The sequence below is a fragment of the Anolis sagrei genome, chromosome 2, assembly GCF_037176765.1.
Source record: "Anolis sagrei isolate rAnoSag1 chromosome 2, rAnoSag1.mat, whole genome shotgun sequence".
Lineage (NCBI taxonomy): Eukaryota > Metazoa > Chordata > Lepidosauria > Squamata > Dactyloidae > Anolis > Anolis sagrei.
This window is the reverse complement of record NC_090022.1, coordinates 100760800-100904978: the sequence shown is the minus strand read 5'-3', so window position 1 is coordinate 100904978 and position 144179 is coordinate 100760800. Positions and strand designations below refer to the sequence as shown.

The 144179-nt window shown below is 40.0% G+C and overlaps 3 protein-coding genes across 4 annotated transcripts in view; all 3 read left to right on the top strand.

The window, feature by feature from the left end:
- Window positions 1–28898: 28898 nt before the first annotated feature.
- ERGIC1 (endoplasmic reticulum-golgi intermediate compartment 1) lies at window positions 28899–123546 on the top strand. The gene is given in 11 exon segments (XM_060765108.2): window positions 28899–29015; window positions 29017–29072; window positions 56638–56699; window positions 72078–72150; window positions 91829–91923; window positions 93989–94113; window positions 100334–100438; window positions 105466–105526; window positions 109443–109543; window positions 111833–111955; window positions 120719–123546. Coding segments are annotated over 11 exon segments (1011 nt in total). The 5' UTR covers window positions 28899–28913; the 3' UTR covers window positions 120827–123546.
- Window positions 123547–126014: 2468 nt separating this feature from the next.
- RPL26L1 (ribosomal protein L26 like 1) lies at window positions 126015–133092 on the top strand. 2 transcript variants are annotated; one of them, XM_060765110.2, is made up of 4 exons: window positions 126015–126106; window positions 128455–128627; window positions 129656–129796; window positions 132918–133092. In XM_060765110.2, the coding sequence occupies exons 2-4, from the start codon at window positions 128460–128462 to the stop codon at window positions 133044–133046; spliced, it is 438 nt and encodes a 145-aa protein (XP_060621093.1). In that variant the 5' UTR covers window positions 126015–126106; window positions 128455–128459; the 3' UTR covers window positions 133047–133092. The 2 variants fall into 2 exon arrangements, with proteins under 2 accessions (XP_060621093.1, XP_060621094.1); XM_060765111.2 differs by having other exon boundaries at window positions 126020–126096.
- Window positions 133093–135204: 2112 nt separating this feature from the next.
- The window catches only part of ATP6V0E1 (ATPase H+ transporting V0 subunit e1), a 15095-nt gene continuing 6120 nt past the window's right edge, over window positions 135205–144179 (top strand). Inside the window, exons 1-2 of the mRNA XM_060765112.2 lie at window positions 135205–135404; window positions 140971–141018. Coding sequence (XP_060621095.1) covers window positions 135301–135404; window positions 140971–141018 — 152 coding nt within the window. The 5' untranslated portion in view covers window positions 135205–135300. The remainder of the gene's footprint in view (window positions 135405–140970; window positions 141019–144179) is intronic.

Sequence of the window (144179 nt, the reverse complement as noted above, 5' to 3'; positions counted from 1 at the left end):
GAAGAATGAATCCTAAAGAATATCAATGATATACCAAATAAACAGAATCAGCTAAAAGACTGCCTTTTCATATAAACTGCCCCCTGATACAATGGCATTGTCTATAAAAAAAAATACCCCCCCCCCCCAAATTTCCCCCTAAAAATAAAATGAAACTTACCTGGCCGCCATAACTTTGCCCCACTGCACGCCCCCCCCCCCCCCCCCCCCGCTTCCTAGTGCTTTCTTTGTGCCAGGAGGGCATGAGGAGCAAAGTTGTGGTGGCCAGGTAAGTTTTATTTTATTTTTAGGGGAAATGTGGGGCTGGGCAATGGGGATGGGTGCTTCCAGGAGCCAAAAAGGTTTGGGATGGCAAATAGGGGCTAAATCCCAGGTAGTCCCAGAACTACTCAGAAGTGAGGCCCCACAGTTCCAATACACCATTAGACCCAGGTCTTTCAGGAAGTCTGGATCTAATGGGGTATCTAATTAATTTGGAATAACTTAGGTTATTCTGAAGTAATTCATTTTTACTGGAGGTGTCCTTTGGATGCCTCCAGTACAAACCCAGACAGGTCCCAGGGTATGTACCTGTCTGAATGTGTAGATGTGTGTTTCCTCTATGCTTCTTGGGGGCACTTCATAGGCTTTCCTCCAGCTCCTAGAAATTATATTGATTTTATTACCTTTCTACATTGCTAATTGTAGCAATATAACTGCATTAGAGGGAAGATTTCAAACTTGAGAAGACTCATTCGATCAATGGAATCCAGCTAAACATATTCCATTGAGATAATGAGTCTGTAGAAGTTGAGCCTATCACTGTATCTCCTTATATATCATAAAGGTTGTTGTTATTGTGTGTTTTCAAGTCATTTCCAAGCTGTGCTGTACCAGGAAAACCCTACATGTGTTAGCCTTCAGTTTAAGGTTAACACATGTAGGGTTTTCCTGGTAAGACTTGTTTAGAAGAGGTTTGGCCCTGCCTTCCTCTAAGAGTGTGATTTGCCAAGCTCGCAATGTGTTTCAATGGCGAGCAGCGATTCACATTCTAGTTTGCAGAGTCAGCACTCAATCCAGTATACAATGCTGGTTTTATAATACCCTCTTTTGAGCATACACCTTCTTTCCCTTCATCATCCCAGCTGCCAATATTGGGTCTTCCACCACTTGTAAAGCTGGCCACAAAGAGATTTGGGGCATTGTTACTACTACAAGTAAATTTTCCAAGTTCTGATCCCCCATTCCAGTCTAGTGGCAGACACTTCAGAAGAGAAGACTACAGTGGACACTGCTTTGGTCTATTACTTCAATCCAGGGTTTCTTTTGAGTGTTTTTACTGTTGGTTTTGTATTTTGTTTAATTGCATGCTGTCTTGGGAGAGTTTTGCCTTTGAAATATCTCCTTATCTACAGAGCAAGAAAGAGTGAGAGAGCACCAAGTAAGGAGCATCATGGCTGGCTCATGTTAGCCTGAGGGCTCTTCCACACAGCCATTTAACTCCAAATATCCGGGCAGAAAATCCCACAATATCTACTTTAAACTGGGTTATCTGAGTCCACACTGCCATACATTCCAGTTCAAAGCTGAAAATGTGGGATTTTATTTAGCTGTGAGGAAGGGGCCTGAGAGCCACCCAAGATTATTCATGCAGGCATCCGCAGGCTGACATTTGACTTATTTTTACAGGGTCATAGTAGTAAATAGCCATGTTAATGTTGGCTTTAGATTACACCCTCAATGAAATGAAACACTTTAAAGTAAAATGATCTAATATGTTATTTTTCTGTGATGAAAGCAAGCTACTTTAGTTGGTTTTATTCTTGACCTTTCCTGGGGTTTGTGAGGCTTATGTAGGCCACTAAAGGCTTATGCTGAAGGATATGAAGCTTCCAGATCATGGCATAGAGCTGAAATCTGCGACATCATTCAGTGCCTGACCCAGAAGCCTCTCACTAGTCTGTTTCTGCCTCTGTAACTTACATCAGCTGTAAAATGGGAGGCCTCCATTTCTGGTAGGAAATAATGAAACAAGGCAGTATCCCACATGGCAGCATGTTTCAGGGTGATGATGCTGATAACCATATAGAAAGCATAGTTCACAGCAGTGCTGGGAGGATCTTAGTGTGGAGAAAAATATTTTGATTTCCTCCTTGGATGTTGCATTGCTCAAATAAGCTGCCATCTATAGGCATCAACTGAGGATCTATTTTCCATGTTTAAGGGGGATAATCATATGGAAACGTGATGCCAAAAGCAAAGGAAAACATCACCCAGGGCTGTGCTGTTAGGAGAGGCAGCACCGCTTTGCTTAGATTAGAACCTATAGATAGCCTGCAAAGATCTCATTCTTACCTGAGTAAAAAGTTAAGTTAAATGTAAGTCTGTATTTTTGGTTTTATTCTGAGTTCTACTATAAAACTTCAAGTGGGGGCAGCCATAACTTTAAGAAACAACAGAAATGTGGCACCATGGTTAATGTCTCAAATTTTGACAAAAAGAGTTTTTGATTGTTATCGAGGTTATGGTATAGTGTCCAGTATCAAGTCAAACAAGAAAAAAACCCAGGTCACTCCAGAGCTTTCAAGACACTCTGGAGTGGCCCCTGGTGTTTTAGGCCCCTTCCACACAGCTGAATAAAATCCCACATTATCTACTTTGAACTGGGATATATGGCAGTGTGGACTCAGCTAACCCAGTTCAAAGCAGATATAGTGGGTTATTCTGCCTTGATAATCTGGGATATAGATCTGTGTGGAATGGCACTTAGATCCATGGACAGTTTCATCAGACTGGGCCCAGGTAATCCAGTATCCACATGTCAAAAAGTCCCTCTATTGGTCATGTCCTTTCTCATGATTATATAGACGGACACCTTGTTGTGACCTCATCAGAATGACATCAACAGCAGGGCTCTGCTTCTGGGCAGTAAAACAGAGGTGGCAGTTCCCTGAAGAATAGGGCACCAGTGCCAACGTGCTGTTTGCCTGGCTGACCAAATGGACTCCAAACAGCTTTGGGTTGCTTCCACACGAATAGGTATGGATTTCCCATTCCGTATCCAGACTAGGCTACTAAAAGATTTCACCTGATGTAGATGCAGCCTGTGCTAGTAATCTATCTGGTACCTATAATGTTAAAAGATGCCATGTTTAAATGCCAGCATGGGAGACTTCCCCACAGCAGTCTACCTGCTATTTTGTAACGTATTGTTTGAATTGTATGGTATCTTGAGATGTCAAAAGAGAAATACTTGTTGCTTCTTCTTTCTCTGTGAATGCCTCCGTACAGCAGGGAGATGCTCTCTTACTAAAAAAAAAGAAAAGAAAAAAAGATGCAAACCTTCCAGGCATCATAAATGTGATAATTTCTGTTTTCAGACTAGCCCTTGGGTTCCTGTCATTTTACTACAATCCCTACCTGGATCAGGAACGTGGGCTTCTAGATATACTAGACAAGTGAATGTGTTAATCAGTTGTTTCAGTGTGATAACGCATTGACAGTTTCCCCTATCAATTATTAAAATAAAACATCCAGGCAACAGATGTAGAAAATAAGGACAAAAAAGGTTTATTATATAACAATGAAATTACACATGAACTCCTGGTAATCTTTCCACATTTCCAGCTCCCCAAACCCTCTTCAGATCTTGCCTCTAAGGGCCCTTCCACATAGCCATATGCCCCAGAATATCAAGGCAGAAAATACCACAATATTTGCTTGGAACTGGGATATTTGAGTCCACACGCAGATAATATGGGATTTTCTGCCTTGATAGTCTGGGATATAGGGCTGTGTGGATAAGCCCTAACTCTGTTTCACCCTGCTCCTAGCTGACCCTTTAACAGACTAGCCTCAAGGTTAAGGTTGGACACCACCAGATCTGAAAGATCCTGATCCACAATTTCCATCAAACATGGATTGTCACATACTATATATAAAATGGTGGCAACATCAATATGTGTGTACTCATGTCACCACATTTAATGTGGAATATGACCATCTGCATTTTCTGACATCCATGGGGGGTGGGGTGTAATGAGGGTGGGGGGTGAAACCAACTCCTATGGATCTGGAGAGCACATTATATATCCTTTCCTTCCTGTATATGTTCTTCATAGTGTTCTGCAACCCACAATTCGATGGCTCTAACCAAGTTTGTCCAGCTTCTCATTTCACAATGGGATCTGTAGCTCAGCATCAGTAGCATCAGTAGTTCCGCACAGTGGAACATCTACTCTGGCAACCTGCCTTACTTGTGGCTAGTATGAACAAGAAGTATTCCTCAGCCTTATATTTTTATGCTAGACTCAGTGTATTTAGATAGTTGCTGTGTTTGCTCAAAATTGGCACTAAATCAGGCAACAGAACATGACTCTTCTTAAGTTCCTTTCCCAGTGAGTGTGTTTAAATGTCATCTGCACACCAAAAGTACAAGGTCTATTGCAGTATAACAAATGGGCAACCTTTCTCAGCGCGTACAGAACCAAGTGTTTAATGCCTTGTGAAAGAGTTTGGAAAACATGCAAATAGTGTACCATAAACACCTCTTAGTCACCCTGCTAAGGAAACTTACTCTAGCAATGTCTTAGTACATAGTGTACATTTGCTTTTCTGTGTACTTTATTATTTTTCAGGAACCACAAGAATGTTTGATACTTTCTGTTTTACAAAAATGGTTATGATTTAACAGCAGCTGAATGGTAGTATTTCTGTTCCCTTTCCATATAACACATTTGAATAAGTCGTTGTGTACTCTCATACCTCACAACTTACATAACTGGCAAGATAGCAAAGTGAAGGAATCACTTTCTATCATAAATTCTCCATTAATTTGTTCTGTACAGATCACAAACCTCCTACATCATGTTTATTTCAATCCTTAAATGTGTCACCTCACTTTGGTGTCTATTTGTTTTGTACTAGTCATTCGAAATAGGACACTGAAGCTGGCAATGCTGAAGGGCTGTCTGAGTGGACTTTGGATTATGCACAGTAAATACTGCCTCTTGTTTGTTCTACAAGAAGCAAAGAAAGCTGAGCAAAGTTCTTATCCAAATGACATCACTTGCATTTAACTCTGGATCTTTCTCCCCTTCACTGCTCGTGTGTTACGTGACAAATCTCATGTCAGCAAGAGCTGGCCCAGTTCATACAAGTAGCTTGTCATAGTGTTCCTATGCTTTGAATCACTTAGGCAGTAAACTAAATAAGAAGCTGGTTGTAGCTTTGATGTAACCATACTGAAAGAGTTTCGGTCCCAATTGTTTTACTATCAATGAAAAGAATAGCTTCTTTTAATGTCTTCGATAAGGATTGAATAAAGACTGTTTGAAACTATTAAACACAATACCCACATATTTGGAGCATACTTCTATATCTTTACAAACATTTCCTTTTAAACTGTGGGAACAAGTGCTGCTTCTTACTCCGAAACTCCTTCTTCTCCTTCTTCTCCTTCTTCTCTATCTGGCATGGCTAGATTTGTGTCAAAACAACTGGCCATGATACTAGACAAACATTGAGAGTTACCTAAAACCCTTTCAAAATAGTCTATCCACAGATTTTCCTCTCATGAGTGTTTTTCTATGGAAATAAGAAGCAGGGAATGTTGGTATGTTTGGCAATGGAGCTGTATCTCTCCCTACAAAGCAATAGGTAGTAGTACGTTTTATTGATTAACCTATTGGCTGTATCAAAAACATTTGAGAAACACATACACATACAGCATAAAACCCACAATACAACATAAGTTAAAATAAATAAGCTGTTAACAAGGTCCTGATCCAAATCAAATATCTGCCTCAACTCTACAGTTTACCCCAACTGACTCTAAATACAAAGCAATACCTGTAAGCTCTTTTCTTTCTCTGAGACAAAAGAAGTAAGTCTCTCCAACTATCTAGTTTTAAAGTTCTGGCTGCAGGACTCTACCAGCCTGTGTCCCTTCTCTCACATAAAAACAAGTAGGTACCATGCTCCAAACCTTCCCAGTTTTCCTTCAGAGCTTTCCAGTGTTCATGTTAGCGAAATCATCATAGGCCATCCCTCATTGCCGAGTATGATTGTCTTCCAAGGATAGCGTCTTGTTGGTTGGTCAGTAAGTGACTGTAGAGGCCTATTCTGGATCCATATGATCTTTTGCAGTGATGACATAGATTTCCAGATGGAAGGCACTTATGACAAGGGTTGCTTTATGTTCCTTCCTCTTGATGTGCTTCTCCCTTTCGCCCTGTATTTGTGCCCTTCAAAATTCATAGCACTGTTGGTAACCGCTGACTTCCAACCAGAATGCTCAAAGACCGGGGCTTCCCAGTTCTCTATATGTATGCAACATTTTTAAGGTTAGCTTTAAGCCCATCTTTAAATATCTTTTGCTATCCACCAACATTCCGTTTTCTGTTCTTGAGCTGGGTAAAGTAACTGCTTTGGGAGATGCTGGTCAGGTATTTGGACCAGTCCACCATGGCCAGCCCAAAGAAGTTAATGGTGGAGAATCATTGCTTCAATCCTGGTGGTCTTTGCTTCTTCCAGAACACTGATGTTTGTCCGCCTGTCTTCCCAAGAGATTTGCCCCTTCAATGAGAGGAGATGACCTGGTGGCCCCAGACATCTTAGAATAGCCTGCTTCAAGGGACCATAAGACTGTTCAAGGCATCCTGGCCCCTTGGGATGGGTAGCATATGACCCATTGCCATAAAGTGGGAAGAGTGCCTTTTCTGATTCAGCAGCAGAAACCTGGTTTGAGTGATCACAGATGCAAAATATAGAACTGCCTACCTGAGGATCAACACTCCTAGGGAGTGAAGGGCTACTGCTAAAACACTTCTCATTAGCAGATATGTTACTGGGTGGCTGGAGGGCTACAGCTATACCTCTGAAACCTCTGGCTTCTAGTCCATCCAGTTCAGGCAAAGATTCTTGCTTTTTTGTATTTACAAAGCTCTTGGTGCCTGTTTTGTGTTTCTCGATCACTTTGCATTCTGTAGGTATTTGAGCTGCCTTTAGCCCTTGCCTTTGTCTTTGACCCATGATGATTTCTGCTGGAAAATGCTACTCCAATCAAGCAGGCTCTTTATTCTCCTGGCTCCTATTACAGCAATAAGACATGTAACAGTATAGGGCTTTCCTGCTGCCTCTCTTCCCTTCCATATTCTCCCTCAAGCTTTCCACATTTGCACAACTTAAGTTGGTATTGCATGTTCACATATCAGCATATCTAGGCAACAAGGTCATGTGACTCTAGAAACTCCTAGGTGGCTGTGGTCACATAGAGACTTAGTCCTCTCTTTCTTACCTTTTCTTTCCTTCTGCTCAAAGGATGAATCACGGATCTGTTGAACTCTATACCTGCAGCTTTTTCTTAGTTAAGATTTAGGCAATCAGAATATGTTTTCAAAATGTATGTTTCAATGCAACTAGTAAACTTTTTCACCATGATTCCTGAATGCTGTCTGTTTGCCTTTTGTTTTAATAAGGTTACTCTTAGATTCAGTATTTTTCTGTGCAAAGTCTGAAAATTGCCCTTAACTGAGCCAGTCACAATCCCAGGACAATACCCCAATCCAGCAATTTCTAATATGTTATACTTTGAAATAATTTCTAATTAATATGAACTTCTAATATTTTTGTAATCACTTTATAGTGTAACTCCTGGATGTGATTTATGGGCATAGAAGTCACTTGATCCTCAAACAGCAATCTTCTCCCTAAATTTCACATATGCCCAGGCTCAGGTTTTCCAATTGTGTTTGAAAGTACTTCATCGGGAAAAAACAAGGTTTTAATTCCCCTGCCTCCATCTGTGTGTATGCTGTGAAGTGACCTATTGACTTACGGTGATCCTATGAGGTGTTTTTTTTTTTTGCCAGTTCCTTCATCTCAAATATAGCTTACAACACCTGGCATTGGTTGGTGGTCTCCCATCTAGGAACTAACCAGTGCTGACCCTGCTAAGATTCCAAGATGAGAATTAGGGCCTGCTTCCCTAAGCTAGGTTTAATTACAATGCTTCAAAACAGGTTTAGAAAAAAATGGCAATTAAGGACTCAGCTCCTATTTAGTATTAACTGTCAAGCTCCTTCTTTTTATTTTGAACATCAAAACAGCATGCCTGTCATAGCATTTATTTTTCCCTCAGGAGCTCTGCTTTAGATTTCTTTTTTACATCAATGTGCCACACTAAGACTTGCGTTCTGTTGTGTTCTTATCAGCTTGGAATTTAAGGAAGAGCCTAAGATAGGCCTGCACAACCTGTGGCCCTCTAGGTGTTTTGGACTTCAGCTCCCAGAATTCATGGTCATTTGAAAAGTTGGCTGGAGCTTCTGGGAGATGGCAGCCCAAACACCTGGAGGGCCACAGGTTGTGCTGGCCTGGCCTAAGGAGTGAAGGTGGGATAGGTAGTGGGTTAGCACATTAAAACAGAAGGCAAACAGACAGCATTCACTTGGTTGTAACATGGGCCTCCTACCTCTCATCCACTGCCCACAATACCACAATGCACAATCCCAGTCTTACATATTCTTCTGATTCATGAAACAAAAGTTTCTATTTTATTCTGAGATTACCTTGATATTGACCTATTAACACTTTTTATACCATGTCCCAACACCATTTGGGAGCTATGTAGTCTAAAGAAGAGTCCTAGTAATTTTTAATAAAGTCTTACAGGTGTGGTTAAAATTCTTCCTTCTCTCTATCTCCTTTTTATGCTGAAAGGGACTAACATGACTACTTCTTTTGTAACTTAATTTTTTGGTTACTCGAATTGGAATGATGGTGGTATACAAATGTTTTGATTTCAGATTTATTCCAGTTGAATAATATGACTCCATGCATTTGATAAATTTAGAGTTTTACTATCATTTCCCATCTGATTCAAATGGTGCATTGCCTCTCGTATCAGCCAGTCCACACTCCAGTCTGAAACATTCCAGAGAATTCCAGAACAAGTAAAGTATGTCACATATATGAAAACCCAATTCTCTGTTTCAAATGGCAAGTCCTGATCTCAATGGACAGAAACAATGTTAGTACAGAGTGAGCAAAATACTTTTCTAGGGAAGCCCTTGGGCTAGCAACTCATATTACTCATTCTGTACTAACACTACATCCTATTGGTTCCAGCAAGGAAAACAAGAAAAACAAATAACAGTTCCTATGGTACTCATGGGAACTGCGTAATCCCGCAGATATTGTTGAAATTCAACTCTGGTCAGCCTTATCTAGCATAGCCAATAGTGAGGAATTTATACGCATTTTTTTGGCTAAAGCAAGCAAATTAGGCAAACGAAAGAAATAGCTCATATTGGTAAGAACATGCTAATATCAGAATCCTCCTAAGATCATTCAGAAAACGAATTCTGAATGGACCTTGAGAACATGTACACAAACCATGATTTGATTAGCCATGCAAGCAGTTAGTCACTTCAGGCCAACTAAAGCACAGGTTGTTACAATTCTTCATTCAATGAAGGCTTGGGAGATTCTGGCTGTCATAGTGACTCACAAGCTCAAGATCTGCATTTAATCCTTGGGCCTGAAATCAAACCCTTAGGATTTTGATTCCAAGTGTACTTTAAAAGTGGAACACATGCCCCCTTTTAATACAGAAGCAGAAAGGTCAAAGATGGGGCAGGTTCCCTTATACAAGACTGGCTGTAGTTTTATGCTGAATGAGGCACCTTGTACAGATGATAGCCTTAGGATATCAAAACAGAGCAATAAATTGTCAGTTTTGAGTGACAACTGTATATTTAATGGAAAGGAGAGGAAATTGCAGACTCTTTCCCTTTCAGGTGTCAAAATGATTTGACTTTACAACTTAGGAAAGGCAACTTAGGACCGTGTCACATGCAGTCTGGGCTCCATTATCATGCACTTTGGAAATGGAGCCCCATGGAGGCCATCACATGATGTAAGGGTACTTCTGGTGGGACACCTTGGGACTCTGTTTCCATAGCACATGAAAACTGAGCCCAAAATGCATTCTAAGGAGTTGGGTACAACTTGATTCCATATGGCAAAAGATAGGGAAAGGATGTGGAATGGCTGGCCAATCCCAGAATATGGATCTTGACAGTAGGGAACAAGGTAAGATGGTTCCTTCTGCTTTTCCTCATCACCCCCCCCCCCCCCCCAATTGTGCTGTAAAGGTCCTAGAGGAAATGGGTGCAATTTGCTGTTTTCTCCTTTTTTGGCAAAACATCTTGAACCAATTTTGCTTCTTATTACAACAATAACACTGGTTATTTTTTCCAGAATAAAAGTGAATTCCATCATGTTCAAATAATACTAATATTCAATGGACATTTAATGTAGAGTAACAGAAACCAAGCATAGCTACAGCTTTAAAGAAGGGTGGTTGTGACAACATGACTGTGAAACAATTCCTCCCTCACCTGCCCTGCGCCACAGTCAATAACAACAAAAATATTGTGGGTTGAAAGACTGCACAATAGAAATATACTGGCAGTGAGAATACAACTAACCTTTGAACTTTTGTTTTCATGAAGAAATATTTTGGAGACTTCCCTGAGGTCTTCAGGAAGTAGTACAAGGAGTGCTAGGTTGTCAGCGGAACACGTTGGCTAATATTTTACACATACCCTTCCTCCCTTATGTAATAATATGTGAAGTATGCCACAGTGTTGTAATGTCTGCATCTCCACATCCTGACGCAATTTTACAACATGTTGTTTCAAGATTATCATAGCACTGACCTCCCTTTAGCAAACTAGAACTTCCGAGTGGTTGAGGTGGTTTGAAAATATCCTGCAAAACAAGCCAGATAGGATGCCTACTGTTTTTAAGGGAAAAAATAGGATGTATGATGTCATTTATTGTTAAAACCATAAATATGACTTCTTAGTAAATTTGTAATGTAGTACATGCAGACACAGTCTTTATGAGTAACCATCTACACATAGCTTTTGTTCCCTGCTACTCATGAATTGCCATCCTTATTCTTCCTCTGTTAAGAGAACATCAGTCTGGACACATTCAAACTAGCACTTTCCATAAAAGTATGGAGGTGAACCCCTCAAATAGAAAAAAATAAACACTTATGATAGTAAATATAGTAAATATTTATATAGATCTAATTTGTGTATTGGGGAAAATATAGAAGACTGTTCCTGTTGAGAAAAGAAAGCATAAAAATCAGTGTGACATTAGTTCCTGACAAATACGTTTTTCAAGCAAAGCAATTAATGATGGCAGTAAGTGAAGATGTTACGTTGTCCCCTGACTATAAAGACAGAAGGCCAAGCTCTGGTGATATTTTCACTTTTTGATTTGTTACCCATGGTTAAGAACCAGGTTAACCACCCTTGTGTCAACAAGTGGCTGACTTTAAATAATTATAAGGTTTAATTGAATTGAAATTGGATACCACCTCTTCACTAATGTAACAACATGCTCTCTGACTAGTTGAAGTCATATCCATGAAAAAAATTACACCTTTGCTTGCTCCGCTTGTAATCTGAAATTACTATCTAGACAAGTCTAGAATTTCAGTCAGATATTGACCAAGAACACCTGGGTTGACTTATCCATGGGTCAGTGTGAGTACTGTACCCTTACTCTAATAAGAAAAGGAAATAATAATAATAATAATAATAATAATAATAATAATACAACAGGGTTAAAAACAGAATGATAAAATCAGACACTATTAAAATACATATAACACAAGACTAGAGCAATAAAATTAACAAATTAAAATTAACTGGGTATGCCTGCCAGAAGAGTGGGTCTTCAGTTGTATTTTAAATTCCAGCAGCTCGTCAAACTGTCAGGATTTTTCCAGCAGGTCATTCCACAATCCGGGGGCAGACCACAAAAAGTTCCTCTTGGTGATAGTTGCCATTTAGGTTCTGGCTTGTACACACCCCCAGAGGACCAAAGTGTCCTAATGGCTGGATTGTATGGGAGAAGGTGATCCTGAAGGTAACCTGGAACCAAACCATGTAGGACTTTAAAGGTCAAAACCAACACTTTGTACTTTGCCTGTAAATTAATTGCTTAGTGCTTTCCCCTCTCTTTGGAATTACCTTCAACTTACCCACAGGCCATATCAAAATCCATAATTTTGGCTTCAAAACCTCCCCAAGATTTTTTATTAAAAATATTTATTATGCGTACAGACCAGAAGTTCTCCCCAAGATTTATACATGAGTATGTATGGTAGTTATACTCTTTCGCTTAAGAGAAAGCTGAAATGAATAACTTCTTAAACTGAAAAATCTGAAAACACATAAGAGAACACTTTAATCTGTAGGAGTATTCTAGTACCGAGTATTCTTGGCATTCTTGGTATTCTCTGGGATTTGGTTTCAGGACCTACCATGGATACCAAAAACAGTAGATGCTCAGGTCCCATTATATACAATAGAATAGTAAAATGGCAAAATCGAGGTTTGCTTTTTGGATATGTGTGTGTGCGTGTGTGTTGGAATATTTTCAAATCATGTTTAAATCCATGAATACATAATCTATGGAAACAGATACCTGAGAGTACTGTCATGTTATACTTCCAGAAGGTAAATGTCAATCAGAAATATACCATTTATTCAATTAAGAAAGAAAAGAAAGGAAACCACAGAAACATTGTGTTCTGAACATTTCTGAATTCCCACTCCAGAATTCTACAGCCAGTTCTGATTTTAAGAATGTGTTGTAGAGTTTATCATGCCTTTTGGCTCTATACAGTTCAGTGACCCACAAGGGTTTTAGCTTCTCCCCTGTATTGGCTGCCAAGATGCATCAAGCATGAGTCACTGTGATGCTACATAAGGAGAAACAAGGGCAGCTAGGAGGATCAAAGTCTTCCAAGTTCCATTGGTCTGGTAGCTCTATATGCAATGGAAGTATAAATCCAAAGATATATATGAACAAGAAGTTTCACTCATGCTGGGTGAACATTGAGATTTGGGCCTTCTGATGAACAGCATTTCATTTGGGGCTGACATATGGCTTTATGTTTCACTCTTCTTTAAATTCAGCCGCTCTGTAAATTGCTTTTGCCAGGAATATTATAAAGCCTATGTTGTTGAACTTCAGATAAACTTGAGCTTTGTGCACTACAAAGGATATGAAGACTTTTACAAACCTTTAAATAACCTCAGTGCACAGAACTGTGTGGCCACAATCCACAACTTCCCATTTTCATAACATTGACATCACTGTCCTTACGTTTTGTGTATTTTGCAACCTGACCGCATTACCGAATAAATTAGCATTATTAATTCTGGGCCTCACAAGGGGTATGCTGTCAAGGCTTTTGTCATTGTGTATCTGCTCAGTTCCTTTGGTATAATGTATAGCTAAATAACAAGGATTCATCAACATCATAAGGAAAACAGCAGTACGACACAGATATCTAAACAGTAAAAAAAAATAGGAAGTGACACGAAGGTTTTTTCTTCTTCTATATATAGATTTTCTGCCACTTCCTTTCCTTTAATGTATATTGAACTTGCTGTCATTAAAAGCTTTTGGGTGGCAAATACATTGCATTTTGCTCATCTGTTTTCACGTCAGTCACCTGATCTCAGTTTCTGATTAGATCATAAAATTAACCAGCACTTTGAAAAGAAAATTTTCCCATGAGTGAAGAAAAGTGTCTAAAGCTTTTGTGAATTTTGTTGTTGCTCAGCATCATTTCACTTGTAAATCTCTAACTATGCTTAAACTAGATTTGATTTATAAGAATAGGGTGATATTCTGGTCTCTCTTGACTCACCACTCAAAATACACAAACAGCGTAATACTTTCTTGAAAATGTGTGGGATCAAGCATGCCACAATGGCTCTCATATCATAGCAGGAAACTTCAGAACTGTTGCTGACGCATGGGGTGCTTCCAGACAGTACCAAAATCCACTTTTAAAAAGTGGGTTTTAAAATCCCGGGACCTGACAGCAGGTCCACATACAGACTTGTGAGTCCCGAGATATGGTCCCCAACCCATCCTCACAGCCTTCTTTTGAAGTGGATCAGGGTGGAGGGCAGATGTTACTGCCTCTGTAAACTGGAAGTCTAGGAAGAATTTATTAAAATCATAAACAAAAAGCAGGCGGGTTTTAGAAAGAGGACTTGACATTAGAATAATAGAATAATACATTCTTTTACCCCATGTTATTAACAATAATTTTTAGGACCCATACAAATGATACAAATGATTTTCACAACTTTTTTGGACCTTTCAACCGTTCTTTATTTTTGGTCAATTGTCAGTGACTTTGGGATAAAATTGATAACATCAGCTCTGATAAGCTACTTCTGTGGTTAATTCGGAAGCTACATGACAAACACAGCATGCAGAATCAGATGCAACAGAGCCCTAACAAAAGAAGTTAGCATTTATAACGGGCTTAAACAAGGGTGCATTTGGGATCCCTTTTCGTTCAATCTTTCATCATTGCTATTGTTAACATCTGTCCCACTACATAGGAATTTGTGGCTTTATTTGTACACTGATGACATAGTGCTGATGTCATTTTCTCCAACTGACCACAGATAGATGTTAGGTCCAGATGATACTCTTAAGAAATCAGGTTTTCAGTTGTAACAAAACCACTGATAACACCTTGATCCAGTTTAGGTTCTCTTCCATTTTTTATTTAATGAAAAATCATGTTCCACTATGTTCTCTGTGGACAATAACTGCTCCATAGATTGTAAAAGCATTAACTGAATTGTAGATCCAGATATTATCATCAGTAGTTCTTGCTGGAAATATCTGAGAACCCCTTGGTCCACAGGGAATATGGATGTGGAGCACATCATATTGCGGACTCCATCATTGTTACTTCCCTTGCTCATTATACAATTCCCCCAGAGAAAAGTTTTTGTCTCGGTTTGGGAGATTATTTTATAATTTTTTGTTTGTTTTTTATGATGTGAATGTGATATTTTTATTGAAGTGGTGTTCACAGTTAGGCCTCTTACAATGCAGACCATTTTGCCCTTGCTGAAAGAGAAAGTTGAGCAACTTTTGTGACCACTCACTATCCAGTCAGCACATTTTTATCTATTTCATCTAGCTGATTGCTGTATAATTCACAATAATCCTTTTGAGTTATTTGGGCAAGTGATGTTTTCAGGGCTGCACTATTTATAAAATTAGTAAATACCATGATACTGTATATGTATTTTGCACATACTTTATATTTACGTTTTATCTCTATTATGTATGTTTTGATTGATATTTGATCACAAGTAATAAACTGATATTTTCATTTTGTCACAAAAACAATGCCTCTGCCTTATATTTAATCTAAATTTGAAAAGAATTGTGAGTTTTGATGCAGATTTATGGTTTGAGCAGGTTTCTTGTGGCAGAGCATGTAAAACTACAACAGTATTTGCATTACACCTCATATGGAATATTCCTAAAAAAAATGTTCTGCTGATTCAGGTTGGATGTACACTGCCATATAAAATCTAGATTATGGTATCTGCTTTGAGCTGTATTATATGAGTCTACACTGCCATATAGTCCAGTTCAAATCAGATAATCTGACAGTGTAAATGGGGCCTGAGATACACCTGAAAGAACTTGATGAGAAAAAAGGAGAGATAATCTTCTTTTAATCTATATAAATAAAAATGTAATGTTCATTTTTGGGATTAACATAACTCAAAAACCACTGGGTGAATTGACATGAAATTTGGACACTACACCCCTAACAGACCAATGAGTAACCATCACTCATACTCCCCCCCCCAAAAAAAACAGCAGAAAGGACTTCAAAACCCCCAAAAGCTAAATGACCATACAGCGCATGCACATAAATTACTCCCCTGGTTCCACTCCCCTCCTGTGCAAGGGGAAAAAATCCACCAAGCAGCCAAGAAAGGAATCACTTGAGAGAGGGGGGGGGGGGAAATCCTGTGTGCATTGGGGGCATTTGCCTCCCTCCCTCCCTCTCTCCCTTCTTCCCTCTCTCCCTTCCCTTTGCTTTCTCTTCTGGCCTTGGTGTCTCTGTGAAAGGGCAAGGAGGCAGGAAGGTGAGCAGGCTGCTTAGGCTCCACAGAGAGAGAGAGAGAGAGAGGTCAAGGGATAAAGAAGATCCTTCCCGCAGGAGAAAGAGGAGGATGAGCCTGGGTGAGTCAAGAACACCCCTGAGCATGGACAGAGTGCCTCAGGAGAGTGGTGCATGTTGGTGAGGATGGCTTTATAGCTCTTGAGGCCTTTTACGAAGGCAAAGGATGAGACACCCCTGTAAAATTAAAGGCAGTCTTCAGACTACAAACAAGATTGGTCTTGTAGGTTCGCTCTTGTTGAATTTGTATGTAAGGCTCCTTCCACACAGCTGAATAAAATCTCACATTACCTGCTTTGAAATGGAATGTATGGCAGTGTGGGCTCAGATAACCCAGGGCCCTTCCACACAGTCCTATAACCCAGAATATCAAGGCAGAATAACCTACAATATGTGCTTTCAATTGGGTTATCTGAAGGCCCTTTCACACAGCTCTATATCCCAGAAGAGGTAGAAAAGGAAGAAAGGAGAGAAAGGAAAGGGAAAGAAAAAGGAGGGAAGGAAGGGAAAAGGAAGAGAAGGAAGGAAGGAAAGAGAGAAGGAAAAAAAGGAGAAGTAAAGAGGGAGGGAAGTATAGAAGGAGAGAAAGAAAGAAAGAAAGAAAGAAAGAAAGAAGGCTGAAAAGAAAGGAGGAAAGAGAGAAGGAAGAATGGAAGCAAATAGCAAAGGGAGGAAGGAAAGAAAGAGGCAGAGAAGGAAGAAATGAGAGAAAGGTGAAGGGGAAAGAGGAAGAGAAGGAAGGAAAGAAGGAAAGAAAAAGGGAAGGAAGGGAAGGGGGAGGGAAAGAAAGAAGGAAAGAGTGAAGGAAGGATGGAAACAAAAAGCAAAGAAAGGAAAGAGGTAGAAAAGGAGGAAAGGAAAGAAGGGGAAGAAAAAGAGGGGAAGGAGAGAAAGAGATGGAATGAAGGAGAGAAGGAAAGAAAAAAAGGAAAGAGGGAGGGAGGGAAGGAAGGAAATGAGAGAAAGAAAGAGGGAAGGTTGGCCACAGCAACATGTGGCAGGTACAGCTAGTTATCTATAAAAAGGAAGCAAAACACATACATGAGGGGATTGTTCCTCATTTGGAAAATAATGACAAGTCTCACTCTTGTGCATTTGTACAATTGTATGTGGCAGGTAGTAGGAGTAACCAGAGTCTGACAAAACTGTAGAGTGATTTACAACCTCGAACCAAGTCAGAAGACCTTCATGTGATGATGGAAGGGAACCTTTAAATCAGTTGAAGGGGTCCATTCCTCTTGGGAAATGACACAAATCCTGCTTCCACAGCTGAGGGTCTAGTGCCATTTGGTTTTAATGAAGGTAGCTTCACAAGTGATAGGGAAAATGCATTTGTCCAGAAGGTGTCATATATGAAGGTTATTAATTGTAATGTAAATAGAAATGTAATCAAATACATATTCTGATCAATATTGCTGAGTCACATGATTAACTTATGTAGGAAATGCCAAAAACCCCAGTTTAGATCTATCTTATAAAACTGTCATAACATTATTCCAGATGAAGTTATGTGAGTGGGTAAACTCACATAACTGTGGTACCTTGAAAAATATTAAGACTGTGATGAATGAAAGTAAGGATACATCATATTATACATCTTCATGACTGCGGTACCTTGAAAAATATTGAATAATGGTGAAGCCATAAACTTTTATCCCAGAAGACTTCTCATCTGACTGAAGACTTCCCATCAGTCAAATGAGAAATCTTCTGGTTTAAAATTTTATGGCTTCACCATTATTCAATATTTTTCAAGGTACCACAGTCATGAAGATGTATAGTATGATTTATCTTTACCTTCATTCATTACAGTCTTAATTTGTTTCCTCAACCAACTTCTTCAGCTTTGAAAAAGGAATTCATTCAGATTTCAAGAAAGAAACAAATTTGTTCATTTACATCTGAAGATGAAATAGAGGTATGGAAGATTCCCTTATCTTGCCAAGAGTTGTTGACTTTTTCAATTAACTTCACCATTTAATTAAATCCTATATAAACTGATCTGATTATTGAAAAAGGCCAATTAATCTGACTGGGATAATTAGAATTTTATTTCTCTGATGAATTGTGTCCTGGGATATTATGATATAATCTGGAAATGGTCCCTATTTTTATAGATAAAGCTGAACCTAAGTTTTTTTTCTTTTTTCTTTTTAAAATCTGAATTAGCAATTCCCTCTGAAACAAAACTAAGATCCCTGATTATGTCAAGAAGCCTTGAAGATGGATTGCACTTGTGAATTGTAAGAAAATGTTGACAATTACTTCCATGTAGCAGTATTGCAATCTTCGCCTAAGGGAGATTCTCTCTCTTTTAGAAGAACGGGAGGAGAATTCAGTGCTGACTCACAGAATTCATTTTGAATTAGCAATGAACTAACAGAAAATTTGGCTCTTCTTTTTGCTTCCCTGATTTCTTAATTTTTTTCCTAGAATGTCATTTGATAAATGCAGTTTGTATTGACGCATTCCAAAGAATGCTATGTAATAAGTAAAACTAATACTCAAACTCATATGCCCCAAAGATCAGTTCAAAGTTCACTGACACACGCCAAGGTCAGAATGCTACATTTTAGGAAACAGTAGAAAATCACCTGGAAGATGATTCAGTCCTTGCTTAATTTTATGTAGAGCATGATGTTAAACACCATAGCCACAATGGTGCTTCTTGTCTCCCAGGCCACATCTCCAACTTATGAAAATTTTTGAACTGCTATACAGTGCAAAGCTGTCACCTTTCCACCCTGGGCTTGCTTCTATATACCAAACTATATATAGTTTTAGTCATTATTCCCTCCAAAAAATAATGTTACACAGCTGGAGAAAAAATACTGTTGGAAAAGAGTAATTAAAATTATTAAATGGCTGGAATAGTTTTCCAAGAAAAAAAGGTTGCAATGTTTGTAGCTGTTTAATCTGGAATGCCAGAAGTGTATATACCTAGCATGTGTTGTGTGAAGATATACTTCTTTTTAATCATTCCCCAATCTATCATTCAGCGTCATTGGATAGCTCTACATTCTAGTATTCTTTTTCTTCTAATACAAGAACCAGAGATGGTTGCAAATGCTGATAGTATGGGATTCAAGGTCCCTGTGTTATCAAAAAATCAGACCCTGAAATGATGTTCTGTGACTACATTAAAACAAAAAGCAAGCCCACATTGACCTTTTCCCTTTGTCCTGTAGTAACCTTTCATGAATTTTCCTTGGAATGTTGACTCACCGCACCCCAAACCTCAGGATGTAGCTTCATGACTACCACAATCCCCTTGTAATGCCCCAGGAAGACTCAGGAGACACACAATGGGCTTGCACAAGTGCCTCTGGGTCTTTTCCTGTTTTTTCCCTGACACAATCTGGAAACGTTTCCTGCTCTCTGCCACCAATTTGGACCCTCTTCTGGGGCTCCCATTGAAATGGCCAACCACTTTGGCACCCTTTTTGTTTAATCGACTGGCACCCATTATATTAGCCAGAACTGGGATGTCAAAACCCATTTCATTCCATTATCTCCCTCTCCACCACATTAGTTTCCAGTTGCACTCTCTCCTGGGCAGATCAGTAAATGGATACAAGTCTTCAAAATAATCTAATTAGTTCATTAAATTTCCCGCCAAAACTGGTGCCAACCAGTAATGATGCTGGACAGAGCCCCAGACCAATCAGGGAACAGATCCTAGCTGGCCACATTTTGGACCAATCAGAGGTAGTTTTAAATAAGTGCTATAAACTTTTCTGTATGTTTGCATTGAAGTATGTCAGTAATTTGGAGTGCTGTCTCTGCTGACATTTTCTCTAGCCATTGAGAATAAAACCTCTGATTTTGCCTTCAACCTGTCTGTGTCTTTTAACCTTCTGGGAAGCTTGATGCCATGGGCTCTGTACCCATAATTCTTGCAGAAGCTGAAATCACAGAACACCTGTCTTAGTTGGCATTGAATTGACGGACTCTGCCTCAGAGCTGTTCATGAGTCAATCACTTTCTGACACTTTTGCTTCTAGTGCCACTGGTATGATGGATCTTATTGTCCATCATGGTGTGCTCAGATAGCTACTGCTCAGGGTGGTGGCCCCTTACAACATAGCATCTATAATATCCTGTGTAGAGCCTTAAAATGTAACCTTTTATTTCTTTTTTTGATCTGAGTTCCCAGAATGTTTCCAGATCTTTTGTATGTACTGTCAACCCTCCACGTTTGCTGGAGATAGGGGTAGAGTCACGCAAAAGTGAAAAAAACTGCTCGTTCTATCTGAGAAAACACCTCTTTTAGGTATCTCTTGATTCTCTGGTGTAGTTATATGGGTTACTTTTACTAGATTTATGTTAGGGGACCTAGATTCCTAGAGAGGTTTTTCTCTCTCACTGAATTTCTAGACCTTCCAGATATGGTTAACTTTTGGATCTTCCAGCAAAAGTGAGTGGGGGTTTGAACCATGGTCTCTCAGAGTGAATTCTAATCTAGTACTCAGACAGCTTCTTGATACTGGTCCTTCTCATCCTCACAAAGCCACAAACAACTTTAATCCTTCTATCTCACACTACTGCTTTCTCACTCTACCTATCTCTTCACCCCAGAGTTTCGGATAGTTACTTCTATGAAATAGCATCCCAGAATCCCACAGCAATAATGTCTGTGCTGGCTGGGTATTCCAGGAGTACAAAAAGGTAGCTTTCTCAAACACTGCTTCTCCCACAGCAAACTCTTAGATTTGGTGTCCCCTTCTCCCTCCAGATCACTCTTCATCTTCTTGAAGCTTATTAACTGATTCATGACACTGTCTATGTTTGATCTTAGAGGATTCTGGATTCCAGGCAAAAATATTAAGGATCATGATAAGCAACAGGTGAAAAAAGATCTAAGTGAAAAAGATATAGAGGACTTAGAAGACTACAAGTTAAGCTTGCGTCAATGTCTGACTTGGTAGCCCAAAACGTGAATTTAGGTTCCATTAACAGAAGTATACTGTCAAGGAAGTAATAGTACCACCATTACATGCATGTTTAGCTTGGGAAAACAAGACCTAGATGTGTTGAGATAGCCATCTTTAAACATCTGAAAGGAAGATCGGGTGAGCTTGTTGTCTGCAACTCCAGCAATTAGAACATAAATCATAAACCAGGGTGGTGGAAGCTCATTCTTTGGAGGCTTTTAAACAGAGGCTGGATGGCCATCTGTCGGGTGTGCTTTGAATGCAATTTTCCTGCTCCTTGGCAGGGGGTTGGGCTTGATGGCCCATGAGGTCTCTTCCAACTCTATGATTATATGGATTCAAATCACAGGAAAAGAGATTCCAACTAAAATGGGGAGTGTTTTGACTTTATGATATGTTTCACAGTGAGAGAGGCTGCTTTGGAGAATATTCCTCTTTGAATTTTTTAAAACAGAATCAATGGCTATCTTTCGGGAGGTCTTTAGTTGTTGTATTCCTGAGTAATAGTGGTTTGGATTAGATGGCTTTTCTTGTCTCTTCCATCTCTATGATTGTGTGACTTTGATCATATTTGATAGCCTAAATAGTTGCTATTATCTCACAGATTGAAGTGACAGACTATGGTGGCAGAACTGTGGATTGTACAGAACTGTAGATCATACAGATAGTCGGATATTATAAATTTATCTCCACATGTAATAAATCAGCACGCTGAGCTTCACTTCACCTATCATTCTGAAGTTCTAGTTTGAGAAGTGCAGGAAGATTTTGTGATGAATATTTTAAAAATGCAACTCCTTCCCCCATTCTGGGCTTGGAATTTGAAGTGGGTTACTACAGAATTCAGTCACATTTGTCTGTGTAATATGTGCATTGGGTTTAACATTTTGGTATGTTGAAGTTGAGCAAGAGGAATGTAACTTTTACACCAATCATAAATCAGCACAAGTTCCTTGAAAGTATCCTGATTCTAGATAAGAGAAGATAGTATTTCAACCTTAGTCATATGTATTAGCCCCGTGGTGTTTCTGAGTCTTTCAAATGTGAGGCATAGGTTTGGAATTCAGATACAGTCACTTATCATCTTGTTAAATATAGAAAGTGATCAGGAATCTAAAATCTGTTTCTTTTCGCCAAGAACAGAATGAACAAAAACCAGGAAAACAGAAACTTCATATTACTAATTCTGACTATCTCTTTGGTGGCTTTGGCTGACTCACTTCACCGCCTCATCTTCTCCACCTGAAAATGGCATTTTCCGAGTAATTTTCAGAGGGTCGTTTCGTAATGTCCCTTGAACAGAACCTATTACTAAAATTACTGCCTACTGTATTTTGTTTAGCAGTAAAATGTATTGTTAATTTCATCTTTCATCACCAATAACAAATTTCCAGCATACAGATCATGTTACATTCACCTCATTTAAACTTTTGTTTTGAGTACTCCATCTGGCACGCTCAGTAATATTCTAAGGGACTGCGCCCAACTAGAATGCAGTCAAATTCCTGTTTCTTATCTCATACTTCCTAGACGACTCATGCGATTAAACAATGTAATGACGAGGGGGGTCTTATCTCAGGGCACTAATGTCCTAAATCTTTGATAAGATAGAACATGGAACTGGGTCAGTGTTCTACCAGCCTGCTTGTGGGTTTATCTGTTTTTTGAGAACATGAAGTTTGAAAAAAGAGTTCTTTCACACATCATGAAATCTATCCCAGATAACAAAATGGATCGACCATGGGATCCTTTTGAGCTGGCTCTCTGGGATGGGGCTCGGGGGCACTCTTTTGCAATGGCTTCGGTCCTTCTTGGAGGAGCGGACCCAGATAGTGGAGCTGGGGGACTCCTGTTCAACTCCCTGGCCGGTGGCCTGTGGGTTCCTTCAGGGTTCAATTTTGTCCCCCATGCTATTTATTTATTTACTACATATATGTACTACCCCTCTCAGCCCAAGAGCGACTTGGAGCAGTTAACAATAGGCAACAATTCGATGCCCGAGTAGTTACAACAAATTAAAACAATCATTAATACTTTAAATACTAATAGCACTATAAAAACATAAAGATCATACACAGCATTTAAAAACATTATCAAAACATCTCCATATCAAATCATTGTCGAGATGCGTTGTCAGTTGTCCATATTTAACATTTACATAAAACCGCTAGGTGACATCATCCGGAGTTTTGGAGTGTGGTGTCAAATTTATGTGGATGACACCAAACTCTACTACTTCTTTCCAACAAATGCCAAGGATGCCATTCTGGTCCTGAACTGGTGCCTGTCATCAGTAATGGACTAGATGAGGGCCAACAAGCTGAAACTAAATCCAGACAAGACAGATGTACTCCTGGTCAGTCGGAAGGCGAATCAGGGTATGGGATTGCAGCCTGTGCTGGATGAGGTCACACTTCCCCTGAAGACACAAGTTCATGGTCTGGGGGTGATCCTGGACTCACTGCTGACTCTGGAACCATAGGTGTTGGCAGTGACCAGGAGTGCCTTCACACAGTTAAAACTTGTGTGCCAGCCGTGCCCATACCTTGAAACGCCAGACTTGGCCATGGTAGTCCACACCTTAGTCATATCCTGATTGGACCACTGCAATGCTCTCTATGTGGGGCTGCATTTGAGGGTAGTTTGAAAACTACAATTAGTGCAGAGATTGATGTCCAGATTGTTAACTGGAGCACCATACTCATGCTGTGGCAGCTCCACTAGTTGCTGGTCTGCTCTTGGGCTAAATACAAAGTGCTGGTTGTTACCTATAAAGCCCTAAATGGTTTGGGTCCAGGCTATTTGCCTAATCTCATCTCCCCATATAGACCATCCCAGGCACTGCGGTCAATGGAGGAGGACCTTTTCTTGATCCCATCCCCGTCACAAGCTTGGTTGGTGGTTCTCTAAAGATGTGGACCTTCTCTGCAATAGCTCTCCATCTTTGTAACTCCCTTCCTAAAAAAGTAAAAATGCCCCCTACCCTTCTCTCCTCTAAGACACTTCTAAAAATGCACTTATGCACTTTAGTGTATGGAGAGGAGGAGGACTAAAAGATGCTGGCAAACTCCACTTGCACTATATGGCTGCCACGATACATCTTAAAGGAATACCAGCACTTATACTTATCAGTAAATTTAGTTTTGTACACTGATCCTCATATTTACTCCAAAGCGAATCCCCTTATGTTCATCAAGGCTTATTTTCTAAAAGGATGTTTATGAAAGAAATCATCCACTACAGTCATTTGCATAGTTTACTGGAAATAAGCCCTACTCAGTTCGATTGAATTTCCTTCCTTCCAGTTGCATCTACGACTGCAGCCAAGGTGAAGTGAATCTTTCCCACGTTTTTATTACATGCATTCCTGCATGTGTCATGCTTGTTGTGATGATTCCAAAGGAACTAATTTGGAATAAGAAATTTGCAAGATGTACATGCTGGCGTCATTTCACCAGTAAGACACACATCTCAGGATCTTATGAGTATTTACTAAGAAGTAGGTTTTACTGATTTAAGCAGAACTTACAGGGCCTCATACCAACAAGACTTTATTATTTATTTGTGTACTGTATATGGGATTATATTCACAAGAAGCTTGTATAAGATTGTAACCTTATCATGTTAAGCCTATGCAGGTTTACTCAGAAATAAGGCAATTTGCACTTCATGGATCATATGTCCAATATGCAAGCATAGGATTGTAATCTTCAATCCATTATTTAAAATGCAATATAGATTGCATTTATTTCATTATTTAATTTTAGTCTGAAACAGACACAGGCTGCTTTACACAGTCAATTAATATACACCAGAATGTTGATTACAGAGATCCAGTTTGCTTCTGAAGGTCTACACAGGCACTGCACAAACTATCTGAAAGATGCAAGAGTGTCCACACAGATTCACTGAGACCTACTTATACAAATAGCTTCCCAAAGCTTGACTCACAGCACAGCAAAGAAAGGCAATGAAATTGAGCATTCCTGTGAGAAAGCTGTGCTTATCAACTAGGAGGTGTTTGTTTACCTTTTGACTGGGCTGGATATTTTCTTTCACATTCTGACTGCTTATTTATTCTTGTTTACATGAGTGCTCTGCATTTGGTATTTGACTTCTTCGTGTGCTTTATTTATATACAGGAATTTAGTGACTTTTATGGCTTGATGATCTAGGATTTTTGGTGAGGTTTTTTTTAAATATGCTTTTTCTGGTTGGATTCATATTGCAGTTTGCATGGAAGAGGAAATGTTTTCTAGACACCACAACCTTGAGCTGGCTTCAAACTGGGTTTTAGTACCTGTGTAGATGGACCCTCAGATATAATCTCTATAATCCCTCTTTGGATGCACCCATCTGGGTTCTGTATAGCAGTGCTATTCAAAATGATGCTTCCTGAATCAGTCACCGGTACTGTAACAGCTTCCAGGAATGACAAAATCATAGCCAATGGGGCACAAACAAGACACCATTCCCTGTATGTCTGCGTGTACCTTCAAGCAATCTATAGGTTTATGGTGACCTCATGAATTTCATAGGAATTTCTTAAACAACAAATACTCGGAGGTAGTATTCTGGAGGGAAAATAATATCAACTCTGCATTAGAGTTCATCTTAAAATCTTATACCAGGCTTGCACAAACTTTCTAGGAAATTCTAGGCCTTCAGTGTGATGTTGCCATGGTCAACATCCTCCAGTCATGCTGGAGGACCTAGAGTAGTGGTTCTCAACCTGTGGGTTTCCAGGTGTTTTGGACTACAACTTTACCAGCTGTTAGGATTTCTCAGAGTTGGAAGCCAAAACATCTGGGGACCCACAGGTTGAGAACCACTGACCTAGGGATTTTGTAGAGAGAACATCTTTAGAGGTTTCTAGAGAGAATAGACATTCCAATGAAACATTAAGAAGAACTTCTTGACAGTAAGGGCTATTAGATAGTGGAACATGCTGCCTTGGAGTGCAGTGGAGTCTCCTCTGGAGGTTGCTGTACAGAGGCTGGATTGCCATCTATCAGGAGTGCTTTCATTGCACATTTCTGCATGGCAAAATGGCACTGGCCAGCCTTTGTGGTCTCTTCCAACTCTATGGCTCTACGCAGGATTCTATTCTCTTTCTATGACTCTCTAGGGGTGCATCCACAGCACAGAATAAATGCAGTTTGATTCTGGTTTAACTAATTTAGTTTAGTGCTAGCCATCATCAAGAATAAATTGACCCATAAATTGCACTGTACAAAATTTGAATGACTTCCAGTTTCAAATGTAATAATTAATAAATGAATAGGAGCAATTTGTAAGCGCAGATTTTAATTGGACCCGCAACCACTAGAACATTTGAGTACTGAGGTTTGACTATTTATTTATTGTGTCAGGAGCAACCAGACCGTTGTATTACTGATTTTGGTTTGACTGATTTTATGTTTGCTGTGTTATAAATGTAAGTGGCTACCAGTGCTGGTTTCTGTGCTGTGTATTAAAGCCCAGGCTGAAAACTATGCTGTTGCACCAAGCTAAAAATGAAGTGTTCGCTCTGTAAAGAAGTTTTAAGAAATGGAAATGGTCCTTCAGAACTAATTAGGAACATAAGTATCCTTTGTGTTAAGTAGTTGAAAAGTCCATGAGCCCCATGCCCTAGGTCAGTGATTCCCAAAGTGGGCATTACTGCCCCTTGGTGGGCACTGCAGCGATCCGGGGGACGGGGGGGAGCGGTAATAGCCACGGGTGCATTTGAGGGCGATGAATAACTGTAAGGGGGCAGTGAAAGCATAAAGAAAGAAGAGAAGATTTAGAAAATTTGATTTCCAGAGGGTAGGCCAAATAAGTTTGCGGGCCTAAGTTGTCTGGCCAAAGGCCCTCCGAAGTCCAGGAAAAGGGGCTATTTGCTTATCGTCCATGCTGATGGGTTCTTTGCCAAGTCTTTTGTTTAGGGATTATTGACCCAGGAAGTCTTGCAATACCTGGGCCTTAAGTTGCTGGGCATAGTTCATGAGGAGGTCACTCTGCTCAATATTTTTATATAAACATACATACATATCATAAATGGGAATGAGGGGCATATACATGGTTCATATGGGAAGAGGGAATATGCAGAATTGGGGAAAGATCTGTCTGCTTACCCAGAGTTGATAAAAGTTGATATAGAGTCCATATAAGCACTGAGCAGCTGAAGTCCATAAAACAGTACGTTCATTCAGGAAAAAGGTGTCCAGTTCATAAAAACAACCAGAATGGCCTGATTCTGGCCTGGGTCAAAGGGGTAACACAGGAGGGGGCTTCCTGGGGTCAGCAGGCTCCATGCCAAGATGACGCACACAAGAAGAACACGAACATCGTTGCCATGTGGAGCCATGGGACCATGGGGAAAGGTCTTAGGCTGCTACATGGGGGTTATGGGCTAGTAGTTATTGAATGGAAAAGACAGAAAAGAAAGAGAAACAGAACAGGGCTTGAGATATAAAAAGACTATAGGTGGGTGTTTTGGTGGGATATGTTTTTGCCTAGTATCAGCCTGGCGTCCTTGGCAAAACTATGAATTCCCTGAATACAAACTATCTTTTATTGAGTGGGGTCATGTTCGGCATCACAAGGCACTCTCATAATTTCCCTCCAGCACTACAGTTCAAAAGCATCTATCCTTCGCTCAGCCTTCCCTATGGTCCAGCTCTCACATCCATAGGTTATTACAGGGAATACGAATGCTTTAACTATGTGGATCTTCGTTGCCAGTGTGATGTCTCTACTCTTCACTACTTTATCGAGATTTGTCATTGCTTTTTTTAATTATTATTGTTATTATTATTATTATTATTATTAGCATGGCTCAATGCTATGGAATTATGAGTGTAATTTTGCAACATCTGTCGCCTTCTCTAGTTGAAGAGTGCTGTGGCATCCTATACTACAACTTTCAAGATTCCATAGCATTGAGCCATGGCAATTAAACCTATATTCAGATGCACCCTAGGTCCTCCAATATGATTTCAGACGGTAGAGTTGTCCTGGGAGATTTCATTGAACCAGAGTTGGAAGAGACTACATCAATCATCTAGTCCACCTACTTGCCATTTAGAACTTTCCAGGGCCCTTCTACGCAGCCTTATATCCCAGAATATCATGGCAGAAAATCCCACAATATCTACTTTGAACTGGGTTATCTGAGCCCACACTCAGATAATGTGGGATTTCCTGCTTTGATATTCTGGGATATAGGGCTGTGTGGAAGGGGCCTGGGTTATCTGAGGCCCCTTCCACACAGGTAAATGGAATCCCACAATATCTGCTTTGAACTGGAAAATATGGCAATGTGGACTCAGATAATCAAGTTCAAAGGAGGTATTGCGGGATTTTCTGCCTTGATATTCTGGGTTATGCGGCTGTGTGGAAGGGCCCTGAGTCCACACTCGGATAATGGGATTTCCTGTTTTGATATTCTGGGATATAGGAGTGTGTGGAAGAGCCCTGGGTTATCTGAGGCCCCTTCCACACAGCTGAATAGAATCCCACATTTTCTGCTTTGAAATGGAATGTATGGCAATGTGGACTCAAATAGACGAGTTCAAAGCAGATATTGTGGGATTTGGGGGTTTCTCCCTTTCAAGGGGTCTCCAGTGCCCCACCACTGCAGCTGATGTGGGGGGCTGACTGCACGTCCTGGGGGGCTCTGGCCTTCATAGCCTCCAAAGGCCCTTCCACGCAGCCCTATATGCCAGAACATCAAGGCAGAAAATCCCACCATATCTGCTTTGAACTGGGTGATCTGAGTCCACACTCAGTTAATGTGGGATTTCCTGCCTGGATATTCTGGATATAGGGCTGTGTGGAAGGGAGCGAGACCTGCTGGGCCTTCCAGGCCCAAAGCGCGAGGTGAGAAAGCAGGGCTGTGCTGTGGGGAGGCTCCCCGTCCCCTTTAACTGGGCGGCGGAAGCGGGGCCTGGGCCGGTCCCTGCCGGCCAATGGCTGGGTGCTGCGCCTCCTCCGGCCTGGCCGAGGCGGGGGCCGTCACTTCCTTCGCCTCCAGCCGGCACCAGCGAGGAGGAGGAGGAGGAGGAGGAGGAAGGAGGAAGGGGCGGGGAGCCTGCCCGTGCCACCAACATGCCCTTTGATTTCAGGAGGTGAGTGAGAGAGAGACAGGGATGGGTAGGCGGATGGAGGGGTGGATGAGCCCCCTCCCCTGCAAGCCCCGAGCAGGCGGGCATCGCAGAGTGATGGGCATCCCCTGGAGCCATGTCTCATAGGAGGGGGGCGTGTGGGGCACAGGGCTTGTGCTGGGAAGGAGAAGGTGCATGGCCTGGCAGAAGGCAGGAAAGCACACACACACACACACCATGCGGTCCCGGTTGGGAGGGAAAAAGGAGCTCTCCTTTCAGATTTCCTTTTTCAAAACCCTTTCTAATATTTCACCTTGAAATATAGGGTGCCTCTACACCAGGCATGGGCAGACTTCGGCCTTCCCTCCAGGTGTTTTGGACTTCAACTCCCACCATTCCTAACAGCCTACCGGCTGTTAGGAATGGTGGGAGTTGAAGTCCAAAACACCTGGAGGGAAGGCCGAAGTCTGCCCATGCCTGCTCTACACTGTAACATGAGTTCAGTTTGATCCCACTCTAACTTTCATGGCTCAATGCTATACAACCCGGGGAGTTGCAGTTTTGAAAGGCCTGCCCAAGAGTGAAGGGGCCTCAACAAACTATAACTCCTATGATTCCAAGGCAGTCAAAATAGTTTCAAGTTGCATGACTGCTACAGTCTGGATGCACCTATCCTCTTTAGACAGGACGAAAGAGCTGGCAGTCTAATGGGGCTTCAAAGAGGGGCCCTTCGCCCCCAAGATCAGCATATTTGCAGTAGAAAGACCCAACTGGATGAGGACTAGGGGTTTTGGAGCTGACTTTCAGAATGACCCAGAGCTTTGGGAAGCTATTGCAAAGCTCTTGCTAGAATTGAGTTCTCCGGGATGTGCTGAGATGAAAGAATGGCAACAAAATTCTGCAAAATTCTGATCAGAAGAAGGCACACTGAAACTTTCCTTTAGGAAAATAGTCCAAAGGAGTGAAGATAAAAGGGAAGACTGCCAGTTCTGCCATTCCTATTTTCACACAACTATGTGTTGGCATTATGCCTTTCTTTGCTTTGAATGCGATTTTCCTGCTTCGTGGCAGGGGGTTGAACTGGGTGGCCCATGAGGTCTCTTCCAACTCAAGGAGTCTATGATTCTTCCACACCTGACTTGTCAGTCCATTCTGTTTTCCAACCATGGAGGCTCCCTTTATTTTTATTTCTACAGCTTACTACTTAGGAGCCCTCAGTGATCCAGTGGGTTAAACCCTTGTGCTGGCAGGACTGAAGACTGACAGGTCAGAGGTTCGAATCCAGGGAGAGTGCAGATAAGCTCCCTCTGTCAGCTCCAGCTCCCCATGTAGGGGCATAAGAGATACCTCCCACAAGGATGGTAAAACATCAAAACATCCAGGTGTCCCCTGGGCAATGTCCTTGCAGACAGCCAATTCTCTCATACCAGAAGTTTCTCAAGTCGCTCCTTACACGAAAAAAAGCTTACTGCCTTACATTATATTTCTTTAGCATTGACCTCTGCTATTCTTGCTTCATTTCTCATTCCGACTGATGCATCACTTCTGTTATGCAAGGTACTTCTTGTTATGGGAAAAATGGCATTTTCCTTTATCCTTATAATCTTGCAAATATTGGTCCATTTTCTGATGAATGAATCAGTTGAAATGTATTCTTGCAAACTATGTTGCAAGTTTCTGAGCTCGTGTTCATTGCTGTAACAGTTTCACTTGCGGCTATTGCCCTGACAATGATTCAAGCTCCCAAACCAGTTCACTGATAGTCACTCCCAAGACAACAGGTCTTTGTATCAGATTTAAACTAAATATAATTGGATTGCTGTGAGTTTTCCAGGCTGTATGGCCATGTAGCAGAAGCATTCTCTCCTGACATTTTGCCCACATCTATGGCAGGCATCCTCAGAGGTTGTGAGACGTCACAACCCCTGAGGACGCCTGCCATAGATGTGGATGAAATGTCAGGAGAGAATGCTTCTGGAACATGGGCAGACAGCCTGGAAAACTCACAGCAACCTAATGATTCTGGCCATGAAAGCCTTTGACAACACATTAAATATAATTGTTTTAGTCTTTGATCATGTGTGTAGGAAGTTGATATGAAAGATGAAATGGCGCAGGAGATGTAGGTTTCAATTTTTCTACCCAAATGTGATGTTCTTGATCCCGAAGAAGCCCATGTGTATTTACTTTTTCAGGGCTTTTTATTTTAAAAAGTAAGAATTTGCTTTACAAGTAGCTGGTCTGATTAATCTTGAGACTCCTTGATTTGGTCAACCACCCTTTGATGCCTCAGTTGTCTGCCTACATAAAGGTAATACAGTCTCCTGAGTACTTCCTCCAACTTGTACCTTGAAAGGGGTGATGGCCCCACCTCTTCATTCCTTTGCCTGGGATGCTCACATCTTTCCTGGGGTGGTGATGATGGGAGGAACCCAGGTGGAGATGTCATAATGAAAGAAAACACCGTACTATTATTGTCATTATATAACAACCCAGACATACCTGGTACTTCGTAAGGTCCTTTCCCCAAGCCTTTATGACATAAGTTAGTATACAAGAAGAAGGCTTAAAGAGAGGGTGTGCAGAAATTCTGCAGACTATTTCAAACCTATGATGATTATTATATAATGTTGTTATGTTAATTCTTCCGTGCCAGATACTTCAGGACAAGAGGGTGTGTTGGAGAAGGAAACCAGAAAGTTCTTCTTGGTAAATCATACTTCCTTGAATAAATTGAAGGTGGGGAAACACTTTTTCCCATAAGGCAAAGAAAGCAATAGCAGAGAATGTGTTTTTCTCCTCCATTTGGAGAGTACATATTATCTAACCTCTGGATCATTGGATTATCAAGCACTAAGAACTATTTGGGAAGCAGTCCAGGTACAATGTGCCTGTTTGTAACAAATGCTCCTTCTGAATGGTGGAGCTGTTTCCTTCAAGGAGGAGGCAGTGTACCAAAGCGTTAGCCTCTCGTGAGACAATAAGTGTTTGCTCTGTTGAAAGACATTAATGCTAAGGGACATAAGGCATCACTTGGTATGCCTTTTATATAATTTTAAATAGGCTGTATTTCTTGAAACTGTCATTCGGCTTAAGTTGTAGAAATGCTCTTGTTGCCATTCCTGATCATTCATCTTAATTTCTTAATTTCAAATAAATTATCAATTCCCTTTCATTAAGATTTCAGGACAGAAACTTGTGGCGATATCCAGTAGTTTCCAATTTCTGAAGAATAGTACTTTTACACAGAGCTCTTCTGAAATGGACGTGAACTGAATAGTTAACGCATGGAGATAAAGAACTTTAAGTTTGGGGAAGTTAGAAAGAGGAGTTTTATCAAGCTCGGCTATTTGTCCAACACATTCAGTGCCTTGCAGCAGCTTTCCAGGATGTCAGATAAGAGTCTTATTCAGTACTCTTTAGAGCTCCTGGAAACTGTCTCGGGTTCAGTGTATGCACCTTCTTCCAGTGATTTACAAAGCTTCTATATTTCATATCACCCATTCCCTGAAAACAGACAGATGTCGGCACTCATACCTACTCATTGGACTTCAGTGGCTGCTTTTCAGAGAGGACAATGCAGAGCTGACCTCTCTTATAGCCCTTTCACACTAAACCATTATGGTATGATGATTCCCCTTTCGCTGCCATGGCTACATCTTATAGAAGTCTAACTCAGAAATCTAAATATTGTGCTTTGCCATAAACTGTCAGCTCAGGAATCCATAAAATGGAAACACTGTCGTTAAAGTTGAATCACTGCACTATAATTGTGTAGTGTGAAAAGGTCTTTAACCTTTATCCATCTCTGCTGGTAGGCAAAATAACAACAATAATCGGATATTTCCTTCTCTGTGTTAGGTTTGTCCTTTCTGCCAATAATAAAGTATTCCTATAATCTGCATTGAGCAAGAGGTTGTTGCATCTTGCTTACCTCACAATCCTATGTTGTTTCTTTCAAATAAAGTCAGGCTGAGGTCAGTTGGCTTCTTTCTATGAATATGTGCATAGAATTACAACTTTAGAGAGTAATCCTTCCCTTCTCCTCCCTTTTGCTTAGGGCTAGAATTGAGATAGGTTGTAGTTGAGCCACAAGTCTCTGCTTGTGAGAAGAGACATCTGCCGTGCAGGGGATCTGTTGTGCTGGTGCCACTTCTTCCATTCAATGCAGTGTTTCTCAAACTGCTCCTCCAGATGTTTTGGACTTCCACAATTCCTATCAGCTGGTAAGCTGGCTGGGATTTCTAGGAGCTGAAGTCTAAAACATCTGGAGGAGCACAGTTTGAGAAACACTGATATAATGAATGGGGCAGACCATGACAAACTGGTCAATGGCCATCTGTTGGAGTTGCTTTGATTGTGTTTTTTCTGCATGGCAGGGGGTTGGACTAGATGGCCCATGTGATCTCTTCCAACTCAATCCAACTCTGAAGGTGAATCTCTCAGCTACACCAGTCAGGTAGCAAGCAAATAAACAAATACAGCCAGTCCCCCATATTTACTGGAGTTAGAAGCTAAGGAGATAAGGAGCCCTGAAAAAGTGGGGGAAACAAATATTTTTATTTATTATTTTTACTCAAGAGAACAACTCTCTGGAAATCTCTATGAAGCTGACCACAGAATGACACCACAGTACTTAAAAGGATTTTTAGGTACTCCAACATTACTCTGGCTTGGATCCAGGTTGTCTGAAACTCAGTACCACTGTTACGTAGTATAGCTATAGGAAATAGTTTTCCCCCAATTGCTGAAGAATTGATGGCTGGTTATGTGTCACTGAATAATGAAGACTGTGTAAACATTTTATAAAAATGCAAGTGCCAGTAGGTTGGATAAAGGCACAGATGCAGCTTGGGCAGACCCTTGAACTCAGGTTGGAACCAGGATTCCAGGGTTTCAGCTCTGGGGGAGGGGGGGGGGGTCATGGGGGATTGTCAGAGGGGTCTCCAAAGACCATCAGAAAACACAATATTTTCTGTTGGTCATGGGGGTTCTGTGTGGGAGGTTTGGCCCAGTTCTATTGTTGGTGGGGTTCAGAATGCGCTTTGATTACCAGTGAACTATAAATCCCAGCAACTACAACTCCCAAAAGTCAAAGTCTATTTTCCCTAAAGTCCACCAGTCATCTCATTTGGGCTTGTGGGTGAACTATAAATCCCAGCAGCTATAACTCAAAAAAGTCAAATCTATTTCCCCCAAATTCCATCAGTATTCACATTCGGGCATATTGAGGCTTCGTGCCAAGTTTGGCCCAGAGACATCATTGTTTGAGTCCACAGTGCTTTCTGTATGTAGGTGAACTACAACTCCAAAACTCAAGGTCAATGCCCGCCAAGCCCTTCCAGTATTTTCTGTTCGTCGTGGGAGTTCTGTGTGCCAAGTTTGGTTCAATTCCATTGTTGGTGGAGTCCAGAATGCTCTTTGATTGTAGGTTAACTATGAATCCTAACAACTACATCTCCCTGATGACAAAAACAATCTCCCCCCCCCCCCAAAAAAAACCTCTACCCATATTCAAATTTGGGCAAATCGGGTTTTTTAATATTATGATTCATAGCAGTAGCAAAATGACAGTTATGAAGTAGCAACAAAAATAATTTTATAGTTGTGGGTCACCACAACATGAGGAACTGTATTAAGGGGTCATAGCATTAGGAAGGTTGAAAACCAGTGGGCTACAGGGACACGTGTTTTGTTGGCATCCCATTTAGGTTACAATACTGTATGCAGTGTGGGTCCGCTTCTGAAAGCTGTCTGGAAACTTCACTTCAAAGTGCAGCAGCTGGGCTTCTGACTGGGCTCCTGAGAGAAGGGGCTTGCTTTCACATCACATCACAGACACATCACAGGAGAGACCCTTCTTAGTGGCTGTCCTAGGCTGTGGAACTCCATTCCACCAGCAGGCACGCACCTTTTTATTTAGATAGGTATTTGGCTCTTAGCTTGTCTGGCAATGTGTTCCTTTTAAAGTGGCTTGCTATGCTTTTATATATATATTTAATTAAACATTTGAAACTGTTTTAACTTTTCTGTGGTTTTTGGGAGAAAGGGGAGATATCAATGCATAAAAATTAAAATAAATAAATGAACTAGCATTGTGCTTTTAATATAATTGTTTATTTACTATAATCTTTTAATTTTTGCATGATATTTATTTATTATTATTTATTTGCAGTATTTGTATACTGCCCTTCTCAACCCTGAAGGGGATTCAGGGCAGTTCACAGTGGGTTGTTGTAGGTTTTTCGGGCTGTATGGCCATGTTCTAAAAGCATTCTCTCCTGATGTTTCACCTGCATGTATGGCAGGCATCCTCAGAGATTGTGAGACCTCACAACTTCCGAGGATGCCTGCCATAGATGCAGGCAAAACATCAGGAGAGAATGCTTCTAGAACATGGCCATACAGCCCGAAAAACCTACAACAACCCAGTGATTCCATCCATGAAAGCCTTCGACAATGCAGTTCACAGTGTTGGCAACAATTCAATGCCATCGATAAAACACAGTTTAAAACATCAAAATCAAAACACATCACATAAAATAACATTATATGTCACACAAAGACATAGACAGACACAGACATTTTAGTCTGAGATTTTAGTCAAATTCTTTTAAATTGTTGCATGCTTCTTTGGATTTCATATTGCGAGAAAGGTGAGACATAAATTAGGTTGATAGATACATCATACTTTTTTGGATCTAGTGAGATGTTGTGGAGAGATGGATGAAGGCAAGCATGGGTATTTCGAGATTACCAGTTTTATACAAAAGAATGTGAGATTGCATGTCAGTGAATAATTTTTTTCAATGAACAGTGGTGCGTTAGAATATTTTCTTGGTTACTCTGTTGATGATTTTGCTTTGCTTCTAAACAGTTACTTTGGTTAAGAATTGATCCTTTAATGCTGGTGAGTCAGCTGTTGACTTGGTAAGGCTTGTCAGTAAAACCCATAAATGTGTTATGAAGACAATAGTTGGTATTATGATGTGTTGAATATTTTAATCTGATCACTGAAGTATTTGAGGGAAATTTCCTAAACAATATGTTGTATTTGTTTGCCAGAAAGCGTGTTGTGGGTAAGAAACCACCTGACTCTTGGAGTGGAATCTGTGAGCATTTACACGTTAGCATTTTCCTCTATTACTGTGATTCATGACAAACAGCACCATCTTATTTTCCACTTTGTGTACTTGTCTTCAAAGAATGGTTACGCTTTCAGTCCGCTCTCCCTTCTATAGGCTGGACTCTGGAAAGAAAGACTGTGGCAAAAGCTTTCTAAAAATATTGTTTCTCTGGGAACATTATTATTATAGTAATCATTATTTTTATCATGTTATTTATATAGTGCCATTAAGTATATATGTCACTTTACAAGAAAACAAGCAAAAACAATAGGTATTGCAGAATTGTAGAACATAAAATATGTGCATGTTCATGTGTACATATACATTAAGTAGGCTTGTTATTCTGTGTCGAATTCTAGAACTGATTCTCATATTCTGGGATTGTTAAGTTGCTAGAACTGTATAAAATACATAAATAAATGGCCTTTATTTGTATCCCGCCACCAGCTCCCCAGGGGGACTTGGGGCTGCTCACAGAGGCACTATGGTGCTGCATCTGAACCAGAATACACAGTATACAAGTACACAAATACGTAACATAAGTATAAAATCAATAATGTGTGTACAATTCCAGTAAAAATATAAGAATTATTTTAAAAATTCCTAAAATGCAGTAAAACATGCAAATCAGCTAACCATCAGCAATAACAAGTGCGGAGTGGCACAATCGGGTCATCGGGCTGGCCAGAATTACACAAGCTCAAAGGCCTGTTGGAAGAGCCATGTTTTTAAACTCGTCCAAAAGGTTTGAAAGGTGGGAGTAAGCCTAATTTCTTTAAGTAGGGAATTCCACAGCCGGGGAGCCACTGTCGTGAAGGCCCTCTCTCTCATCCCCACCAACCATATTTGAGATGGTGGTGGGACCGAGAAAAATATCTCTCCAGCTGATCTCAATGCTTGTGCCAGTTCATAGAAGGAGGTGCGATCTCAAAGATAGATTGGACCCGATGCTTATATTGCTTTATAGGTAATCACCTGCACTTTGAATTGTGCCTGGAAACTTGTTGGAAGCCAGTGGACCTGCTTCAGGAGGCGCATGGTATGCTCCCTAAAGCTTGCCCTGGTTAGTAATCTGGCTGCCGACATTTGCACTAACTGCAATTTTAGAGTCGTCTTCAAAGGCAGTACCACGTAGAGTGCATTACAGTAGTCAATTCTGGATGTAACTAAGGCATGAACAGCTGGCACACAAGTTTAACCGTATTAATACCCTCTTTGTATTAAAATAAATAAACTCTATTATGGAATGATGTTTTTATCATTGATTGGTGAGAAGTGAAGAAACGACTTGACTGTCTCTTTCCTTTTGGTTGTGCAATATGTTGGTGACACCAACTTGAATGATTAGCCACAAATATGTCTGAAAGTTTGATGTTGCAGTTGACCTAATGTAATGCAGAGTATATGTATTTAAGAGTAATCCTCATGATTATATGAAACCATGATACTACATTTCAGAGGAAGAAACTGACAAAACCACCTTTGACTATTCTTTGCTAAGAAACCCCATGAGATTCATCGGGTCACCATAAGTCTGTAGAAAACTTGGAAGACACACATATGTGCACACAAATGCATACAGTACAAATATATGCCAGGCAAACTTCTGTAGCTGCTGTCTTTCAGACAGTATGTCTCGGAATTATATTGTGTAGCTCAGTGTACCCTCATTGTAGCTTATCCTATATGACAAAACAGGAAGTCTTTTTCAGCTCAAGGGCTGACTTCAGTTTCAGATAATTCCTCAGGAGCTGTATTCTGGTGATTGACAGGGCAAAGGCAAAGCTCAAAAAATACAAGCAGATTTTAGGTTAAAGTACTTACTAGAGATATCTAACCTGTAGAAGACATAACACGGAAGAATAACAAACTTTGAGAATGGGACAAACCCTATACAAATGCTGAGAAACACCTAAAGATACTTCTGTGTTGAGTGTGTGGTCACCTGGGCAATCCAGGGACCTGGAACTGGATCCCAGGAAAGCCATATTTGGCCCTGGGACCTGATGTTCCTCTTACTTGCTATATACTACCTCAGGTATTTCACACCTGGGAGTAAGGACCAGTAAAATCAATGTGATTAACTTCTGACTTGCCATGTCTAGTTTTATTTTGTCAGTGTCTGAAATATCTTCTCAAATTATGAGTCCTTTAAACAAGAAGGGTATTTTATGATCAAAGCCAATACATAAGATTAACTGGAATATTATGACAGAATTTGTTTAGGTTTGGTTCTGTTTTATCAGATTCATGAAGAGAGTGGGTTTTTACCTACCACTGAATTTTAGCTCTGCAATCCCACTTTAACCAAAATGCCTGCATCATACTGGTACCTGGGATTTACTGTTCAGGGAGAAGAATGTGAAATTCTCACCCATAGAACTGAAAACCGAAAGATTCCATAGGAGGTAAGCATAGCAGTTACAGTGACCTCACTACTGCAATGTAGTGTGGAAGGTGCACACAAGGCAAGAAAATATAAGATAATTGAGAAAGGGTCACAAAAATATCAGAACTGTTAGGGTACTTTTTCTTCAACTAGAAAGATTCAATTTGGCACAAACCTAATCCAAGAAATCTTTCTTGTGCCAAACCTTCATAGCAGAACATAGTTTAAGTGTAGCAGTAGTGTAGAATAGTGGTTTGAGCATTGGGCTACCACTGTGGACACTATGAAATCTCCACTCAGCCATGGAAACCCACTGGGTGACCTTGGGCAAGTCACACTCTGAGTTGAGTTCAGTGGATCACATTCCAGTTAAAAGGGTGAAAATGAATTGTTTAAAATTACAGATTTTTTTAAAAAAGAATACTTTTTAAAAATCTTATATTTTAAAATCAGGAGTTAAATTTTAATAGAATTGTTTACATTCCTATTTTCAACTTTTTGCAAACATGCTATGTTGGGCCTCAACCAGATAAGTTCTACTTTTCTGTGCAAAACAGTCTCCAACCAAAGTGGAAAGTATTTGATTTGTTCCGGTATTGTAATTATGCCAGAAAAGGCAATACTGTGTACAGGTACTAGTCTATGTCTGAAGTTTCTTTTACAAAAAGGAAAAGACATGTTTTATTCAGTTCAGATGGCAGGTTTTGTTTTTTAGCCTCCAGCCCCAAATCCCTCACCCCTCAAGAACAGATTTTCCCCAGAAGCACAGGAGATGGCAGTGGGAAGGAAATCACAAAAATTGCCTCTCATCCCCTATTTGGTGCATCCCATACGTGTGGAGTACTATTGGTGGGACCATAAGATCCAAGGTGACTTGACAAAAGAATATCAACAAGACAGAACGGGCTTTCTTTTTCCATCCCATGGAGAAGTGTTGTTTTCCCCAGTGCTGATTTAACCCTGCTAAATCTTATTGATCACTGGATTCTGCAGATCCCAGAGCAACCATGATGGATTAAAATGGATAACAGTGATGAAACAATCCAGGACAGTGTCATTTACTAAGCCTTTCTTTTTCCATGTCCCTGTTATGCTTGCTTCTCTTATGCAAACCCTAAGCTGGTTTTATAACTGTCAGAATCACCTTACTCTTCCATTTCCTCCCAATACTACAATATCCAACTGGGAGTGATTCTTGTTTGTTATATTTATGCGCTGCTTCAGCTGCAATAATGTTTTCAGCATTCGGTCCAAAAATGGGTTGGTCTGCTTGAATGTCACTCCTATTAACTGGACATATTTTCTTGCTGATGATGTAACCAAGTGACTGTCTGGCTTTAAAGGGGGGAAAAATCTATCATGCGTATATTATTTATTTGCTCTTACACTTTTGATGCCTAAATGAAAGGACAGAGTTTTGGCACTGATTGCAAACTGAAGCTGCAAACCTCCCTTAGAAAGTCAAATACTGGTATGTCTACTGTAGTTTTTCTTTTAGAGGAATAGTCCTGCTTTTCCCAAGCTGGTTTTAAATTAATTGTGAGTTAGGAAGATGCTCGAATAAGGCAATAGAAGAAACCCATTTGACGTTGCTGCGAAACGCTAATACAGAATATGCATGATCAAAGACAGGTACAGTCAAACATTGTAAGTAAGTGAAACTATATGAATGACAGTTTACATGTCACTTTGAAAACATGAATAATTAATACTTTGAGCGGGAAAATTCTTACTCAGGTCTCACATTTAACCCCTGAGGTCCTCAGTCGAGGCCTTTTCAATTATTCTGCAATTTATGGAATGCTGTTGGCTGATATCAAATAGGTGCCAAATGTTCACCTCCATATGACTAGAGAGGAAAAGCTGTTAAGATTTAAATACCTGTTGAAAATCTGTTGACAGACTTGCCCTAATTGCCCAAAAGATTAGGGTCCCTTCCACACTGTCCTATTTCCCAGGGTCTGATCAAAGATTGTCTTTGTATCCCAGATTATCTGGCAATGGAGACTCATATAATCCAGTTTAAAGCAAATAATCTGGGATCAGATCCTGGGATATGGGGCAGTGTGGAAAGGGCTTAAGAGTGCTTCATTTTTGTGTTAGTTATTGAGATAGTTAACCTTTTTGTATTTATAAATTGTTCATAGATTGAATTAAGGTAAACCACATAGAGATTTTATTATTAAAATAGTGTATATTAAATAGTACAAATAAATTCCTTTCTCCTTTAATTAGGATTGCGCAAATATGATTGTAGAATAAAACTTCTACATCTGGTATTCCCTGTAGTCACCTACGGATGTGAGAGCTGGACCTTAGGGAAGGCTGAGCGAAGGAAGATCGATGCTTTTGAGCTGTGGTGTTGGAGGAAAGTGCTGAGAGTGCCTTGGACTGCGAGAAGATCCAACCAGTCCATCCTCCAGGAAATAAAGCCTGACTGCTCACTGGAGGGAAAGATACTAGAGACAAAGTTGAAGTACTTTGGCCACATCATGAGGAGACAGGAAAGCCTAGAGAAGACAATTATGCTAGGGAAAGTGGAAGGCAAAAGGAAGAGGGGCCGACCAAGGGCAAGATGGATGGATGGCATCCTTGAAGTGACTGGACTGACCTTGAGGGAGCTGGGGGTGGTAACGGCCGACAGGGAGCTCTGGCGTGGGCTGGCCCATGAGGTCACGAAGAGTCGGAGACGACTGAACGAATGAACAACAACATCTTAAAATATTGTACAGTTCTTGCAATTCAGCTGGTTTAGCTTCCTTTGGGAAAAATAGCATGTGGTTCTTAAATAACATACTGAGTAGTCTATGTATTTGTCACTGTGTGTCTTCAAGTCATTTTTTTCAGGTCATTTAGGTCTCTGCAGAATTTGTTCAGAGAAGTTTTGCCTTTGTCTTCCTCTGAGGTTGAGAGAGAATGACTTTTCCAAGGTCACCCATTAAGTGTCCATTTCTTCCATGATTGAAGCCCCAGCCTACTAGTGTCCCAGACTAACACTCAAACTGCTAAACCACGCTGGCTGTCATGTAATTTCTTGTATTTTTCTTTATATCAGTGTTCCCTGAGCTATCTGATTTCTTTCTTTCCTGGAAACTCCAAGGACTCGCAGCCAGTGGTTTATGGACTGTCCCAGGTCTGTGGATCAGCATTTTGAGTAGCACTGCACACTCCAGTTACACTTCTCGGCCCTGCCTGTATTGATGCAGCAATGTCTTTGCACTATTTGTGAATCAGACAGTTCAGAATGTGAAGTTCAGTCAGCACTGAGCATGACCGCAGGAACATTAATGTAACATTACCTCTTTAGGGGAGCATATGCTGATGACTGCTTATTTCCAGGCTCTGAGGGAAAAATTAGGGTTGCAGAAGACTCTTTTGCAAGCATGGTCTTGCTGTCATAGGAATAAATATACACTTGATGGAAGTTAGCATTTTATTGGGTAAGTGAAATAGCTTCAGGGTTTGTCAAGTATGCATCAATGCTCTTCACCTGTGTGAGATCACCCAAAGCCGTTCTATTGGTTGGTGAACACCTCTAGCGATGGAATTGTAGAAGCTATAGATAGACCAAAAGAGGAATGGTCCCCAGCTTCTCCTATCTGCTACTTGGCTGTTCTCTATTCTATTTACAATATAATTTCTTTCTTGGCAGCTTTCCTCAGCACCATGTAGCTTTATAATTTGTTGACCTGTAGCAAGCATTTTACTTAGGCAACTTCCTCTGTTAATTTCAGAAGGGTTTTGGATGTGGAATTTGGAGGGTGGAGCCAATTGGCCTGAAAGGTCTTTTGGTTCCTTCATATTGGAATTCAGAGGAAGGCCATCCTCTTCGTAAAAAGCTGAGGGAGGTAAGCATACAGGAAGGGCCTTTTTCCTTCTGTCTGTAGGACGGATGTTAGTTCCTTAGTCATTTAATTAGTTTGCATGTATAACAAACACATTATTCATCCTGCTTTGGATATGCATTTGCTTAGCTTCATCAAGATTTGTGGTCAAACTTTCAAAGAACAACTTCCTATGTTTGTTTTCATTCTTAAGCAAGTCAAACCTGTGATAAAGTTTGCAACATGGGATACCTGCATGTACTTGAAAGGCAAGGCTTCTGAAATCAGGTCACATTTATAATGCAGCATAGTGGTTATGCGCTCAAACAATGAAGGAGGATGTTTCCACTTTGAATGTCATTTCTTCCATGAATGGCAAGCCACTCTGTATCTATTCAACCCAGCCCGCTATTGTATGTGCAGTTACAGATCATAATATGGGATCATCTTACAATCTTGTTCTAGGAATTACAACTAGGTGATGCAGGAGTTCATAGTGGTTTTTGACTTAAATGACACAACTAATGCCAGTTGGAAGGGGGAGTGTGACCATACACCCCAGTTCATAGTTGTGTTTAAACTTTCTTCCCTGAGGCTGAGATATGGGTATCAGTGGAGGAGCAGGAGCAAACCACTCCCTTTGCCAGTGATCTTGGAAACTGGAGAGCAGCATCCTCCCCAACATACCATGTGATAATGCCCTGAGCATAGTAAGCCTGCATATTATATGAGATATCTGTTCCCTGGCCCTCTGTGTCATATGATTTTCATGTAATTTGGTTCCCTATTTTTCTTAGCTGAAATTAACTGTGTCTTTTGGGGAAAGTATACTATAGAGTTGCTCTGGAAGACCTAGAAAATGTGCAGAGATGTATTCTCTCTAAGTCTGCAGCACAATTTTGTGGTCAACTTTTGATAGAACTTCCAATGGAAGTGGCCCAAGAATTGTGCTGGAGGCTTAGAGAGAAAACCTCTAAGCATTGCTGTGTCCTTCAGAGTGAAACCATGATGTTCCAAACTCTTCCTGTATAAATGAAATTGTAGTCAGCAGACTTGCGTAATAAGTTGTTGTTGTTCATTCATTCAGTCATCTCCGACTCTTCGTGACCTCATGGACCAGCCCACACCAGAGCTCCCTGTCAGCCGTCACCACCCCCAGCTCCTTCAAGGTCAGTCCAGTCACTTCAAGGATGCCATCCATCCATCTTGCCCTTGGTCAGCCCCTCTTCCTTTTACCTTCCACTTTCCCCAGCATAATTGTCTTCTCTAGGCTTTGCTGTCTCCTCATGATTGTGAGCCTCCTGTATTCTTCACATGGTATATGACCCAATTACAGAATGTATTATCTCATGCTCTGCTGCTGACTTCATGTTTGGGTGGACCTAAACAAAGCAACATCGTAGAAGATGAATTTATTATTGGCTACCAATCCAAAATCTGAAGTCTGCTGCTTGGAAGTATCACTTTCCTCCAGCAGCTATAAAAGTGCCACTTCATTTATTTGTCCACAAGTTTTCCTACTTGTGTTAGAATTTTGTTGTATATATGTTTACACAAAGATACAACTGGCAAAGTTCTGGTGCACAGAAATTGTATTTCAGCAATGTTCCCAATTTACTTTCTCTTCAGTTACATTTGTTGTTTCAAACAGGAAAGAGCATTTTCATGTGAACTATTGGAGAATGCTAAGATCACATTGGTAGTGTTATATGGACTGCAATTGGCATTAAAGTTATTTGCATGCTTAAAGCCTAGAAGAAAATATTGTTTTTCTTTTGTAATGTTAGGATTACACATTGTTTATAACAATAGTCGAATGGAATTTGGTAGTGACTTATTCATCAAAAGAGCATTGTGTTTTGGAAATGGTTTATTTTTCTGAAGCTTAACCCCACAGTCTAGAAAGTCATTGTAAAGAAATGTGGAAAATAAAATGGATATTTTAAGATCATGAATAATCCAAAGGCTTCTTGGTTATGATAACAAATGTTGCCTTGGGGGGGAGGGGGGGCAGTTACACTACTGCTGTGGGTACTTCCGGTGGGAAGGATGTTAATTTAGTCTAGTCTCTACCATATTTGTGTGGGTTGACATAATATTTGTTTTTTAGTAGCTACCGATAAAAATAACCGAGACTTTCAAAATATTTAAATTGAGGTGCTAGAATGTCAAGAAAGTTTCTCCTGGAATGGCTGGAGATGTCCAAGAGATAAAGCATGTTTGCAAGGCAGCACTGATTTACCTGTGAGTTGCACGAAGTAAACATTCATACTGGAATTCTAGAAGAAGCAAGAACTGAGTTGTCACCCCTTCTCTAATACAACACGGATTCTCTATTATTGTAGTAAGAAAGCTAATGGCCAGATGTCCAATCTGGAGAGTGTCCCTGTTTTTCTCAACAGAGAGGATCTCATGAATTTGAAAAAGCAGTTTAAATACAAGATGAATGACAATAAAGGCCGTCCCTGAGTTACAAACTTCTGGCTTACAGATGACTCATAGTTAAGAATGGTTGTGAGACAACAGAAAGAGAAATCTGTCCTTAAGAAGGGAGATTAACTCCTGAAACAGTTATCCTGGAGAAAAAGGTGTCTTTACTGAACTGTTATCACAAATCCTTGTTTGCACAATAAGCCAATTTTTTCAAAATCAAATTATTATAGGGACAGAAAGTGAGGTGAAATCTTCTGAACAGGGGCACAGGCAGCAAAACAAACACCACAGGGGTGTTAACCCTTCTCTGTTCTATCCAAAGCTCATCTCTCTCTCTCTCTCTCTCTCTCTCTCTCTCTCTCTGGAGTTAGACTTTTAAAATGTACGTGTTCCGACTTAACAAACAAAATCAACTTAGGAACAAAGCTACAGAAACTATCTTGTCTGTAACATGGGGACTACATGTATGACTTCATGATTTAAGAGACTTTGGCTTTCAGTGAGTGAAACGCATTGATAAGTACCATAAAGGTTAAGGATAAGGAAACTGATTTTCTCTGATGTTGAAGCTTAGTTTATATTCAGCCTTTGTGAAGTTATTGGGCTTAGGAAAGCAAATATTAGGAAGATACAAAGTGTACAAAGGTATATTTTAATTAGTTTTATTTTGTGTAATTTGAAGTCATCTCTGTAGCAGAACGTAGTGATCTTGCTCATTCTTTCATATTGTTTCTGGTTGTTCTAACTATTTAGGAAGTGAATCCTGTTGACTTTTAAACTAACAATACATTGTACCCTGGCCATTGTTTCTGAGCAGTGATCCAGGGAAATGCTGACACTTACTGGCTATTTGCTTCTCAGCCTGTTTGATGTTAGATGCAATTAAAAGTTCTGTTTTCTTAAAAGTTTGGTAGGATTGCATGAGCTTAATTTGTTTACTTTGGGAATCTTTTTCCAGTGTTTAGTTTTAGCAATGCAATATACAAAGTAGTGAGTGTGTAGTGTAGTGATCCACTACTACAGAACTCAAGAATTAAGACTCACATTTTTGGCATTGAGGGGATAAACTTAGATGTTAAATATGGTAATATACATTTTAAAGAAGTAGTCTGCATTTTATAAGCAAAGCACCTGCATTTCCTTTGCAGATATTTATGGAGTATTTTCTTGAGTTGAACATTCAAAATCCTTGGCTTCTCTCTTTATGTTTTGTGAGGCTACGCATCATAACTTCCATTCCCCCCACCCCACCCCATAAAGTAGGATCTTTGGCAGGCCTCCCAATATGCCAATAAGCCAGTTTAAATGATACATAAAAGTAATATTTATATTTATAGTATTTTAAAAACTGGATTTACATGAAAATTACAATAATACCCAAAATGCAATTTTTCAGTATTTTCAGTAAAATCAACATGCTTAGCTAAATAATTTATGATGTACACAATTGATAGATGGTTAAGTCACTCTTGATTAGTTGTGCTTCGTCGCCATTTTTTCAGTGAATTTTCCAGTCTGCTGAACGATCTTTTAGCTGAAGAAACAGTAACTGGTACTATACAAAACCATTTAAAGATAAAGCAGGTATTGGCAAATATACCTTGCAGTGTTTTGTTGCAAATTGTATTCAGGAGACTAATGGGCTTCTTTCTGTGCGGAAAATTGTCTTGTGAATGTTGTCTTGTGAATGTTGTCTTGTGAAAATTGTCTTGTGACATCACAACCTCTGAGGATGCCTGCCATAGATGCAGGTGAAACGTCAGGAGAGAATGCTTCTGGAACATGGCCATACAGCTCAAAAAGCTTACAGCAACCCAGTGATTCCGGCCATGAAAGCCTTCGGCAACAAACTGTCTTGTGAATACTTTTAAGAGGAAGGATTTTATACAGTAAGTCTTTTGACAGATTTTTTTATATATATATATATATATATATATATATATATATTGCTGCTTTTATGATTGAGTTTCTTTTTAGATGTATTGAAACAAGCACATATTGTTCCTCAGCATAAATAAGATTGTGAATGGTGATAAATCATAAAGGTTAAACAAAGATTGGTATGATGAAAGAATAATGTAATGTACTTAATAAAATAATTAATTTTAGTTGGACAAAACATGCATGCAAGAGACATGTCAATCCACCCACCACCTCTTATAGGGGCCGTGACATCATGAGCTGCTATAAGTAACGAAGTTAAGAGGTCAAAGATTATAGTTCTACTTTCAATAGTATACAGTTGTACTGGTTGCACTTTTTTTACAGGGTGTGCAATGCTTGAGTTGAAGTAAGGTAGGCAAAATCTCCCAAATTTGAGCAGTCAATTTCTTCAGTGCCAACCTATTTACCTTCCTTCTGAGAACTAGGGAAATGACTTGCGGAAACACAATGAACTTTCTGTACCCCTTGTCTTTCCCACTTTATCATATATCTATTGACAATGTTTATTGATTAAATTATTGTTTTAATTAGTGATTGGGATTAATTGTTAGCTTCAGAGCTTCGCAAGCTTAATTTTCCCTTTGGAGTTTTTTTTAATGCCTTGTTTGGAAGGAACATTCATAGTCATAATTTAAGAACAGAAAATATCCAAGCACCACCTCCTCCTCTCACGCATATGGCACAATGCATGGCCATTCATTCATCCTCACCCCCCCCCCCCCCCCAGTATCAGCCTACACAAACCTAACTACACTATATTGGAAACAGGTGCATTGCACAAAGATATTTGCAGACCAATAATACTGCATGACTCAGCGTCTCTGTTTTGATCCAGAAGCTGACAAGATTGCATTGCCTTCTGTAGCAGTGTTTGTATTTTGTTGTTGTTGCTACTGCTAAATATCAACACATTGATGATATTTATACAGATATGTCAAGTAGCCCACTGCATTTCTTGACAGAGCTTATTCAGATGATCCCAGCAATGATGTAGAAAATAGCTAAAGCTCTTTTTTGTATGGCTCCAGATTATTGAGTCTCTTCAGGACCTCCATAATCTTAGATGTGAAAATATGTGCCAGTTGCATGGTACAGTTACTGGGTGATGTTTTACTTCATGCTTTCCCAGGAATCTTGCTCCAGAGATGGCAGATGATGAAACAACCTTCTCACTTAGTTCATGATGACAATGATTCAAAATCTTTATGTTAGCTTTCTCCAGTAATTGTTGTAATGTTGGGCCATGCTCAAGTGTTTGCACACCAGATTTGGTTGTGTTTTTGAGTTGTCTTTATGGCAACCTGATGAATGGGAGACTCCCAAGTCAATCTATCATTAATAGCCTTGCTTAGGTCTTGCAGACTCAAGGCCATGGCCTCCTTCCTCTTTTCTTACTGCTTTTACCTTACCAAACATTGTTTTTACAAATGAACCAGGTTTTCTCATGATATGGCTTCTAAGGAGAATTCAGATTTGATTTACTCTAGGGCCCATTTATAGATTTCTAGCAGTGTACAGTATCTCTAAAACTACTCCCCATCGTTACTTTTCAAATGAATTTCTTCCTATCAACTTTCTTCATGTCTAGCTAACACAACCATAAACTGGAAATGAGAAATGGACAATCCTAATTTTAGTGCAAAATATTTCAGTATTTTGTCTAGTTTCTTCATTCTGAGTTCTAGTGTTCCTCTTTTTTTGTCTGCAGTCTCCATTCTGATTAATGATGGCTAGGAAAATCTTGAATTATTTCAGTATCTTTAGCATCTAGTTTGAAGTCTTGTAAATAATATGCAATAATTGTTTTTGTTTTCTTAATGTTCAATTGTGCAACTGTTCCTTTGCACATTCCTTCCTTGACTTTTCTTTAGTAATAAATGTGCTGTTTTCTCATAGTGTGGTGTCATCCTTATATCTTCAATTGTTGATGTTCCTTCCTCCAATTTTCATGTCTGTTTTTTCCAAGTCTTATATATGGCATGTTCAGCATATAAATTAGAAAGACGGGGTGATGAAATATTGCCTTGCTTGACAGAGATCTATATGAGAGGTATCTGCATGTATATGGATATGTCTAATTAGGAATATTGTGTGAAATCAGCCATGGTTGTTGTAAATGAACTTTACATTTGAGTAGACATGCAGATTATTTCATTTTGAATCTTTCAGGTTGGCTCCACTTATACTGCTGTAGGAAATATGGTATAATATTAGACCCTCTCATTTAGGCGTGTGGCACAAGTTTAATTGCGTGGGTTACTTATATTTAGAATAAAAATAGATTTTACAAACTTCTCGCTGTTTCCCTAGTGTTTTCAAGTTCTAATGTACTGATAATTTATGGTATTGGGAGCAATTTCTAAATCACTTTCTAAAGTTAAAGGATTTATATATGGAAGACATTTTGCTATGCTCTGGCTGATAAATGTGTTTGTGATGGGATGATGACTGGTCTTCATGGTCTTTCAGTCATAGTTCTGGATTATTATTTGTTCAGCTTAACAGCTTGGTTTGTTATTAATTTTAAAACTAATATATTATTTTCCATTTTTAAAATACGGGCCTGCATAACATACTACCTGGGAGGTAGATGCACCATGTGGATGACCTCAGCACCCCCTCCAGCATCACACCATTTCCCTGGGAATGGTGTGAGACTCAAAAGGGGTGGGGCTTCTCTTTTGGTTCGTTCCCATCATCACGCCGTTCCCATGGGAATGGGTCAGGCAGTCATGCACAGGACTGAGCGCCCAGGCCCCTCCTCAGCTAGGAACAGCAGGAGGGTGGGGAAGGAGCTTCCTTACAAGGGCCAAGTATGCAGACCTGTTTTAAAAGAAGCAAAGTCTATTATTAGTTAATTCAAGAGTGGCATGCTCCTAGTATGTTACTTTTTAATTGTATTTTAATTGATTTTAAAACCGCATTTAACAATACAGACAAAGTGCCAAGTTTATAGTTGAGTAGATAAGCAAAGAATGGGTAGCTGAGCATTAGGTCTCTTCCCAGGATCTTGTTGACTAGCAATTCTTGTTCTCGTTTATCATTGCTCAGTGTGTATGCAGTCTCTTTTACTTAGTTGTTGTCCTTCTCTTTGCTTATATTGGGTCAAACTACTTGTGACACCATTTCTTTGTTGGCAAGGGTGGGAATGGTTTTCTGAATATAAAAAAGTAGGGGTGGACTCTCCAATCAGTATCAGGCCTTTGAGTGGTTCCAGAAACAAATGAAAAAAAGAAATTTAAAATCAAATTCTTTATTATGGCTCATATAAAAATAATATTGTTCTGTTAATTTGCTTTTTTCATCCATTTGGTGCCATGTTTATCAATATTTTGTGTCCCATCCAAGGGTGTTTATCTATTAAAAACCTGTCATATATGTGTGGGGTGGGAAACTAAGCTGTGGGCTTTAATGAGTAGCCTGAATAAATTCTATTGAAGGACTTTCTTTCTCCCCACCATTTGGCACACAAGTCTGCATTTTCATAGATTCATCAGTGAAATCCTCCTTGTTTCTCTCTCTGCCCCCTTCTCCGCACACATCAACTTTGAGAACGTGTGGAGTGTAGGTGGCAAAGGAATTTTTATGTCTCTTCAGTGACTCACCAGAATGAATCACTTGTATATGGAGAAAAAGCGACATTAGGAGGCTGCCATTAAGTGGAGCATTGCGTTCTGAATGCCAAGACTGGGAGGCAGACTCACAATGCCAGTTGCCCTTTCATTGCTGACAGCTGCCAATCTTACCTCCTTGCACATCCACCTGTGTGGGGGAAAGTATGCCTTAATGAGTAGGTCGTGAGTTCTGCTGCCATGCTTGTGAATAAGAGGAGATCGTGTATGGCCTTCAGAGACACGATGTTGAATGAATGCGGTATTTCATGAAAATTTAACAAGCCATGAAGCTGGCTGTTGGCCTTTCCCAGACCTGGACAGTCTGTTCTTCACCATAGGCAACTCATCTCATAGAATCTTCATCTCAGATTTATTTATTTCTCTGTTGTATGATCCCAGGTTCATTCAGAAGCTTTAATTTGACGATTAGTTGCCTCATCTTAGGAATAGTAACTTAATGATTAATTGTATCATGATGCAGTGGGTTAAACCACTGAGCTCCTAAACATGTTGACCAAAAGGTTGTGGGTTTGAATCTGGGGAGCAGCATGAGGTTCTGCTATCCATCCCAGCTTCTGCTAACCTAGCAGTTCTAAAACATGCAAATGTGCATAGATCAATAGGTACTGCTCCGGCGGGAAGGTAATGGTGCTCCATGCAGTCATGCTGGCCACATGACCATGGAGGTGTCTACGGACAACGTCAGCGCTTCGGCTTAGAAATGGAGATGAGCACCAACCCCCAGAGTCGAACACGACTGGATTAATGTCAGGGCAAAACCATTCTCTTTACCCTTATTGCTTATAAATGATGAACAAAATAGATTTCTCCCTCTTACACATAAGATGAGAAGCAAGCATTTATCTCAGTGATTAGATTAGCACTTCTATAAGTTATGATATGAAAAGTGATATACACTTCTCTACATAAACTAATCAAGTTTAAGTAGAGGAATGTATACAATAGCAAACACTATTGAGAGTGGAGATCTTTTGGTTGCCAAAATGTGCTGTCCATCCATAAGAGAAAGGACCCCAAGGTTTGTAGAGATACTCTTTTCCCTTACAACAACCTCAAGGGTTGGGGATAGGGGCAATCGTGCCAATCTATTGTGAATAGAGCATACTCCTGGGTATGGAATGTGGCCGATTATTTGAATCTGAATACAAGGTGGAGAAGGAGGCAGGAGTTGAATGGCAAACAGTTCAACCCCTAATCCACAGATTTGATGCCCACATTTTACTTACACTCCAAAAAAATCTCTCCCTACACTCCCGGAAATGTTTCTGGGCCTGTTTAGACCCCTAGTATGATTCTATGGTATGCTTCCAGATCAAATAAAGTCAAAATATAGTATCCCCTATTATTCATGATTTCAGGTGCCTGTGCTGTGTCTTAGAACATATCTACAGCAGACATTAGTTGTGCTATACCTTGCAAAAAAGCATGGCTGGCTAGGAGGAACCTTGAGAGGACCTCCTCATACTGCAGCTCATACTAGTATAAGTGTTTTGTTTCTTTGTGAGTGACTCTTCTGCGCATTCCTTCTGACTGCAGAGAAGTAAAACTCCAAAGCAGTAATGCATACTGCAATGCAATGAAGAGCTTCCATGTTTCTAGAGTGAGTCTGTAAGCTTCAATCACTTCTATTCAGTGAATGGGGTTGTCCTAAGTTAAGAGGCAACTTGAAATACAAACATGCACACTCACTGAGACAATGTTGCTTTCTTCACAGAGAAGACTGCATCTTTTAAAAACCCAAGAAACCACAAACCCAGAAATGTTGACAACACATTTTAAAACCTTGTGATGGCTTGTTTTCATCCTCCAAGAACACACTTCCTTTTATAGTATCCACATGGTGTTATTTTTATTGCCTTCAGCCTAAAGCTATTTCCTGTTTCCAATTATTTCGTTACACTCCAAAGCCCCTTTCTTTCTCCTCCTGGCTTCCTTGCCAGATTTGCCAAGGCGTTATTGTCATTTCAGTGAGACGACGCCAGTGCTGAGGTTTTAATGGGCTGTGAGCAGGAAGTTTAGCTATTTCCTCTGCCTGTGAGGCCATGATGTCATGATCTGCTATGGGGCTCTTTATCATATGCTGCCATTGCTGCGGTCGACATGGAAAGAATGTAAACAGGGCTTTCCAGATGTTCCCAGGGAAGCTGAAGGTCCATAAATGGGCCAGTTTGTCCAGGAATCGTGTTAAAAATGAGGGGAATGATGAATCAAGCTCTAAGAAGTCTAAATCTGAAAACACCAAATGTTGTAACAGGCTTTATTCTGGAGGAAAAGAATGCAGTTTTTTGGGTACGTATGAATTGTTTAAAACTGTAGCTCTGCCTTCCAGAAACTGTCATATTGAAATGCTAAAAGCTTTCTTTTATCATCTCCTGCCTTTCAGGCAGCCTGCCCCCATTTGACATCTCAAAGAAGTTCCTGTGTTTGAAACCACTATTAAGTGGGAACAATTTCTGTAGATGGCCATCCTGCTATTACATTCTTGTGTCTTTTAGCTGTTTTCCCACAAACTCTGTAGCTTACAATAGAATAAATATTTTTAAAGACATAAGAATAAACTGCAAACATGCAAGACCTATTCAGATCAACAGAAAACTATTTATTTATTTCAGCAATATGCTAAAAGCCAATCAAGCTCGAAATGTCCTGCAACTTTTCTAAAAGCAACCAAAAACTGGCAGTCTCATATCCTAGGGGAGAAGATAGGGAAAAAAGGATTGATCCATAGCTTTAAGGGCCAGCACTCTAAAAAGTCTGTTCTTATGCCATGGCTTCAATTATTGATAGTAAGCAGAACAGGGTGGATGGAATTACATGGGATATGATAATGGGAGAGGCAGCCTCTAAACCACATCCTGGTAGCCCATTAGTCCCACCAGAGCTTATGGATCCATAGTCTCATCAATCACTTTCTTTTTTGACTAATGATAAGCAGTTCATTAACATCTGGAGATCTACAGAGTCCCCAGCCCTTAGAGCAGTGGTTCTCAACCTGTGGGTCCCCAGATGTTTTGGCCTTTGACTCCCAGAAATCCTAACAGCTGGTAAACTGACTGGGATTTCTGGGAGTTGTAGGCCAAAACACCTGGGGACCCATAGGTTGAGAACCACTGCCTTAGAGTGTTCAAGCCTTAAAGGTGTGAGTGCCAGATCCCTACCTTAGCAGTAAAAGATTTTCAAGATTAAAATGTTGAATTGGTATTAGAAACCTAATAGTAGCCATTGTGCAGAAGAAACAACAAAGGATGCCAATGTTCATGATCCCCTAAAATCACATGACGTGATGAGCAGCTCCATTTTTGTCTAGCTTGAACATCTAGGTCAGTGATTCTCAACCTGTGGGTCCCCAGGTGTTTTGGCCTGCAACTCCCAGAAATCTCAACCAGTTTACCAGCTGTTAGGATTTTTGGGAGTTGAAGGCCAGAACATCTGGGGACCCACAGGTTGAGAACCACTGATCTAGGTGATCTTCAACTATAGCCCCATGCAAGTCAAGTGGTCACATCTGGATATTATAGAATTGTGGATCAGTGTCCAATAAACATAGTTGTCCAAAAATACCTTGAACTACCAAAACATTGGAAGGCCTCATAGCTAGACAAATAGATAATCACAGGCAAAGCAGTTCTATTCAGAGGCTTTGGATGACTTTGCCAACATCATATATGGTATCTGAATGGACTTAGCTTGATTTCATCCAATTCTCCTCAGCAAAAGTCATTTGGGGACAGCTTCTGAATGCTTGGCCCCATGAGTAGAGAGCATACCAATAATATTACACTCCAAAGCTATAGCTCATCCTTCCCAGTGGCAGACACCATATACTTTGTAGCTTCTCTCTTGATCGTTTTGGGAGGAACATTATATGAGGGGGCAACTTTGTTTGTTGCCCTGACTACAAGTCTTGGGATTGATCTGGATGTTAATGGTAACTCCCAGGCAGGCCTGTAGCTGGGGGGGGGGGGGGGGGGGGTTTAGTGGTTCAAAGCGCCCCCCCCCCACATTTTCAGGTAAAAAAACCCAATTTTTTTGCTATTTTTGGCCTTACTAACCTTGCATACCATGTATCTTATACCTTTTATGGAGCAATAATAGTCTTTGGACTGTATTAAAATGTTGTTGTTGTATTATTGAACTACTCTTCATGATTTGCTAAAAAAGTTTCACCCCCCCCCCCCCAATTTTTTTCTGGCTATGGCCCTGCTCCCAGGAGTTAAATTCCTTTGTACCCATCCTCACATGTGAGAACTTTTGCAATGGAATTTCTACAGTGTACCTATGTTGGAACTTAATACGTAAATAAAAATACACATTTATATGTAAGTTTCAACAAGTAGCATTGTTATCAGTCTATGTCTGTGTGCCTTCAAGTCACCTGTAGACTTATGGTGACTGCATGAATTTTATTATTTTCTTCAGCAAGGAATGCTCAGAGGTGATTTTGCCAGTTATTTCCTCTGAAATTCTTTCCAGACTTAGATCTCTGAGCTCTAAGGGTAGAAACATGAAAAAGAGTACCCAGAATAGTCTGATAGGGTGTTGCAATGGGCTCTGTTTTGGAGAGACTGCAATATGAAGCTGTTTCTTTCTTATGGCTTTAGTGACTTTAGGATGAAAGAATGCAGAAAAAACTTTTTGTGGAACCTTTGGAAAATAGCCCTATACTCTATTGACATAGGTCTGTGTTACAGAGGGAGGGTGGCCAGTCTTCGGATCCTATCTTTGTGTTAAAACGGACTGATGTGCACCTGTCAGAACTCTTATGCGCTACTCCATAAAACGTATTGAGCTTTTGGCTTAACTTCAGACATAAATTAAATGTACCATAGTTCATATAACTACATATTTTGTTTTTCTTTTAATCCACTGGTCTTCCATTCTGTCTTTTGGGTCCTCACAGAGGGGAAATGTAGGTTATAATGCCTTCACAATTGAGACTTTTTCTCTCTTTTAGGTTTGATACTTTTCAGGACAGTACATATTCTAGGGTTGTTGTATAAATAATAATTCCTAACAACTGCAGTCAATCTTGCCATTTCGTTATTTTCTTTCTTGCACTGCTATTTGACTAATTAAAATCTAGTATTCACACTCTGCAAATGAGATATTGAACCTGTACCATTTTGGACTACATGGATTTACATGTCAGAATGTTTCTTGATATAAAATCTTCCACATACCAAGCTAGTACTTACTTACTTAGGCGACCCCTCATTGTCTGAGGGATCAGTGTACTTCCAGGATCAGTGTACTGGCGGTGGGTCCACAGGTGACTGTGGAGTCCTATTCTCGATCTGCATCTTCTCCCACAGTGAGGGCATTGGTTTCCAGGTGGAAAGCGGTCTCGGTCGGGGTTGGCTTGATGTGCTTTCCTCTTGGCATGTTTCTCTCTTTCGCCCTCCATTCGTTCCTCTTCATATTCTACAGCACTGCTGGTCATAGCTGACCTCCAGCTGGAGTGCTCAAGGGCCAGGGCTTCCCAGTTCTCAGTGTCTATGCCAGAGTTTTTAAGGTTGGCCTTGAGCCCATCTTGAAATCTCTTTTCCTGTCCCCCAACATTCCGTTTTCCGTTCTTGAGTTTATAGTAGAGCAGCTACTTTGGGAGACAGTGGTCGGGCATCCGGACAACGTGGCCAGTCCAGCGGTTATGTCAGGGTGATAACTATGCTAGCATTTTGTGCATTTATTTATTTATTTATTTATTTGCTAGTATTGAAGCACTTTCATGTACATCTGTACTGGTATAATAGAGGTCAAATGGGTTTATCTTCATGCAGGTAGTAAAGAAATAGGAATCTGGGCATGATGATTAAAAGTGAATGAAGACTATCAGAGTGAGACTAACATTGAGTGTTCTCAGTTACTTCCGTTGATTTCTGTAGGGCAAAATGGGATGCATTCCTGGACCAGAGTTTCAGAGATTTCTGGTGTGTTGGAGAAGTAGAGAAAATAACTGGGGTTTTTTTTCCCTTCCTGCTTCTCTCCATCTTTTTCCTCAACCTATCCGTCTAATTTGACTGATCTTTTAGCTAGGTGCAATCATAAAGAAAATCAAGTCCCTTACATAACTGAATGAAAATTTATGTTTTTTGCACTCTGGTGTAAAATGAAAAATAATGTTATTGGCAACCTTAGTGGAAAAATCCATGGCGTCATTTAGCATTATGAACTCGGAATACTGAAATGGCTCCATTTGTTTTATAGCATTTGTCATTTCTTTTTTGGTCTGTTTTCCAGGTTTGACATCTACAGGAAGGTGCCAAAAGACCTTACGCAGCCAACATTTACAGGAGCAATTAGTAAGTATCTGTGTAAACGTCTTTCCTTTTTGAGCATTTCAGACTACAGTAAGAGTTCTTTTGGCTCCTCATTTGAAACAATATGCTTTTGTTTCAGAAATAGAGATGGGCAAAATTTTTGTTTCACTACATTTTGGATAAAACTTCAAAAATTCAAAACAATTCTTTTTATATATCTTTATCTATCTATCTGTCTGTCTGCCTGTCTGTCTATGAAATGAAAAGGATTAAGAATTTTTACAAAATGGAATGTGAATGAAATCAAAGCTGACACATTTTCTCAAGAGTGTGCATACTTAGCTCTGGGTTTGAGTCCTTGTGGATTCAATCATGTTAGTACTTAGTTTCCCCTTTTTGGGGGAGAAGCTTGTCATCTTAAACAGGTACATAACAGGCAGGTACAAATCCATCCTTTTCTAGCAGAAATAACTAACTTTGACAAGTGAACACAGCTGAACTTTTAAACATAAATAAATACATTTATATTTAAAATGGAAAGAATATGATGATTCTGATAAATGAATGGTGGGAGAAAACATGATTGGCAGATTTTTTTTCCCATCCCTGTTCAAAGGATCAGTAAATCTGTTTGGCTGTGATGTCACAGCTTGCTGTGGTTTGTACCAAATGGTATTGCGGATGAAGGGGATGCTCTATTTTGGGAACTTCAGAGAACACCATGATCTCTAACCTGGGAGACCATGCTAGGTGCTGCCATGCTGTTTGACCTTTGCTAAATCTTTCTGTCCCAGGTTAGGGCAGTGGGTACAATAGTGAAAGCATAGACAGTTGCTTCCAGGAGATCAAACTCAAGGTAGAAAATAAATTGAATAAAGGTAGTTATCCACCAATTGCTAAAAAGCAGTGAACAGAGGCCACCTTTATCCTCAGTCTACTATGTCAGCACGTTTGCATAGTTAGGAGTTGATATAATCTTTTTACTTGGTGCTCGCCTCCTTCCTTCCTGTCTTTCTTCTTTTCAAGACTGACGCTTGTCGGTTGAGTAATACAATTTCACATCGTCACTGCTAGTGAATGTGCTCCGTAGAGTCATTGGGTAGATCCTTTCAAACCTGTAATTAGATGCCTAATATTGCTTTCCTGCCTTGTTGCACTCTAGCTTCCTTTGAGTAAGGGAAGCCCTGTTTCTTTTGGGACACTGACCTTGTATATCCTTTTGATGTGGACAGTGTCACATCACTAGAACTGAAGTTTTCCTGCATTAGTTAACATCAATACGAAGTAACTGAGAGAAGGTATTTGATCATATATGAGACGCCCTTACTGAATATTAAGTGGTGATAAACTGTTTTAGTTCAGCATGTCACGGTCTACTACCTTTCCTCATTTTGCCATGTAGTCTTCAGATTACTGCTGTCACCTTGTTGCAGTTGTTCACAGTAGTTTTGAGGAGTGGAAGGGAGCAGTATGAAAAGTGGCAAATTTCCATTAACGTGCCCACTTGACAAATGCCAGAATTATATCTAGTGCCAATGTATGCCAAACATGCTTGTTCAAGGGACAGCAGCATCTATGTACTTTGGACTTTTTGTGCTGAAGGAAGGGAAAATCCCATATCTTGTCTTGATTACAAGAGGAACTGTGATCCTTTGGTGTCTTTCCTTGTTGAAAGAACCTGTTGAACTTTGTGTAAGTGGTTTTTAGTCTGTTGTTCATTTGCAAGACCAGTATGTTACTGAGGATCCCTCTGATCTCTGCAGTTTAATCCTCAGTGCATTGCCTTTTTTTTCTTTGCTCAGGTAAGTCAGGAAAAAGAACAAGTGTGTGACCTGTTGTTATTTTTTAGTCCCACATTAATTTTGTATCTTATGTTTGTCCCAAAGAAGGTACTGAATTCTGGATTCAGTTTTAGAAGAACAATTCAAGGAGGGTAAAGAGAAACTGAAGACAAATGGTAAAGGTAGCAGAAGATGAAAGGTTTAAAAGACAAATTTCATAAGGAAGGGAGTTGGAGTGTTGTACTCATGTAGTCCTCAAATATCTAGATCGCATGAACAAAGAGGAGTGGTTATTGTCCATTCATTCTGATTAATAAGGGCCATTAGCAAAGGTGTTCTGGCTGTTCAGCAAAGAAGCAAGATGCGTAGGAACATTGTGCTTTATCTTTTTTTCCCTCAGAAAAACTGATCTGGGAACTTTCAAAAGAAGGATTGTCCAAGTAAGGATCATTTTTCAGTGTGTGACTGTAGGAGTGTGCCTAGTTTCTGGGAGCTGCCATTGAACAGCTGTGGAAAAAGTAATACATTCTATCTTTCCACCAGGGAGTGAAGGCCGTTCTTTCTCCTCCTGTTGTGCAGTGACAAACCCTGACTCATCCCTATGGCCAGTTGGTAATCTGGAGGTACAGAGTGGTGTCCAAAGAGCTGCTCTGTTGTACAGTATACAAGAAGGAGGACCCTTCTCATTTACCACAGTGTAGTCCAAAATAGCCCTGGCCTGTAATATAAGTGAGCAGGTCCCATATAGCTTTTTCAGAAGTAATACTGTGCAGTTTTGATAGTGCTTCCTGTTAACATCAGCTTCCTATAGACTTTGGCACGTCCTGAGTCAGGAAATCATTGGCACTAAGGAACCTTTTCAGTTTTATTATCTTACCCATGTCAACTGTCGAATGCCTTCCAGGTTTTCTTCTGAACTGTTTAGTGTCTCCTAGTAGCTGTGCTAAGATTGCTAAGTATCACTGTGCCAATCTGCCCATGTTTGGGTATGAAGTCTGCCGTGACATATGCCCTGGCATGTGACAAAGTTAGCATCCCAACTGCATGAGCTATATGACATATTGACAACGGCAAGCTGCCCAGACAGCTGTTCTGTCAGTCCCACAGTGTAATAATTACTTCATGCGGATGTGTTGTACATACCCATGACAACATTTTGCAAAAATACTGTCGAGGAGTCCAGGCATATTCTAACACATGCTATTTCTTTGAAACACTTATTTTCAACCCTGTCCTAGGGTACTTTTACAATAAAAGAAGCAAATTGACACAATTCACTATTAAGATATGTAATCCATATATGTGGCTTTTGAGAGTATCCTGGCATTGATTTAGGCTACGTCCTTTTGCACAGCACCAGGACTACCCCAGCATTTTTCACTGAGGCCACTCTCCCAAAGCCCCATAAATCTCAGCACCTCCTTATAGAATGGCACAGGAGACTGTAATCAAAGGAGGGGTACTGTGTTCTACATTGAAATCTTAATATGCAAAGTTTGGAAATGTTACTTTATTGGACTGCCAGGTGCCCCCAATTTGCATGGTCACTGACCAAGTAGATCCTCTTACACAAGTTTTCTACCATATGCTTTGCATAGATTCCCCTCTTCCATTCAGAGTGATAGTGATTATCATTGTTTAAGGATGTGATAAAGCACAAGGTATGCTTCCCTGTTATAGCCCTTACTCTTTCCTTTAAAAGACTAAAACATTGTCTTAGGTATAGAAAATGCCAGAGGTTCTTGATGCAATAAAAGTGCTAAATTTTGTCAACATTGAATCTGTATCAAACATTGTTCTTCTACCATATTTAGGTGTCTCAGTACACCCCCCCCCCCCAAAAAAAATAAGTTCATGCATTCCTCAAGTCAATCTTCAGTCAAGATTTACATCATGTATTTTGTGTGATGTACTGAGGAATTGATCCCCTTCAGTGTGTTCAGCAATAACTCCGGAGTCATTTTTGTTTTTTGTTTGTTGAGGGCTATGGCTACCTTTAGCATTTGGCACTACTGACAGTTGACAAGTGGAGTAGGCATGTCCTACACTAATTTGTTCACATTCTTAAGGCAGTCTAAGTTAACAGTCGCTACTATATCTTGCGCAAATGAACTCCGTAATTTAACTCTGAGCTACGTGAAAAAGTACTTTGTTTAGTTTCTGATAATTTAGCTGTGCCAGTTGATTTTAATTTTTAGAATTACCATACAGTATATATATGAAACTCATCCCTATTTATTTCCCCCCACAACATACATAATTGTATACTGTTATTATATGTGTCCCTTTATTTGCTTTTTTCTAAAAAAGTTAAAAAATCTCAAATATTTTAGTATTTTCTTATAGGGAACTTCCTCTATCCCAGTGTTTCCCAAATTTTGGTCTTCCAAGTGTTTTGGACTTAAGCTCCATAGTCCTTGACCATTGGCCAAAGCAACTGAGACTTCTGGGAGCTGACGTCCAAAACACCTGAAGGACTAGGCAATGCTTCTCAACCTTGGGTCCCCAGATGTTTTTGGCCTACAACTCCCAGAAATCTCAGCCAGTTTACCAGCTGTTAGGATTTCTGGGAATTGTAGGCCAAAAACATCTGGGGACCCCAGGTTGAGAACCACTGGACTAGAGTTTGAGAATTACTGCTCTAGCTTTTTAATTCTTGTGTTGCCCTTCCCTGCATCTCTTCCAGATTTTTTGTCTTCTCAGAGCATTTACTAGATTTTGGATCAGTTGCTTGCTTCAACTGTAGTCAGTTCATTGAAGCAATGGTTGAATGGTGACATGGCATTTTTGTAAATCCAGTTGATTCAATTGATCTCTTCTAATTTGGATTATTAGTAGAACTCAGTTTTATAGCTCTGCAGAGATTACAAAGTGTAGATGTGCCCTGGAGTTATATTAAGGCAATATGCTATTAGCAGTTTCCCATTACAAAACCATTTGTTGCACATTTAGAAGAGTTGCCTTTTGCAGCCTGGGTTGAAAAGCTGGCTAAACATGTTGTGTCCTTGGGATCCTTGACCCACAAATCCTTTATTGCAACCCCTGTAAGGGATAATAAATTGTGATAATGCTGTGTAGGCTGATTTGTCTCAAACTGGTCTGAGCTGATGCTCATTGTCCTTGTGAGAACACTGTAGCATGCTCACTCCCACAGTGATATTCAATGTTGCAATGAAGTGTTTGTGTCCTTATCTTTTCATTTCTGCTCATCTAGAGCATTGTATAGATGTGCTGCTGAAAGAACAATATGTTTGTGCAAAGTAGACAAAATTGGTTCATATGAAATGATCAGTTAAAGGAAGTTGTACATTATGTGTCCGTCTTATGCATCTGCTGGATCTTATGCATCTGACACGACAAATAAATCAATAAATCTGCTGGATGCAACTTGTGTTCTATTCCTGGAGTTGTTGTCCTGAACCAGAAAGAACAAATAGTCAGGTACATAAGATTTTCTTCTTACCTTTTCCCTGTCTTGAAGAAGTTAGCAGGTACACTGCCTCTGAGTGGTCTTTACTTTAAAAATAACAATGTGTCCTCTCCTATGAAGCAACCAAAATAACTTCCTATTAGTCTTGTCCCTTAACTTAGGAACATACGGCTTCTCTTTCCTATTTCCTTGCTATGGATTAGGTATTTCTTTAGCTGAAGGTTCTGACACATTGGAGTATTTGTGGCACCCTACTAGAGCTAATTTATTATTAAAACAAATGTGCTCAGCCCTTTCTCCCCAAAGTCATCTTAAAGCTAAATCAGTTGCTTTGCTAAGTGCCTTAAAACTTAAGTCAATAGAACTGTAGTCTTTCACTCATGATATACTGTCCGTGATGGGGAACTACATGTGTTTTATTCATTTTTCTTTCCCTTTGACATGTGAAATAGCTACGTGTTCATATTGTGACAGGGATCTGTCCCTGGCATGAGCAAAACACTTTTCTTTCAAAAGGAGCAAAACCCTATGTAATTTACCACTATGCTTCCATTATTCTGAGGAATTTCTTTTAGCCCTCTCTCACATATTCCTTTTTATGTAAAATATTAGAACCCCCCCCCCCCCAGTAAAATAATTTCAGATATGCATGACAGATAAAAGGATAGTAGCCCATTTCATCTAGTTTGGTCCCGATATATATATATATATATATATATATATATATATATATATATATATGCTTTCTGGTTTTATCAGTGGAAATAACATTCTTACAAGATGGAGAGGTGATGGGAAGGTAAGTGTCAGAAAGATGTGATGTTTTCCTCAGTCCTGAGAAAACAAACTTTGACCCAGACTGGTATTGCATTCTGAGGAGAAAGAGCCCTCCCTAAGGAGAAATTGAGCAGAGGACTATGGGATAGTAGACATGTAAAAAGAGCTCAGAAAGGGACAAGGATAGTGTCATGCATAACATGGTATTGGTGTTTTGCCAGGCCTTTATTCAAGAAAGAGTGTCATTTTTTCATGTTTTATTGCTGCCAAGATTGGAGACCCAATCTTTTTGATCTTGGCAGTGGTGAGTTGCAAAGATCCTGATGAACAAGTTCGTGCTGCTTTGAACTGGTTTGTTTTTGCTTCCAACCAGCCTCAAACAATCCCTGCATTCAGTTAGGTATATAGACAAAGTCCCCAAAGAATGTCGCTACGTGCCTTTTAGTTCCTTCTTCCTCTGGATTTATGAGGGTCAGTCACTATAAAGTGACTTTTCTTCCTCATGAATCCTTTTATGCTTTGAGGGCATCTTCCTTTTCATTATATGCTTTGGGGAGAGAAAAAAACTAGCACAAATTAGAATATTATGAATGAAGTATTTCTTTAGCTGAAATTAATCTTTGTAAGTTTCTTTTCGAGGACATTCACAGCAACTTCGGGCTATTCCAATGACTTGAGGGGCACTGGGTGTACATTTCTTCAGGAAGTTAATTCCTGAAGACATAGTGTTTGCTTTCTATGTGATTTCAGACTCTGAAACTCATAATGTGCTATGTGACTTGTGAAGGGTATTAAATTGCTAGCCCACCATGATTTTTTATATTTCTTTTTTCTTTGTGGTTTTGTGTTATATTTTGGCATATGCCACCAGCATCACACAAGGGCAACACCTGTCTCTATGCCTTAACGAGTTCTGTTTTAGGCACATATTAAATATAGTTTTGATGATATGTGAGGGAAATGGCACATTAAAGTACATGGCTTACAAATAACCCAGAAAATTGGAGTCTTGTCAGTTTTGCTGAAAGGATTAGAATGCGAAATAGATAAAATGGGTGGAAACTCAGGCTGGTAGTTGCATAAAAGCTTGAATTAGTGGATGTTTAATGAAGAAAATGTCATAGAAAAAGGAAGAGCTGCTACAATTCTGGCTTCAATTCACTCAACTTAAAGCATAAATGAACATTTCTATTGTGATTAGCTGTGTATTTCAGCAAAATAGAATCATAGAATCAAAGAGTTGGAAGAGACCTCATGGGCCATCCAGTCCAACCCCTTGCCAAGAAGCAGGAATATTGCATTCAAATCACCCCTGACAGATGGCCATCCAGCCTCTGTTTAAAAGCTTCCAAAGAAGGAGCCTCCACCACACTCTGGGGCAGAGAGTTCCACTGCTGAACGGCTCTCACAGTCAGGAAGTTCTTCCTCATGTTCAGGTGGAATCTCCTTTCTTGTAGTTTGAAGCCGTTGTTCCTCGTCCTAGTCTCCATGGAAGCAGAAAACAAGCTATGGCTCATCAAAGACCAACTAGTGTTATTTGACATATGGTTTGTGGATTATAGCCATTTCATCAGATACATGGGCTGTTTCCTCACATTTATACCCATATTTGGGTGAAAGAGGGCTATTCATGTTACCTCCTGAATACTCTTCGTTAATGACAACTCTTAAGGTAATAACTGCATTTAAGTTCCCTCTTGACCTTACCTGCATTTAAGTTCCCCCAAGCATGTGTATACATATCTGCCAGTTGAGACAACACTCCATACATCTGATGGAGTGGACTGCAGTCCATAAAAGTAAATTCAACTTACTAGTCTTTAAGATGCTACTAAACCAGGGATAATGTTGGCCTTCTGCACACTACTTAAAAGCTCTACACATTTTTGGCCTATGACCCCCATAAGCTCTATTCCGTATAGCCAATTGTGAAGGAGTCTGTAAGTTACGACAAGTGGAGAGACACAGTTGCCCAACCCTACACTAGATAATTTGTTGGCGGAGGGTACTGTATCTGTGGAGTTGCTGTTACAACAATAGCTGTCTCTTTTAGAATATTAATAGTAGTAATCATATATGCAATAGAGAAATCTTGTTAGAACTAAGTAAGCTGGGATCTAATGGTTGCCAAAGTAGAAGGCTTCCTAGGACTCCCACATGAATGTCATTCAGTTCATGAAAGAAACATACAATAGTCTCATGAGCAATGCATATTTATAAAATGAAGCATTTATTGTCAGAACAAAAGATTTGTGCTCTTGGGATTTTTGGTATGTTTGATATATTTTCTAATGCACATTGAATGTACGTCTCCACCCTCATTCTGGCAGAGTTAGTCAGATGCAAATAACGTTTTAAAGTACAACTAGAACAAATCAGAATACTCTAACTGTGGGAATCACGCACATTCACTTGCCTGCACAGAGGGAGAGTGAGCAGTCAGTGGGATAGTAGCTTGGGATAGAGGGAAAATGTACAAAATGCAAGCTATTGGGCAGTTCAACAACTTTATGCTTTCTGTACGATGATCAATACAAGAGAGAAGTTGTGTTAATAAGAGTTTTTAAATCTGGCAAGGAAGAGACAGAATTTCATGGGATCAGAAGCATTTTCCTTTCCTGCTTTCCCTTCAACCTCCACTTCTTGGCTACAGAGGCAGACACTCTGTCCCCATGCTCCAACTGGGAAGGAGAGAACTGTGTTATGCCTATAATTTTTGAAACACACAAATAAAAAATAACTGTTAAATAATTATACTTATTATTATCATAATTAATCGTAAGGTGTTGGTTTTTTTGCCTTATATCAGTATTCAAGGATTCTTAGATATTAAAAAGAGATCTGCTATAAATGAAAACATATAAAATCTTTAAAGAGGGAGGACCCGAGTTGACACAACAACTCCACTACCTCATAGAAAAAGTGTGGGTGACGGAGAAAATCCCAACAGATTTCAAGGATGCCACCATCATCACCCTCTTCAAAAAGGGGGAAAGAACAGACTGCGGAAAATATCAAGGTATCTCCCTTCTAACCTCAGCTGGAAAAATCCTCACAAGAATCCTTGCAAGCTAACTTCTACCTCTCTCAGAAGACACCCTCCCAGAATCCAAGAATGGCTTCCGCCCCTCCAGAGGAACTGTGGACATGATCTTCACTGCACGACAGCTCCAAATGCAGGGAACAAAATCAACCTCTGTACATGGCATTCATTGACATTGCAAAGGCATTTGACACAGTGAATCGCAGCGCTCTCTGGACCATCCTCCAAAAAATCGGGTGCCCTAACAAATTTGTGAACATGCTGCAGCTCCTCCATGATGACATGATGGCAACAGTCTTGGACAGCAGTGGCTCCCAAAGTGACCTATTTAAGGTGGAATCAGGTGTCAATTGTTATTGCCCCAACTCTATTCTCCATCTTCATCTCTATGATACTTCACCTTGTTGATGGGAAGCTTCCCACCGGAGTGGAAATCATCTATCAGACAGATGACAAGCTGTTTAACCTCAGCAGACTGAAAGCCAAAACCAAGGTTACAACAACATCTGTTATAGAACTCCAGTATGCTGATGACAATGTCGTCTGTGCGCATTCAGAAGAAGAACTACAAGCCACCCTAAACACCTTTGCAGAAGCATACGAGAAGCTCCGCCATCAACTCTGCTGGACCGGCCACGTTGTCCGGATGCCTGACCACCGTATCCCAAAGCAGTTGTTCTACTCCGAACTCAAGAATGGAAAATGGAATGTTTGTGGACAGGAAAAGAGACTTAAAGATGGGCTCAAAGCCAACCTTAAAACTCTGGCATAGACACCGAGAACTGGAAAGCCCTGGCCTGTGAGTACTCCAGCTGGTAGTCAGTTGTGATCAGCGGTGCTGCAGAATTTGAAGAGGCACGAATGGAGGGTGAAAGAGAAAAATGTGCCAAGAGGAAGGCGCATCAAGCCAACCCCGACCGAGACCGCCTTCCACCTGGAAACCAATGCCCTCACTGCAGGAGACAATGCAGATCAAGAATAGGGCTCCACAGTCACCTACTGACCCACTCTGGAGGATTATCCTACTTGGACAACAAGGGATCGCCTAAGTAAGTAAGTAAAATATTATCATTAGAATGCAATTAAACTATCAATAATATTACACTATATAAAAGACACACTAAAAAAAGAATAAAACAGTTCTAAAGACCAATATGATACCCTACTGATAGTCCTTTTAAAAAATCATCCAGATCCTGAAATGTAATTGGAGTAAGAAAAAAAGTCCTTCCTTCTGAGGGAGGGTGTAGTGAATTTTATTATCTATGTTGTATTTTTGGTGTGTAGCTCTACGTTACAATATGGCTGATAGGGAAGAATGAGCTCAAATAGGGTAGCAACAGTGAAGGCAGGATTAATTTGCATATGTGAAGCCGATTGGTCGTATGCAGATGAGAGTATGCCAAGATTTGAAAAGGCCGCTGAGCCAGAATGGCAGTTACAGAACTGAACATTCTAAAGGGGCGGAATCAAGTTTGAAAGAAGCAGTTAGAGTTTGTCAGTTAAAAAAAGTGGGGTAGAGTTAGAAACCTCGGTTAGAGAGAAACAGTCGGGAAAATAGAGCTCAAGGTTTAAGGAAGAATAAGAAGGCGCCAGTGTGGCCTAAGTCAGAATATAGTTCAGCCAAGGGAATATGAAGAAAGTAACATAGTTGTTGATGTGAGACAGTGAGGGTTTCATAAGAAAAGTTAACTGAGTGAATGATACTGAATGTAAGACTCGAGACTGTAACAAAACACAAATGTAACCATAAAGCATTGGAACCAGAAGCTATAAATAAACTTTATTACTTTGTTGCTTACTGGAGTGTCTCAAGCATGTGATATAAAGCACAAAGGTTTAACAGCTCACAAGAAAGCCCCAGCCAGTTTAAAAGGGAAACTGCAGCAGTACAAGGTGGTAGAGGGATTTAGAAAGGGAATTCTTTTTCCCCTCACTGAGTCAAGAAGAAAGGCATCTGTAAAAGGACAGAAACAGAGTACGTCCCAGGTATTAAAGTGGCGACAGAAAACTACATATGTGGTGTGGCATTACGTATTCAGTTATGTGCAATGTTACACCCCACAGAGGGATAGCAAGGAAGTGCTCATTCAATCTAGTTAGGAAAGGAGTTATAGTTCCTGGAAGAGGTCACTATGAAGGCCCTGTCGCATATCCAGACATGGCTGTACAGATGGTGGGACTGAGTTAAAGGCCTCTTCTGGAGCCTGTACAGGTTTTTCTGATTCAGAAGCAACTGGGCCAAAGCCTTCTAGAGCATTATAGGTCAGACCCCACAGTCTGAATTGTGCTTGCAAATTAGACTACCAGTCAGCAGAGCTACTTGAACAAGAGAGTTCTGTACTCCCTGTAACCAACCCTTGTCAAAAGTTTGTCTGTAGTTCTTTGGGCCAACTAAAGTTTCTAAACATTCTTCAAAGGCGCACATAGAGTGCAAGTCAGTGATCCTAACAGAATGTAAGTAATGTGTCACTGTGGCCACATTAGAAATCTCAAGGAAATGGTGTAGCTGGTGCACTTGCTTTACTCACCCAGCCACCACAGGGCCCAAGCTGTTAGATCCAAGATTAAACCCAGGAGTTTGTCAACATGAGGGGATGTAACCCTATTTAGTACAATCCAGAAACCATTTTCCCTGATCTGCCTTTTGAGTGATTAGGAGGTCCTTTGGTTTCAATTCTGGAGTTAACATTAAGGGGGATATAGTAAAGAGGGGAAGCCCAGGCCATGAGCAGTGCACTTCCTCTTCCTTTAGCCACCTGTCAGATTTCCAACAGAGGTGAGTGGCATGAGCATCAGCATAACTATGAGTGAGTCAGATGGCAGTAAAAGTGGCCCAAGATCACAGCTTGCTCCAGGCACTGATTGTAGATCAAACTGTGGACATCCAGAATTTGTTGGCCTGTAGCTATCGCAATCCCTCACCACTGGGAATGCTAGCCAAAACTGCTGAGAGTTACAATCCATCAACTCCTGGAGGGCAACAACTATGTGTCGCATAGTAACATGAGTGTTCAGCTTGAAATCAGAGAAACCACTCAGCCATGGAAATCCACTGAATGATACTGGGAAAGCCACATTTTCTCAGCTTCTTGGGAAGGCAAATCTCCTTTGATTTTTTAATGTCAGGAGCGGCAAGTCACTTCTGGTGTGAGAGAATTGACTGTCTGCAAGGACATTGCCCAGGGGATGCCTTGATGTTTTGATGTTTTACCATCGTTGCGGGAGGCTTCTCTCATGTCCCCACATGGGGAGCTGGAGCTGACAGAGGGAGCTCATCCATGCTCTCCCCAGATTCGAACCTCTAGCCTGTCGGTCTTCAGTCCTGCCAGCACAAGGGTCTAACCCATTGTACCACTGGGAGCTCCTATCTCCTTTGATATGAAGCCATCAGTCAATACTGAATTGTAGGCACAGAGTAGTTGCCCACCTGTGTCCTAGATCTTTTCTTCTTAAGTGGTAAATCAGTGACAAACAGATAGAACACAATGTCATTCTGCATCTTGAGGGATTGGCACCCTTAGAAAAAAAATCTTAATATGGTCCATTGAAGTGAATAGCTATGCCCTTCTTTTTTTCCAGTCTTATTCTGTTTAAAAGCAGTGTGTCTGAGATGATACATAGAACATAGTCCAGGAAAGGAGGCTGTAACTGCAATGACAAGGAGGGATGTTAAAATGTTCTGTCATCGTGACTGAAGAAAAAACAAATAAGGTCATTTGCTCCTTAGCCGCTACCCCATACTGTTAGTTTGTGGTTTAAGGTATCTTTCTTTCCTGCCTATTTGTTGTGATTCAGCATAGAGTTAGTATGTACAGAATGTTTGCTTTAGTTCATCAGTAAATACCAATCTGTTCCTTCTGCTCATGACGGGGCCTCTTACTATTTTGCCCCACCCAGCATCTCATTCTGTATCCTTCACACACAGCAGACCATTGCTTTGGTGATGACATTTTAAATACATTCAAGCTTTCTTTCAGGGATAGCTGTATTAAACTAATATTATACCAAAGCCAATCAGAAAAGTAGAGATTGCAAGGGGTTTTTTTTTTCAGCAAAGCTTGGCAAAATCCAAATCAGGAGTTAATATATATTGAGTGCAGAATTGCTGTGAACTTCATGTTGTAGCATCTTTGGTAAACTGCGACATGAGAAAGTTTCAAAAAGAGTTTCAGTTTTTATTCTTCATTTTAGAAAAAAAAGCAACAAATGTAATTTTCTTCTATTTTGTTTCATTTTTCATTTTTAAATTGTCTCTTCTGACTTTCTCCCAGTACTGAAATGCAAAATGGGTCACAACACAATTTCAAAACCAGATTTGTTAATGTTGTGTGCCTTCAAGTTGTTCTGTTATATCCAAACTTTAATGGAAACATTTTACAAGGTTTTCTTAGTAAGATTGGGTCAGAAGAGGCTTGCCATTGTCTTCCTCAGGCTAAGAAAATATGATTTGCCCAGGGTCACCAAATTAGTTTCATGACTGAGCAGGGATTCAAATCCTGGTCTCTACAGAGTCCTAGTTCAACCCCTAAACCACTACACTGGCTCTCTGAAAACCAGGTCCTCCTGTCAAAAAAGCAGATTCACAACCATTTCAAGACATGAGAAGGGGGGGAGTAGAACACCTGATTATAATATTCTCTGTTGCTTTCATTGATCAATTACAGTATTTTGTTGTTTTATTATATTACTGGAAGATATCCAAAGATTATTTTGATGAATGTGCTGTACTTCTGGTATTTTACTATTTTTTAAGATTCTCATCTGCCCTTCCTTTGTGGCTTTAACAAGTGGGCAGGGTAGAGATTTCCAGACAGCAATTGTAGGAACTGTTTTCTGTGCTAAACTCTTACTGCTCCAACATAATAGTGACATTTAAGGAAAGGGATACTGGATTAGATTTGGCAAGTGTTCAGCAGGTAGAAAGGTAGAAATCCCTTATTTGTGTATGTGTGTGGAAGGCATTACGAAGAGAGAAAGTTGGGTCACCTTAAAGCAGTATTTTGCTTTCATAATTTTTGTAAAAATTTCAAACAAACCTAGAAAGATGTTTTAGCAATACATAAACAAATTAGAAAAAAGGGAAAATAAAAGCAGTACCCACTGTGAAGGGATGGTGATGTGATGGCTTCAACTGCTTGGTGAGTCAAATTCATACCTGTGTCAAATCCATACCATTTTTAAAAGGTGTACTTAGGGCACTGGTGTATATGGACCCTGCTAAATCATGAATCTCACTGGACAATTTGGAGTATATTTCTATCTCTCAGTCTAACCTCCCGCACAAGACTGTTGTGAAGGGATGGAATCAAGAGATCCTATCTGTGCTCACTTTGAGGAAAATCGGGATGGTAGAAGAGGGTGATTTTTCATTTAGAACTTTTAATGCAATATTTCCCACTCCTAATTTGTGGTTTCAGTTTTTGATACTGTATTTAGTGCCATTTTAAATGACCACCCATTTCCATGCTACTCTATGGAACAATTGCTAGCAGCTTGTTTATATTGACTTAACACAGGAAAGGGAGATTTCTGTGTCTTTGTACTTAGGAACCGGAATGGGATCCAAATGTACTACTGTTTTTGAACTCTCAAGCGAGCCACCTTGAGCTGTGCAGCAGAAATGGGGATACTTTTACATTGTGATACTTGCTTTCTGTAACAAGTAAGGGAAAGTGTCCTGGGAGCAAGGCAGAAGAATTCAGTTTGCAAAGAACCCTTGGACATTTCAAATTGTTGTTTCTTTCCAGCATGATGATACTCTTTCTCTTTACCGATCATAACCACATGAGAACAAAGAATGCAAATCTGGGGCCTGTTCACATTACATATGTGTATCACTATGATTCCTCTTTAAGTACTATGGTTCCATCCTGTGGAATCCCTATTTAGAGAGATACATTTACGATGTATTGTCAAAGGCTCTCATGGCCGGAATCACTGGGTTGTTCTAGGTTTTTTGGGCTGTATGGCCATGTTCTAGAAGCATTCTCTCATGACCTGCATCTGTGGCAAGCATGCTCAGGTGTTGTGAGGATGCTTTCCATAGATGCAGGTAAAATGTCAGGAGATAATACTTGTAGAACATGGCCATACAGCCCAAAAAACCTAGCACAACCTACATTTACAATTTTCAGCCAGAAAGTTCATATGCCCTCCCAGGTTACAAACTTCAAAGGTCCGTAGGGTGCACTAAAAGCAGTTAAAGTGGAGTGGCAGGTGAAGGTCTTGCCTGATTGATGTTTTCCTCAAAACATCCAAGAGCAACTGAGAGAGGGAAGGACAATTGTGGAGTCAATGTGAAGTATAGGAATGCAGTAGGGATATCTTCAACACTTTGTATTAACAGACTGGAACTAAACTTCATCTGCTTGTGTTTTTTTCCCTAGTCTCTGTGTGCTGCTGCTTCTTCATACTGTTTCTCCTCCTATCTGAACTCACTGGATTCATAGCCACAGAAGTGTAAGTATGAACCATTGTTGATTTCCTTTAAAAAGTGATTATTTCGCCAAAAGATGTCTTTGCAGCTCTGATGCCTCTAATTTAACAACTTATGCTTCTGTGAGCATAAAAATCTGTATTCATATTCAGGTTAGTTGCTTCCCCTTACCCTTTTCCAAGAAAATTGATTACTTCTTTTTTAAAATACAGATTCCCACATAAAAGAAAACCAATGTGTAATTTATACCATAACTCTGAAAGTCTGAATTTGACAGTGTGTACATAAGAAGGGCAGGAGAAAAACCAACATTTTTTCTAGATCTATCGGAGTTGAGAGTGAGCAGATCAAGGCATAACCCATATTTTTTAATGTTTACATGTTTCAGATTATATTCCCCCTTGGTGTTCTCTAAGCTTTGTACCCTAGGCCTCTTTGGTATGTGCCACCAAAGTATAATATGGGAAACTCTTTGGGATCCAAATGTTCAATGGAACTGGTCTAAGTAAGTGATGTTAGTGGGACCATACATAAACCAATGAGAGATTTACTTTCTCTGTTCATGTCTTCTATATGTATTTTTAGTTTTAGCTTTTTGCAGATACGAGGCTCTGTGAGTGCAGATCCTGCTGAATGTGAAGAGAGTGAAATGCACATTGAACCAGGACCTGCTGTTTAGCTATAAGACATAGGCTAGAATCATATTGGTGCATTACGCTGTGATTGTGCAGGAGTAGGTGGTAGTTATAGGAGGGAAAGCTGCAGAACTAAGAAGATGGGCTGAAGGAAGTAAGGCATTGGAATCATAGGTGATTTAGGGCTGGAAGATTTTGTCTGCTTTCCCTTGCCACCATTCTACAACTCTGGAACAAAGGAGACTGTTAGTGTTGCCACAAAGTGTGACTGTTTTGACTTAGCTGTATATATGATTGTATATGCGATAATAAATACAAAAGGCCATCCTTTATCAGTCTTGAGGGAGAAAAATATTACTGTTACAGAATTGAATTTATATAATCTATCTTGATAGTTAGGAGCCCACAGTGACGCAGCAGGTTAAACCACTGAGCTGCTGAACTTGCTGACCGAAAGATCGGCAGTTCAAATCCGGGGAGCAGGGTAAGCTCCCACTGTTAACCCCAGCTCCTGCCAATCTAGCCGTTCAAAAACATGTAAATGTGAGTAGATCAATGGGTACCACTTTGGTGGGAAGGTAACAGCACCTCATGCAGTCATGCTGGCCACTTGACCTAGGAGTTGTCTACAGACAACGCTGGCTCTTCAGGTTGGAAATGGAGATGAGCAGCACCCCAGAGTTGGACACGACTAGACTTAATGTCAAGGAGAAACTTTTACCTTTACTTTATCTTGATAGTTATCCTATAAAGATTGAACTGTTGTTCTTTGGTCTGTAAACTATTCAAAATATTTCAGCAGTTGTCTTCATGGTGGTCTTGGATGAAGTGAAAAATAAGAGCCTTAAAAACTAAGTTAGTGATCATAGGGTTAGACAATTTGTAAGTCCAAGATGTGGTCCAATTCCATCACCAATTTTCTGCTATCAAAATATTGTTCTTGCTACCCAATACTCTGAATTGCTCCATGTTATAGCTGTAGTGGCCAATATTCAAAACTAGCCATAGTGTATAGCTAAAAGAAACCTGTCTTATTAATTCAATACCCAATTTTAACCATTGCAGCAACCTAGGGTTCCAGCCATAGCAATGTGAGGAACACTTTAGGGTGACAGAGTTGCACTACTAAGCTGAGCAAATAAATGTGGCAGTCTCATCAGTTGCGAATCTTATCATTACAGTTCTTCCATCTCAATATTTCTTAGAAGTTGTTGTTTCCATGCTGCATGGACCGCATTTTTATTGGTTTGCCTTCAGTAAAATGTATATGTGGTTGGCTTTAATGTTCTGTTTGTTAATGCATTCTCAAATGGTTTGATACATCATTTAAAAATAATTCAAATGTCTGTGTTCTGTTTATACAATCTGTCAAACTAAAACCATTTGAAAAAAATGCATAAAATGACAGAATAATGAAAACCAGTGAAATAACACACCCTTAAAAGCCCATGATAGTAATTCCTAAAAGCATATGAGACTAGAAATGTTTTTATTTTTCAGGAAAAAAACAGAAAAGAAGGAGCCTCCTGGCCTCCTTACAAGAGGAGTTCTGAGTGGCATCACTGTACAGGAGATCTGAGTCATCACTGTACAGACAGGACCACCTTAAAATACTGGATGTTCTTGCTTGTTATTTTCTTTGTATTTAATAAATAGGATAGTGCATAAGAAAGAGACTTTCATTATTTTTCAAGGAGGACAAGATGCATTGTGGCATCATTTACCCATACCCTCTGAGATTTTCTGGTCCTCAGTGAATGACTCTCCCTAATGTTTTCTAGTTGCTGCAGTTGTGACTCCAGTGTACTATTTGATTAACATCACTGGTGGGCTTCAGTAGTCAACTGGCAGAAACGGTATACTTGAGAATCAAGAAATGTTTTTACTTACCAGAAAACATAGCAAGGAAGGAACCATCCTGGCTTTCCTACTTAATACTTAAGTTTTAGAACTTAACCATTAAGACTTCATATCTACTTTCTTAATAATGATTTTCTAAATCTACAATAAAACTGGAGCTTAGGTGAGTTGCTGTGAATTTTCCAGGCTGTATTGCCATGTTCCAGAAGCATTCTTTCCTGACATTTCACTTACATTTATGGCAGGCATCCTCAATAGTTTTGAGGTCTGTTAGAAACCAGACCTCACAACCTCACACAGACAAGAGTTCTTTCTCCCACCCTGGATATTCACAACCTCTAAGAATGCCTGCCATAGATGTAGGCAAAATGTCAGGAGAGAATGCTTCTGGAACATGGACATACAGCCCCAAAAACTTACAACCCAGTGATTCCGGCCATGAAAGCCTTCAACAATACATTCCACCAATATATACACCTCACTTACCTAGTTTCCAACAAACCTCACAACCTTTGAGGAAACTTGCCATAGACGCGAGTGAAACGTCAGGAGATAATGCTTCTGGAACATGGTCATACCACCCAGAAAACTCACAGCAATCCAGTGATTTCGGCCATGAAAGGCTTTGACAACACATTGAAGATTTGTTGTTGTTTTTTGAGGGATAGGATCAAGGTCACATAAAATGGTGTAGTATATTCTATACTACCACAGAACTCTGGAGCTCAAACAATAGCTATAAGGAACAGAGAGTGCTTTTGGGGTGCGAGGAACCTAACAAAACCATTAGGATCATCTAATGGAGGCTCATTACCCTGGCTTAATCTCAAGTTTGTAATGATGAAGACTTTCCAAAAGACCCTTGGATGAGCTGTGGGGTTTTAGTACCACAAATGGTTGTGTATAAGTCGAGGGTGTATGTGTGTGTGTGTGTGTGTGGATTTTTATATGACCTATAAAGAAATCAAGGAGTCATTCTGCAGACAGGGACAATTCCAGCACCATCTCAGAGGGTCAGCCACCATCATTTCCCTGTCCATGCATTCAAAAAGGCCAAAACCAATGCTGCAGAGAAAATAATAGATGGGGTTGATTCTTCTTCTAAGCAATCTAAGGATAGACCTGTATTTTGCCACTCTTTTCAGAGTTGGTTTCTTTTTTTATATGAGTTAAGGCGCTATAGCAAAGATGAAGTACTTTGGCCACTTAATGAGAAGACTGGAACGCTTGGAGAAGATAATGAGGCTGGGGAAAATGGAAGGAAAATAGGAGAGGGGCCGACCAAGGGGAAGATGGATGGATGTTATCCTTGAAGTGACTGGCTTGACCTTGAAGGAGATGCGGGTGGCGATGGCCGACAGGGAGCTCTGGCGTGGGCTGGTCCATGAGATCACAAAGAGTCGGAAATGACTGAATGAATAAACAACAAAAATCTATAGCACATACATTGACTTGTTTCATTGGGGTCGGTTTTCTTAAACTAAAATTTCTAGACTTACACATCAGCATATACAGTAGTTTTATCTTCATGCCTATTTCTGGATTTGAAATGTTGCAGTATGCTAAGTTGTTTTGCAGATTGTGCAAAAACATTCATATGGCTGTTAGCAATGTTTTCCATAACAGATAAGCTATTTGCATTGTTTAAAAACCTAAGACCACATATGTGAACAACTAAAGCACAACCAATTTTAACTTCCCTCTCTTCCTGCTATTAAACAGAAATCAGCTTCAATTACTGACACTTAATATGAACAAATTCATCCTGGTTAACAAGTTACTCATTGGTAACTTGTCCATATCATGATGAGCTCAGTGTTTTGTTCTTGGCATATAATTCTTTGAGTATTAGGCATGGATGAATTTTCTTTGAAGAAGGCTCTTGGATGAGTAAACTGTGATGTCAAGCCACAGAAAGATCCTACTCACCATAAGAAGGCATGATAACTGAAGTACAAAGGAGAAGTCTGGCACTATCTGTGTGTTCTGACTTTGAACTGCTTCCTTGATTTGTCCTGGTATTACAGTACATTTTGAAGGTGAAATTCCCTTTTGCTTGGCTTTTATTTCCATACCAGGCTTGTATCTCTTTGACGCTACTCTGAGTCCCCTTCGGGGCGAGAAGGGTAGGATATAAATATGGAAAATAAATATAAAATAAATAGAATACTCAATTGTTCTTCTTTGCAGAATGCCATGGGAATATTTATAAAGTGATAATTACTTGAAAAGACAAAATGGAATTGGTCTGGATTTTGTTTTTATTTAAAGCATATTAATAAAGAACATGTTTGTGCAGTCTAAAAGAAGTTGGATATTTGAATGTACAGCCAAGGCAGTCTTTCTCAAGGTTCCTAATGCCGTGACCCCTTAATACAGTTCCTCATGTTACTTCATTACAGTAGTTTTGCTACTGTTATGAATTGTAATGTAAATATCTGATATGCAGGATGTATTTTAATTCGCTGTACCAAATTTGTCACAAATACCCGATACACCCAAATTTGAATACTGGTGAGGTTGGGGCAGGGATTGATTTTGTCATTTGGGAGTTGTAGTTGCTGGGATTTATAGTTAACCTACAATCAAAGAGCATTTTGAACTCCACCAACAATGGAGTTGAATCAAACTTGGCACATAGAACTCCCATGACCAAGAGAAAATACTGGAAGGATTTGTTGGGCATTGACCTTGTGTTTTGGAGTTGTAGTTCACCTACATCCAGAGAGCACTGTGGACTCAAATAATGATAGATCTGAACCAAACTTGGCATTAAAACACAATATTCCCAAATGTGGACACTTGTGGAATTTGGGTAAAATAGATGTTGACATATGGGAGATGTGGTTGTTGGGATTTATAGTTCACCTACAGTCATTCTGAACTCCATCAATGATAGAATTGGGCCAAACTTCCCACACAGAACCCCATGCCTAGAAGGGACTCACTGGCATGAACCTCCCTCCAGCCGCACATGCTCTCCCTTGCCCACATATATGCAACACACTGCCATGCGCTGAGCATGCTTGCTCTCCCCTTCCCGCTTGAAGTCTCATAAACAGCCCTCCCCTTGGCTGAGAGGCTGGCCAAACACAGCAAAGGAGAGCTTTTGGTGGGAGGCCTCTCCATCTGTTTCCACAAAGGAAGAGAAGAACAGGCGGAGAAGTCTTCAGCCTTCTCTGCCAAAGGTGTTTCTAAGACTATCAAAATATGTTTTCTGATGTTCTTTGGGTGACCCCTCTGAAACCCCTCTGAAACCACTCCAGGGCTCCCAACCCCTAGGTTGAGAAATTCTGGGCTAAGGAAATATTTTAACTCTAAATCTTTTTCTCATTGTTGCTATTTATTCAGATCTTAAAAAATAAAAGTTTTCTTTTTTCCCTTTTTTTCCTTTTTCCTTTTTTTGCTATTCCTTAAAATCTATAGTGCACAAAAGAAAAACATCAAGAACAGGAGTAAAGAGCAAAGTTTAGATTATATTGGTCCCTTATATAGCTCTGCCCTTAACTGCTGGTGGCATTTTTGTACAAATAGGCAGTGGGGCACACTGCCTATTTGTACAAAAATGAAGCCTAGCACATGAGTTGGATGAGCTTTAACTTCCTCCCCCTTTGAGTGGAAACTCACTGGGTGAACTTTGGGCAAGTCACTCTCTCGGCCTCAGAGGAAGGAAAAAGGCAAGCCCCTCTGAATAAATCTTGTCAGGAAAACCCTGCAATAGGTTTGCCTTGACAACTTGAAGGCACACACCAAAGTGGGCCTGATCCAGACTCAGAAACCTGTACCTTCCATTTTCATTAAAGCGGGGGGGGGGGGGGGGGAGTACCATTTGCCTCAACCAGGCCTTTCTTCTGCCCAGACTGCAGGAATGGGTGTTAACGCTTTCCTTCCTCTGTCTGGGATCCCTATCTATATCAACATCCATCCACAGTTTGGCTATTAAAAAAATATCCTAGCCACCAAACGTCAGTGTAGAGCTACATGACTAACACATGTAGTCTGACACAAAGTTAGGTGAATTTGTTAAGGAAAGAGGAAGCATTTCCTGATTTAATACTTGTTATAAATGAATTATCTGTGGCTCAGTGTAGACAAACATTTCCTTATCTGTTAACTGGTAATTTCTGCCATAGCAGAAGCATCTGCTGAAGTGTCATGTGGGTGGATAAGTACTGCGAATTCCCTTTGGTAAGTAAATCACAGTGTCACAAAAGGCCCTTGGAATACTAACAGTTGTCGCATGCATATAATTATCAGCTCTATCTTGGTGATGTTGCAACTGCTTGAAGAACTGGCTGACCAGACGTTCAGGTCATATCATCTCATTCAGTTGTGTGGTGTAGTCTTCTTTACTACTTCATACTTCTACTTCTTGTTCAAAATGACTAATTTTCAAATGCCACACTTACTTACTTACTTGTTGCCTCTTTCTTGAAAAAAGACAATTAATGGTTCTCAACTATTCGTAAAACTTTCCAGTGATTGTTCAGTAAGTTTCAACAATTTCGTTAACCAATTTTTTTGTTATTGCTGGGATTTCAGTATTCTTCCAATTCCTCGCATATAACAGTCCTGCTGTGGTAATCATATCGCAGATCACTTTTATATTGTCTCTTAATTTGATCATTTTTTTCAACCCCAGGAAGTACAATTTTGTTTTTTGTTGATTTTTTATTAAATATTTTCTGAATTGAGACATTATCTGTTTCCTAGTTTCTTTTGATTCATCAGAAGTCCACTACATATTTTTAAATGAGTTTTTATTTAACAATACAAAAAAAATACATACCGTGTACACACAAAACATTTCCAATTTTTACCACCAACACGAGGATTGTTTTCTTTTACATTTACATTCTTTTTGAGACAATCATTATATCTTTATCTTTATACATTTCCATCCAGTGTATGCTATATAACATTTGTATCTTATTTCTTATGGCTTAATCTCTGTAATGATTCATAATGTAGTTCTTTACCCTTGTCCATCTTTCTTCCATTTCTCTCATTCTGTTTTAGAAGTCCACTACATATGATAAAATACTCTATAGAGCATAGGATTCAGAGATACTCTCTCGGCAGCCATCAGCTGAACCTGTGGATCTGATGTTCAGCTGATGAACAGGAATGACAGGCAGCCACTAGTGTTTCAAAACAGGATGTCATGTCTTCACCTGTCTTCACCTGGGGCTACAGTGCTCAGCAACCCCAAAAGGAGATTTGATAGAGATGAGAGGCTTGACACAGAAGGTTTTAAAGGTGTTGTTGGCATGCAGGTATGAACAGGTTAAAATACTATGAAAATATATCACATAATACCTGCTAATGTAAATAAATAATTCAAGGTGAATGTGGAATAGACCAAAACCTGAAACAGAAGGTTGTGAGCCCACATCCCTCCCCTTAAAAAGAAGGGAACCCTGTGGAGTAGATATTTTATCAAGCTTCAGTAGAGAGAAGAGAAGAGAAGCTATTTTATTAGTTCTACTCAGAGACCAGTTTCCTCTTGGCTCTCCTGCAGTTGAGCAGCAGCCATTCATTCATGCTGCAGCAGAGAAAGAGAGAAGATCACCACGCCATTTCATTTTTGTTCCCTGTTGCATCGTTCTGCAGTAGAGCAGAGGTGGGCAACTTTGTGGAGAGTCCAGGAACCAGTTTACCACTCCAAGACTCACTGTAGGTATCACAAATCCTGAGCATGTGATAGTTTAACTTTCTCCAAAATTCAAAAATGAAAATATCTAGAAATCAATTTTGGGCGCTTCTTCTTTTCCTGCATTCCTTTTTCATACAAAACCACTCATCATGGATGTTTTCAGAAGTGGAGAATTGCATTTGGCATGTCGGTATTTTTGACACATGGATCAGAGGGTCTCCAAAAACAATGCAGGGTCTCACATTCTGTGAGTTCTTTTCCCTTTCATGGTGTGTGTGTTTGCTTGATGGACCCCCCACTTTTCCTTTGCAGGTAAGTATATGAGTCAGGTAGGGAAAGTGAACAGTGGCTGGTGGAGTCTCATGAGTATTTTGTATATATTCGCTTGTAGTGTTTACAAAGAATCAAGCTCTTTTGGAGAAAACACAGGAATTTTTGCATTTTTATAGAAGAGCCATATATACTGATGGGAGAGAAATTGTAGTTCTCATAGCTGACTCGGGTGAGATAAAGATTGACATCCATTCCAAAAAATTGCCTTTTGGTATATTTTAAATTATTATTAAATTTGCTCTTATATCTCATTTTCTTTTCTTCAAGGAAACTCAGATGTAGTGCCCATAGGATTCAGTCTCTCATTTATGTGTGTTTGTGAGCTTTCATGTTACCTGTCAACTTATGGAAACCTTTTGAATTTCATCCACAGAGTTTTCTTAGGCAAGGAATTCTCAGAGGTGGGTTTGCCAGTTCCTTCCTCTGAAATGTAGCCTTCAGCACCTGGCTTTTGTTGGCAGTCTCCCAACCAAGGGTTGCTGACCCTGCTTGCCTCACAAGATCAGACAGGATTTGGTGTCTTTAGGGTAGTAAATAGACCCAAGGCTATTGAAGCTTCAGCAAAACATGTCCGACTGTTTTGTCTAAGGCAGAATGAGATGCCCCCCGCACCCAAGTGAGATGCAATATGCAGGTTTTTAAAAAATAAGATTCATGGTGGAGAATAAATATGCATATCATGGTGAGATAAAGGCTTCCAGATGCATGCTGATGATCTTGTCTTAAATAACCTTCTTCCTTCAGAGTTTATTTTCTAATCACATTTAAAAGAATACATACAAGGGGAAAACAGGGAGCTATGGCTCTCCAAGAGATGGATAAAGGAAATTAGGTCAGTGTTCCATATTTGGATTTCTGCAAACTTTACAGTCGCAAACAGGTACCCTGTTCCACTAAGTGAGTGACTCAAGTGGTTAAGAAAATAACGCTGCAAGTGTTAAATGCCTTTGGTATTTCCTGGGCAGGAGTCGTGGCAGGTTGAGATCCATCAGAGGTCACTCATTGTCATTTTTAACCACCTTTCCTAACTCATCTTGCTGATACATCACAAATCAAATCACCTCTTTCATAGTTAACCCAGATCTCCACCTTACCCGTTGGCAGCTGTTATCGTAATAGTTTAACTGCTGAGGCGATAGTCATGTCCCTTTTGACCCAATTAATACCCTGAAGAAGTAATTTTAAAAACCTTTCCATATATTCCTTAATTAAAATAGAATGAAGTAATTAGCCTAGTTGATGCCACAACTAATTGAAAACTATATAGCAAGGATGTGACCCAAGTTTGCAGAATGGTGGCAAAAAACCAAGTAGTGTCACAGTTGTATTTTAATGTCAAGAACAACATACTCTTATGTAATTATAAGTGGTCCAGCGTTTGCAATAATGATTTTTTAAAAAATCCAAAATGCAATAGTGCCCTCTAAAAAAGCTTTGTTAAATGAGAACAATATGCAAATGACTGGCAGGCCGTATGTCATCTGGTTCAGGATTATAACAATACAGAAGATGAGAAATAGTGCATATATTTTTGACATCTATTTTAAAGAAATAGTTCACCTTCTAATATTTTTTTTAAAAATCCCCCAATGTAGTTATCAATGGGTTAGATACAGGCATGGGCAAACTTTGGCTTCCCAGGTGTTTTGGACTTCAACTCCCAAAAATCTTAGCCAGCTTACCGGCTGTTAGGAATTTTGGGAGTTGAAGTCCAAAACACCTGGAGGGCCAAAGTTTGCTCATGTCTGGGTTAGAAGAATACATGACGATATAAACCCACCCCCAATAAGATAAAATAATAGTCAGCAGATCTACTAATTCCATATCATTATGATTTATGGTATTCTCCAGTTCATTGTTACATTTAATTTCATTTCCCCCCTTCTCCTTATACTGACAGTTGTATATCTTTAATTTAATTTTGTGTTTTTTAGCTTCCTGAATAAATGCCAAAGGCAGATAACTTATACGTGTTCAGTGACTTATACAAGTTTCTTTGAAATATACAAAAAAATATGAAGTAACTTAACATGATCAGGCAGTAGTCAGGTTTGGCTTTTGTGAAAAGAATTTAGAAGACAAAACATCCTTAATCATTTTAGATATCTGAATGGGTGAGTGCAAAAGTGCAAATTCCCTCTTAAGCCTATGTGAACCTCTAGACTCTCAATATTGAGAGCACTTCTCAATATTGTGGGAACAAAATTCGATGGTCTGAGAATTACTCTCACTGCTTCTTTTGCCCAGGACAAAAGCACATTGTTAAAGATGCTGATGTGAACATTCAGCTAAGCAGACTACTGCAACAGAGGGAAATATCAATAATGTTCTTTTAAATAACGTATCTACTGAAGCTGATGTTTTCATTTCAGAAGTCCTGAGACGCTTATGAAGAATTCTAGAGTTCCCAGAAACATGAGTTGAAAACTACAGCCTTAGAGCAACTGTTAATTGTTCTGATAGAGGGAGTGTGATTTAATTGCTTAAACAAAACAATATATTGGACTCCTAAATTGCTTTCTTAATGTTATGATTGGCAGACCCTGTACAAACAGCTTGCTTCTGTTTCTTATTATGCCAAGCTTTAAAATGAGAATAAACTCCCTCTATCTCTCTATTTCCTCAGCTTAATTAATGCTTGCTCAACACTTTTGAGATACTTTAATGAAAGGTGTTGCAGGAGTGTTGAAGTGGAAAGGTTACACCATTCATCCTCATAATCAAGATGGTTGGGTTAACAGGAAGCAGAAGGCACAAGTGTACCAATTACAATTTCTGACTCAAAGAAATGTTGACACCCCTAACCTCTATTTTCTTTTATATTTGTCTGGGAACTGTGGTTCCTTGCTTAGTTGGCCAGTCCATTTTGAACATCTAAGCAGGAAGGAAATGGCTTAAAATTCCAAGGCTCTGTTGTACTTCAATTTTACTTGCTAGTTCCAAACATAAATTTAGAGGCTAAGAACATGCCTTGTGTCAAGCTTACACCTTTCATAATGATGGGTGAACATGGATGCACAGGAAAAACATAGAAACTGAGAAAAAATTACTATCAGGAACGGGACACTAACAACAATCCTGTAAGGCTTGGTGAATGGATCTGTGGGCTTGTGCCAACAATAGAGAAGGTGCCTCTCCAGCTTTGTTTTCTGTCTATTCATCATTGGTTGACTTAAATAAAACCTCTTTTCATTGGCAGGCAACTACCAAAAGTTGAGGGTTTCTTTGTTAAGGGGTTTGAGTCTCTGCAGGATATCAGAAGGCCACACCTTAAAGCGTGGGTTTCTATTGGCCAGCTTTTAGGCCAAAATCGACCAAAGTTTTGTAAGATTATTTTGTTGAAAGTTCTGGCAATGTGGGGCTTCAAGGGGGCTTCAGGGGCTGTACTTTGGGGTACCAAGGGCTGCCCATGGGTCATGATCATCATTATGCCCACCTCTGCCTTAAACTCTGATTGAAACCTGCAAAGGGTAGGCATCAATTGTGTATGCATAGTGAGATCCACTGTGCTTAGAGAACACAAACTAGACAAAGACATATTTACTGGATAGGAATCCAATAACTTTATTTGGTTACTTCTTTTGATAGGGCTGGTGTACATGTGGATCTGGATCCAGGCTTTAACCAATTTATTTTCATCGTATGAGACTGAATTTCCATGCTGATATTGGAATCCTTGAAATGTCATGCAAAAGTCCAGCTATGCAGATACCCAGCATGGTCTCACAGTCACCAGGATATATAGTATGATTGCTACTCACTACCACATCCCCTATACCCCCTTACACTACCAATGGCTGAGACACTCATTACCTGAATCTAGATCTATGTCTTATGCATATAGCTCAAATTTGTTTCATATGCATGGCATAACACAATATATAGGGATTAAGGGTGAGATGAAGTTCAAAGTGAACTGCCTGAAAGCCTGGCATGGCTCCTGATAAATACTTGACCATCTGACTGGAGTGAAAATTTCAATCATGGTGACTTCACTTGGGCTGCCAAACCAGCCAGCCAGTTTGAATCTATTGACTGGTTCCTCCCACCAAAATGCAGGCTGCATGTCAATCCTGTCTCTCTAAATATGAAGACCCATGATAAGCAACTTCAAATGAATGTTTGATGCATTTTAGGGTTTTAAGTCTTGATAGTACACAGCAACAAAATATTTTTAAAGGCCATCCATGGTAATGCAAAATTAAGACCTGCTGGTCTATATAACAACAACAACAACAACAACACCAACAACACTTTATTTCTAGACCACCCTATCTCCCCGAGGGGACTCAGGGTGGTTTACAGACAAATGAGGCAAACATTCAGTTGTGACTTGTATGATTTTTGTTATGCAAGAGAGATAAACAAGGCAAAGCAATTGGTCCATTTTGCATGGAAAACATGCACATGGCAAGTTTCAGTGTCTCTGGAGTCTGATGAGCTGGATTCTGAAGCATGTGGGGGAAACAATTTGCATTCTAAATAAAAAGGATTCATTTTTATAACATTTATTGAAGGAGCTATAAATTGGTCAGTTATTTTGAGAATTGATAGCTGGAAATATTTTTATCTGACAACTCTTTTTAATAGGGCAGATACTTATTGCATCCCTTCAAAAATGAATGCCGTGTGGGGGGGGGGGTGTTATTAGGAGTTGTTTGGTGAGTATAATTAGAAAATGCTGAATGTGCTAAAATTGTTTGTAATAGAGGAAATGTAAGATATTTTCTTTCTTCGACACTCCCTGACACTGAAAGATAACATGTAGATGTGTTGAAACAGTTTAATATGACTGATGAAGAAAAATATGTACAAGTTCTCTTCAGTTGACTGAGGTCCCAAAATATCTATGTCAAAAACACAAGTTAAGGAGCCAACCTTTCCTTCTTGGGGCAAATCCATGAGATGAGGATCTGAACTCCTTCCTTACCTAAACCTCTCTCTGCAGCTGTTGCTTATGTAATTTGTAGATCTGGCCAGATTCTTCTGGAAAGCTCCCCTTCCAGCCTTGCACAAGCCTGCCTAAGAATCTTAAGTATTTCTTATTTTCTAGATACTGCTACAACATAGGAAGGTTTGACTAATCTATTTAAAGTGCTGACAGAACTTGTTTATCCCATATGCCTTCTATTCATCTGCCCTTTGAAGGACTTTTGGGGACTAACTGGCCTAAAACAGTGTTCATAATATCGCCAAAATATTTCTGCTCTAGTGGCCTATAAGGTGAGTCACATTTCTGTTAGGACTGTCTAAAATTCCATGAAAGTGATGAAACTTTCAGGTTCTCCAGAACTCGTCATCAAACTAGATCAGGGGTCCTTAAACTTTTAAAGCAAAGAGCTGGTTCATGGTCCCTCAGACTGTTGAAGAACTGGGTGCTAGTTTGAAAAAAACATGAACATCACATACATGTTTATCTATAAATCGTCTTCATATATATGTCCAGAGTAGGTTTGGGAACCAAAATTAATGGATTTTGATATGACCCATGGAACTTAGCACAAAGTTCATTGGTTCCATTCTTCAGAGAGGTGAAGGTGCCAGTGCCACCTCAAGGGGTCAGCTACCCTTGGCTGCCACTGCTGCCATTTCCCCACCCAGCTATTGCAAAAGACTACCTGAGTCAGTGGAGAGGGTTTCTCCTTCTTTTAACTTCTCCACGGACAGACAAAGTTGTCAAAGTGAGAGTTTCATTCATCTGTGAAGAATCTGAAAGTAGCCCCAACTCCCTCCACTTTCTTCGGTGAAGCAGTGGTGGTTACAATAGAGGTGATGGGTACTCTTTTAAAAAAAAATATCCTGATCTCCTTCACTCTCCTCACCCTGCTAGAGATGCACCAAATCACCACTGGTACCACAGAAATTCCATTTGAATATTAGAAAGATCTTCCTGGCAGTAAGAGCTGTTTGACAATAGAAGCAGCAGAAAACAAGCTTGCTCCATCTTCAATATGACATCCCCTTCAAAAAATTAAGCAGTGACATAGCTCTCATGTCGCTGCTTAATCTTCTCCAGACTAAACATATTCTGCTCCTTGATCCTCTTGTCTATGTCTTATGATCATTGCAGTTGTTCTTCTTTGGACATGTTATAGCTTGTCAATATTTTCCTGAACTGTTGGTACCCAGAACTGTGCACAATAGTCCGTGTGAGGTCTGACCAAAGCTAAATAAATGGTATAGCAGCATCATGTATCTCAAGGTTTGTTTCTCTGTCATACTAGATCAATGTTTGGGCTTGATTGTCACCACCTCTAAAAGTCAGAGGACAACAGGCACATGAGATACCCTGTCTCCAGCACTTGAACCAGAACTTCCTACACTCTTGGAGAAGTTACACTTGGTCCTTTGGCAGCAGTGGACTTTAAAGCAGTCTTTGATAGACTTGCGAGGAACCCAGGTTTTTTTTTCTTGTGTTAGAAAAGGAGACTGAATTATCACCCAATCCTAAAGAGAACCAGTATTTGAAAAACTAAAGAAGCTTCTTGGAATAAAAATAGCTAATCAAGAGTACAGGACACCTCCAGGGAAGGAAGCCTTTTGTGCGCTATTTTCATTTGAGCCTGGTTGGGGCTCTGCAAAATCAAGTTATATAACTTATCCATTCTTGTCTATCCACTGCTGTCACAACACAGATCTCTGGTGAATTTTGCCTGCTTCTGAACCCAGCAGGATCTCTACCCCTGAGACAATGCTTACCTCATAGTGGTCTATCCAACATATGACTCTTGGACTATACATAATTAGCATTCAGTGCCTGCTCTGTGTTGAACTATTTCTTCTTTTGTGTTGGGGACCAGAGTTGAGCCAAAACGACAAGGATATTCATCCAACACAGGCTTTATGTCTGTACCCTATGTGTTTGTACCCTATGTATGTGTTTTAAGGCATGGAATAATTGCCTATATGTAAGCCACCTTGAGTTCCCTTTGGGGTAGAGAAAGGTATAAACAGAGTAAATAAAATTAAATAAATACCCTTCCACTTATCAGACAAAAGGAGCAAATGTGTAGAAGTTGTGTAGTCTCACCAAATAGCAGGATTTGTTTGCTCTGATTCTGAAGAAGCAACTAGCAGGACTTCCATTGCACTCAAAGTGATCTTCCCTTTATCACTTTTTGAAGGGGAACATAAGAAGATAGGTTACAGTAAGGCACACAACCATCTAGCTTGGTATCATCTACACGGAATGTTGTCTTTGTGGTGGGGTTAAGGAGGGATGTCTACCAGAATAACAAGGAGAGAGAAATAAAACTAGGCAACAGGAGAAGGAGGCTGGAGGGCACCTTAAGAAAAACTTTCCAAACTAGTAGCACCACAGCCTGCCCAAATAAAGGCACCAGTTGGTGTAGAACAGGTTAGAATCCTGCAATAAAATACCAAATTGCAGTGGAGGTGAATAGTTATTCCTGCAGGTTTTTAAAAGAAGCTTGTGCAACTGAGAGGAGGTGGCCCTTATCACTAAATAACACTCCAAGGTTAATCAGTGGTGTTAGTTGACCATCTGTGTTCCCCAGCCATGATAATATGTAAAAGCATGACAATCTGAGATCAAGTTCTGATAAGGTTGTGTTTGTGTGTGTGTGTTGAACTGAGTTTAACTAACAGGATGGGTGTGGTTCTGATCTCATACATCCAGGAAGAGATGGGAAAGAGGGCAGCAAACATCGTTATGAAACAGGCTGTCTGGCAAACTGGCATCTAGCAGGAAGGACTACTTGGGTGCAGATAGTACACTGTTAATGACAATGAATGCGTATCCTAACTGAGGTCATCCCTGGAAGCTTGTAAAACCATATTACTTAATCCTAAAGACTACATAATCAGCCAGTGATAAACCATACAGAAGACTTAATTCTGCCTATCAGGAAGCAACAGCTGGGGTGAGCGGGAGCATCAAACCAGATCATCCATGAGTAGACATGTTCCAGCCCTGTGTGTCATGTTTATTAATCACCTGAAAAATATGTTGAGCAATGCTTAACAGTAGGTCTTGGGGACTTTTTTAAAGAGAGAGGGTGGTAAAGTTCAAGCAGGCAAGAGGAGTAAGAGTGGCATATTGCTGTGCCTGAAATCACCTACCTGGTGCTCATAATCCTGCTGACACAATTGTTGTGTCTTATCCTGGGATAAGAGGAAAGATGGGTTGTTCCTTAGATGAAAGCTCTTAATCCAAAAGCAGCTCAATGTCTTAACAAGGAGCAATTCATTGTTCCATGGCAAATTTGCCTCAGCTATATAGTTACCAGATGCTATTCTGAACACTAATAAAAAGTTTTGTTATTCAGAAACCAAAATACAAAAGGCATCAGATCCCATCTGATCTTGGGAACTAAGCAGGAGTTTGGATTGAAGACCACTGATGAATATCAGTTTCTGTAAGCTATGATTTCAGAAGATAGAACTGATAAACCACCTCTGAGTATTTATTGCCTTAGAAAACCCCATAAGTTGGCAGGTGACTTGAATGAAAATACATATACACAGAGAGAGGAAGTAGTGCTCCTGAAAATGTTAGATGGACCTACTCAAGAAGTACAAACATTTCCAGAAAAGAGCTGCCTCCTGTTTTCTCAATAAATATTCCTTCAGTTGGGAGGTAGATGTTTTACGCATAAACGCCAATGTTTCCTGTGACGGTCAGTGGTGGAAACTAATCTAAAATGGAAACATTTTTCAAAAATCAACCTTTTCAAATGCGTACTTTGCTTGTTTGATGTTTCCCTGATACTCCCAACTTCTCTACATGTGAGGTTTTCTTTAAAAAGAAGACTCGATACCTTTTGGTGTGAATATTTATTAATTAAAGTTCTCTGTGGCAGCCCCTCTTACAACTGAAGTTTTTTTCAGAAAGTGTGGAAGGAAGTGAGAAGAAAAGTTCTTAAGTTGTCAAAGAAAAAGGTACTGTTGTCCTGAGAGAATGAGTGAGAAGGAACAATAAGCAGAAGTGAAATGGTGAAAGAATTACTCGAAATAGGTGTGACCAGGATGAATGTGATGGGAACTAAGCTCTGTCACTCAGATGTTTACTCATATGTGAATTGATTTCTATTAATTGGTTTCTGTGTACTTAAGCTTAGTCCTCAACTGACTTTGGTCTGTTTTGTGACTGTACTTTAATTCTTTCTTATAGGAATACTATGGGAGATTTTAGTCTTGATATTATTCTTAATATTCTAACTGTAGGTCCCTGTGTTTAAAGTATTATGTATATTTAAGTGTGTAATTGGGTGTTACCATACATACCATTGTTCAACATATCAATGATGGCTTGCATTTTAAATTTAAAAATAGATTTTTACTTGTAGGCTTGTGAGCCAATATCCTTGGCCAGAAAGAGAGATGTATGTTGTTTGCAGTGCTTGGTACATCGAGAACACACATTTAGTCCTGTTTGCATAACATACCAAGGTTACTTGCCTCTCTGTCCATAAGCTGGTTCTATTCACTGTGCTTATGCAGGGAGAAACAGGATCAATCCATAGAGTCTCTCTGCTCTCCCCGTTTCCCCCGCACCTCAGATTTGGCATTAATAATAATAATGTAGGTTTTTTCAGGCTATGTAGCCATGTTCTAGAGGCATTCTCTCCTGACATTTTGCTTGCATCTATGGCAAGCATCCTCAGAGGTAGTGAGGTCTGTTGGACTAGGAAAATGGGTTTATATATCTGTGGAATGACCAGGGTAGGACAAAGAACTCTTGTCTGCTGGAGCTAGTTCCAACAGACCTCATTACCTCTGAGGATGCTTGCTATAGATGCAGGCGAAATGTCAGGAGAGAATGCCTCTAGAACATGGCCATATAGCCCGAAAAAACCTACAACAACCCAGTGATTCTGGCCATGAAAGCCTTCAACAATACAATAATAATGTATTTCTTACCCACCTGTCCTCACAGCTCAAGGCAGTATAAAACATAGTTAAAACATATAGATGACATACAAACCCATAATATACATATATTAAAAATAGATCAAAGATTAAAACACCAATATTAATGAAAATTAAATGTACATTTTTTTTACTGCTCATTTAGCTGTTTAATCTCTTACGGCAAGTCACTCCACAGTCTAGGGTCAGCCAATGGAGAGGTCCTCTGGTTGCTAGTCAAGTTCTCAGTGATTGAATGTCCCCCAAAGGACATAAGTGTGCAGGGCATTTAAAACCATTTATACTTTGCCCAGAAATTAATTGGCAACCAGTGGAGTGATTTTAGTTCCAGTGTAATATGCTCACTCCTAGGTGTAGCTGTAACCAATCTGGCTGCCAGTGCATGCAATACCATCTTTAGGTCTTCCCATTCTAGGAAGGGGCAGAGCTGGCATATCAGCCAAAGATTTGACAAATAGGCAAGGCTTTGTTGGGAAATTATCCAAATTGCCAGTTCCTGAGCATTCAAATGGTTAAGGCCATTCCAATCATGTAAAGGGATAGTCCTATAAATGAATTATCCATGATGATAGCAAAAATGACACTGAGGAAATTGCTCAGAGCTTGTTATCTTGCCACAAAGTGATGTGCAACTGCTACTTTAGATTTAACTTTCAAGAGTGAGACAGAAAAAATTTGCTAGCTTGGCAATTTGAGTCAGTTTTAAAATGTTTAAGGGTAGTTTGTTGTCGTATTGGCTCTGACTAATTAGACCTGTATTGTGAGACTTTCTGGAAAAGATTTATTCAGAGAGGAGATTGTTTTCTATGATGCTGGGAGAGGATAACTTGGTCAAGGTTAAGGCCTTGCCTATTTGTAGGTTACGAAGGTTAAGGGAGTATTTAAATTCTGATCACTATGAAGATTTTTTTAAACCTGCAACTGATGTCCTAAGCTTGAAACTTACTCTTATTTAAAATATTTTTGTTTACTCATTTATTTCCAAATACACGGCTTTTCTTGGGACTTTAATGATTTCAGGTCTTGGGGTTTAGTATAATCTTATTTGGTCCTATTTTCCTAATGGCTCAAAGGAAGCCAAGATAACTTTGAAAGTATTGTTAGGCCTGCATTTCTACATGATGCATCTCTTCTGCCGAGAGGCTGGTTAACATGACCTTTTGGAAGAACATTGTAGTGTGTCTTCTTAAGCATTTGAGAGCAATATTAAAAAATGTGTTTTTATTCTCCTACTATAGCCATTTCCTTTTGCGCGCTCTCTCTCTCTTTCAAATGTTGGCTTTGTTCCTTCTAATGTGGAGCCTCCGCTCTTCCTCTCCCCTGCAGAGTTAACGAGCTCTACGTGGAGGATCCAGACAAAGACAGTAGTGGCAAAATAGAAGTAACTTTAAACATCAGCTTGCCAAATCTGCACTGTGAATGTGAGTACCCCTCCTTAGTGGCTGGCATTGCAAGGGTGGTTGAGTAACCAACCACTCCACTGACTTCATGTTTCACATTTAGATTGCGATGAGTAATTCCCATTCTTTTCTAGGAAAAAAAGGAAGATGCCTTGTTTAGAGTGCATTCTTGCTGCCTTTATGAATAGCTTCTTTCTACCAGTGCTAAACACTTATTTAGACAATGGTGTGCTAAGCACTGTATGAAAGTGGCTTGGTCCATAACATAAAATGAAAGCATTTGTATAACACTCTTCCCTCATGGGCTGGGAGGAGGGCTGCCTGGCACCTACTTTTGTGGCGTCAGACTTTTTTAATTTGCTTAGGCCCTTTTAGTCACCACTTGCACTATTTTAACCTTCCCCTGTTGTTCTCCTATGTTTTATCCTGTTTCTGCTGTGTTGCTCCCTTCTTTTACTTTTGATTGATTACTCTATTATTTGAATTGTTTCTAAAGTGGCTGTAATTTTTAAATTGCCCTGAGGATATTTTTCAAATTGCTCAGTGGTATAAATCATGTAAATAACATTGCTAAGATAGGAAAAAATACTGGCAAGCATCCACCCACAGAAGAAATGAAAGAAGCTGCATGTTAAGATGCTAGAAAGATGTTAAGATGCTAGCAGTTGTCCATGTTTTGACCCAGTGTGGAGTCTGAGGTTTTTTTTTGTACAAACCCACATGATCTCTTAGATCATCTGGAGAGGCCCTGCTAGCGCTCCCACCTGTATCGCAGGCATGATTGTTGGGGACAAGGGAGAGGGCCTTCTCTGTGGTGACCCCTCGACTCTGGAACTCGTTTCCCAGGGACATCAGACATGCCCCAACTCTGGCAGTCTTTAGGAGGAGCCTGAAAACATGGTTGTTCCAGTGTGCCTTCCCAGAATAAGGAAATACCCTCAGCAATATGTCCCTAAATGCACTTTATCACTGATTTAGGATGTCTGCACGCCCCATCTCTACCTGAAAACTCTATCCCAGTTATATCCTACCTTGTCCATGCCCAGCATTATTTTTAAAAATTTTAAATTATTGCATTTGGCCCAGCCATAGGTTTTTAATGCTTGTTGTTATCGTTACTGTTTATTGTTTATTTTTGTTTATGAGATTTATTTTAACTGTTATTTTAACTGTTGGAGCCCCCGGTGGCGCAGTGGGTTAAATCCCTGTGCCGGCAGGACTGAAGACCAACAGGTCGCAGGTTCAAATCCGGGGAGAGGCTGATGAGTTCCCTCTATCAGCTCCAACTCCTCATGCGGGGACATGAGAAAAGCCTCCCGCAAGGATGATAAAAACATCAAATCATCCAGGCGTCCCCTGGGCAACATCCTTGCAGACGGCCAATTCTCTCACACCAGAAGCGACTTGCAGTTTCTCAAGTCGCTCCTGACACGACAAAAAAATAAATAAATTAACTGTTGTATTGATTGTTTTCTTATTGCTTTTACTGTTGATGTACTTTGGGCTCAGCCTCATGTAAGTCGCACCGAGTCCCTTGGGGAGATGTAGCTGGGTATAAATAAAGTATTATTATTATTATTATTATTATTATTATTATTATTCTCTAAACAGTATTTTATAAACAAATGACAAAAAAGTCTCCAAATATCTCACTCCTTTGAGGAAGGCCCCAGAATACACATTGGGTCAAAATACATCATGTTCATTCTCATTGATCAAATATATGTATTTTGTTACCTTGAAACATTGTCTCTTTTAGCTTGCTTTTTGAGTAATATTGCTGCAACTGGTCAGGAGAAAGGGGGCTTAGGATTGTATGAATCCAGATTAGGAGAACAGACCATCAGCCATAGAGACCATATAACTAGATTTATATTTCAAAGATTGGGGAGGGGGGGGGGTGGTCTGATGATTATTCTGCCTGACTAGTGAAACTACTTTTAATTACATCATTTCATTTTTGAGAGAGAAAAACATATATTACCAATACTTTTTGAAGGTTCTTTTCATGATTGCCCTTTCTAGTAGGTTGCTTTATAACATTTATATACTCTTTCCTCTGTTTGCCTTTGATCTTGCGTTATAGTGATTGGACTGGATATTCAAGATGACATGGGGAGACACGAAATTGGTCACATTGACAACTCAGTAAAAATTCCCCTGAATAATGGGGATGGATGCAGGTTTGAAAGCCACTTCAGCATCAATAAGGCAAGTTACAATCATATTACTGTATTCAGAACTTCATATCATCCTGTATGTTTTAAGGAGAAACGTTTAGAGGTTGTACAGTTTAATAAATTGACAGCAATGTGTTCTACCCATTAGCCTTTTCATGCCCTATAACTATAACACTGAGACATCACTTAGACTGCCATAGCTATGGAATGTATTCCCATGGGGGATACATTCCTGAATTTACAGTGGAAATAGGAAATAGTAGATAATAGAGAAACATATTGAAATTAACAATATGGAAGTTGCACAACTCTTCTGCTGTGCCAGCTCCAATGGCTGCCAGTTTGCTACCAAGCACAATTCAAAGTGCTGGCTTTGGCCTATAAAGCCCTAAACGGTTCTGGCCCAGCTTACCTGTCTGAACGAATCTCCCCTTATGAACCATCTAGGACTTTAAGATCATTTGAAGAGGCCCTTCTGTCGGTCCCGCCTCAGTCTCAGATACGCAAGAGACAGGGCCTTCTCTGTGGTGGCCCCTCAGCTGTGGAAAGCCCTTCCTAGGGATATTAGATCAGCCCCCTCCCTTTTAACATTTCCCAAAAAAGTTAAAACCTGGCTTCTTGGGCAGGCATTTGCAAATTCAATGTAACAGGCAATGATAGACCACGAAACGACTGACAATGCGATTGGATAGTGATTTCAGTAAGGAGACGTTAAGGATGTATGATTTTATTGACTTTTAATGAAACTATATTTATATGCTATGTTTTAAATTTTATTTTATATGTTGGGGGGCATCAAATTGTGCCGAGTGTAAACCGCCTTGAGTTGCCTTCGGGGCTGAGAAAGGTGGTATATAAATATAGTAAATAAATAAATAAATAAATACCATAGAGCCACCCAGGAGAGCCTGGAAAATACCTAGAGGGTGAATCCATGGTAATGCCTAGTAGAATCACATCATAGAAGCACCTCCAGACCTAGAAAATTCCTAGAAAGTACATTATCCCAATAGAAATAGAAAAATCGATGCAATACAATATAAAGTGACAATCTAATCAAAATATGTTACATCCCACATTTCCTCCCAGTACTTGGTCTAAAGCAGTTAACTTCTGGGCTTTGAACATTTAGGTTTGTTCCAAGAAATCAGAATTTCCTTTCAGTATCTCTTATAGTGTTGACTCAGTCATGGCAGGGGAACAGAGTCTATGTGAGCAGGTCTTACTGTTTCCAGCAGCCAGTTGGGATGTCTGCCTGGTGAATAAATCCTGCTCCCCGAGGTTTTAAAAGTACCCCATATACTCATAGGTGAGGGGGTTATTGTTGGTATTTTGGGAGGATGGTCAGTTTTGAATGTTATTTTATTGTATTTTAACATGATATCCACATACAAATATTTAATTGGCATTTTTGGCGGGATGGGTTTATTTTGTTTTAAATTGTCATTAGATTTTTGAGGTTGTTAGCACCTTGAGTCCCCGCAGGGAGAAAGGCGAGATATAAATAAAATTAATAATAATCATAATAAAAAATTCAACTCCCAAAACCTGACTTCACTTATCCATGGGTCAGTGTGACTACTGCAGATTAACTTCTTAGAAAAGGAATTGTCCCCTTCTCTGAACAGTGTGGCAAAAGGCAAGAGCTTAGTCCATCCTGAGAGAAACTAAAAGAAGCACTGGCCCTTTCTACTGTCTCCACCATGGCACTGCTTCTGGTCATTTTGGATGCCTGGCTGGGAAATTGGAGTGGCAGCCATGAGCAGCTGACCCCTTGATACGGCATTGGTGCTTTCCTCTCCCTACAGAATGGTCATTGACTTATCTATGGATCATATCAGAATCCATAATTTTGACCCCAAAACTTGCCTTTGGCTTATACAGGAGGTCAATTTATACAAGAGTATATAGGGTACATTAAAATAATGAACATATTTAGACAATATCTAAATATCTGTCATCTGAGTAGTTAGAGGCACCTTTAAATCAATTATTCTAGCCATTTAATTGGTTAAATACTTGCAGCAGCTTTCCAAGAGAAAGCAGATAGGACGGGTGGCTATTTTCTGAGGCAAAGAATGATCAAAGTTGCAATAGGCTGACTTGGTGGTGTTCCCCTTGTAACCTGAATGCCAGGGACATGAGTAAACATGAAATCTGAAAGTGCCTCAGTGTTCTTTGAGGCTTGGTTGATGAGCACCAGATCATGTGTGTTGCTTTCTCCTCTCCTCCCAAAGCGTTGTACCTCCAGCCTGTGAGTCACTGGAGCACAACAGGGCCAGATCCCAATTTGCCACAGGCCTGCCTTCTGTTCCAAGCGCTGCTTAGCCCATAAATGAATGCCAGCCTGTCAGAAGAAGATATCTTAATATCAAAGAGGAGAGTCTTCACTGCTCATGTTGCAGCAGAACCCAAGTTACTCTCCCAGGGGTGAATTAAAAGTGGGCCTGGAGGAGGCTGCTTTGTGGGATGGGTGTGTCTGGATTTGGCTAATCGGCCTATGACTCCAGCGGGTGGGGGAGAGGGAGTGTGTGGACCGCTGCTAGCATAATAAAGATGTCACCATCGTTCACACCTCATTTATACACCACAGGCTACAAAATTATGTTGCTTCCTCTTCCTGCTAATTCATGTTAGAGCCTACCTAAAAATAACACACTGGACCCACCCATGCTCATTCTGCAGTGAAAAAAGCATTTGTGAGTGTCTCATTCTGCTGCATGATAGAATGTGATCTCCCCTTTTTGTGCTGTTTCGTGTCTTAACTAGCGTAGTTAGTTACTAACCTGAAATAGAGAGTTGATATGGCACAGCGGGCCCTTGGTTCCAGAAGCCCCCATGGATGCCAAAATCCTTGGATGCTCAGTTCCTATTATATACAATGACATAGCAAATTGGTGTGCCTTATATAGAATGGCAAAAACATTTTGCATTTTGGAAAAAAAATGTTTTTAATATTTTCAAACTGTGTATGGTGGAATCCATGGATATAAAATTAGTTGAGATGGAGAGCTGACTGTACCCTAAAATTACCTTATCTTGGAAGCTAAGCAGGCTCAGCCTTAGTCTGGGACAAGGATGGGAGAACACCAACAAATGTCACATGCTATGGGGTACATGTCAGATTTCTCTAGCAAAATCACCTTCCTTGCCTACGAAAACCTCATGAAATTTATGAGGCCACCATAAGTGGACAGGCAATTTGAATGTATGAACACACATACATACAGATAAAATGTAGAAGAGAGATAATTTTTACTCTTAAAATGTAAAAGATTCACTAAAAACTCCTTTGAGATTAAAAGATCCCTTTTGGAGAAGTATCTTACATTATAGTCAGCCCTCCACATTCGATGGTGTTAGGGGTAGAGGATCCCCACAAAAGTGAAAAAAAACTGCAAATATAAAAGCTATTTTTATCTGAAAGAATGCCTTTTTGGGAATCTCTAGGTCCTTTTGTCTGATTATATGGGCAATGTCTACTGAAAGTACTTTGGTGAGGCTTACAAATGCATAGAGGAGTGCTCTCTCCTGGAATATCTAAGTTCTACAGAATGTCTCTCTGATCAGCTTCTGGCAGAAGTTATGCTGAAACCTAGAGATTACATATTAATTAGATCTGTGAATAATCAAATCTGCAAAAGTCAGAACCTACAAATGTGGAGAGCGGATAGTATGATGGGAAAAGGTTCCATTGTGCATTTAAATACATTATTTGCTCAAACAGGCCTGCTGATATCTTATATTAAAATAGTCCTCTCTAACACATGTGCAGGCATGGTAAGATGGAAGGAGACAAATATTGGGAACAATGTGGAGCCTAGGAGCTCTTTGCTAGGAAAAATGACAGGACAGAGTACCATAGTTATGATGAGTAGATAAATTTACAAGGTAGGTATTGCAGTCCATTCTAACCAGTGGCAGGTTGCTACATGTTCTCCCCAGCTGTGTATCCGGTTAGGAAGGACTGATCTTCCATGGCTGTAAACCAGGCATGGACAAACTCTAGCCCTCCAGGTGTTTTGGACTTCAACTCCTATAATTCCTAACCGCCGGTAGGCTGCTATAAACCATCCTTTTGAGCAGAGCCTAACAAGCAGCTTCTTCTTGATCCTGTTTCATTCCTGGAGAATGGGAAGGAACCCATTAAACTAGTCAGTTTTGCAGCTAGAATTGAGGACGATACTCATATTTTAATGCTTGCAAGGATCTGCTTGAGAAAGAAGCTGGCCAGAGTGATGAGCTGAATTGAGCCTTTCCCACTGTAGATCAACATATGAGCATGAACAGTAGTCTGCTGTTTGATGTGACAGACTGAGCATGGACTTGCAAGCATTGTGTTCCTCACTGCTGTGTTAGCTTTCGAGATGTGCAAGAGTTGACTGGGATCAGAAGCTTGAAAGACTGGATGGGAGAAGGAGGAGCAGAAAAGAGGGGCCTTTAGGCAACCTGTGGCCTATGGGCAGCCCTTAGTGCAGTGTTTGAAACTCTCCCAAGCTCTCAGACCCATAATACAGATTTTTAAAATTTCAGACTATGTTTGGGGAGTGATTTCTCTTTGCCTAACAGCGAGCCCAGTGAGGCAAAGGCCCCCCAAACCACCTGAAAATACACTTGCTTGCAAACTCCCCAAAAGAAGAATGTCAACTAAAAGTCAGCCAAAATGATAGCCACATCATTTCACTCAATCACATTGAAATGTGCCAGTCCATCCTGCCTGATGGAGAGGGATGGGGCGATGGCACCCCTGTCTTAAACCAAAGACATCTATGGGCTTGGCTGCTATGATTAGGGAGGAAGATTACTTGTTCTTACCATCAGATGATTTTATAATGTATATATATAACCTTATTCTTACCATCTAGAAAATTAATTGAATTAACTATAGTTGTTCTTGTATGTAATCAGTAGGGTGTTCAAGTACTACAGTAGTGTCTCGCTTACCAACCTTCACTCATCCAATGTTCGGTATTATCCAACGCAGTCTGCCTGTTTCAGTACTTTGCAATGTTTTGGTGCTAAATTCATAAGTACAGTAATTGCTACATAACGTTACCATGTATTGAACTGCTTTTTCTGTCAATTTGTTGTAAAACATGATGTTTTGTTGCTTAATTTGTAAAATCATAACGTAATTTAACGTATAATAGACTTTTCCTCAATCCCTCCTTATTATCCAACATTTTCGCTTATCCAACATTCTGCCGGATATGTTGGATAAGTGAGACTCTACTGTACTAATAAATGTATGAAATAAGGCATATGAAATCAGACTTAATGAATTGGGCTGATACCTACTGCGGCGACCTTCTGTATAGCTTAGCTTTATCTTTTGCAGTACGTTGCTAACATTAACACCTCAAGGCTATGTAAGAAGCCCAAGTAGCTTGAAAGCATACACATATAGATTTACACTCTCACTCCCCTTCGTTGCCTGCTTAATGTAATCATGTTTTTCTTAAAACATTTCATGACGCACTTCCATTTGTAGGAAATAAAATGTTGAGTCTGATCATTTGCATATATATAGTCAATCATTTGTTCATTTATTTAAAATTGGCGTCCTTTTCTAGCCCTTCATTGTATACCCAGCTATAGTAATCTACTGCAGATCCTTTCCAATAACCATGTGATTTAGTCTTTTAGGCATAATAGAGTGGCATCACCAAGGTTGGTGTCACCCAGTGTGGTAGCTCATATCATCACCTTCCATACTGGATCACACACTCCATAGTAATGTTTTTACAAATATTAAAGTTACTCATAAATCGTAATTCCCATATATCAGTGAAAACAATAATGTGTGCTTATAACGCTTGCAGGCACAACCATATAATTCAATTGTTATTGTATATGGGCAATAATGACAGCTCTGACCAGAGTGCATATGTAGCAGGGGGTTCAAAAGGTAATTTCACATATAGCTTTAGACTATTAGGTATATAAATACAGTACATGTAAGGTGGGCTTACAAAAATGTTTTTTACAGGAATATTTTTTATTAAAAATAATAAATAAATTTCTACTGAAACTGCAGAGGATGACATCCATTGCATTCTGCACTCCCTGCACTTTCCTGGTGATGTAACTGATCAGAATTTTTTTGGTCTGAATTTCAGCCATTAGTTGGTGCTAGATGTAAAAGGCCCAAATGATAGAAGTCTTCAAAAGCTTTTTGTTTCCGATCATACAGCTAAGTCACTACTTAGAGCTTTAATTCTAATAAATGGTGAACTCTTGCTTCCGTTTAGATTCCAGGTAACTTTCATGTTTCAACACACAGTGCCACTGCACAGCCTCAGAACCCTGACATGACACATGTCATCCACAGACTATCTTTTGGTGACCAGTTACAGGTGAGTCTTGGGAGGTAGAGCTTAAGAGGGTGGAAGAGAAGCCATAATTGCTAAAGCACACTTCACTGTATTTTTCCAAGTGTTTTTGCCAAAAAAGGCAGCCAAGTGGAAAGAGGCTACATTGTCAGCCTGAAATATCATTTCAGTATTTACTGTATTAGGTGACAGTATTGGGGAAAGGTCTGCTCTGTTGCATATTTAATATTATAATATGTGGGATGAGCATGTACGTACAAATGTGGATTGTAAGATAGAAATCCACTTCCATATGCAGGATTTGTGACTTAGAATGAGCACATTTGTATGTGTCCTTTTCATCTGTCAAATACAGCTGCACGAACTAGGTTGTTATGCAATTAAGTGCAATTTGGAATGCTGGCTTACAGCAGGAAAGAAGCAGGAGTGGATCAAGATGGAAACTAAACAGACTGCCTCATCTGGGAAAGAATTGTCATTCAAGAACTGCATTCTTTAAAAAAAACACATTCAAACACATTAAAGAAAACAGAATCTGTTCACTTAAAGAATGAAGCTTGTGCTAAAATTATTTTAAATTATTGAAAGCACTTGGTTCAGTCAATGCAGTTTGATCTCTGCTCATTCATATTTGCTTGTGTAAGCTCACTGTAGTTTTCATGCTGGTTTCATATAGTTTGCATGGTGGCTGCTCACAACAAATTTGGGTACTTTGATCACATTGCAGTCTATTGGCTGGATGGAAGAGCTCTTCATAAGGATATGTACTCTATATGAATTGCTGATCGTGGAAATGTTTGGAGAAATTTGTAACACTTTTTTCTTTCATTAAAAAATGGAGGTTCTAGGCAGCTTTCCCTTACCTGACATCTCTCTATTTTTGGTGAAATGTGCCCTCTCTTCATTTCTTGCTGAGTTGCTTATGCTTAGCATAGAAATGTCAACTGGGAGAAAAGAGAAGAAAAATACCTAACTCTTTTAGTGTACTGCTTATCAAACATAACATACCAGTTTCTCTGGTCAAACTCTGCCAGGAATTTACTTGCTTACTTTATTTTTAATCTGCTTTTCTTCCAGTATAGGGACTGAAGATGGCTAGCAATAAATATAACACAAAGCAAACTAAAACAATGTAAATGCATTAAAATGCCAAATTAAAAATAAATAATGTGTGTCATTAAAACTATTAAACATAAAAAAATCAAAACGCATTAAAACAGCACATCAGTGCCAAAATCCTAATACTGTCACCACAAAAGCCTGTCTCTCGTCAGTCTATAATTGCAGAGGAACGTTTTCACTTGCCTACAAAAGGCAATCAGAGACGGTCACCCTGGTCTCTCTTGGGAGAGAGCTACAGAGTCTGGGAGCCACTGAAAAGGCCCTCTTTTTGTTCTCACCAAACAAGCTTCAGAGGGTGGTGGGACAGAGAGAAGGCAATTTCAAGATGTTCTTAAAGGATATAAAAAGAGATGCAGTCCTCAAAAAAAAAAACAACAACAACAACAACAACCTGGATCCAAGCTGTATAGGGCTTTATAGATCAAAACCAGCACTTTTAATTGTGCCCGGAAAGGGGTTGGTAACCAGTAGAATTGTTGCAACAGGAGAGTTGTGTGCTCCCTGTAGCCAGCCTCATTCAGCAGTCGGCTGCTGTTCTTTGGACCAGCTGAAGTTCCTAAGCACTCTTCAAACACAGTTCCACACAGAGTGCATTACAGTCATTCAGCCGGGATGTAACAAAGGCATGTACCACCGTGGCCAGATCTGACTTTTGTTTAGAATGGGCACAGTTGGTGCACTAGCTTTAATTGTGCAAATGCACCCCTGGCCACTGCTGATACCTGGGCTTCCAGGTTCAGAGCTGGAGTACCTCCAGCCTGCAAACCTCAGTTTTCAGAGGGACTGTAGTTGCCATCTAACACAAACTGACTCCCTATTCCCAGATCTATATTTTGACTGACCAGGAACATCTCTGTCTTTTCTGGATTAAATTTCAGTTTGTTTGCCATCATCCGGTTCATTACAGCTCCCAGGCACCTGTTTAGCACAGGAATTAGGTAGAAAGGAAACCTAGTGGTTTCATGTAGATATTAAACATTAAGCATGGAAGGACAAGACTAAACCAGGGACTCCACAGGCCAATGGTCAAAGAGTCAGGAATCCCCCAGCAGCACCTACTGAGAACATCCCTCCAGGAAAGAACAGAGCCACTTGAAAGCAGCACCATCCAGGCTGCATCCCCACAGGCAACTCAGAAGAATACAATGGTTAAAAGCTTCTGTCTACAAATTTAGAACTATTAATCAGTGAGCACCTTTGGTGTCCCTGTGGAATACCAGATTAGGGAAGACTGTTGCTACTTCTTCTCTTTACTTTGCTCTCCTCTTTCGGAGAGCAAAGTAAAAAAATGATTTGTCATGTCTCCTCACTCAAATCAAGACAGATTGAAGAAAAACATGTGGCTGCCTACTGGTAGTAATGGGTGTCATCTGAAGAGCTGGATATTGTTACATAACTCATGGTTTCTCTATGCGGGTGGATCACTGCACTCCACCTTCTGTAACCTACTTTCAAAGGTTCCATGCAGTTGTAGTAATACTTTTTTTCTCCACGCCTACTCACCATGCATGCTAGCTATGCTTCTTACACCATAATCTCTGCAGTTTTGGATTCTCCATATAAGTGTTTCATTATATTTCATTACACTTAATCCGGCATCCAGAGAGGCATTAAGATATTAGCATATTCATTACATTTTAACAACTATACATAATAGGATAAAAGCACTCTGGCTGTGTGTTAATGGGGAGACTGTACCTCCTGGCCAGTAGAGTGTCCAGACCATAGCATTTGAGGAGATGTATTGTTTTTCTTCACAAACAAGATGAAAACTGCTTCCAAATATCAATATAAATTCACTGTGTTGTGGTAACTGTAGGTTTAATTTCAGAACACACTTTAGTTTTCAGATTTTCAACAAAAATATGCCATTTAGTATGAAACTAAATTCAAAACAAGGATAAAATTAGGGGCCGTTTCTGGGTGGAAAGACGTTTCTGGATGGAAAGCACCGGAGGTGGGTGGGCACAGAAGCCTGAAGTCTAGACTCCATAAAGACATGTTCAATCTAGCAATATCTTTTCTGGGATCATCTAGAATTCCCGGATGTAGTCGCTCTCCGCTGGACAAGTTCCAGCTTGTCAATATCTCTCTTGAACTGTGGTTCCCAGAACTGGACACAGTATTCCAGGTGAGGTCTAACCAAAGCCGAATAGAGAGGCACCATGACTTCTCTTGATCTAGACACTATACTCCTTTTGATGCAGCCCAAAATCCCATTGGCTTTTTTAGCTGCTGCATCGTATTGTTGGCTCATGTTCAACTTCTGGTCTAATAAGACTCACACGTACAGTTGTCAAGCCATGTGTTTCCCAGGTGTGAAATAGATCTTGAAATTTTAGTTCCATGAGATCTTTCACGATACATAGTATTAATGTACAATATGACCATTAGACATACAGTAGATTAGAAATAGTAAAGCAGGCCCAACTGTAATTACTGAACCAGCAGCATTATTGAAAAGCTTTCGTGTTCCAAGATTTGTAAGTCTGTTTTCTCCATGCCTCAAGAGTTAATGGTTAGTAGGCAAGATTTCATTATGTAATGTTCAGACACACCCCTGAAACAGATGTTGACCTGAATATGTTAACCCTCCAAATTGGTTTCAGAGAACCCGCATTGCCTGTACACATTCTTAATCTGAACCTTCCCGAAGTTTCATGTCTATATATCCACCCTTCCATTCCTGGTAATCACAGTCCCTTGTTTGTTTTCCTCTTTGAAATATTCTGACATAAAGAAATTACAACAGGCTACTCAACCCATCTTCTTGCAGTGGTGATTTACACCAAGGCAGGCTCTTTGTCTGGCATGTTGTTGTTGTTTGTTTCAATTGGCAGCGGCTCTCTAGTATCTCACCATTTGCATCTCATCCATGTTTTTTTAGCAGAGAAGTTTGGGACTGAACCTGAGGATGTCTTCATGCAGGACTTGTGCTCTAATATTGAAATTTGACCTTTCCCCTTTCATTTGGAATAGTATAGCCAATGTGGTCATACCCATAAAGCATGAATGGCTGCTCCAATGATGTCTGTGTTGGTTAACTGTGCAGTCTCAACATTGGATGAGTTCATCTGAGACAGTTCAGTTTCCAGAGAATCAGAAAAAGAGAAGCTTTTTTGTTATTTTTTTGACATGCTTGAAGATTTGAAATTTTAATTTGAATCTAATGCTGTCCTGAACAAACACTTCTACATTATGACAAATGGCATAGTCCAGATATTGTGTCCAGCTTCATATTGCAAGGTGGACTCCCTTAGCTCATAGAGCTGGGCTGTTATTACTTTTGATTACAAAGAAGAGGGAGCAGGCTTGTTTTTTGCTGCCTGGATTCGGAGCAATGGGTTCAAATTCCACCTGAATATTAAGAAGAACTTCCTGACTGTGAGAACTGTTCAACAGTGGAACTCTCTACCTTGAAGAATGGTGAAAGTTCCTTCCTTACAGGCTTTTAAACAGAGACTGGATAGCCATCTGTCAGGGGTGCTTTGATTGTGTTTTTTCAGCATAGCAGGGTGTTGGACTAAATGGCCCATTTGGTCTCTTCCAACTCTACTCTTTGATTCTATGACACTAAGTTTTAATAAGTTTTTAAAATTATTTTGTGTTAGTTTTTATATATTAACCATTATAAACCTTCAGAAACAGGGTAAAAAAGTAATTACCTGAAGGCCTGTAGTTGTGCTGAGAGGCTTCAGTGCAGTGTATTTAATTTGGGAGAACTGTATAAATGTGAGAAACTTGCTCCGCAGTGAAGATGAATGGTATGTCAAGTAACATGTGAATTGCAGTAAGAACTGAACAGGTTCATTCTCTCACTTGCTTCCAGTTTCCACTTGCAATGTAAGAGCATTCAGTCTTCAAGCTGATTTATACTTGAAGCTTGAACATACAGATTTAAGTATGTTTTGCATTTTTTCCCTCTCTAGGCCCAGAAGGTTCGTGGATCTTTCAATGCATTGGAAGGGGCAGACAAGCTCAGCTCAAACCGTAAGTGTCCCCTCTGTCTGTTAGGGCCTTGTTCAGTATCATTTTTAAAAATCCTTGGTTCAGGATACCCATAGGAACTAAATTGGTTGGTTTTGCTTGTGTCACTTTGGAGTACTTTTTAATGAGGCCATGCTCTCGACCCCACCGCTATCACAAGTGAGGTTGGTGGGGACAAGGAGCAGGGCCTTCTCAGTGGTGGCCCCTCACCTGTGGAACTCACTCCTGGGGGAAATTAGGTCATCAACTTCCCTCCTCTCCTTCAGGAGGAAAGTAAAGACATGGTTGTGGGACCAGGCCTTTGGGCAATCTGACAACTAAATAAGGACAATCAGACGATTATGACTGACAGGACTGACAAAGTGGAATTGGAAACTGGACTATGAGATGGCGAACGCTGACCGTTAATGAGGTGTAATTGGTTTTTAGTAGTTTTATTGGCTTTATTGGTTTTATTGTTATATGCAGAAACTGTTTGTTAACTGTTAATTGCTGCTAGATTGTTTTATACTACTGTTATGTGATGTCGGCATCGAATTGTGCCTTTGTAAGCCACCCTGAGTCCCCTCTGGGGTGAGAAGGGCGGGGTAGAAGTAACCGAAATAATAATAATAAATAATAATAATAATGATACGAATAATGTTAATAAAATACTGCATTGCCCTGAAAGCTACATAGGACAACGGGAGTTAAAATGTGGATGGAAGACCATCAGGGATCTCCAAGTAGAGTTAGGAAATGAGTGGTTGCCTGAAACTCTGGAGAGCTGCAGTCTGTCAAGGATGGCAACATCAAATCAGATGGGCCAGTGGATTGACTTTGCATAAGGCAATTTCCTGTATCTGAATATAACAGTAGCCAAAGGGACTTGGCACATAACAATTTGCTTTGTCTTTCCCGGGTGATAGAAGACATCAGGTTCAAAAGGTCCACAGTTTACCTATAATAAAAAAGTACAGAAATGTCCTTATAAATGTGTTTCCTTTGAAGAGTTCTCATAGAAAAGCAGCTCATATGTATTAGAAACTGACCAACTGAACACAGAAAGGAAACGTGGAGGACAATGAGAAGGTAAACTGTAAGGGCTTTTATGTAGTCTGTATCATTACCATTGACTGATCTGAGCCATTTTGGAATAAAATAATAATCCTTGCCTCAGCTGGATGCCTTGGCATTTCCTTTCACTTATTGACTATCATGATTTTTATTTAACTGGAGATGTAGCATCTTCCTACACCATTCTTATTCCCTTGTTACGACAGAGTATTTCCCTCTCTGCTCTGTGAAGATCTCTTTCAAAGGCCCCTTTCTCCAGGAGATTATTGTAAGCAGTCCAGGAACCTACTGTCACGGGTTGTTGAACAAGTCGTAGTTCTACTCCAGACTTGATCTCTCCCAGAAATGAATGTTTGTTTGTTTGTTTATAGTATTTCTGTGTCACTCCCAAGGTCTCCCAATACAACAAACACATAAAAATAAATTCAAACAATGCAAATATATAATATTTTAAAACATGTTAGAATACTCTTTAAAATTACTAAAAGAGGTCTAAAAGCAGTCCTAGAATCCAGTTGTAAAACAGTCAAAACAGCAATTTCAAACATTAAATGCCCTGCAGAACAACACTGTTTTGAATACCTGCTAGAGCAGTGGTTCTCATCCTGTGGGTCCCCAGATGTTTTGGCCTACTACTCCAGAAATCCAGCCAGTTTACTAGCTGTTAGGATTTCTGGAAGTTGAAGGCCAAAACTTTTGGGAACCCACATTTGCTAGAGGCTTAAAAATCATGAAGAGCACTTCCAGACAGGGCCTATATCCCAGGATCTGATCCCAGGTTTTCTGCTTTAAACTGGATTATATGAGTCTGCACTGCCAGATAATCTGGGATAAACAGAAAACGTGGGATCAGATCCTGAGAAATTGTGCCTGTCTGGAAGGGCCCGAAGTCAACATAACTTCCTTCGATAGGGAGCTTCACAGTCAAAGTGCTGCTACAGAGAAAGCTCTGATACATCCAAGCAGCCCATACTTCAGGAAATAGAGCCCGACTGCTCAACAACAAAAACCTAACTTAATGAGTTTTGGGACATACAACAAGACCTCATTTGAAGATCTCAAATTTCTTGCAGATTCATATGTGAGAAGATGATTTTTTTGATACCTTGGCTCCAAGTCATTTACAGCATTTTAGAGCAAATTGAAAGCCAGTGTAGTTCATGCAGGATTTCTGCAATGCACGCCTGACACTATGGCATAAGCTTCTATGGCCAGACCTGTCTTTCCTAAGAAGTGGTGCAGTTGGTGCACCAGCCGAAGCTTGACAAAGGCACTGCAGAGTAACCGGCTTTCAGAAGTGCAGAATCCAAAAGCATCCCTAAGTTTACAAACCTGATCTTTTGGAGGGAGAGCCATCCCATCCAGAACTAGCTATAATAGCTAGTCCTAGCGTGGTTTTCTTACTGACCAGCAGGACTGAATTTAAACTTCGTCTATCCACTTACATCATCCTTTACTTCATTCAGACAGTGATTTAGTACGACCACAGCATACCTGATGTTGGTTATAAAAGAGTGATACAGCTGGATATCATCAACATGGAGATGACACCGACATCCAGAAGGTCCAAATGAATTTTTAAAAAATAGCTTCATGTAAATGTTGAAAATTATATAGGACCATATTGATCCCTGCGGAACCCCATAGGTTGATGGCCAAAAGCTGAACAACAGTGTCCAGGCACCATCTCTGGCAAGATTCAACCAAGAAAGACCAGAAACACTGCAAAGCAGTGCCCTGAGATCCCATATTAGACAGATGATCCAGATAGATACCATGGTTGATGGTTTCAAATGTATCTGACAACCAAAAGGGACTCATTCTTCTGTCACATTCCCAGTGTAGGTCTTTCACCAAGGGGACCAAGATTGTTTCTGTTCCACAACCAGCTCTGAATCCAGATTTGAATAGGTTCAGTTAATCTGTTTCATCCAAGAAAGCCTGTCACTACTTGCTCCAGGACCTTCCTTAGAAAAGGGAAATTAGAGATTGGTTTATAGTTACCCAATGAGATGGGATGTGGTGAAGGGGTTTTTTTCCCAACAAAGGCCTTACAATTGCTTCTTTTGGGGAGGTTATAGGAGGCCTCTATCTAGATGAATTTACAGCCTCTTGATTAGTCTTTTTCTGGCAGCTTTAATTAGTCAGGATGGACATGGATGTAACAGAAAAATAGTTAGCCTCACCTCTCCAAGCAACTCGGCAATATGGATATTCTGATCAACCTGAAACTCATCCATCAAAAATGGACAAGCACCCGCCTCAGTCGCCGTTCCAACTCTACCTTCAAAATGGCATCTACGTCAAAAGGAATCTGATCTCTGTCTATCTGTCCATCCATTCATCTGCCATTAAGCACTTTCTGTCAAACTTAAATAGAGTTGTGTGAGGACCTTCCAGCGTCTGGCCAAAGTAGCCTTTTATAGTACACTGAAAAGGTGCAATGAATGCTGTGGAACAGTTGGAGGTTCTAAATCAGTGGTTCTCAACCTGTGGGTCCCCAAGTGTTTTGGCCTACAACTCCCAGAAATCCCAGCCAGTTTACCAGCTGTTAGGATTTCTGGGAGTTGAAGGCCAAAAGATCTGGGGACCCACAGGTTGAGAACCACTGTTCTAGGTAAAGTGTGCAGCACCTACCGAAAACTTGGTTTGTGTTTGTAGGAGTCCTCTGAAACATTCTAATAAAGGTTATATACGGGGTTTTGCCCTGCTAAGAATGAGGGTAGCACAGGGAAGAGTAGGCCAATTTAGATTCAAGACTTACAATTAATTTGGAGAGGGGCTATATTCTCTATCATGTATCTATGTTGTGATGTTTCCATTTTTTAATATGAACATATCCTACTTTTTACCCGTAACTCAGCCCTTGCATCACACGATTATATACTGAAGATTGTTCCCACTGTGTATGAAGACATGAGTGGAAAACAGCAGTACCCATTTCAATATACTGTCGCTAATAAGGTAAGGATAGCCACATATTTTTCTAGAAAAGCTCAAGAAATGTTAATTGGAGAGACCTTGAGAGTTGCAAGTCCCATTACCACTGTTGATCTTCCGCAGAGCTTGCTGCGCTCAAACTGAGGGCAATAGCGGCTCCTGCTGGTCACGTGGAACAGTGAAAAGAAACAGAAGAAACAGAAGAATCAAGAGCTACTAGAACTGTCTGAGATTTTTTTTTCTTTTTCTTTTTGCAAATTCTGTCCTGATGTATTGTGCATATTGGGCTATCATACTTTGTAGACATTCCAATCCAGTGCTCTGCTAAAAAAATCAAAATATGTAGAAAAATATGTTTATACTACCATGTTATGAAAGAAATATATGTTTAGTCATGTAATGTACTTGCGGATTTTAGTGTAGAATACTTACAGTAAGCAGAAGCAGTATGGAATAGTACAGATGAAATGGGGAAATGGTACAAACTGGAAAAAAATTACTCATCTCTACTTCTTCTTTTGCAACAATGTGCTGTAAACGCATGGGTGGGTTACTGTACATGAGGGTATTTGTAAATTTCCAGTCCTGTGACTTAATTTTTTGTTGGTTATCATCTCTATAAAAAGAAATGTAATGAGGTGAGTGCGAAGCAAAATGGCTTTATTTGTAGTGAGGAAGTAAACTGTACATTTTGTTATAGTTATTCTTTCATTGGTCAAGTTTGTGCAGCTTGGGTAGATAAACCACACCCAGTACCTAAATATGCAGTCAGCATGCATATTCATTACAGCATGTTGGATTGCTCAAAAGTTTTTCTGTTCTAAAATATATAAAAGAAAACATCTCTTAAAATGCTCAATTCTTTAATCTGAACATTTATTGAACTATACAGAGCGCAGGTTCTGTTAGAGAATTTAGAAAAACAAGCCTATTGCTTCACAGAGCCGTGTTGTGCAAGTAGCAGTGAGTTAGATTGTTTTCCTCTGAAACTTAAAAAGCTTAGTTTTCTGTATTCCTTCTTTTTTCCCCTTTTAAAATGTTTATTTACCTCATGTCAAAATCATTGAAGAAAATAGCTTATCTAAAACTGATAAAATAAAGGTATCTCAAGCTGCTCAATAGTTTTAGACCAAAAACAGGCAACAGCAACCACATTGTCTGTAGGTTTAAACTGTTCTTCCTCTATGCATGAGGCAGGGCATTGTGGACAAGCATACAGATGTGGAATTGTTTGTTCTGCTCCACAATCGCACAAGGTGGAGGATTCTTCTAGGTAGTGCCATTTTGCCAGGTTGTCTTTTGATCTGCCCACTCATTTTTGAGTGTGTTCAGGGACTTACAAATTGGCCATTTTTGGTTTGCCAGGGCAGACCCTCACTGGAGGGGGGGGGGGGGACATCCAGTTGTAATTGCCTGATTTTGCTGCCCATAGGGTTATTCTTGCTATTGCTGGGGGAACATTAAGAGGAGTGGTGGTTCTCGTGAAGCTTTTCCTTGATTTGAGTCTACTGGGGGGAGGCTGATAGCCATACAGTGGGTGGCTTTCACAGTGTTCAACCTTATTTCTCTCGCAATTGGCAGCAACTTCCTGTCACACATCAGGGGGGCGATGCCAGCTTGTCTTTCAACAGGTGTAGGTTTAAGACATCTTCTGATTATTCTACATGTCTCATTTAGTACTATATTCACCTGGTTCACGTTTTTTAATTATAATGTTTTGAATTGTTTTTGAATCCTGTTTGAATTGTTTTTGAATTGTTTTTAATCCTGATATTTCATGCTAGAAATTGATATCAATGAAATAAACCTGTGTAGATTTCCTAGGCCAAGAATACAAAAAATTCTGCCTGCATCCTCTTAGTATTTTTCCAAATTTATTTGGCAAACAACCCCAGCTTGTTTGGCTCTGAAGTTATTCCAATTGGGGTCTTATATTGGACACCTTTATCACTTCTAGCCACTGGAAACTAGAAGGGAGGAAAATCTTTAGAGTGCATATTTTACAGGGCTGCCTGACATTTTCTCTCTTCCTTTTCCTATGCCCAGAAGCTTATTAGTACTATTTTTCTGGAGAGGGAAATGGCACATAAAACATCAAATCATTGGGTAGGAGCCAGATTTAGTCTTACCTAGATGAAATGAAACTCACAACTTACTTGACTTCTTTGATTTCAGTGGGTCTGCTTTAAGTGTGCATAAGTCTAGTACCATAGCATTGTCTTGAAGGCAAGAAGCAGGTGTAAATGGAGTATTCTTAGATATCTGATGTTCATGGCTACTGCTTTTCATCCCTTCCCTACTTCCTCCTTCTAGGAGTATGTGGTGTACAGCCATACAGGACGCATCACTCCAGCTATCTGGTTCCGTTATGACCTGACTCCCATCACATTGAAATATATAGAAAGGCGGCAGCCTTTGTACAGATTTATCACAACAGTAAGTTGCTGTGATCTTTTTTCTACTTTTAACTTGGTTTTATATTTTCCCAAATGTGTTCAGCAGAGCTCATGTGAAAGCTGTGTCAGAAAAGAACCACAATGCTGAAGTCTCACCCATTTGGAGCTGGAAAGGGTTTTAGTGGTTTCTCCTAACTGTTGGAAGATAGGGTTGCCCCCTGATTGCTCAAGGGAAACCTAAGAGCTGCCTGTGGACCCATCTATACAGGCATGAAAACACATAAGAAAGTGGGATAAAAGAGGGGGTGGCTACAAAACACACCCCCATAATGCACACTCGATTGTGGAACGGCATGGAAAACATGTGATAAAAAGTTTGAATAAAATCCAAGACCAGGCGGAGAATGCACTGCTACAGAAGATTGTATATTCCAGGGCTCCCCAAAAATGAGAGTACTTTGTGGTACACTGGTGTAAACTGCTCCAGTATTTATCCTCATTATAAAATCCTGAAACAGCCAACAGATGTGATGTAAACAGATGGAGCCATGGACATGCAGGTGGCTAAATGGAAGCATGAGAGGAAAGCAATTCCCATGAAAACTCTCTCCAACCATTCCTTTGTTCTCAATTCTTGCGTATTACTTAATGAAAATGAAGCTTAAAATTACACAGTGGGCACCAGCATGTCGCAGGCAAGTGACCCCAAAGGGAAATGGGGTTCAAGAGAGCAAACTTGGAGGTACCAAGAGTAAGGGTGAGGAGAAACAATGACAGAAAATCTGCTTGTGCACATTAGTTATATTTGCATCAATGCTGCAATATTAGCAAAATGCTTATGAGATGCAACACATCTTGGAGAGTCATTAGGGAAAAAATTAAAGGAAATCTTCAGGCAGATGTCCCGCCATAGCTTTTGTGGTTCCATTAAATCCACATTAACCAGACCTTTGTGGACAACATGGGACCATTTAGCAGGACTAATGAGTTCGTGTATGAACTTTCCTTCAGGTACCAAGATTTTTAAACCCACTTTGCTACTCTGGATTGACTGATTATGTGGAAGGGTCCTAAATTGACCATGATAATCCCTTAATTCTTGGAAGAATTGTTTGACTGATTTGTGCATTTCAAATTGATAAGATTATCTGTTGTGGGTTCCTGCCAAAGTTGGATATTTTGAGATAACTTCCCTTTCACTGAAACAGGACACTGGAACAGTTTGTCATCTTTCATTCAGGTTTTAAATCTTACTCTAACTTGCTTTCTACTGCCCCCTGCTTTTCACTGCTTTCCTTGTGGTGGTATTATACAAACGTCTACACAAATGACTCTTGAAGTTTGCAGTATGTACAAGGAAAGGGAGAACTACATGATTCTGCACTACAATAGACAATAGTCTGACTTTACTTTTCAAAAACTGTATCTTTCCTTTTTGAACTATTATATAGTATTTGAGCAATAGAAGACAACCTAATGTTTTCAAATTGAAACTATCACAGGACAAAGTCCATAGATTGCATTTAGAGAACCAGATGGTATCTTAGACTAAAAGTAAATAAAGTCATAACTTATATTTGAGAAAATAATGTGTGTTCTAAATATTCTTGTGAATCTCAGTGGAAACTCCTGTTTAAATTAATGACTTTTTCCATATCCTGTAGCCTCACTATACCCTTGGGTGGATCAAAGTTTGTGAGCATATTTCATAAATGCTTCCTTTTTTCTGTCTGCTTCCTTTATCTTAAAGGTTTCTAGATGTACAAACCATGTGAAAATTCTTTGGTGTGACTTCCCCCTACACGTTATTATCTGGAATCACAAACATGTAAAAAAGTGTGGAAATGTTATTTGTTTACATGATTTACATGCTTGATGGGGAGAGCAAGACCATATCTGCTATCCCCATCTCTCACGCTTTTGGCAGAAGAGGAGAAAGGATTGTCCTCAGGGAAACCTGAAGAATATACCAAGACACTATCATATAGAAACCTTATGGTGCTGGATGCCAGGTCACAGGGCACATTCAGATCTTACTCTCAAGGTGTGGGCAGCAGAGGGTTAGGGCTGCTGGCATATCCAAGTGAGTCCAATAGTTACAGTTACTTGTTATCGCAGTACTCCCAACAGTACTAAGATTTACTTGGATCTTATGAAATTAAGGGATTATAAAGTGGCAAGTCTGGCTGTTTACTTCCATATTTCAGAGCATAGTGCAATTGCTAAAAATTCTAATTCCTAGAAGGAATCAAATTCAAAATTTTAAATCAAACCAGAAACTTTGGATATATCATTTTAACTCATGCAACACTATCCCTTTACCATACTCTTCACACTCCCATTGGTCCTCTGCTTTGTTTGCTTCCTTATTTGTCTTGAAGTGCATGCTAATCAGAGACCAATGTAGTTTGACTCCACTTTAACTGCCATAGTTTGATGAAGTTCTAGCCCTCTGTGACAGAAAAGGCTAGAGACCTTGTAAAACTTCAACTCCTATGAATCTGTAGCATTGAGCCATGGCAGATAAAGTAGTGTCTCAGATTGCTAATTCGACAGTGTATATGCACCCCAGGTGAACTTCCTGCCACCCCCTGTAGAAAGAAAGAGGAAGAGGCCTTTGGCAGGTTGGTCTGCGGCTTCTGTTTAGAGGTTGTAACCAATGCCTTTCTTGTTTGTCCCTTTCTCTTCTTTCCTGCCACTCTTAGAATCTGCACTGGCTGGGAATTAGAGCTGCTCTGTACAAGTGTTGCCTACCATTTGCCCTTGCTGTTCCTTGATATTTGTTTTGTCCCCATGATACATTTATGTTGCCTATACCCTGCATCCCAGCAAAGCAAGAACTCAGAGCTTTGAGGCTTAAGTTCTTCATCCAGGTGACAACTTTAGCCTTTAGTACAGTTTTGGTTCACTCCCGGTAAAAAATCTCTTGCTTAATGCAAGCAGTCCTTTCATAGAGTTGCTGTGAATTTTCCGGGCTCTATGGCCATGTTCCAGAAACATGGTCATACAGCTCGGAAACATGGTTGCATGACCATGTTCCATGTTCCTGGAACATGGCTATACAGCCTGGAAAACTCACAGCAACCCAGTGATTCTAGCCATGAAGGCCTTCATTATATTTGTTTTTTCCCCCCAACAAAACAAACAATGCCTTGTATGTACTATCTTTACATTTCAACTGTATTGAGACAGCAGGCACATGTTTTCCCAGCATAGAGTATTAAGATCTGTTTGGATGTTCATTTGTCATTAAATTAAGATCCTTTCTAGGATTGAAACTAGAGTGCTCCAGATACTGCTGCTTTAGAATCCCTTTCAGTCCTGCTAGTGACACTCCATCCTGACATCATCCGTGCCATCCCAGCCTTTAGTAGCATCTCTAGTGCCTTTCTGCATCCTGGTTGCCCTGGAGACTGGCTAGTCGTCATCACTGAGAAGAGGCCACAGCCTTGTAGCCCAGACAGGGATTATCCACTTGTGGCAGCTGGAGTTATTGTCAAGTAGGGCTAGCCTCAGAAGCCTCCTCGATCTGGTTAAGCAACAGATGCTTGGCTGAAAAGCTACAAAAGAAGTTTGTGGAAAGAGCACCTGCTGCTCCTTTGTTAAACAGCTTGCTTATCAGGCTACAGCCATGCAACGGTCACAGAAACACTGGAAGTTTTTGTAAGTGGGTTTGTATGAGCATAGGTGGGGAAAAGATCTTGCCAGGCTGGGAAAAATTTTGGCCAGTTTGGAAATGTAAAACATTTCTATTGTTACCTTAAAGAGACTTACTATTTAGCATTGTTCTCTGTGAAAGCTTTGAAGCACGGCTGTCAAGAAGAATAATATTAAACTGAAGTATTTCTGATCAGTCAGGTGGACCCTGGTAAGATATTTGATTGCAGGAGAAGCAACAGAAAGGTATGGATTGTCCATTTTGGATTTAGCTTCCATTATGTTTCTAAATTACCTTTGGCCTGCAGAAGAACTGCTGGCAAAACAGTGGATTAAGAAGCAGTGTTTTAAAATAAATATTGCTTTCTTCACATATCTAGTAGTTATAAACAAGAGGTAAAGGAAATTAACTACCAAGTTGCCTCTGCCTTTGATTTGAGGATGATATCTGCTCACATATTTTGTGTGACCTGTTTTGTTTTGGTTTTTTTTTACAAGAAACTCAGAGCAGCGTAGCTGATAAGACTGTTGTCAGGCAATATACAGTCATGACTGCTTATTTCCCATGCAATGAGCTTTTTAGCTTTGGAAGGAAAATGGAACCACTGAACCTAGGCAACTTGTACATATGGAGGAGGGGGCCTCCTTAGTGCTCTCTTATTAAATCAAGATATAAAACATTTTTAAAACTGGGAGCATCTAGGCTTTTTACAGTAAGAACAAGAGAGATGAAACTTCCAGCGTAATGCTGAATACAAAAGACATATACTCTGCTTTCTTAATGGGCTGCATGAGTGGGGAGCAGAGTCACATGCATGACAAAATAATGAAGTATTTGCTTTATTTGGGAAGCACTTAATTTCTAGTAAAAAATAAAGGATTCCCTTGACATTAAGGCTAGTCATGTCTGACTGTGAGGGGTAGTGCTCATCTCCATTTCTAAGCTGAAGAGCCGGCATTGTCCATAGACACCTCCGAAGTCATATGGCCAGCATGACTGCATGGAGCGCTGTTACCTTCCCGCAGAAGTGGTACCTACTGATCGACTCACATTTGTATATTTTTGAATTGTTAGGCTGGAAGAAGTTGGGCCTAACAGCGGGAGCTCACTTTGCTCCCCGGATTTGAACTGCCAAGATTTCGGTCAGCAAGTTCAGCAGCTCAGTGGTTTAACCTGCTGCGACACCAGGGGGGCCCTACCTACTTTCTACCTAATGGGGAGGGGGACAGAAAAGGGGCCTGAATAAAGAATGAGGGACATTTATTTTTCCTGCAGGCAGACATATCTGTTTCTGTTGCATGGCAGCAGGCCAGTGGCAGAGAGGGGCATGGGTGGGTGGCCACCTCTTTCTCAGTATATTCTCTCTCATCCACATTTAGGCACACATACAAGGCACTGAATGAAAAAGGGGGAGGTGTCTTCTTTCACTTAAAAAAATCCTTCTCTGTAGTAGAATGTCTTGAAATAGATGGCAAGATTTATGTTTTACTTTGGTTCAGACCCTGGGAAAAGCAGTATTCACTCTGAGGGAGCAAGGAATTGGGGCCCCCTCTACACTGCCATATAATCAAGGTTATCAAAGCAGATAATCCAGTTTATCTGCTTTGAACTTGATTTTATGAGTCTACACTGTCATATAATCCAGTTCAAAGCAGATAATCTGGATTTTATATGGCAGTAATGAAGTGACCTGAGATGATGTTGTTAATGCAGTCCTGCCATAGGGTCTGCTCAGCAAGATTTATTCAGGGGAGATTTGCCATTTCCTCTAAAACTGAAAGGGAGTGACTTGCCCATGGTCAAGCAAAGACCTGAATCCATGTCTCCTATTCCAGTACTCAAACCACTACAACGTGTTGAGTTGCACAGTATTATTTCAGTTTCAGTGTCCACTGGTCATCTGACGTACATGTGCAGCCAGTCAAAAGAAGTACACTGATGCCATGTATCAGATTTTTCTGTTTTTAGTTAGTAAGACCTTGGTAGATTAAACAATTGTATTTCTTATTTTCTGGGACCTGTACTAAGGGGATTCTCTGGCAGAAGTTATTTAATTTCCCTTTTTCAAAAAAAAAGTCTTTCACCTGCTCCCTCATACCTTCTTTCACCATTTGGTTCTACCTTTTTTGCCTACACCAAAATCAAAAAGATTTAAGTGCATGCAGTAGAGGAAGAGATGCCAGGTACATGTGAGTCATAAACAGCAGGACAGAGCTGTACAAATGAATACTTTTTCTCTGCTTATTTTCTTCTTCTTGTACTTGCTGTGAAGTCATATTTTCCTTCCCTCGTTGCACAAAATACATTCCTTTCCCTTCTTTCAGTAAAAGACCTCCTGTGTCAGCTGATCTAACTCTTGAAGAAAGACTAGATCAAGGATAGGGCAAAGTTATAACTAAACCCATTTCTTTTTTAAGGTAATAATAGTACAAGTATTGCTTTTTCTGCACTTTTTGTGGTCTGATTCCCCAGATTGTCAGCTGTGCTTTGAAAAAAAAAAGCATTTGCTTTGCCTTTCTGTCATGGAAATCATCTTCCAGTTTCACTGAGCTCACTGGACACAAATATCTGAGTTAAAAATACACTTCAAAATGACCAATTTCTTCCTTGTTGCTATTTCTGCTAATTGCTATTAAAATCTGTCCACTCATATTACCCAGTTCTCTTTCTAGCTTAGCCTCTCTTCTCATAAACAACCATCTCTGTGTCAGAGGCTAAGAGATCTATGTGGAAAACAGCAGGAAAAATTAGCTACCTTAGAATATGTTTGTATATTATACTTAATTAGGAATGAATCCCATCATATTCAATGGGATGTAAACCCAGATAATATGTCTAAGGGGCTAATATACTGTAATGGTTTAGTGTTTGACTAGAATGCTGGGAAACCAGGTTTGAAATCGTCATTTGGCCATGGAAACTCATTGAGTGTCATCACAGTCTAGGTCAGAGGTGTCAAATTTGTAACCTTCATGTGTTTGGGACCCTAACTCCCAGAAGCCCCAGCGAGTTTGTCCAGTAATCAGGAATTCTGGGAGCTGAAGTCCAAAACACCTGGAGAGCCACAGGTTTGACACATCTGATCTAAGTCCATGAAGAAGGCAATGACAAAGCCCCTTTGTCAAGAAGTTTTGAAGTTACAAGAGTAGAGGAAATTTCAATTAAACTTTAGAAGGGCCGTATTGACAGTCGGAGTGGCCCAGAAATGGAACCAATTGAGAGGTAAAGGACAAAAGTCTCCTTCTTTGATTGTCCTCAACTGGGGATGGTCTAGCTAGAGATCCTGCATTGAGCAGTGGGTTAGGCTCGATAGTCTATGTGGCCCCTTTCAATTTGATTCTGTAACTTTAGGCTTCATGATCTAGTGGCTGAACTGATCTCACCACAAATAACATTATCTTCCCCTCTCACTGTGCGATACATAAGATTATGATTACTGTGCTCTACTGGAGATGCTCTAGCTCAGTGATTCTCAACCAATGGGTCCCCAGATGTTTTGGCCTTCAACTTCCAGAAATCCTAACAGCTAGTAAACTGGCTGGGGTTTCTGGGAGTTGTAGGCCAAAACACCTGGGGACCCACAGGTTGAGAACCACTTCTCTAACTGGAGATTCTGCATTAAGCAGGAGTTGGACAGACCCTAACAAATCACCACCAATGCATTTGAGCCACTTCAGTTCTGCTTCTCTCATTGGTTGTGTAAGTTAATAGATAGCACTTCTAAGATTCAATCTTGATCCTGGATTTCAAAATCCTCTGCAGGGATTTAAAAGTGGCCAGAGTGTGCTATGATCACTGATAGTTGCCTCCTGACAGACAACCTGGGTGGCACATGATATCTGTAACCTTTATGTTAGATAGGAAAGGGAGCACAATAAGCACAAATCAGTCTCTCTATACTAGCTTTCTCACTGCTAAGAAAGGCTCCCAGAGGCATGTGTTTAGTGTGGCAGATCCGCTGTCCAAAGAGGATATCGGTTCATTGCACAGATTGTCTTTCTAAGGTTTAGTTCCCTCTTCCTTCCAAAGATGCACCTTACCACAAGATCCATGCTCTCCCTGGCAGCCTGTGCATGGGAAGCATTGTCATAGCACTGAAGATATCATCTATATTCCTCTCTGCATCTCTTAATATCTCCAAAGCTCAGACCTGCCGCCAACAAACAGGACCTCATTACATCAAACACCCACACAGTGTCTACCTCACAAATAGATACGTGTGAAACTCGTACACCACTTAACTTTCTCCCTTAATAGCAGGATGTTGATCTATATGGTTTGTTTATTTGAGAAATAGGATGTTGGGGGCCAAATGGAAAGTTGCTGTTCTAGCCTCCTTGCTCTAACTAGACTGCTTATGTGACATTTTATCACTGGCATTGGAATTACTGTAATTGTTGCTCAAGGCTTCCTTGTGCTTAGCAAATTCTGAAAAGAAAGGGATGCAATTCAGTACAGAAAGAACATCAACAATTGCCATTGGGTGCTGATTTAATCCAAGCAATGACTGTCATACCGAGTACTGAGAGCCAAGTGAAATCATATGCTGTATGTCTGGTGGGTTCATTGGGGAATATCTACAGTGTAGGATTAATGCAGCTGGACACTGATTTAACTGTCATGGCTCAGAGCTATAGGCTGATGGGAACTGGACTTTTGCAAAGTCTTTAGGCTTCTCTGCCAAAGAGTGCTGGTGCCTCACCAAACTACAAATCCCAGGATTCCATAGCACTAAGCCAAGGCAGTCAGTGTGGGGCTGACAGTGTAGATGCATCCCTATTCAAAAGCAAGGGGCAGACAAAGATAAAGAGCAGAAAACTGAGGAAAATCAAGAGGTGAGGGAATTAGATCAGGAACATGTTTTAGCAGAGCATGTAGAAAGATAGTAAGCTATGCTATTTAATAAAAGGCTTTTGATGAAGAAGGAGGTCAAATTGCTAGACATGGATGTGGAAAGCAAAGTTTAAATTCACACTCAGTTCAGTCAGTGACTACCTTCTGCCTCACTTTCACCCATCTAAAAACAGCTACATAGAAACTAAAATCCAAGGACTACTGTTACAGATAAGGAGAACCATCTTAGTCATTTTTGAGGGGGGGGGGGAAGACAAATTAACTCTCTCTCTCTCTCTTTTCATGTATCAGATTTGTGCCATCATTGGAGGGACGTTCACCGTGGCTGGTATTCTTGACTCCTGCATTTTCTCTGCCTCTGAAGCCTGGAAGAAGATCCAGCTGGGGAAGATACAGTAGGAAAGCATCTCTCTGTCCGGTTCTGTGAGAAGAAACAAAGAATGAGAAGCCCACAGCTATCTTTCTTTCCCTATTGGTTTAGTTGATACATGTAACATTGAGTTAGTGCTTTGATAGTCTTTTAAAGCAGTAATTGAAACAAAAACAAAATAAACTACCCCTATACCAATCCAATCCACCCTAAGTATCTTGAGGTTAACTGTGTTAGCAAACAGATATTTAAAAGATAGAAAGAAGTGTTAGTCTGTTTCACCATTAAAGGGAGAAGGGAGGAGGAAGAGAGAGGAGTGTTGTGGCATTTCTAACCAGTCATATTTTAATATCCCCAAAGTGTCAAATAAAATAAAATCCTTATTTTAACATAAGTAAACAAAACAATTATTTTAATATAAACAAATTACTTATTTTAACATTAGCTTTTGTGGATTACAATCCACTTTTTCAGATGCACTGATGGAGTGTTACACTGTGTGCATAGTACTCTATATATTAGGCTTGTGCACTGATTTGGTTTGGTCAGACCCATCGGCCAGTTCTGCTTGTTCAGCTTATTCAGCTGACTGCCCCCAGTGGTGCAGTGGGTTAAAGCACTGAGCTGCTGAACTTGTTGATCGAAAGGTCGCAGGTTCGATTCCGGGGAGCAGCGTGAGCTTCCACTGTCAGCACTAGCTTCTGCCAACCTAGCAGTTCGAAAACATATAAATGTGAGTAGATCAATAGGTACTGCTCCGGCGGGAAGGTAATGGCACTCCATGCAGTCATGCCGGCCACATGACCTTGGAGGTGTCTACGGACAACGCTGGCTCTTCGGCTTAGAAATGGAGATGAGCACCACACCCCAGAGTCAGACATGACTGGACTTAATGTCAGGGGACTACCTACCTAACAATAAGGGCTCAGCTGCCATGTTTGTTTGTTTTTTGGCTGAAATGTCCCACCTGGCTGCAGGTGCAGTTTCTTCCCTTCTGTTTGGGAACACATCGTGCATGCTTTCTTAAACCCATTCTTCAAGCCAGGCTCCTTTGAAAGGAAGAGAGGAATGGGCCCCAGGAAGGGTGCTTCCTTAACCCCATCCCTCAGCTCAGGCCCCCCAGAAAGGAAGAAAGGAAAGGGTCCCAGGAACAGAAAGGGGAGCCTTGAAAGTTCCTCATTCCAACCAATGGGCTAGATCTTTCCGGATCTTTCAGCTGCCTAACTGAAAAGAGATTTTTCCATTAGTCGATTTTCATGAGTCACCCGAAAACAGATCTGGGTACCCAACAAAATTTGGATACCAAAAATGGATCGCCCTCCAGCCAAATTACACAAGCCTACTATATATGTATCTATTGTGAAGGATTTGTTCTCAAGAGGAAATCAAACACATTAAGGGAAATGACATGCAAATATTTTTGGGGGGGGGCAGTGCCTGAAAAGTTTTTTTTTTAGAGATGCTCTTGACAAGTGATAGTGTTAAATAGGATAAATATTAACAGTACCTGATTCCATAACAAAATTAGAGAACAGTTAATTTTTTTGACTCTTTGAGGTTATTAAAATATCTCAGCCAACTGACTATCCAGTCTTGAGTGTTTACAGATAGCATAAAGTACCTGAAAACTTGAACATAATGAATGAGATGAGATTATAAGAGTCTGGCTTTGTATAAGAGAGGGAGCTTCTATAAGACTCGTTCAAAGCCTTTGATGTACGAAGAATTCAAGTAACCTGGACAGGAAAGACGTGTGTCTTCCATATATGCAGAACAGATAAGATGTTGCCCTCGCTATGAGGAATCCCAATACTTGCACACCACCTTCAATGGTACACCATCTCCAGTTTTAATTTGCTAATACTTTCCAGACTGACAGCCAAAAAGGCAAAGGAATATTATTATTTGATGCCTAAGATACTGGCATAGCATTTTGAGGAACAGGACAAAGTTGCTGCACAGAGATTTTCCTACTGATATATTTCAATCTGAAGCATATAACAATAGGTTTTTCACTCCCAAAGAAGAGTCCTGGGAAGCAGAACTTTTATCAAGTATTTTTTTATAGACTGTCAACATAGGGAACTAAAATAGGATATTTCCACAGACCTCAAATAGCCCTTTGTTATATGAACCAACTGATAATATTACATGCTTTGTATGTTTTATGCTACCTGGGACTGCATACACATCTACTATGTGTTTTCTAGGTTTTGCTGCACTTCTTAAAACAAACACTAAGAACGCTCATGTTACAATTTGGAGAAAAGCATTATTCTACAGTTGGAACAGTGTGTGGTCCTATAAGGGTTGCCTTTTTAAAAAAAACAAATGTGTGTCAAATTGATACAGTGTGACTAAGTAACTTTGGCCCAGATGTATTTCAAAGTATAATTCTGTGTATGTTTTTTGTCAGTAAATCCCAATCAATTCAGTGGGGCTCATTCTTAAAGAAATATCAGATTACAGTCTCAATCTGTCCAGTAAAATTCACGGTTTTGGTATAGGGAAGATAGTTGGTTTTTGTCTGTTAAAAGTAGTATGGATTTTTTTTTCATTATCTCTTTCTTTCCTGATTTTTTTTTCTATCCCTAGATTTTCCCCTACTTTTCTTATGAAATATCTTGCTACCTTGGTGTAAAACTGGATTTTATAAATTCCTGTATCTTGTTTAATATTTGGATGGATTTTATACATTTTTTTCATTCGCAAAAATCAAGTTGAAAATAATACATGTGTGTCGTTTCAATGTTGTGTATTATTTGGGCATTGGGTTCTGGGTGGTGCTACTTTTCGCATCTTGAAATAAGGATCGGTCCTTATGAGGATAGTTTAGAACAAAAATAGACTACATAGGTATTTGAAAAGCCTCTGGTTTTTAAAATCACATGTCTTGAAGCGTACAGCCACTTTGAAACCTTTCAAGGTTTCTATTTTAAATGAAGTAGCCACCAACTGAGTTTGAGGGGCAATTTTGCTAAATTTCATATTAAGAGTCGGAAGCGACTGAACGAATAAACAACAACAATCAAGCACTTGTTGTTCATTCATTCAGGTACTTCTGACTCTTCGTGATCTCATGGACCAGCCCACGCCGGAGCTCCATGTCAGCCGTCACCACCCCCAGCTCCTTCAGAGTCAAGCCAGTCACTTCAAGGATATCATCCATCCATCTTGTTCTTGGTTGCCCCCTCTTCCTTTTTCCTTCCATTTCCCCCAGCATCGTTATCTTCTCCAAGCTTTCTTGTCTAGCGTTTACAGGCCGCAAGCACTTACAGGCAGATTATGCTGGGACAAGTGTATGTGTTGTAAAACATAAGGTACTTTTACTAAAAAAATAAGAGTCTGCACTTCAAATTCATGCTCTGCTACTAGTGAGGTCCCAGCCCATCTATGTCAAATCACTGTTAACACTCAGCTCTTGCAGCCAAGTTTTACCTTAATGAAAAAATGCACAAAGGAGGGCCTTCTTCAAGTGTCAAAATAGCAAAGATGTATAACTAATGGTGTAAGGGTAATGTGTTTCTCCTCCACCTATAGTCGTGCTTGTGCTTGCAGGTAAACTGAGGAGGAGGAAGAAGAGAATCCCCAGTGGGTGACAACTGAGTTCATATTTCCTGTTCATCAAAAAATAAAACCTGGCTCCACTTCCTCACTTCATGAAACAACAGCAGCTGAAGAGTGCCAAGCACTTCAATTTGGGTTTGTTTTCCGTTGATGGGATTTCTCCTGGATGCTCCTTGGAGATCCACATACACTGGACTCTTAGCAGAACTTGGGGAAACTAGCTTCTTAGGACAATAGCCCCCTGAATCTGTCACCCAGGGCGTTATGATGTTGCCTTGTGGTCATTTCTGTCTTAGCACAACCCTAAGGTGAACCTATCACTGGGATTTCTTCTGCGCAAGATGTGTTTGCCTTTCTCTGAGAGAGACTTGCCCAAGGTTACCCAGACGCCTTCTACACTGCCAAATAATCCAGGTTTTCTGCTTTGAACTGGATTATATGAGTCTATACCACCATGCAATCCAAGTCAAAGCAGATAATCTGGATTTTATATGGGAGTAGAAGAGGCAGAGTGGGTGGCTGAGCCCTAGTCCGAACCACACTGAACCACTTTGGCTCTCCAGCTAGCATTACCAGTTGGGATTCAAAAAGCATGCTTTCCAGTGTATTGTCGAAGGCTTTCATGGCCAGAATCACTGGGTTATTGTAGGTTTTTCGGGCTGTATGGCCATGTTCCAGAAGCATTCTCTCCTGATGTTTACCAGCATCTCTGGCAAGCATTCTGAGGTTGTGTGGGGGAAAGAACTCTTGTCTGTTGGAGCTAGGTGTGAATGTTGCATCTGGCCACCTTGATTAACATTTGATGGTCTAGAAGTTTCAAGGTCTGCCTGCTTCCTGCTTGGGGGACTCCTTTGTTGGGAGGTGATTAGCTGTCCCTGATTGTTTCTTGTCTGGAGTTTCCCCATGTTTGAGTGTTGTTCTTTATTTACTGTTATAATTTTAGAGTTTTGGCTACCAGTATTAAAAAATCAGGGACAGTTAATTACCTCTCAACAAAGGAGTCCCCCAGGCAGTAAAAAGTCACACCTAAAAACTGCCAGGCGTTCAAATGCTCACCAAGATGGCCAATTGCAACAGACAAGCGTTCTTTCTCCCACCCTGGACTTTCCACAGATATATAAACCCCATTTTCCTAGTTTCCAACAGACCTCACAACCTCTGGGGATGCCTGCCAGAGATGCAGGCGAAACGTCAGGAGAAAATGCTTCTAGAATATGGCCATACAGCTGGGGGGGGGGGGGGGGACTTATAACAACCCAAGTTTTCCAGCTTTAAGTGCAGCCATCCACATTGTATGGTTAATGAGGTTGGACACCACTGGGAGTGTAAGGGCTCAATGCTACGGAATCCTGGTTGTAGTTGTGGTTGTGTAAGTTCTTTAGTTTGACCATCTCGATGCACCCTTGGGGAAATCTTTCAGTGCAAATTTAAGAGGAAATCGAGCAGAATTGCATAGGAATGGATATTGTGTCCCGAACTGCGCCTGAGGGCAAAACAAGTAGGAAAAGGCCCTTTTGCTGTCCAAGCCAAACTGGGTCCAAAACCAGCCTGGCTTTCCTGGAGGACGGCGAATCCTCAACGCACGCGATTGCCCGGATGAGCACGCGGTGGCGCTGGCGAGCACTCCTTGCCCGGCTGTCTCCGAACAGGAAGCCGCTCTCGCGAGAGCCGAGACCTCACTAGTACCGCCGGAAGTTTGTGGGAGCTCTCTTTCCGGGCGGCCATCGCCGAGGTAGCAGCGGGTGAGGCCCGGCGGGGGAAGAGTATTTTATGGAATCCGTCGCCATCCGTTCGTAGGGGGCTCATACTGGGTCACGGCTGGCGGCCAAGCCCAGAGGGAGGGAGAGGCTTTCTGCGAGGGCGCCAGTATTGGAGGCGGGAGGGAGGAGGGGATAGCGGGGGCGCCTCTGCTTTCGCCGTTCTGATGGGTTCGGGGCCTATGGGCGACCGGCAGAGTGGATATAGTGGACGGGGAGGATGGAAGGGCCTCTCTCGAACCCGAGAATGGGAAGCCTTCACCGAGGTGGGAGTGCGAGCGTGGCACGGAAGGGGCCTGGCCTGAGAGACCTTGCATATGTCACCAGGAAGCTCCACTTCAGGGCCAGAGGGAAGAGCTTTCCAATCCTCCTCCAAGTTGTGGATTCAACCATCCACAACTTGCAAATGCATGTGTGTGTATTAAAAATCAACACTAAAGTGTCATTTTACCACTATAAGGGGCATCATTTTACTATGCCATTGTATATGGGTTTTGGTATCCCAGGACCAAACCTTAGCAGCTACAAAGGGAATGCTGCATGCCTTTGGATTCTCATTGTAAGCTGCAGGTGGAATTGCAGTTGCTTCTCCAGAGATTTCTTCGTCTTGTTTATACATCTCACCAGTTTCCACATATATGAATGCCCTTACCACAACTTGTCCATCTCTTTAGTACAAGTTTGCTCTCCTGCCCTTCTAGGCCATTGCACCATTATAGTTTCTATTGGCATAATTCTAGCACTGGTCTCTGAAGTACTTTGTTAAGATTATCCTGTGCATGTTTAGTTAGGGTTCGTTATGAGCTTTATTTCAGAGTAAACCTGAATGGGCTTTTGCTGCAAGACCAATCAATATATTGTCCCTAATCTTAAATTCATAACTGAGCAACCTAAGCATTTTCCAAGGGAAAATTGAGAAATGTTTAGGAACCTGCAAGTTATTGCCAGAATATGGTTATCCTGGTTAAACCAGAAATATGCTTAATTATGGATTATACTGGTAATAGGAACACTGAATTTTCTTAATGCTATTTAGAGAGCACTATTAGAATCCAGTTGCATGGGAACTTTAAGCCTAGCATTCAAGTACCAAGCCTTCCTACCCCATTTATACAAATCAGAGACTCTCTTCTTACTGTGTTGTTGACAGCTTTCGTGGCCGGAATCACTGGGTTGCTATAAGTTTTCCAGGCTGTATGGCCATGTTCCAGAAGCATTCTGTCCTGATGTTTCACCCACATCTGTAGTAGGCATCCTCAGAGGTTGTGATGTTTTGAACCTCATAATCTCTGATGATGCCTACCATAGATGTGGGTGAAACGTCAGGAGAGAATGCTTCTGAAACATGGCCATACAGCCCAAAAAAATTACAGTAACCCAAGCTTTTCTTAGTTTCAGAATATGGGCAAAGGTAATCCAGACCTCTTTATAATAATAATATCTAACTTGCATTGCTTGGTGTACACTTTTGGAGTGATTTGATAGCATTGTTCCCCTGATATACTTTAGAGGGAAAGCTGTTGCCCTCTTTAAGTGCAAAACATTGCAATATTTAAATATATCATAACATGTATTAGTTATAGCTTGAAGACACTCTACTCTTCAAAAGCTATTATAAACTGTTTTCTTAAAGGAGGGGCTCTAGTAAGGCTGAATTGAGTTCTGTGGATATTTTTTATAAAGTGAGGAAGGGGAATATTTTAACCTTGTCACAATTGGCAACTTTCTGTTGAAGACTCAACATGCAGTCCACAAGGCTAGGCTGAATTTCTTGCTTTTTGTATCATAGAGTGTCCTCACAACTGTAGGAAAAATACTCTTCTTTTTTTTAAAAAAAAAAGTTTATTATTGTGTAGGCTACACAAGTGAAATATCCCAAGTATAACATGTATTACCTACGACTAAACTTTCTTAACAAAGAAAAAATAAGAAAAGGATTTTCATTCTCCCATATAAAAGAAAAAAATATTAAAGCGTAATCACTTTTTTAATTTACAAGTTGACATTTCACCTACCAACCTAAAGACATTTTTATAAAAGCAATTTGACATCTCACTATAGTATATTATTTAAAGCCTTGGCGTTTAGCTTGCAGCTATATGATGATTTTATTAATCATCCACTCCACAGGCACTTTCATAAAAGTCATAAAATGTTCTCAGTCTTTTCTGAGGCTCTACTCTTCAAAGGCAAAGAGGAATGGGATTAGTGTTCTTCCCCTTTACATGTTTGTTTATTTTTCATTCATAATAATTGAATAGACTTGTAGTGTTCTCAAATGAGCTTTTTATCAGTGAATATATAACAATTTTGTATGTGTTTTTTTTCTCCAGTCAAGATGAAGTTCAATCCATTTGTGACCTCTGACCGCAGCAAGAATCGCAAACGGCACTTCAATGCACCATCACATATTCGCAGAAAGATCATGTCTTCTCCACTGTCCAAGGAACTGAGGCAGAAATACAATGTCCGTTCCATGCCCATTCGAAAGGATGATGAAGTCCAAGTATGTAATTTTAAATATCTGTTTTTGTGTGGGGGAAAATAAACTGTCTTTCTATCTAGCTCAGTGACATAGTTAGTGAGATAGGTGGTCAATTTTTGCATCACTGTAATTAGTGGATACTGGTCTTTTAGTTCTAAGGGAACTCATTCCCTTTTTTGGTTTATTTTTGACGCATCTTAAGTTCTTCCTTAGGCATCAGGCATATGAATACTACATTTCATGGTATAGCTTAGTTTCGTAAAACAGTAATTTTGGATGTGCATCTGTAGCATGGTGGTGTGGGTGCTGTATTGTTTTAGTAGATATTTGAGTTCTGAGGTGGTTCACTATGATCTCTTTTACACTATGAAATCATAGCCCTTTGACTACCCTGGTGCTATTCTATGGAATAATGATTTGAAATACTGCAAAGTATTTAGAATTCTCTGCCAGATTGCTCTAGTACCTCACCGAACTATGAACCCCAGAGTACCATAGAATGCAGCCATTGCGGTACTATAATTGTGTTATGTGCAAGGAGACCTGTGTTGGTCTGCTGAAACAATAAAAACATGTTTGACATTTCAAAAGTCTAACAAGCTACTTCCAAATTATACATACTCTTATAATACGTAAGCGTAACAATTTTAGAGCGGTAAAAACCTTTATAAGGCCTTCATTGAGTGGTCTGCTATTTTTTTTACTATAAGTTAGTTACAATTATGTACTATAAGAGTGTGTGTAGTTTGGATCACATGACTTCTGTTTTGTCTGATTTCATACCATTGTGATATTTCTTTTCCAGTTTATATTTCCAGTTTATAGTTCAAATTATTACAGTTGCATAAAAATCATGTTGCAAGGACATCTGTCTTGTCCTTCATGTGTTTCCCAGCTTGTGTTCTTAATGCAACACATAATGTAGGACTTTCTCTAATTATATATTTGCAGAATGTTATCCTTCTAGTACTTGCTATTACAAAGCAAATAATGATATTGAAAGAGAGACATTTTTACCTGAAACCTGTAAATGATTTCTGCATTCTTAGGTCGTCCGGGGTCATTACAAAGGGCAGCAAATTGGCAAAGTAGTCCAGGTGTACAGGAAGAAATATGTCATCTACATTGAACGCGTACAACGTGAGAAAGCCAATGGCACAACTGTACATGTTGGCATCCACCCCAGCAAGGTAATTTTGGTGAAAATGGCAACATTTCTAGGATTGAATCTTCCATTTCCAGAAACAATTGTTAGAAGCTATATAAATAAATACTGGTACTGTTCAGTTCAATAATTGGTAAAGTAAAATTAATTTGGCTAAAATATTGTGGTGATACCTCAGTCTTTCTTGATGTTGTGGAGTTAAGACTTACTGTTTGTTTAGATTCTCTTTTGTTCGAGTGTTAAACATGTTTAGATAAAGCAAAAGGTGCAATGCTGTTGAAAGTAAAGGCAGTGACAGGTTCTTGTGTTTGCCATGTATTATCCCAAAGATGTGTTGGAGGTTGGTCCAAAGAGATTGCAGTTCAAGCAGAAAGCAGACTTTGAATAGCATTTGTCACTACCAAGTCTAATTTGCTCCATGTCTTCATGAACGAAGGTCTCCTGGCTCAGATGCAAGCAGTGACAAGCCACAGCCATTCATTCATATCCCTTCCCCCTGTGATGCCCCTTCTGATTCTATCTTTCCTCCCTGTATTTTGAAGCACTACTTATTCTGTTGACATTGCTTTGAAAAAGAAGAGTGAAAGGGTGATGGTTGGCAAAGCCCTATTACTTTGCGGATTATTCATTGTGATCTGTGGCATGTTAATGGGATAGGTAGCATACATCAATGGGAGGAAGTCTACACTAGGTTTTCCAACATTAAAAAAGCTGCCAGTGATATCATTTTAACTAAGAGCAGTTTTGATTTGACATTGTATGTGGATCAACTTGTGCTGTTAGTGCTTCTTTTAATAGGCATGCTTTATTTTATTGTATTTCTTCTACTTCCAGTGAACTAAATCCAAGGTTCCAGGAGTGGGTACTCAGAAATATGGGAATGTATGGGGCCGTGATGGGGCCTAGGTGTAACTCTCTACCATTCTCGCTCAGTCATTCCTTTGTGTTAGTTTACTGCTACATTTGGGCACTGCTTGTTTATTACAACTTTGTTAGCTACTCTAGCATAATAGTTACATGCTGAAGGTTGATTAAATTTGGCCACCATACTTTGAAATCTTTTTCCCACAGCTATGTGTGTCTGGCGGAGAGTTAATGAAGGGGAGCCATATTAACAGTATTCTTCAAACCTTGCCATTAGATGGAAATTGTTCATGAGGTTTGCTAGGACTGTAGTTCTAGCATTTAGTGCCATTATAGGATCTCACCATTGGCAGTTCAGTTCTAGGCTACATAATGAAGGGCACCAAAGCCAGTCTTCTTTCTATAGAAGCTCTTAAGGAAAGGTGGCCCAAAATAACTAGAACAGGAGAGGAGAAAGACCCATGATATGACTGGAAGGTAAGGGAGGAAATAATGCAAATCGCATCCTCTTGTGTACAATTGGATTCCACCCATATTATTTTATATCATCTCTGCTCCAGTATTGCTTGTAACTGCTTCAGAATTTTGTCTTGCTCAAAAACAAAACGTACCACTGTCAATGCTGTTGCCTCCTATTGACAGCAGAAACTACTTTGAATTGGGAATCAGAACTCCATGTTTGTGCTCTACATGGCAACCAAGATTCCTCCTTTTTCAGGAAAATAGTGGAATTGATGAAGCATTGTATTGAATGCTATGAGAATACCTCCTACTATGAGTTCGGTTGTACTTTCTTTGAAGGATCAAATACACAAATCAGGAAAGGTTTTGCATCTTGTGCAAATAGTCAGTTGTCTATTTCCTTTTCTGTGGAAGGCAAATGTGCCTACAGTAACCTAAATCCTCTCATTTCTAGATTGGCGAGACATACTGAATAGTTTTCAGAAGCAATGCCTGAAGCAGAATATGACAGCCGCACTATTGATTTGTGTGCATGTTTATATAGATTTGTGGTCAGTTTTTGGTCCTCTAAATATTTTGGACTTTGATCATAACCAAGCTTATTGGGGCTTCTGAGAGCTTCCAAAGACTGAGAATCATGATACAGACTACACGATTTCAGCAATTGGTGTTTTGTTTTGTTCATATCCTATCTTGCTCCCAGGAATTTCAGACATTGTTCTCTTCATCAGTCATTCAACATCGCTGTGAAGTTAGGTGGAGAGGTTAGGGACTGGTGAAGTGTCATGGCCGAATAAGAATTTGATTAAGAGTTTCTCTCTTGTCTTTATTCTATATTAATAACCAGAATCTAAATAGTTCCTTGTCTGTTGTGAACTTGTCTGGCTCTTATGTTTAGCATTTGCATCTCAGTTGAGGGTTTGGTAGAGGCTGAAGGCAGGATATGTTGTGTAGCAGCACTCTGATTAGTGCCCTCATATTTGGTTTTCTATGTTTTCAGTTATCATTGCTACTTAATTATTACGGAGTGCTTTATTATATTTTCCTGCATGGAGATTGGACTGGATGGTCCTTGTGGTCTATTCCAACTTTTTTATTCAAGGGTTCTAAGGTATATAGTCTAGTTTGTGATAAATTTAACACTATTCTTGTGGTTTTATTGCTAATCACTTTGAGCACTCATTATGTGAAGATGTGATTTAAAATACTTCATTCTTTCAGACTTAGCACATTGAGATGGACACCCCTGGTTTCCTTACCATTTTTTCTCCCTTGCTGCAAGCAACTTGATTAAGTCTAGGTAGGATTGTTATCAGATGAGAGATGTGTCTCTCACCTGTCTAGTGTTTGTAATGGAATGAATGAGGATTCATGACAACGAAGACCAATTGAGGCTGCTGGTTCTTCTGTCTAGAGAGTCAATGTTCAGTTTTCTACACTGCATTGCTCCTTCAGGATTATATTTGCAGCTTGGTAATACTGTTACAAATCTCAGAGTACAGCAGGCTATTAACATAACACATTGTTTAAAACAAGTGCTATAGACAGACCTCTTTGTGCTTGAGCCCTTTTTGTGGAAAGTCTTCCCAAGCACACCAATTTCATTGTTTTTAGAAAACAACATGATTTATTTTTAATTTGCCAAGTATTCCTTGACTTATCTTTTTTTAAAAAAACTACTCCTTAACTGTTCTGGTTTAATATAGGGTCAGTAGATTTTGGCAGGCTCCCCCTCCCCATATAGATCTCAGCAGTTGCTTTTAAAATAATGTTTTTAAAGCATAAGATTGAATACTTATAAACATGAATTTTATTTTTAGGTGGTGATCACAAGACTAAAGCTGGACAAGGATCGCAAAAAGATCTTGGAACGCAAAGCAAAATCTCGCCAAGTTGGCAAAGAGAAAGGAAAATACAAGGAAGAAACAATTGAGAAGATGCAAGAATAAAATGGACTCATTTGAGAAACCCATTAAAATTCTAGTGAAACATAAATGAGTATGTTGATTTTTGTATTCAAACTCAATATGAAAGAAAAACAGCTCAAATAACCTGAAGGTCCTGCCCTGTTTGCAGGAATTATGAGATACACAGAATTCCCTTGGAGATCCTAGTGGCAGGTTATTCAAGCCTTGGGTGCTTGTCTTGATCTGTGTCTAAATAAGACATCTGCACTGCAGAAAATATTTAAGATTTTAAAAAATCAAATGAGTCAAGCATTTGTTTACAGCTAATTGGCAAGTAAGATTTTAAGAATTCATATGTTTAGATTCACATTTAATTAAGATGTACCGTATATTGCTAAAATCTACAGAGAATAAGTACAAAAAAGCTCCACGGGCCAGTCTAAGCAGATCGTAAAATATTGAAGGGTTAAGCTCCCATAGCATTATTAGAGATTCACTATTAAATTTTTTTAAAATGTTTCCTAAGGGAGGTTCAGCATGCTTCTGCAGCAAGTGGGAGTATGTGGCCACCTAACACTTCTAGTCAATGGGGGTTTCTGTCCAACATCTAGGGAAGCAAAGTATTCCCTAAATGCAACAACTATGCAATAACGGCACTTTTACTGATTTGTACTAGCAGAAAATAAAGATTTGAAACGACTACCGAGGAAGCCTAAGAAGGAAGTGCAAAAGCAGAGCCTAAGTATTTTTAAAAAAGTCTACAAGTAGATGATAAAGCAATGGTAATGTTTAGTTTCCATAGTTTGGGTCAGATGTGGAGACGTCAAGAAATTAGATTTGGAAAGGCAGCTATGAGGGAACTAGCTCAAATCCTCAGATGTAAATATGTACCACTGAATACCAGAACTGGAATAATTTGTGGCATAGTATTTTCAGTGTTTATGTATGGGGTTGAAAGCCGGACACTGAAGAAAAACCTAATAAAAAAGTTCTACAGATAACAGAAACAAATAAAAAAGACATGGGTCAGAAATGAAATAATACCCGAACTCAACTAGAATCCAAAAAACAGTCCAGCCTTCTTTGGACATCTCAAGACTCAGTTAATAAGATAATGGTTAGTGAAGTTGAAGGTAGTAGAAAAAACGCTACATTTCAGGTGGATCAAAGAAAACAAGTCCCTAAATCTGCATGATCAGAAGAGAGCTTCTAATGACAGGGTTCTTGGAAATCTCTCATTGATAAGGTTGCCATAAGTTTAAAAAAAAACTGTTCTAAAAGGCAAATGCTAATTTAAAAGATAAGTCTGATTGCCCTTTACTGAGACTTTTTCTGAATGTGTTCATACACGACCTGGAGTTGGAATGAGCTTCAAATATAGGAACATTAGTACAAGGAGGCTAACATGTTCAGTTAGTTATTGTCAAAGAAAAATCACCGTTTCAAGCTTTGAAGTGCAACACATTTTTGAAATACTTATTTCTTGCCTATCCACCAAAAAAACTTGCACATTTTTTCTATCTTACGATCTCATTTTACCCCCATGTCACTTTTCTGTAGCTCATGGATTCTCATGTGAATCTCAGCAAAAATTCCAGATTAAATGCTTCAATGAGGATCCTGTACTTGGTGTTAAGTGTAGAGCATGCATGAACAATCTTGGTGTTTGGACTTCAACTCCTACCATTCCTAACAGCCTCAGGCCCTTTCCTTTTGGGTGAAAAGAAAGGGGCCTGAGGCTGTTAGGAATGGTGGGAGTTGGGAATCCAAAACACCTGGAGAGAGGGCCCAAGTTTGTCCATGCCTGGTGTAGAGCAAGGGAATATTAGAGGCCAAGATGCCAGCCCTCCTCAGCTTGAGGTTGAGAGAGTGTGACCTGTCCATGGATTAGACATCAAGGATTAGGCCCCTGGTCTCCAGAGTCGCAATACAAGCCCCTTTTGTTATTTCAGGGAGATGGGTATTATCCTCTCCTGTGCTAAGGAGCAAGGAACAGCAGAAAGGGAAAGGAAGGAAAGCCAACACTTCCTCTCAAGAGGAAGGTGGTGACGTCGGTGGGCGGGGCTTGTCAGGTAGCGCCTCCTGCCGGAAAAGCCGCCTGTGCAGACTGCACATGCGCACTCCCTTGCTTTCCTTTCCTCTGCGAAAAGGCTGGGCGGAGCCACCGGCCACGCGCATATCCGCGACGGGCGCCCTGATTGGCCGGGCCTCCCTAGCGGGCGTGGCCGAGAAGGTATCACCGCAACCTGCCTCTGCTTTCTTGGTCGACGGCCGAGTCTCGCGCGCAGCAGGGGCCATGGCGTACGGGGGCCTCGCGGTGCCAATCATCGTCATGACCGTGTTCTGGGGGGTGGTCGGCGGCGTCCTGCCGTGGCTGGTGCCCAAGGGGCCCAACCGGGGGTAAGTCGCGGGCGAGGAAGGGAGCAGCAGGGTCGCTTTCCGCAAGGGGAGCGTGGGGGACGACGCCGCCGCCGCCTCGTAGGCCCGGTTTCCCTCAGAGGAGACCCAGTGGGCCCTGCATCCGCCTCTCCCAGCGGCGGCCTTGTGCGAATGGCAGCTGCTGCCCCTTCAAACTGCGCCAGGCCTGCTTTGCGCATTTCGTGGCCTGTTGCTCCTCGCACGGCAGGCAGAAGGTGCTGGAGGGGGTTTCTGGTGAGCACGGTAGCACTCCAGTACGCCCTTCGTATCCACTGCGACGTGCCTCTTCCCCGTGGAAATCCATGGGTGCTGAAGGCCCATTATAGACAATGACGTAGTAAAATGGTGCCCCTTATATAAAACGGAACTGTTTTTGGAAACAGGATTTTGAATGTCGTGGATACGGAACCCAGGGGCCAGTGTGTGTGTGTATTTGGAGCCGTCGTGCGCAGTGTTAAGGAGCGGGGGCTGCTAATCCCAGGGAGCAATCCTATTAAAGGGTGGCAGCTCCCTTGGTTTTGCCAGAGCCAGGCGCAGCTGCAAACCTGTTTCGTAATCTTGGTGACGAAGGAACCACCAGGGTTACTTGAGCTCTGGGCCTCAGATCCAGAAACACAGGGTTAAATGGGTTGCCGAATGGCCGTGTTCCAGAGGCATTCTCTCCTGACGTTTTGCCTGCAACTAAGGCAGGCATCCTCAGACGTTGTGAGGTGAAATGCTCAGCCTTGTGTAGCGCAGGGGTCTCCAAAATAAGGCCCAGGAGCCTCCAAGGTCATTGACTCAGCCCCCACCCTACACCTGTCTTAAGACAGAAAAGACTTGAAGGCACACGACAACAATCCTAATTAACTTGACTATCTCATCAGACAAAAGCAGGCCGCCACTTCCCACTGAAATACTGGTAAGTTTATGAGCCCTTCCACACAGCCCTATATCCCAGAATATCAAGGCAGAAAATCCCACAATATCTACTTTGAACTGGTTTATCTGAGTCCACTCCCAGATACTGTGGGATTTCCTGCCTTGATATTCTGGGATATAGGGCTCTGTGGAAGGGCCCTATGTTGATTAAAATTGTTCTGCATTTTAAATACTGTACTGTTCTTTAATAGTTTTTTTTCTTTTTGCACTACAAATTCCTATGCAGTGTGCATAGGAATTTGTTCAATTTTTTTTCAAATTATAGTCCTGCCTCTCAGCAGTCTGAGAGACCACCAGTCTTCTGCTTAAAATGTTTGAGGACCCCTGGTGCAGGTACTAAATTGGAGATACATCTGTGTTTTGTTGTTGTGTTCCTTCAAGCCATTTTGTACATAAGGCAAAAATTTCCTGAAGCTGAGAGTTTATGACTTTCTCAAGGTCACCCAGTGGCTTTCCATGGCAGAGCAGGGATTCATGCCCAGGTCTCCAGAGTCACAGTCTAATCCTCAAACAGCTACTTCTTTGGAACATTTCCTTCTTTTTAAGACCAGATAGATCAGAGCAAGCTCTGTCACAGTCTTGTGACAATTTCTCCTTTCTGTCTGTCGAATGTGTAACTACTTCCTCATAATCAGAAGGCTATGACATAGGCTAGAATTGCCTGTAACTATAACACAGTGTCTTTGTTTTAGGCCTGTTCATGGAGTTATTTGGTGCACTAATTCATTGGATAGACCACATCAGCTCTAGTTTCTTACATACGGTCGAATTCATAATGGAAAGTTTGTGTCATAAATCTGTGATTTTGGTATGAAATAAGTAGATTTTCATGTGGTACATATTTCTTGTTTAATATGTTTCCTACATGTATAATATATATTAATTTAAACAGTACAATAGAATATCCTAATTTTTATAAGCGAGCAGAGAAAAGATATATGGCATATATTCTGTATCTCACAAACCAGAGCTGATAGGGGGAAACTGGTGCTATTTTTCAAATCAGCAAGTCAGATATACACAGAAACAGGTCTAACATTTAAGGCACCAAATCGGTGTTATCCAACTGGAGTTATGCATTATAAAAGCATACAGAAAACCATAAAATTATTAGAAATTCCAGTTATTATCCTAATAGATTACGTTAGGATAATAACTGGCATTTCTAATAATTTTTATGGTTTTCTGTATGCTTTTATAATGCATAACTCCAGTTCTTATCACTCTTGCTTACACATAATGTCCTCTTCTAATATTTTAATCAACTTTTTCTAGTAGTAAATATCAATATATTACTGGCAGGAGTGATATAAAATATTTCCATTTAAGCTGCCTTACAGCAGTAATTCCAAGATAGTATACATCATACGGGGTGATAATATTTCCCACATTCTTTTCCTGTTATTGACACTTGCAACAGTTTGCAGCATGATTAAAATACAGTAAAACAAGTGTTCCCCACATAACACAGAAGCATTTTGTTTTAACCCCCCCCCCCATCCCAAAAAAACCAAGACAGCCATTCCTCTGCGCCTTGCTCTTAAAGGGAAACGTTGCTTTCTTTTTTTTAACACTGATTTTTGCCAGTCAGGTGGCTATGCAGTCCCTGACAAGTCTTAAAGGGGCAAAAAATGATCTATTGAAGTTTCCAGCTGCTGCAGCAAGCTGTTATTGGCAATAAAGCCAATAAACTCAAGGGCAGTTAGTTAACCAACTCAAAGTCAACGTGGAATGAAAAGCAAAGAAGTCATGTCCCACCATGCAGTTTCTGAAAACTCATCAAAAGCAGCACCAAATAAAATGTGTCAGTGGAGGTCTAAATGATAACTAACATTAAAGAAAGGTTGGTAGCAATGAAAAAAATTGGGCCATGTTGATTGAAGGCCTCCGCTGGTACATGTGTCAAAAGCTGTGCTAAGTCTCCCAGCCTTCTTGTGTGTGCATCAGCTTCCAGATCACCTGTCACCTTATGACGACCCTGAGAAGTTCATAGTGTCCTTGGGCAAGGAATACTCAGAGATGGTTTTGCCAGTTTCTTCCTCTGAAATATGGCCTATGACACCTGGCATTCCTGATGGCCTTCCATCAAGGTCCTAGCCAGGGCTAGCCTTGCTTAGATTCCAAGATTGGGGAGGAGTTTGATACCTTGAAGGTATTTAGGCCCTTCTCAGTTCCTTATTCTTCTTCAATTAGGATTTGAATAAAATGTTTCTAAGCTTCTATTGATTCTAATTGCTTTGTTCTTAACTGGCTTTTATTTTCCCTAAGTCCCTAGAACATTTATGCACATGTGATGTTCTGTCATTTGTCTTGGGAGAGCTGCTCATACATTGGAAGGTGTATTGGCTAGGAATGCATGGTGTGACTGAACTAATTTTTGTCAGCATATTATGATAAATATGATGAAACTAAGACAGCAGACCTGAATACCACTTCTGTTTCCAGCACAGAAAAGAACTGAAATTAACTTCCAAAACTGCTGCTTATTATATTTACTATTTTAAATGGATCTACACGGTTTGGATAACATTTTGGAAAGTGTTTTCCTATTCTGTGCTTTATGCAATAAAATAAAATAAACATGTTCTCATACTTAAAGATCTGAAAGTTATTTCACTGCATTCTCTTTTTTTCGTAAATTGGTGATTTAGTTATAGGATTTAATGAAACGTGATCTTTATAGGTTGCAAGTCAACGTTGTATGATAAAATGATAGTATAAGCATCAGGTAGATATGCCAGGTCAAACTATTTTTCTTAATAAAGAAAGAGGACAGGCATTGTGGTTGCTGAATATTTTTCTTAAAATACAGTATTCACATAATGTAGTTTGATTGGCCCACATAAATTACCATGTGATCTGAAGATAAATACTGATGTATCCCACTGTTATACAGCACCACAATAATAATAATAATAATAATAATAATAATAATAATAATAATGCTTCATTTATATCCTGCCCCCTCTCTCCAAAGGGGACTTGGAGTGGCTTACAACAGGAAAAACAATATAAATAATAATAAATACACAACAACTCAAGGAAAATAAAATCAACAGAAGTAAAAACAAATCATAATATTTAGAAAAGAATAAATAAAGTAGACATGTTCAATGTAAGTCAAAATATTACTCATAAGTATAAAACTAAGTAATAATTAGGACATGTAAAACATTAAAAAAAACTTATAGAACTTGCTCTTGTTCATATGAGCAATAAGATCCAGTTAAAAGTAGTACCATTTAACACTCCAGGTGTGAAATCTCTTTGTATTCTTACTAGATACAAAGCAAATTGTTTTTCATTTCAATAAAATCTTGTTATGTTCAGCTTGCTGAAACATGAGCCTTGATTGTCCCCTCCAACCACTTTTAAGCCAGGATCCAAAACTCAGAAAAAGCCATCTTTGGATGAGATGTCCCATCTTTTGTCCGTTTTGATGCAATTTCTTCTAACCTTGTTTCATCCTTCATCCATGCCCACAAGGCCTCACGTGTATAGTATTCTCAGTGTTTGTTTAGTAAGAATCTATGTGTGTTAGGGAAAGAGAAATAGCAAGTTGCATAAGTGCAAGTATGCTGAAAAATTTACAATTTAGTTCTTGTGGAGCAAGCCTGTTTTACACCTGAAGCTGCATGGACAACATATAACCTATGTAGATTCTGTTGATTCCCCATAATATTACATTTAGAAAGACATTTCCACTTCCCGTTGAGTCACAGCTCCATGGGCCTGGGCAGTAGCTCTAGCTGAATTGAGGCTCCCTGGTCATAGCTTGGTCCCTTTTGCGCTTACCAGCAGTAATAACCATCAACAGAGCTAAATATTTCATGGATAAAAGAGGGCCTCTGAAAGAAATGATTTCTATAAATTGTATATTTTCTTGTTTTTGGACTTTTTGTTCAAGCGAGAAAGGAGCAAGGAATTATGGGGCGCAAATGACCCTTTCCCTTGCTCTATCTCTTGAGACTGCTTAAGCCAGGCATCCACAAATTGTGGCCCTCCAGCTGCTTGGGCCCCCAACTCCAGAATTCCTGACCATTGAACTAGCTAGCGAAGGGTTGGAGGCCCAAACAGCTGGAGGGCCACAGTTTGAGGATGCCTGGCTTAAGCATACCCAAAAGCCAGTTTCCCAAGAGGCCAGGGTGGATCACAGGTTTTTTAAGGTATCGTCCAAAAAACAATATTTTTCTAGTCTCTCTCCCCACCCCAACCCCCCACCCCAAAAAAATAGCAACAACTTGCTATATGCAGAATCCATGGAGCTCATTCTGAATTGTTATATTTGAGCTCTAAGAAACTACAGTTGTAGTATGGTAAATTTTAATATTAGAGTGGCTGAGAGACTGGTATAAAATTAGAAATTGCTAATTCAGATCTTGCGTTTACTGACCAGATGCCTTCAGTGAAAATAATAGTGATCTAATTTGTAATGATTTGATTTGATATTCAGGAAACAGGTTTATGTTTTTGTACTGTATTATTATTAAAATTTATAATGGATCATTTTCCATCTATATGTGATTAAAAACTGATAAATCCTTTTTCCAAACCCACCATGTTCAATGCTAGTCTATAAGTGTTCCTTTAATTTTATCAGAATTGTTTCTCTCTTTCTTTCCTTTAGTGTTATCAACACAATGCTGGTGACATGTGCTGTTTGCTGCTATCTCTTGTAAGTATCAATATTTCTCATTTTTAGCCAGTTACAGATATATCTGTGAATCACAAGGCATTTAATTTTGTAATCCAGATTGAGGGATCAAACAGAAATATATAGTGGTTTATAAAAATGAGTGTGAATGAGTCCTGTGGACTGTAGGAGTTAATAATTTACAGTAAGCATGTACTTATTGTAAACCATTTTTACTCTTAAACTAAAATGCTGAGTTTAGTCCAAAACAAGAATGCCATAATTTTGTGAGAACAGTATGCATCTAGTGTTGGAACCCAAGCCTCTTTCTTACTTGCTGCTTTAGTGGTTGTTCTCAGTTATGATTGCTTTGAATTGCTGTATGAAGACTTTCTCATTTGTGTAACATAACTGATTATATGTGTTATTTGCAGTGCAGTCATGAAAGTGTTTGCACTTCATGCATGTGGTATATCCTCTAATAATAGCAATAATTTAGTAAGTTGGGGTACACTTTTATATGCCAAATTTCTGTACATTTTCCTGTATTAGAATTTGGGGAATCCATGGCCATCAAACTGATATTAAAATCTCAATTCTTCTTAAATATAGCATGTGCTGACTGAGGCTGTTGCAAACTGGAGTCCAGTAGTATTACCTGACCTGTGGCCTGTTCAAAGTCAGTTCTTTGCTTCTTGCATAGTTTACAGTCAGCATGCTTCAAACTAGATCTGCCTTGTTTTATTCGAGGCTGGCCCACTACATGAGCCTGCTTGTGTTTAGTGTAGTGCCAGGATGAACAAGTTTTATGCAAACTATCCTGCTTGTTTTGGGCTCAACAAATCCGTGTGAAGTTATGACTTGGATGACATTTAAAATGCAGGAGATCAGGATGTCTGTTTTGCCCTTGGTTTTACTCAAAACAAAAACATTACTGTGTGAGAGGCTGGTGTTCTGCCAACTTAACGTTCCAGGAAGATTTTATAGACATGGGTGTTTTTTCTATATGACTAACTAATTAAAGAAAGTAAAGTCTTGTATTTGTGACTGTCCTTCAAAATCCTGTTAAATAGATGATATTTAAAGGTTTATTCATCACAGGCATCCAGAAATAGAATGCTCTGGAAAGCATGCGTCATATCGGTGCTATGTTGTCTTGGAAATAAATAAGAGAGGAGATTAATGGTAAACCAGAAAAATAATTTGAAAGGAAAAATACTTTGGCCAGGTACACAAGAACCTGACATAAGCATCCTGTGTGGTTATTGTTGGTTGTCTTCAAGTCATATGACGGCCTTGATAGGATTTGTTCAAAAGAGACAGAAAAGCGTGACTTGCCAAGGTCATCTAGTGCAGGGCTTCTTAAAAACCTTTCCACTCTGTATCCCTTTTGGCCCGAGAAATTTCGATATGGCCCCAAGTATATGGGTACATGAATTAGGTATAAAAATCAAACATTTACTCTTAATCAATCAGCGTTTGCAAGACTTGCTAAATAAGCTGATTTCCTTTTTATGAAGTATTGCAGAAGCATCTTCAGCAGAGTCCACTGAAAACACTGCACAACAGATTTGTGTAAATATCTATAAAACAGCCACTAGTTGATGTTCAGGAAAAAAAATGAGCTTAAGGGGATTCCATTAGAAGTCAGGGCCCACCATTTAAGAAGAAGTGATCTAGTGGTTTGCCATGACTGTATGGAAATTGGAATCCTGGTCTCCTATGGCAGGACATAGCAGGCTTACCTGTTCCCAGTTTCTGTTACTACTTGAGGATTTTGTCAGTGGTGTTCCCATAACCACTAGCTTCCATGATCAGTAGAAAGCAGACATATCCTGAGCTGTGGCAGTAGGACAGAAACAAAACAATTTTTTATTTCCTAGCCAATTACGGTTGTCATGCCACCTTAAATATCCCTGATCTCATTTGATTTCAGAGGCTAAACAGGTCAGGCTAGGTGAATATTTGAATGTGAGACTCTCAAGGATTCCCAAGTAGGTCTAGGAAGGAATGTTCCCTGAAACTCTGGGAAGCTCCACTATGGGACTGGATCAACCAAGGGTTTGGGCTCAGTACATATAAGCTTTCTGTATTCTTTCAGTAATGTGAGCTAAAGGAAGAGAAGCTTGATGTCTGACTATTTCTATCATTCTGACAAGTGATCGGGCTTGTCTGGCAGTGTCAGAAGGGAAAAAGCTATGAAGTTAATACTGCAGGCTGTAACAAACTAAAAGATCCATTGTGAGATGGAATTATACTGGAGATTTTGGCTTTGAGTTGAATTCACTATCTAAACAATTGATTGGCTACATATTAAATTTGACAGATATTTTCAAACATACCCCTATTATGATTTTTTAAATACATTTCACAACAATCTTGCATAAGCAGCATGCCAGTTTGTTTTAATTAGATCAGTAGAGCATAGTAGAGAGCATCATGGTGTAGTGCTTTGAACATTGAAGTGGCACACTGAAAGATCAGGGGTTGAATCTCCACTAAGCATTGCTAACCAACTGGGCAATCTTGGGCAGATTACTTTCTCTCTGCCTCGGAGGGGCAAATCCCCTCTGTAAAAGTTGTGCAAAGACAACTTTTTTAAAGTAATAATTTCTATTGATATATACATTTTCCAAAAGATTAAAAGTAGAATGAAAGGAGAAAAAACCAAGAAGGAATAAGAGGAGGGTAAATAATATTTATATTACATGTAATATTACTAATAATATTACAATATAATTGGTATAGTATAATATAGCAATATTTAAAACTGATATTGTACTATGCTAATAATATAATATATTGTATGTATATATACCTTGTAAGCCACTCTGAGTCCCCTTCGGGGTGAGAAGGGCGGCATATAAATGCCATAAATAAATAAATAAATAAATAGGGATGAGAAAGGTCAGAAAGGGGGAAAGGGTAAATGATCGGGACACCCCGAGGGGAAAGTTTATATGCTTCCAATCATCTTCATAGTAGTTTTGATTATAGTCTTTAATCTTGCTTCGTATAATATGCTCCTCCTCTTCAGTCTGCTTTACATGGGACAATTTTTTTAATTGATTGAACTAAATTAATATTTTCCATTTTCCCCTTAACATATATTCGGGTAGCCAATCTGTTGTTTTCTTAGGTTTTCCTTGGCATTTTGTTACTAAATGGGTCAATTTGTCCATGTTCACAATCTCTAATATTTT

What these genes read in the sequence shown, in the direction of transcription:
- RPL26L1 (XM_060765110.2), top strand. Translation starts at nt 128,460, where the DNA reads ATGAAGTTCAATCCATTTGTGACCTCTGACCGCAGCAAGAATCGCAAA. An exon ending in GAAAGGATGATGAAGTCCAA is followed by an intron (nt 128,628 to 129,655) that starts GTATGTAATTTT and finishes CTGCATTCTTAG; the next exon opens with GTCGTCCGGGGTCATTACAA. An exon ending in TTGGCATCCACCCCAGCAAG is followed by an intron (nt 129,797 to 132,917) that starts GTAATTTTGGTG and finishes TTTTATTTTTAG; the next exon opens with GTGGTGATCACAAGACTAAA.